Source organism: Lacerta agilis, chromosome 3 (genome assembly GCF_009819535.1).
Source record: "Lacerta agilis isolate rLacAgi1 chromosome 3, rLacAgi1.pri, whole genome shotgun sequence".
Lineage (NCBI taxonomy): Eukaryota > Metazoa > Chordata > Lepidosauria > Squamata > Lacertidae > Lacerta > Lacerta agilis.
In genome coordinates this window covers 115,900,497-116,008,143 of record NC_046314.1, presented here as the reverse complement: position 1 = coordinate 116,008,143, position 107,647 = coordinate 115,900,497, and the positions used below count along the sequence as shown (strand labels likewise).

The window sequence follows — 107,647 nt, the reverse complement described above, 5'->3', positions numbered from 1 at the left end:
GCTGTTTCCGTTTACGTATTTATACCTTGCGTCCTTCCCTTGCCCCACGCACAGACAATTTTTAGACAAAAGTGGCTTCCAAAGGATAAATGTAGGTGCAAATGCACAAGATGGGAGTGAAATGGAAATGAAAACAGGAAAGGAGAAATTGAAAAGTTCATATTCTGCTCTGGTCAGACCTCACCTGGAATACTGTGTCCAGTTCTGGGCACCACAGTTCAAGAAGGATACTGACAAACTGGAACGTGTCCAGAAGAGGGCAAACAAATTGGTCCAAGGCCTGGAAACGATGCCTTATGAGGAACGGCTTAGGGAAATGGGTATGTTTAGCCTGGAGAAGAGAAGGTTAAGGGGTGATCTGATAGCCATGTTCAAATATATAAAAGGATGTCATATAGAGGAGGGAGAAAGGTTGTTTTCTGCTGCTACAGAGAAGCGGACACGGGGCAATGGATTCAAACTACAAGAAAGAAGATTCCACCTAAACATTAGGAAGAACTTCCTGACAGTAAGAGCTGTTGGACAGTGGAATTTGCTGCCAAGGAGTGTGGTGGAGTCTCCTTCTTTGGAGGTCTTTAAGCGGAGGCTTGACAGCCATCTGTCAGGAATGCTTTGATGGTGTTTCCTGCTTGGCAGGGGGTTGGACTGGATGGCCCTTGGGGTCTCTTCCAACTCTAGGATTCTATGATTCTATGATTGGACAAGCAAAAATTGGGCATGGAAAAATAGATAGCATAAAAGTGTACCGCACGAGGTCCACCTTTCACGGAAAGAACTTCCCTCAGGCTAAAATACTTTCAGTTGTGGTCCCAAGAGCACCATTCTGCACAAGACTGTTTGTGTCTGCGAGGCTACATTAAGAAAACACACTTCCTTATTGGAAACAGGGGTGTTGGGGCAGAAAGACGGGGAAAGGAAAAAAACAGCAGCACGGATGCTACTAGCCCAGAGATGGAAAGAAAAAACAATCCCGACCAAGGAAGACGAGCAAACCAAGTTGATGGACTATGCTTAAATGGCTAAATTTACTGGAAACCTCAGGAACCAAGAGGACAAGAACTTTGGAAAAAAGAGTGGGAACAATTTATAATGTACTTGGGAGACCATTGTAAGCAGATGAAAACATTAGCAGGATTTTAATCTCACTTGTAAGGTAACAAAGACTAAGGATAATTCAGATGGATCAAAAATTTGGATAACAGATTGATATGCAGTTGTAAAGGACCCCTGGACGATTAAGTCCAGTCAAAGGCGATTATGGGGTTGCAGCGCTCATCTCGCCTTCAGGCCAAGGGAGCCGGCGTTTGTCCGCAGACAGCTTTCTGGGTCGTGTGGCTGGCAGGACTAAACCGCTTCTGGCACAACGGGACACCGTGACGGAAGCCAGAGCGCACAGAAACATCCTTTACCTTCCCGCTGGAGCTGTACCTATTTATCTACTTGCACTGGTGTGCTTTTGAACTGCTAGGTTGGCAGGGGCTGGGACAGAGCAACGGGAGCTCACTCCCATCATGGGGATTCAAACCGCCGACCTTCTGATCGGCAAGCCCAAGAGGCTTAGTGGTTTAGACCACAGCGCCACCCGCATCCCTGTGTTGACATAAGGACCCAGGAGGGGATTTGGGGGGGGGGGAGACTGGAGATTCAGAGAAATCTCTTTATATAGTTTTGCAATTCTCTTTGTGATAAACTTGCATTTGTATAATCAAATAAAAATGATTTCCAAAGGAGGAGGAGGAGGAGGAGGAGGAGGAAAAGGAAGACAGGCCATTTCCAACTGGGGGCCCCTGCATGTCAAGGTTTCAAGGGCCTATGTGTTTGATGCTTCTCTGCGCCCCCCCCCCCCAACTGGGAAGCACTGATGCGGTTGCTAGGCAACACCTGTTGTGTGTTCCACAGCTGGCCAGGACCGGAGCAGTGACATGGGAGGGAGGGAGAAAGGATACACACAGGCCAAAAACATGGGTGGGGCACCCACTTCATTGTGGGCTCCAGAACTGACTGCAAGTTGAGACCTGTGGTGTAAACATGACTTTGGCCTTGCCGGTCCAACTAACATCCCTTCCAAAACAAAAAACAAAAAACTTCAAACCCTACCACTAAGCCACGCTCTCTACGCACAGGGGGGGGGGTCAAATGCAAAAAGGAATGCGGCAATACAAGCCCCCCCCCCTTTTCATTTCTGGGGGGTTAAAAATGTGCTGCAAGGCTGGGGCAATGCAGGATGGGAGTTAGACCAAGCAAATAATAATAAAATAGTCATTATTGGGGGGGGGGGGGATATTCCTAGAATCCACCTGGCCCCGAGCCCCTGGTGATGCAACTGCTTGTTTATAGTGGGGGGGAGGAGAGGATATTAATGGAGCACATTTGGTACAAATTAGGGAGGGAGGGAGCACACAGAGAGCAGCCGGCAAGCTTTCAGGTTGTGCTAAGCAGGCGAGGCTGTGGGATTTGAAGAGCTGGCCGCTAATTGGAGGTGGAACCGCACAGGGATTTTGGGGAAAAGAGGATTTGGAGATGGGATTACGTTCTCCACGGAGCGAAAACAGCTTTGGCTGTTTAAACTGGCCCGGTTTTCTCATGGCGTTCTGGCTTTTGCTGCTGGGTGTGATTCTTCCGCAGTTGCCACAACAGGAGGGTTATTGATTATTTGAAAATCCCGCTCTGGTGGGGACATTCTCCTGCCCAAGCCGTACTGAAAGAAGCAGGAGCTGACCCTCTCCGAACCACAATTCCCTGGGAAGAGGGGCCGGCTGTTAAAGCACTTTGAAGGAAATAGGGGTCTCCTAGCTACCCTTGGCAAACTACAGTTCCCAGGGTTCTTCGGGGGAAGCCATGGAGGTTTAAAGTGGTTTGATGCGGCTTTAAATGTGTAGCACAGATGGGGGAGTCAAGAGTAAGATAAGGATGGTCTTACCCTGTATGCAATTTCCTGCACTGAAATAACTGCTTCTAAAAATCATAACCATTCCCATTTTCATGGAGGATAAGACTACCGGTGGCTAAACGCCAGGATGACGATGTTCTGCAGCCGCTGCCGAAGGCAATGTGCTTCTGCATACCAGTTTCTGGGAATCACAAGACAGTGTGGTGTACTGGTTAGAGGACCTGGGGAGACCAGGGTTCAAATCCTCCATTCAGCCACTGGGTGACTTTGGGCCAGTCACGTACAATCAGCCGAATCTACTTCACAGGGTTGTTGTGAGGATGGAATAGGGAGGAGAAGAACCCTGCCCACCACATTGCACTCCTTGGAGGAAAGGTGGGGTATATTTTGGGCTGGCCTCAAGAGGCAATGGAGTGCGCCTCCGGGGGTGAAGTCAACCTGTTGGAGAATCAGAGAGCCTGCTGTGGCAACAGAGGCTGTTGACTCGTAACAGCTGCCCCTTGCATTGTTTTTGCTGCATTAGCAGCACCAAAGTGACCGGTAAACAGGACAGAAAGTCCTTTACATGGCACATAGTTAACCTACAGAACGCCCTCCCACAGGAGGCCACGATGGCCACCAACTTGGGTGGTTTGAAAAGAGGGTTAAATAAAGTCATGGAGGAGGAGAAGGCTACCGATGGCTACTTGCCCTTCCAACATTTTCTCAGTTCTGTGTCCAGGGCAGCTGTCTACCAGCTCCATCAGGTACGCAGGATGAGACCCTCCCTGCCCGCAGACTGTCTGGCCAGAGTGGTACATGCTCTGGTTATCTCTCGTTCAGATTACTGCAATGCTCTCTATGTGGGGCTCCCTTTGAAGGTGACCCAGAAACTGCAATTAATCCAGAATGCAGCAGCTAGACTGGTGATTTGGAGCGGCCGCCAAGACCATATAACACCGGTCCTGAAAGACCTACATTGGCTCCCAGTACGTTTCCGGGCACAATTCACAGTGTTGGTGCTGACCTTGAAAGCCCTAAACAGCCTCGGTCCAGTATACCTGAAGGAGCGTCTCCACCCCCATCATCCAGCCCGGACGCTGAGGTCCAGCTCCGAGGGCCTTCTGGAAGTTCCCTCCCTGCGAGAAGTGAGGTTACAAGGAACCAAGCAGAGGGCCTTTTCGGTGGTGGCGCCCGCCCTGTGGAACGCCCTCCCATTAGATGTCAAGGAAATAAACAACTACCTGACTTTCAGAAGACATCTGAAGGAAGCCCTGTTAAGGGAAGTTTTTAATGTCTGATGTTTTATTGTATTTTTATATATATATTTTGGAAGCCGCCCAGAATGGCTGGGGAAACTCAGCCATATGGGTGGCGTATGTATTTATGTATGTATGTATGTATGTATGTGTATGTATGTATGTACAGAGGGACCCCAGGTTACGTACGTGATCCATTCTGGGTCACAGTATGTAAAGCAGGCGTGTGTATTGCGAACGCACGAAGAAAAAAAAACCCCGGAAGAAGCGCGATTTGAGCGCTTCTGCGCATGCGCAAAGTGTGCAGAACGCTTCTGCGCATCCAGGGGTCGTGCACGCTCTGGAAACTCGTCCGGGTTGTGGGCGTTCGCAACTCGAACGTCCGCAACCTGGGGGGTGCACAACCCGGGGTACCACTGTATGTATGTATGTATTAATATTAATATTAATATTAATATTAATATTATTATTATTATTATTATTATTATTATTATTATTACTACACTGGGAACCACAGGAGGCGAGAGATGCTCTTGTGCTTGGATCCTACTTGTGGGTTTCCCACAAGCGTCTGGTCAGCCACTGTGAGTGCAGGATGCTGGACTAGATGGGCCATGGGCCTGATCCACCAGGCTCTTCTTGTTAGAGGGCTGCATTTGTGCTCAGGTCCTTCTGGTGGGCTTCCCTTGAGGGCACCTGGCTGGCCACTTTGGCCATGGTGCCTGGACGCAGTTGCAGGACTCCTCTTGCATTCCCCTGTCCTTATCCCGCTTAACATTTGGCTAAAAACATGAGATCGCCTTCTAGTTCCACGCAGTGTTTATTCCCAAGCTCTTCCAGGGCAAGGAGCCCCAGCTTTGTAAGAATGGGAGGGGAAGAGGGAAAGTGTTGCACACTCTGCAAGATCTCCACGTGGTTGGTCCTCCTTGAACAACCTTCAGTAACATCTCATCCCTTTGTGCTTTCATCACAGCTGCAGGAAGCCAAAGCAAGGACGAGCTCTCCGGGTGCGTTTCTTTGAGGTTTCTCCGGGTCTCAAGGCAGGGCACAGGCAACGACACGGAGCTTTTGAAGAAACAAAAACATCTCTCCAAATGGATTTTTTAAAAATAAAATAAGTAGTGTTCTCGTTGAGCCCGCAAACACAGCATGTCAATTGTCTCACAATTTCCACACTTCCTGGCGCAGAGCTACAGGGCTGGAAGAATTTTGGGTGGTTGAGCTGACAGAGTGTTTGCTGGGACAGGACCAGAAAGGAGACAAGCATTAAAAATGAAAACCTTTTAAAAACAAAAAAACAAAAACAAAAAAATGGGAATAAAGTCTATTTGTAGAGGCACATAAAGTAGATTTCTGGCTCCAGACAAGTTAGTGGAACCTGTTTGATAATGGGACCCCCACTGGCATTAACAGGGCCAGTTCATTTCCTGGTTCAGATATGTGGCAGGCATCGCACCTCTGGGATCTGGGTTCAGGATAAAAAGACGGGTGGAAAAGTCTCTGCGGCAGCTCGGAGTTGCTTTCCTTTGATCAGAGGGATTCTTCTTAAGGAGGCAGAGCATGTGCAGAGTTATTCTCACCAGGAAGAAAGGCTGAAGCATTTGGGACCTCTTGGTTTAGAGAAACCAAGCATTTGGGACCTCTTGGTTTAGAGAAAAGCATGCGGCAGAATCGTGGAATGTCATTAATATTATGCAGGGCAGGGAGAAAGTGGAGGAAAGAAAGATTATTTTTTTTCTCCCTCTCTCCTAATGTTAGAACTTGCGGTCTTTCAACGAAGCTGGGTGAAAGGAGCTTTCATTCCATTCCTCTATCAGCAAGTCAACTTCAGGAGAAAATGAGATGGGTCAGAGAACAGGAAAAGAAATCACACCCACTCAGTTTGCTCCGTTGCTCTCTAATAAAATCCATGGCCCGGCTCAATTGCTTCCACACGACTACAGTTAGATTTGGCAGGGACGAAATGGAGCAGAACAATTCCCCCCAGCCCTCCGCCTCCAAGCCATGATAGCAAGAGCTGGCTGTGATGTTGCTGTGATGGAAAGCAGACCTGGGTGGCTGTCAAGCCCGGAGGAAAGAGGGTCGGGCGAGGCTGGCCAGAGGCAGGAGCCAGATCAGAACCAGGTGGGATCCATTCTGCTGGTCCGTTGGGTCAAACCGGTCCCAGATGGTGCTAAAGTGGTTGACTCATCGATTGGCCGAAGTTGCAGGTGTCACATAACACCTGTCCCACGTTTGCAAGAACTCAATATCCTATACTTTGGAACTCCCTGCCTCTTGATGTCAGGCAGGTGCCTTCCCTGTACTCTTTCCAGAGCCTGATAAAAACATTCTCATTTGAATAAGCCTACCCAGATGTTCAGAAAGTCGATGCGAGTTTTCATCAGTTTCCGGTCTGTTGTTATTTTAACTTTCTGGAAGTTATAAATTATTGTTAGTTTTTATTATGGATAATTTCATTGTTTTATTTCTTTTTTTCTAAACCACCTTGAGGTTTGTTTGTTTGTTTGTTTACAATCAAGAGATATATAATTTTTATAAAATACAGTGGCACCTTGGTTCTCAAACACCTTGGTACTCAAACAACTTGGAACCCAAACACTGCAAACCCGGAAGTAAGTGTTCCAGTTTCTGAACATTTTTCAGAAGCCAAACGTGCTCCATTTTGAGTGTTATGCTTCCAATTTGAGTGTCTGTTTTTGCTATTTATTTTGAATTTTTGGTTTTGCGGCTTTTTTGTCCTATTTTTGTGACTGCGTGGAACCCAGTTCAGCTACTGATTGATTGATTGATTGATTGAGTGTGTGAGTGACTGCAGTACATTGTTTATTGCTTTCATTTTATGGATCAATCGTCTCGTTACATAGTAAAATTCATGTTAAATTGCTGTTTCAAGGGATGTTTTTAAAAGTATGGAACGGATTCATCCATTTTGCATTAGTTTCTATGGGAAAGCACGCCTTGGTTTTGGAATGCTTTGGTTTTGGAACGGATTAAGTGTGAGAACCAAGGTACTACTGCAAATAAATGATAGTATTTACTTTTTAGATTTATATACCAACCTTCACTGAGATACTATGGGATGGTTTACAGCGTGAGCTTAATGCCTGTCACTTTTAATCCTTGCTGCCTGCTTTTTCTGACTGAGCCAATGGGAATACAATGTGTGCACCTGTAGGTTTTCTTAAAAAAAAAAATGTTTTTATTAAAGATTGGATGCAAGAAAAGGAGTAACTCTGCTCCCTGGTATCAGAAACAGCCAGTCGACCAGCACTGCCTTGACTGCTTGCAGATGTCGATTACAGGCTGCAGCAACCACAGCGGTTGTGATATTTCAGCTTGCACAAACACATACCATGCCGACTGGGTCATTGGCAAATGGGCTTGCAGGATGGCTAGCCCAGAAAAGAGGATGATGTCCTGGGAGGATGCAGGAGGGGGGGGGGAAATTGCCTTGCAAGTTTCGTGGGTTTGGACATACTGTTCTACTAGTCTGTTTATTTTTTAAAACCTCTCCTGTTCCCTTCTTACCAAGTCTGCTGGAGGAATCACTTCCGCCCTTGGTCTGTGTTGTTTTTCCGCTTGGACCTCACACCTGGCAAAGGGGTTGTTCTGAAAAGATTCAGAACAGGCTGCATTCGCAAATCCCGTTGCCCACGCTCCATGGCTGAAGCCTAAGGCCCGCAAACAAGCCTACATTCGAGCTCTGAAGGCTTTCCTGCAGAATTTCCGAGCACAATTCAGAGTGTTGGTGGTGACCTTGAAAGCCATAAATGGCCTTGGCCCAGTATATCTGAAGGAGCATCTCCACCCTCATTGTTCAGCCCAGACACTGAGGTCCAGCTCTGAGGGCCCTCTGGCGGTTCCCTCCCTGCAAGAAATGAGGTTTCAGGGAACCAGGAAGAGGGCCTTCTCGGTGGTGGCTCTCACCCTGTGGAAAGCCCTCCACATCAGATGTCAAGGAAATAAACAACTATCTGACTTTTAGAAGACATCTGAAGGCAGCCCTGTTTAGGGAAGTTTTTAATGTTTGATGTTTTATCATGTTTTTAATATTCCGTGGCGGGATGCGGGTGGCGCTGTGGGTTAAACCACAGAGCCTAGGGCTTGCTGATCGGCAGGTCAGCAGTTCAAATCCCCATGACAGGGTGAGCTCCCGTTGCTCGGTCCCTGCTCCTGCCCACCTAGCAGTTCGAAAGCACGTCCAAGTGCAAGTAGATAAATAGGTACCGCTCCGGCGGGAAGGTAAACGGTGTTTCCGTGCGCTGCTCTGGTTCGCCAGGAGCGGCTTTGTCATGCTGGCCACATGACCCGGAAGCTGTACGCCGGCTCCCTCGGCCAGTAAAGCAAGATGAGCGCTGCAACCCCAGAGTCGTCCGTGACTGGACCTAATGGTCAGGGGTCCCTTTACCTTTTACTGGTTGGTGGCCTTTGCTACCTCCTGTGGCAGGGAGTTCCAGGATAACTCTGCTCCACCTCCATGGTCAGAGGCAGAGATGCTTCTGAATACCAGTTGCCGCGAACCGCAGGAAGACAGAGAACTCTCGTGTTCAGGTCCTGTTTGTAGGTTTCCCATTGAGGCGTTTGGTTGGCCACCGTGAGAACAGGATGGTGGACTAGGTGGGCTGTTGGCCTCATACAAGTAGGAGGGCAACCAAGATGATCCAGGGTCTGGAAACCAAGCCTTATGAGGAATGGTCGAAGGAGCTGGGTATGTTTAGGCTGGAAAAAGCGGAGACTGAGAACAGATAGGAGAACCATCTTCAAATATCTCAAGGGCTGTCACATGGAAGACAGAGCAATCTTGTTTTCTCTGCTCTTGAGGGTAGGACTTGAATCCGCGGCTTTGAGTTACAAGAAAGGAGATTCAGACTAAACATCAGGAAGACCTTTCTGACAGATAAGAGCTGTTTGACAGTGGAATGATCTCCCTTGGGTGGTTGTGGACTCTCCTTCCTCGGATGTCTTTAAGCAGAGGTCGGATGGCCATCTGCCATGGATGCTTTAGCTGAGATTCCTGCATTGCAGGGGGCTGGGCTGGATGACCCTTGGGATCCCTTCCAATTCTCCAGTTCTAGTATTCTATGACTTTTTTATGTTCCTCCTGCTCTTGCCTCAGCTTGTGGTCAAACACCTTTGCTCTCACATTTTCCTCCCTGGCAAAAACAGATGACCTCACTCGGGCTGGCAGCCTCGCTTTTGGCTGTTTACTCGGGCCGCACGATTCACAGGCCAACCTGGGCCTCCCTTTCCAAGAACGGGCGTTTTGTTTTGTTTCTCATCCATCGAAGCGTGTGTTGGATCTGCCTGGCTCAGTTACTCGCAGTAGATGCAGCCAGGAATTCTTCAGACCAGGCCTTGGCTCAGCGCGGCAGCATGAATGCTCTTCCTCCGTGCACCACCAAAACAGTGCCTCAATTTGTCAACTTCCCAGTGGAATAGTGGCATTGTAGGTCTGAGCCCTTGCAGACTTTCTAGCTTCATCTTGACTTCTGATATCACTGAGAAGAACCTCTGCTTTTTTTTTGAACCCTGCACATGTAATCTCTTGCACACCTGAGTCCTGGGTGTGAATTCCAACCCGGGTGTGATTGTTTCATTATAACTGATTTTTAAAATGAAGCCTTCATGGTAATTTTAGGCTCTGAACTTTATGGTCTTGCTGGGAGGGGAGGGTCTTTAGACAGCAATGCTTTGTTGTGGGTTTGGAGAGGGTCAGTCTGGATGATGCCCGGAGTTCCCTTCTGATTCTCATGGTCCAGCGCCCAGTGAGAGTTAGAATCTAATAGAATATTCTATTGCAGAAGTGGTCAGACAAGTTTCTTTGTGAAACAATGACCTTAGCTGGCTACTTAAAGGTCTTCACCAGCACCCCAAAAGAATGGCACAGGTTGTAAGATCTACCACTAAGTGATGGGGCTCTCCAGACTAATGGGTGGGTCATTCCTCTACGCCCTCACCTCCTGCCAGATAGGAGAACAGGTATCTGGGTGTGAGCTGAGCTGGAAGCCGGCTGGATGCTGGAGACGCAGAGACCTGCTTGCTCCGTGCTGGATCCAAAACTGTGACTAAGGGAGAGGCCAGATCTGTTGGGATGATAAACTTCTGAGCCCCTCCATCTTATGCTCAGCTTGTAAATAAAACCATACATCCTAAAGGCACCCCAGTCTCCACTGATCCTCATTCCAAGGAAACTGAACCATAGGTAAACGTCTGGAACCCCTGGAGTCTCCCATTGCTTGGAGACTGGGGTGGTGTGTAACGGGATATTACTTCAGCTGTGAGTTGCACAATTAACCTTTCTTTTCTCCTGGCAGTCTGCTGGCATTCCATGCTGTAAAACTCCTTCAACATTCCTGGCATGTTAAAGCAAAGATAAGCTTGCCAACCTTGATTTGAAAAAAAGAAAGAAAGAAGAAATCTATATGTGTGCAGTTTTGCATTTTAAACCCATGTAAATCAAAGCGCCGGCATGACTGCGGGGATATAACGGAGCCTGTTTCTGAAGTCCAGATGCTGAACACATTTCTGCCAGGTTTTTGTGGTTGAAAACGATTGTGTCTTTTTAATGCCCGCCTCAAATCTGAAATTGTTTTTATAATTAGAATAGTTTTGCTTTTTGGAATGGCTGCAATGGTTTTCACTGTTAAATCGCTTTAATTTAATTTAGGAATTAATTTAGGAATTGAATTAATTTAGGAATTAATTTAGGAATTAATTTAATGTAGGAATTAATTTAGGAATTAATTCATGAATGGAATAAAGCCATACCTCAGGTTGCGAACACTGCGGGTTGCGTTCTTTCGGGCTGCGCTCGCACAGAACCTGAAAGTACCAGAACGGGTTACTTCCGGGTTTCAGCACTTGCACATGCGCAGAAGCGCTAAATTGCGCTTTGTGCATGCACAGAAGCACCAAATCGCAACCCGCACGTGCGCAGAAGCGGGGCTGCAGATTGCAAATGTGCCTCGCACATGGATCATGTTTGCAACCCGAGCATCCATTGTATATAAGTTGAAGATCATGGAGGAGAACACAGTCAATGTTCAGCCTCCACTATGAGAGGGGAGAAGAAGAAGAGGAGGAGGAGGAGGAGGAGGAGGAGGAGGAGGAGGAGGAAGAGTTTGGATTTGATATCCCGCTTTATCACTACCCGAAGGAGTCTCAAAGCGGCTAACAATCTCCTTTTCCCTTCTTCCCCCACAACAAACACTCTGTGAGGTGAGTGGGGCTGAGAGATTTCAAAGAAGTGTGACTAGCCCAAGGTCACCCAGCAGCTGCATGCGGGGGAGCGGAGATGCGAACCCGGTTCCCCAGATTACGAGTCCAAGAGAGTGGCTGTGCTCAGGTCCTGCTTGCAGATATCCCAGGATGCAGGGCTAGTTAGGCCTTTGGCCTCATTCAGCTGCAGGGCTTTCATAGGTTCTTATGGTCTACAGAAAGCTTCCTCAGCCACCACCTCAATATTTGTGAAATGTGGACCACTTATAAATGCCATCTCCAACTCCTCGAAAGATTCCATCAATGGTGTCTCCCAAACAGGCGAACTAATGCCATTGTACTGGAAGAAGCAAAAATCACCAGTGTTGAAGCAATGATTCTTCAACATCATCTTCGTTGGACTGGTCAAGTTGTGCAGATGCCTGATTATCGTCTTCCAAAGCAACTACTCTATTCTGAATTTAAAAATGGAAAGCATAATGCTGGTGGTCAACAAAAGAGGTTCAAAGACTCTCTCAAGGCAAATCTAAAAAAATGTAGTATAAACACCAACAATTGGGAAACACTGGCCTGAGAGTGCTCCAGTTGGAGAACAACCTCTACCAAAGGTGTCCTGGGCTTTGAAGATGCTCGAACTCAGGACACAAGGGAGAAACGTGCTAAGAGGAAGGCACGCTTGGCAAACCTCACTGTGATCAACTCCCACCCAGAAACCAATGTCCCCACTGTGGAAGGATGTGTGGATCCAGAATTGGCCTCCACAGCCACTTAGGGACTCACTTTTAAGACCCTGTTTATGGAAAACAATCTTATTTGGCTACGAGGGATCACCAAAGAAGAAGAAGAAGATTTGTTAAGCACAACTATTCAATTCAGTGGTTAGCATGGGGGGGCATGGCCTCAGGTACACATTTTTGAGGGGGTGCAATTAGGTGCCGCCATGACAGGCACAGAGCCCTGGGATGTGAGCCACAGCAGCAGGTGGATGGAGGCAGCAGGCAAGGAGCCTGTTGGAGGTGGACTCGGTTCACCCTCCATGCAGGGCTCTATGTAGGCTCCAGGCACACACCACACCCCAGCCCAGCTACCCAGTCCACCAGGGAGGAGGCAACACTTGCCCCGCCCCGGGCACCAGCAACCCATGCTTTGCCACTGGGGGGTTGGTACTGTTTAGCCTGGAGAAGAGAAGACTGAGAGGGGACAGGATAGTCAACTTCATATCTCTGGAAGATGGAGCAAGCCTGTTGCCTGCTGCTGACCAATGGATCCCAATGGCAAGAAGGAGATTCTGACTAAACATTAGGAAGAACCTTCTGACAGCGAGAGCTGCTTGGCAGAGGAGCAGACCATTTTGGAAGGTGGTGGACTCTCCTTCTTTGGAGGTTTGTAAAGGCAGGTTGGATGGCCATCTGCCAGAGATCACAGAATCACAGAATCATAGAGTTGCAAGAGACCACAAGGGCCATCCAGTCCAACCCCCTGCTAAGCAGGAGATGGTTTTGCAGTCATTTCTTCATTGCAGGGGGTTGTACTAGATGAGATTTGGGTGCCCCTTCCATCTCTACCATACTGATTCTATGATCCCAAGTTGAAAAAAGTACCCCCATGAATCAAGCGATGAAAAGGTGTGGGAATGTTTAGGTATGCAAGAGAGGATATATTGTTTATTATACAAGACCCAGAACTTAGCAGTGTTTTCATTCCCCTTTTTAAACACACACAGCTGATAGCTTGCTCAGACTCGCTAGAGTCTCTTTAATAATACTGTCCTGGTATTTTCCCCTTTAATCCCTCTTAAAATAAGACACGGCACAGTCTTCTATAAAAGCATATAAAGAGTTTACTTACAAGATATCATCTGTTCACAATCGGATCCCAGAAGGCAGACTTTTAGCTTAGAAAATATAATATACATTATTAGGAGACTATTCCTTAAGAGAGATAGCTCCTTCTAGTCTCTTGGCTGGAGGCCAAGAGAGCAGCTCGTCTAAGCATATGTTGCTCTGTTGAGAGATGGTTGGAAAGAGAGAGAAAATGGTGGCCACCCTGTGGTTTTGTATTACCTGCACAGGTGAAGCCACACCGATCTCTAGTTACACAGAGGAAGCCCAGCCCAGCCCAGAATAAACAGGAAGTGCTCCTGTGTTTTTGTTGTTGTTCAGTCGTTCAGTCGTGTCCGACTCTTCGTGACCCCATGGACCAGAGCACGCCAGGCACCCCTATCCTTCACTGCCTCTCGCAGTTTGGCCAAACTCATGTTAGTAGCTTCGAGAACACTGTCCAGCCATCTCATCCTCTGTCGTCCCCTTCTCCTTGTGCCCTCCATCCTTCCTAACATCAGGGTCTTTTCTAGGGAGTCTTCTCTTCTCATGAGGTGGCCAAAGTACTGGAGTCTCAACTTCAGGATCTGTCCTTCTAGTGAGCACTCCGGGCTGATTTCTTTGAGAATAGATAGGTTTGATCTTCTTGCAGTCCATGGGACTCTCTAGAGTCTCCTCCAGCACCAGAATTCAAAAGCATCAATTCTTTGGTGATCAGTCTTCTTTATGGTCCAGCTCTCACTTCCATACATCACTACTGGGAAAACCATAGCTTTAACTATACGGACCTTTGTCGGCAAGGTGATGTCTTTGCTTTTTAAGATGTTGTCTAGGTTTGTCATTGCTTTTCTCCCAAGAAGTAGGCGTCTTCTGTGTTTTACTTCCCACAAAAGGCTGGAGACTGACTGCAAGATGGAGGCAGGAGACAACAGAGAAACTCCATGCCTCTTGCTTCACCAGAGCCAAGAGGATGGCATGGGCAAGTTTTCCTTCAGAGCTGCTCCCTCTTAACATTCATAAACATTCTGCTATGCAGAAAGCCATTTATAAAGTCGTACATTGCGTTTTCAAAGAGGTGGAAGAGACTTCTCTGAGAAAGCATTCTTTGGGGTAGTTTGATCCACTGTTGGGACCCAGTTTGGCTTAAAAATTAATCAAATCCTGTTCAGCTTAACTGAGTTTTGGGAAGCCAAGCCCATTGCACAACCCGATACAGGATTTTATATAACAGCCAATAAATGCCGTGCACTTAAACTAAATATTATTGCTGTGTCCAAACAATGGGCTGCAAGAAGGAGGCTGGACAATGAAGACCATCTCTTGAAGCCGTTTATGAAAAGCTTTATTGGGATCATTGTGATATCTGGCTGGTTTCTTAGACTCCCATTGTACAAATAATATCAACTTTCTTTCTTTCTTTCCAAAATTTGCATCTTTTTGGGCAGATTGCTGCATTGCAATGTGTGAAATCCAAAACAGAATTGTATTCTGACCTGTGCATTAACCCGGGAGGTACAAACTGGGACAGCTTGCTTTGCAATGAGGAGTAAATGAACTTTTCTTCCATCCTTGTTGCAGACCGCATCTGGGGAGTTGTGCACACAAAGATGTGTTTTGCCACTGAACTATGGACCTTTCTCTTCCCCCCCCCCCCCGGCCTGTGTTGGATTCAGTTTTGAAAGAATTGTGCACCAAGATTTGTGTTCTAATCCTCTCGAAACGTTTTCAGTCTCCCAGATGTAGAAAAACAGCAAGCCAGGCTGACAAGACATGTGTTTGCCCCCAAATTCTGTTGATGCATGGCTACTTCCTGCCCCCCCCCCACCCGAGAACGTCCACTGTATTTCTGTTAGTAAGGAGACAATCCCGTAGGTTTTTATCTGTGTACGGTTTCACTTTGCATTTAATTTCAGGAGATCTTTTAAAGGCCTCTCAGCAGAGGAGGAAATGGAACTGTATCCCGTGTTTTTGTGGACCGTCCAAAGTATATCGAGGGGTTCCAATGGCAACAAACATGAAAGGCGCAGGAACGTAACAGAGGGTTTGGGCTTTATTGTTCCGAACTCCAGGAAAAAGGCAAGAATTATCTGTTACTAACTTCCTCCTGGCAAATAGAAGGGGAAGAAATGGAGGCAGTGAGAGATTTCACTTTCTTGGGTTCCATGATCACTGCAGATGGTGACAGCAGTCACGAAATTAGAAGACGCCTGCTTCTTGGGAGAAAAGCAATGACAAACCTAGACAGCACCTTAAAAAGCAAAGACATCACCTTGCCGACAAAGGTCCGTATAGTTAAAGCTATGGTTTTCCCAGTAGTAATGTACGGAAGTGAGAGCTGGACCATCAAGAGGGCTGATCGCCGAAGAATTGATGCTTTTGAATTATGGTGCTGGAGAAGACTCTTGAGAGTCCCATGGACTGCAAGAAGATCAAACTTATCCATCCTTAAAGAAATCAGCCCTGAGTGCTCACTGGAAGGACTGAAGTTGAGGCTCCAGTACTTTGGCCACCTCGTGAGAAGAGAAGACTCCCTGGGAAAGACTGTGATGTTGGGAAAGATGGAGGGCACAAGGAGAAGGGGACGACAGAGGATGAGATGGTTGGACAGTGTTCTCGAAGCTACTAACATGAGTTTGGCCAAACTGCAAGAGGCAGTGAAGGATAGGGGTGCCTGGCGTGCTCTGGTCCATGGGGTCACGAAGAGTCGGACACGACTGAACGACTGAACAACAACAACAACAATCTTCCATAGGGCAGTTCCTGGGCCATGAGGGTTGCATCTGGTCTGAATGCAAAAAAAGGTTTACTAGGCTGGGTGTGTGTATGTGTGCATCTTAGCAGTGGCCAAACTCACTGCAGTTTTTTAAACTGAGATTCCATCATCATCATCATCTGAATTTGCATACCACTCTCCATCCAAAGATCGTCAAGGTGGTACACAGCCTAAAAATACAAAATGAACATTGCAAGGGGTTGGATTGGATGAGCCTTGGGGTACCTTCAAACTGTACCATTCTATGATTCTATTTAGACACTGTGGGGGAAAGTGGCAACTTTCTTTCTGTGCTCTCTCCCCCTGGGTGAGATCATTCCGAGAATTGGGATCAAAGTGACTGGAGGGATTGATCCAAATGCGACAATGAGACTGAAAAGGTTCTGGGCACCCCAGTTTAAAAGGATGCGGACAAGCTGGAAGGTGTGCAGAGGAGGGTAACCAAGGTGATCAAGGGTCTGGAAACTAAGCCTGATGAGGAACGGTTGAAGGAGTTGCCTATATTTAGCCTGGGAAAGAGGAGATTGAGAGGAGATAGGAAAGTCACCTTCAAATAGCTTAAGGGCTGTCATGTGGAAGATGGAGCAAGCTTGTTTTCTCCTGCTGGGGGGGGGGGGCGGAGACTTGAACTCATGGTTTCAAGTTTCAAGAAAGGAGATTCCTACTAAACATCAGGAAGAACTATCTAACAGTAAGAGCTGTTTGAAAGTGGAATAGACTCCCTCAGGAGGTTGTAGACCTCCTTCCCTGGAGGTTTCCAAGCAGAGGTACTATGATTTGCTGGAAGTTAAGAACCTTTTAGCCCAGAGTTTAAATACATGACCTTTCACACCCCCTTTCAAACACAGACATTTGGAGAGAATCCCTAACTTGGCAGAGAGAGAGAGAGAGAGAGAGAGAGAGAGAGAGAGAGAGAGAGAGAGAGAGAGAGACCTGAAATACAGGACAAAACTGTATCAATACAGGACGTAGCATTTTACATTGAAATTTGGGACAATCCAACGAAGAACTCACGGAGCATACTTCTCTTTGTGGCTATCTGCCTGCAGTCCAAATGAATCCACATTTCACCTGATTAAACTTGCATATTTCTGATTTCTCATAGAGTTTTGTTTTGCTTCGGCGGAGAACCCCAGCAGCCCTTCTCAATTTTTTCTCATGGTTCTGGGTCACATATGTAAGCTCCTCGGGGCAGGTGGCTCGTTCTTCTTCACTCGATGGCCTGTTGCATCTCTCTTCTGGCTGCCTGTCAAGACTGGTTTTGAGTCCAGCTGGCCTAAGCTATGCAGCCTGCGTTATCTTCGGAGGGTCAAACCACACGGTCCCAATAAATCGGTCTCTGGATCACTATGGGAGACATTTCATGTTTCTTGGGATTTCTCCATCTGCCCTTTCCTTCCCAGCTGGAGGAGTTTTCTTAGCCTGGAGTGTTGTTGGATTAGGCAAGAGCTGTTAAATGTTATCCACCGCCACAGCTGAGAGCCGCTCTCAAGCCCCTTGCAGGCAGAGGATATTAAAAACTTGCCTGGTTCCGAGCAGCATAAATCACAGATCTTCAGATTCCTGTTTTGCAAGGCTATGGGTGAATCACGGGGATTTTGGCACAGAATCTGCCTTGGTGGCCCCACAAGATGACCTCTGTCGGGAGAGAGACAGGGCAATTGTGTCCTTGTTCATTTTCCTCCACCTCTCAGAGGCTTTCGATACCATTTATCGCCGCATCCATCTGGAGCGACTGTCCAACCTAGTGTGTGTGTGTGGGTGTGTGTGTGTGTGTGGGTGTGGGTGTGTGTGGCACTGCTTTGTGGTGGTTCCGGTCCTGCTTGGATGGTCGTTTCCCGAGGGTGATGCTTGGGGAGTGCTCTTTGGCACGATGGAGTCTTCAATGTGGGATTCCTCAGAGCTCAATCCCATCCCCTACGTTGTTTAGCATCCAGCATCGCCTGAGCTCTGCGAGTGCGACTTTCTCCCGATTGAAGTGCAGAGTGTTTGAGGACCAGAACAATCAGAGGGAAACCCAAATGCTTGTTTACAAAGCTATTGTACTACCAACCTTACTGTTTGCTTGTGAAACATGGACCAATTATAAACGCCATCTCCAACTCCTCAAAAAATTCCATCAAATTTGACACATCACCTGGGAAGACAGGCGAACTAATGCCATTGTACTGGAAGAAGCAAAGATCACCAGTGTTGAAGCAATGATTCTTCAAGATCAACCTCATTGGACTGGTCATGTTGTTCAGATGCCTGATTATCGTCTTCCAAAGCAACTGTTGTTGTTGTTGTTGTTCAGTCGTTCAGTCGTGTCCGACTCTTCGTGACCCCATGGACCAGAGCACGCCAGGCACGCCTATCCTTCACTGCCTCTCGCAGTTTGGCCAAACTCATGTTAGTAGCTTCGAGAACACTGTCCAACCATCTCATCCTCTGTCGTCCCCTTCTCCTTGTGCCCTCCATCTTTGTCCATGGAGTTTCTTGGCAGGGATACTGGAGTGGCTTGCCAGTTCCTACTCCAGGTGGATCACGTTTGGTCCAACTCTCCACTACGACCTGTCCATCTTGACCTGTCCATAGCTTCCCTGAGTAATTCAAGCCCCTTCGCCATGACAAGGCAGTGATCCATGAAGGGGCCAAAGCAGCTACTCTATTCCAAACTTAAAAATGGAAAGCGTAATGCTGGTGGTCAACAAAAGAGGTTTAAAGACTCTCTCAAGGCAAATCTAAAAAAAAATGTTGTATAAACACCAGCGATTGGGAAACACTGGCCTGCGAGCGCTCCAGTTGGAGAGCAGCCTTTCCCAAAGGTGTCATGGGCTTTGAAGACATTCGAACTCAGGACGCAAGGGAGAAAAATGCTAAGAAGAAGGCACGCTTGGCAAATCCACACTGTGATCAACTCCTGTCCAGAAACCTATGTCCCCACTGTGGAAAGTCGTGTGGATCCAGAATTGGCCTCCACAGTCACTTACGGACTCATTGTTAAACTGTGTTTATAGAACTAGTTACAGGTAGGTAGCCGTGGTGGTTAGTCGAAACAAAATATTTCCCCCTCCCTTCCAGTAGCAACTTAGAGACCAACTAAGTTTGTTATAGGTATGAGCTTTCGTGTGCATGCACACTTCTTCAGGTGAAGACAATCTTACTCAGCTGTGAGTGTTTGCCAAAGAAGAAGAAGACATGAAACCGCTGGGTGGGGTCATCCAAGGTTTCGAGAACGCTGTCAGCAGTATGCTAATGACACAGCTCTATTTCTCTACATCTGCAGGTGAGGCAGTGAAGGTGCTGGACCAGCGTCTTGCCTCGATAATGGACTGGATGAGAGCCAACAAACTGAAACTCAATCCAGATAAGACTAAAGCACTGTGAGTGGGTGGTTCCCTAAACCAGATGACTGGAAGGCTGCCTGGTCTTTATGGAGTTAAGGCTCAATGTGTTACTATTAGCATATAAATGGGTCAGTGTGTCTGGCTGTTAACCAGAAGGTTCATGGTCCGAGTCCAACTAGGAACAGCTGTGGGCAGGATTCCTGCATTGCGGGGGGTTGGACTAGATGTCCCCTGAGGTCCCTTCCAACTCTGCAATTCTATGAAAAGGTGTAAGTGTGGAGGAGCCCATACTGCTCCTGAACAAAGAGGACCTATATTTGCTCCTTGCATACGAAGGCTGCTGGATCCCTTCCCTCCTCACAGAGCCCTGTAGCTGGATCAGGCCCACATGATCCAGCATCCTGTTCTCACAGTGGCTAAATTCCCCGAACAGCATAGGAATGCAGGTAGACTGCCTCTGAACCTGGAGGCTCCATAGGAAGTTTGGAAGACACACACGCCCCGCATCTGGATCAGGCCAAAGGGGCCTGCTCTCATAGTGGCCAACCAGATACCCCAGTTGGAAGAAGCTGGCAAACAGGACCTGAGAGCAAAACCTCTGTCCTCACTTTTCCTGGGAACTGGCATTCGGAGGCATCCCTGCTTCCGTCGGTGGAATGAAAATGTAGCCATCACTGGTGCAGCGAGCCCTCCTGTCATGCATCTCTGCAGGCAGTAAAAGATTTGGCACCCGCACACAACCTGACTGTCAGAGTAAAGTCAATGGACTCCAAGGCGAGAGGCATCGCTGCTAAGAGATCTCCGCTGTTAATGCTACAGATTTAAATAGCCAGCCAAAATAAGGTCAGCCTAATTAGCCAGTGATTCATCGCCTTGTTTCTCCTCTAGGAATTGTGGAGCTTTATATCCCAGGCACATTTCAATTTGATCCTCCGCCCAGGGAGAAGGATTTCTGCCGTGGGTGGGAAGGCAGATGTCAGCACAGATGATCCCCAACCACCTTCTGCATGGACAAGAGTCCAGGATTCATCCATCCATCATAACAATTGCCATATTTTCCCCCCCATTCAAAGAAAAATTAACAAACATTTGACATTATGACAGCCCCTCCTTGGAAATAAAATGCTTTCTTTGTCCTGATCGGAATCAGATGTGGCAAAAGGGGCTTTTGAGTACAGCAAGGCCACACATGAAATCTTAGACTCATGGAATTGGACAGCTGGAAGAGACTCTAATGGAGGTTCTTAGGAACTTCCAAGGATGAAGAGGCCACCACCTTCCAAGGAGTCCGTTCCAACGTCAAACAAATCTGACCGTCAGAAAGTTCTTCTTGGTGTTTAGTCCGGAATCTCCTTTCTCGCAACTTGAAGCCATGGGTTCAAGTCCTACCCTCCGGAGCAGGAGAAAACAAGCTTGCTCCATCTTCCATGGAACAGCCCTTCGGATATTTGAAGATATTTGTATCACCTTTCAAATGATAGGTTCTACAGGCAGGAATCACCAGCAGCACAAAAATAAGACGGGGGACACCTGCCTTACTAGCAGTACATGCGAAAAGGATCTAGGGGTCTTCGTGGACCACAAACGGAACACCAGTCAACAGCTAAATCACGCTTCACACATGTGCAGAAGCACTGAATCGAAACCCGCGAGTGAGCAGACACGGTGCTGAGGGTTACAGACACTGCGGGTTGCGAACGCGCCTCCCGCACGGATTGCGTTCGCAACCCGAGCATCCACTGTACTGTGTCCAGCTCAGGGCGCCACAGCTTAAGGACAGGTGGGTAGCCGTGTTGGTCTGCCATAGTCGACTGGAAAGAGAAGTGGCTGAATTGCAACTAATCACCAAACTTAAAACCATGGAGAAACCTGGTCTGAACAAAGACATTGGATTCTTATCTCATTATACATAACAAAGCTATCTTTAGCCATCTCACCCCTTGCCTTTCCCTGCAAGACCAATTGCAGCTCGTCAACAGGTTTTCCACACCTATCAGCCAATCCCCCATTCCCACCACCCTTCTGAGTAATACCCCTCCCCACTCCCTCACTATATTTAAGGATCTGGTGACTTCTGTTTCAGTGTATCTGAAGAAGTGTGCATGCACACGAAAGCTCATACCAAGAACAAACTCAGTTGGTCTCTAAGGTGCTATTGGAAAGAATTTTCTATTTTGTTTCGACAGTTTAAGGAGGATGTTGACAAGCAGGAAGGTGTGCAGAGGAGGGAGACCAAGATGATCAAGGGTATGGAAACCAAGCCTTATGAGGAACGGTTGAAGGAGCTGCATATGTTTAGCTTGGAAAAGAGGAGACTGAGAGGAGATAGGAGAGCCATCTTCAAATATCTCAGACATGGAAGATAGAGCAAGCTTGTTTTCTGCTGCTCTGGAGGGTAGGACTCGAACCAATGGCTTCAAGTTGCTAGAAAGGAGATTCCGATTAAACATCAGGAAGATCTTTCTGACAATAAGAGCTTTTGGACACTGCAATGGACTCCCTCAGGAGGTTTTGGACTTTCCTTCCTTGGAGGTTTTTAAGCAGAGGTTGGATGGCCACTTGTCATGGGTGCTTTTAGTTGAGATTCCCGCATTGCAGGGGGTTGGACTGGATGACCTTTGGGGGTCCCTTCCAACTCTACGATTCTCTGATGCTACGGTGTGTACTCTGGATATACAATCTGGGCTCGCCTCTGGTGCCACACTTGCCAGCGCGTTGACCCCTGCTGCTCCAACACAACGAGCCAAACCCAGACGCCCCTGGCTGTGTCTCTCGGAAAGAGCCTTCGGAGAAAGACATCAGGAGAGAAACACAGGCTGGGTCTGTGTGGGTGGATTGTCCCAGCTTGGCTCCCCTACAGCCTTCAGTCTTTTGGACATTCTGGTGCCGTGATCTACCCTCCCAGAGGAGAAGCAATCACTCAGCATAAGCCGAGCAGACGTTCTGGGAACGTGCTCCGGTGGCCTCTGCCCAACCCACAAACCCGGAGACGGAGCCCAAAGTCTCCCTGGGATGCTTCGCGGCCACCCACTAAACCTCACTCGGCTCATTATGCCGAGGATTGGGTTTGACACGTCTGCCCCCGGCCAAGGATTACTCACCGAGCGTTTGCTCTATGCCTTCCTCTTCCCATGGCTACACCCAAAAGGCTGGGAGATGGCATTTGCAAACCCACAAGGAGGTGGACCTTGGCCAGGGGGGGGAGACGGCCTGGAAACAGCAGAGCCAGAGATCCAGGAAGATCTAGCACTGGCTTTGCGAACACCTAGAATCACAGAATTGTAGAAATGGAAGGGACCCTAAGAGTCATCTAGTCCAACCCCCTGCAATGAAGAAGAAGAAGAAGAAGAAGAAGAAGAAGAAGAAGAAGAAGAAGAAGAAGAAGAAGAAGAAGAGTTTGGATTTGATTTCCCGCTTTATCACTACCCAAAGGAGTCTCAAAGCGGCTCACATTCTCCTTTCCCTTCCTCCCCCACAACAAACACTCTGTGAGGTGAGTTGGGCTGAGAGACTTGAGAGAAGTGTGACTAGCCCAAGGTCACCCAGCAGCTGCATGGGGAGGAGCGGAGACACGAACCCGGTTCCCCAGATTACGAGTCTACCGCTCTTAACCACTACACCACACTGGCTCTCCAGTGCAGGATTCCTGCCCACAGCCGTCCCTAGCTTGGTGCACAGGAGTCATGCCATAAATAAATAATTGTAGCTGCTGCCAGTCAGTGGAGCCACTATTGGGCTAGATAGACCAGTGTTCAGATTCCCTAAATTCCTACCAGCAACTTCTCGCTGTTTTTACCTGCAAAAGGTGGTGGGGATATGTGGTTTCCCCCCAGTGGTCCTTACCTGCGAGGATGAAAACGCCAACAAGAATCAGGAAAACCAACAGGTAGAGCCCAACCACGGCATATTTGAGAGCAGCCAGGGACCCCAGGTGTCCGCAGGGTCCCGATGGTCTCTTCCTGCTCCCTGGACCTGTAAGAGCAAGGAAAGGGCTGGTCAGGTTGAGGCAGGCTGCTTCGCCCTGCATTTAAATTCTTGTCGTCACCATCAGTTCATCGCCTTCTTAGGAAACATCTCAAAAGGGCCATTCCATGAAAAATGAGCCAGATAAGAATGCTAGATGAGCGCTGGACTTTGGTGAGGAAGATTCCAAACGTGCAGTCTAACCATTTTTAAAAAAAGCTTAATTTTGTATCGTTAAATTTCTTAAACTTAATTTCTGATTGCATAGTTGTAACCAATAAACATTGATTTAAACAGATATGTTGAGTTTATCATTGATTCACCTCCCAACTCACAGAGTTTTTCCATAAATCAAACTTATCTCAAGCTCCATGTCCTTTTTTTGTCCCACCCGTGACAATACTTTAACATTAATAAAATTGTCAAAAATATCCATAAAAATAATAAAAAATTAGTAAAATGTTCAGCATCTTATTAAGAACATAGTTTAAATTTTGGTTGTTAATTTTTATGTATATTTACATTGTTACACATGTGTGAATACCAAAAAACATGGTCAAAGTGTCCCACCCGTGACAATGGAATGGCCCAAAACAACACACAAAATATAAAAATACAGAGCTTATCATAGAATTGGAAGGGACTCCAAGGGACATCTAGTCCAACCCCCTGCAATGCAGGAATCTCAGCTAAAGCACCCATGACAGATGGCCATCCAACCTCTGCTTAAAAAACCTCCAAGGAAGGAGAACCCACAACCTGTTCCACTGCCAAACAGATCTTACTGTCAGAAAGTTGATGTTTAGTTGAAATCTTCTTTCTTGTCACTTGAAGCCCTGAGTTTGAGTCCTAACCTCCAGAGCAGGAGAAAACAAGATTGCTCTGTCTTCCATGTGACAGCCCTTGAGATATTTGAAGATGGCTCTCCTATCTCCTCTCAGTCTCCTCTTTTTCTAGGCTAAACATGCCCAGCTCCTTCAACCGTTCCTCATCAGGCTTAGTTTCCAGACGCCTGATCATCTTGGTTGCCCTCCTCTGAACACCTTCCAGTTTGCCAACACCCTTCTTAAATTTGGGTGCAACCCACAGGTAGGCAAACTAAGGCCCGCGGGCCAGATCAGGCCCAATTGCCTTCTGAATCCGGCCCGTGGACGGTCTGGGAATCACCGCATGGATCACCAGTGCGTACGTTCTTTCCCTCTCCCTAGAATCATAGAATCATTGAGTTGGAAGAGACCCCAAGGGCCATCCAGTCCAACCCCCTGCCAAGCAGGAAACACCATCCAAGCATTCCTGACAGATGGCTGTCAAGCCTCCACTTAAAGACCTCCAAAGAAGGAGACTCCACCACACTCCTTGGCAGCAAATCCCACTGTCCAACAGCTCTTACTGTCAGGAAGTTCTTCCTAATGTTTAGGTGGAATCTTCTTTCTTGTAGTTTGAATCCATTGCCCCGTGTCCGCTTCTCTGGAGCAGCAGAAAACAACCTTTCTCCCTCCTCTGTGTGACATCCTTTTATATATTTGAACATGGCTATCCTATCACCCCTTAACCTCCTCTTCTCCAGGCTAAACATACCCAGCTCCCTAAGCCGTTCCTCCTAAGGCATCATTTCCAGGCCTTGGACCATTTTGGTTGCCCTCATCTGGACTCCTCTGCCCCCTCACATGGCGGCGGCAGTGGCGCCTCCTCCCTCCCTCCTCCTGGCTTCTCCCTGCCCTGCCTAGAGGAGGAAGGGGACTGGGCTTTGTTGGTGCCAGCAGCAGCAGCAGCAGCAGTGCTCGAGTGGCCACCATTTTAAGCAGCCCCTCTCTGGAGCCCTTTTACATGCTGCTTATCGGCCCTCCAGCCCCTGCCATTCGCAAGACACAGGTAAGCAGACACCGGGGCTCGTGGTGCTCTTGAAACATGCCCCCCCCCCAAATATCTATAGTATGGCCGACAGCGGACCGGACCCCTGCTGAAAAAGTTTGCTGACCCCTGGTCTAACTCATACTCAATTTGCCCCCCTTAAAAATCAAATTGCCCATCTATGAGGCATGTGCCCCATGTTGGGAACCACGGGTCTAGGCCCTCAGGCTGAGGCAGAAAGAAGAAGAAATTTGCTCACGAGGAAGAGCCTTTGACAAGAACTCTTGCAAAACAAACATCGCCCCCCCCTCCAAAAATGAAAAAATGAAATCTGACCCGAGGAATTTCTCACAATTTAATTTGCCAAAAGGAAGAATCTCATGCTGAGCTCCTGAGCCAAGACTTGCCTTAGAATGCGACTCTGGGGCAACATCAACTTTAAAAATAGCCAGGGAATAAAATAAAGAAAGGAGAGATGAGTTTGGAACGCTTTGCAAAGACATCCGAGCCCCCAAAGACGAGGTTCGCAAATAATAATTTTCAGACATTGTTGCAAGCAATTTTCTGCCGTGTAGAAACTTTGCAGATTCATCCTGGAGAGGGATTTGCCAGCTTGGTGTAGCGGCTAGAGTGCTGGGACTAGGACCTGGGAGACCCGGGTTCAAATCCTCACTCAGCCATGAAGCGCACTGGGTGGCCTGCGGGTCAAGTTTCCGTCTCTCAGTCTTGGAGGAAAGGCAGGATGCTGGACCCAGTGACATAGGGAGGGGGGTGAAGGGGGCGGTGCGCCCCGGGTAACACCCTGGAGAGGGTGACACTCTGGGCACCCTTCCCTGGCTCTCCTCCGCCCAGACGGGCTTCCTTGGGGCTTGCCCGCCGGCAGCACGCCGCTATGGAGTGCTGCACGTTACTGGTGGACCCCAAGCAAGCCCGTCCCGGGCTCACCCGCTGGCAGCGCGCCGCTCCCAGTGCACAGGTGCAGCGTATAATGCATGTGTCGTACACACGCTGCACCTGCGCATTAGGAGCGGTGTGCTGCCGGCGGCCGAGCCCCAGACGGGCTTGCTCGGGGTTCACCCACCGGTAGCGTGCTGCTATGGAGTGCTGTGCGCCCACAGCGGGCCCTGAGCAAGCCGTGGAGCAAGGCTGCCTGGCCTGGGGCTCGCCCACTGGCATGCGTACTGGGAGTGAAACCATGCCCCTGGGTGCTTCCGGGTTTGCCGCCCCGGATGGCCGGGCAGCTTCCTCCGCCCCTGGGCTGGACCCTTCTTTCTTGGAGGTTTTTAGACAGGTCAGATGGCCACCTGACAGGGATCCTTTAGCTGCGGCTCCTGCATTGCAGGGGGTTGGACTACAGGACCTTTGGGGGTCCCCTCCAGCTCCACATTCTATGAGATGCGCTGAGAATGCAGCTCCAGCGAAGGCTGGCCCACTGGGGCTTTGCAGGGCACTGTCCCACCTGCCTTGGTGTTAGCAATCACACCGTTGAGAGTTGGAGTTCACTGTTTATGAGCAGACACATGATCTTCACAGGGTTGTCAGGCCTAATGTGCACAGCAACACATCACCAGTAGGTCTTGCTCCCATGAAGTAGTTGGTGAGACTGAAGGTCCCCACCTCCCCACAGCTGCCTAAGTCCCCTCCTCTCCAGGCTTCTCCCCAAGCAATCGGAGACTATTCCAGTCAACCTCTCCTCTACCCTTTTCATGCCTCTTCTGGTTCTGGGAAACCAGGGGAAACCAGGGAGAAAGGGAGCTCATTGCAGCAGGAAGGAGACACCTGTGACTCTTCACCAGCCTGACTCATCTCTGCCTCTTGACTCAGCCATTGTGGATAGTAACCTTTGACAGCCCCCCCCCCATGAATTTGTCTAATCCTCCTTTAAAACCAATGAAGATGTTGACCATCACTGCCTCCTGTGGGTAGGAGTTCCATAGTTTAACTAAGTCCTTTCTTTTATCCATTCCAAACTTTCCAACATTCGACTTCATTGGCCATCCACAAGTCCAAGTTCTAGAAGACATCTGAGGGCAGCCATGTAAAGGGAAGCTTTTGATGTTTAATGTTTGTTATGTTTTTATATATGCTGGAAGCTGCCCAGAGTGGCTGCAGCAACCAGGTCAGATGGGCAGGGTATTATTATTATTATTATTATTATTATTATTATTATTATTTTATGAGAATGGGAGACAAACTTTCTCCATGCAGTGTAATATTTTATAGCTTTCTATCATGTTGCCCGTCACCTCCTGGCAAATAGAAGGGGAAGAAATGGAGGCAGTGAGAGATTTTTCTTTCTTGGGTTCCATGATCACTGCAGATGGTGACAGCACTCACGAAATTAAAACACGCCTGCTTCTTGGGAGAAAAGCAATGACAAACCTGGACAGCATCTTAAAAAGCAGAGACATCACCTTGCCGACAAAGGTCCGTATAGTTAAAATTATGGTTTTCCCAGTAGTGATGTACGGAAGTGAGAGCTGGACCATAAAGAAGGCTGATCGCCAAAGAATTGATGCTTTTGAATTCTGGTGCTGGAGGAGACTCTTGAGAGTCCCATGGACTGCAAGAAGATCAAACCTATCCATCCTTAAAGAAATCAGCCCTGAGTGCTCACTGGAAGGGCAGATCCTGAAGCTGAGGCTCCAGTACTTTGGCCACCTCATGAGAAGAGAAGACTCCCTGGAAAAGACCCTGATGTTGGGAAAGATGGAGGACACAAGGAGAAGGGGACGACACAGAATGAGATGGTTGGACAGTGTTCTCTAAGCAACTAGCATGAGTTTGGCCAAACTGCGGGAGGCAGTAAAGGATAGGCGTGCCTGCCGTGCTCTGGTCCATGGGGTCATGAAGAGTCGGACACGACTGAAGGACAACAACATGTTGCCCCTTATTTTCCTTCTCTCTAAACCAGGCATGGCCAAACTCAGCCCTCCAGGTGTTTTGGGACTACAACTGCCATCGTCCTAAGTTAACAGGACCAGTGGTCAAGGATGATGGGAATTGTAGTCCCAAAACACCTGGAGAGTTTGCCTATACCTGCTCTAAACTATGAAATCCTGAACTCTCCTAGTTTCTCCAGAGAGGAGTCACTTGGTCATTTTAGTTGCCCTGATTGTCAACAAAAGGATGCTTTTCCAGCTCACCTGGGCTGATGAGAGACACAAAATCAACCAGGCATGGACTTTTGTACGAAAGAAGGATGATCTGGCTTGGTTTCTGCTGCTGAAAGGCAATCCTGGGCTCAGCACATGCCCAGAGGCACCCTTTAATTCTAAATTTGGTTGTATTCAAGGTAAAGGTTCCATCAGTGCAAGCAATTGTCTCCTTGAAAAACAGAAGGCTATCCCCCCTCTCTTCTTCTTCTGCACCCCCTAAGCCTTTTCTGGGGCTTACCCAACCTTCTGGAACAGATTTGGCGGGTGAGGTGCGTATGGGAGGAAGAGGCGGAGAGGTCCCCTTGTGCAAGCAGAAGTCATTCTGCTCATGCAGCTATTTAGTTGAGTACTGCCCTTTATGACTTATGCACCTGAGTAAATTTGGCTGGAAAATTTCAGGGTTCGGGAGCGACGTGGGATCCCCCAAGCCCAATCTGCCCAGCCCTGTGATAGAAGTTGCACAACTTCTGAGCTTAGTTTAGTAGCAACCAAACCGCCCATTCCCCAGGAGCAAAGCTTAATTTCCAGCGCTTGTCATCGGCGAACATAATTTAGTTCCTAATATCCCCTAAACTATGAGGTCATTTTTTTTTTTTGCAAGTTTTCATATATACGGAGTCGGAATATGAGCTACTTACTGCAGAAGGGGTTTGCAGAACGCAGCTGGACTCCTCACTTGGGATAAGCAAGCTGAAGCCTCATCGAAAAGATGATTCCTCTCATTCTGGTTGCCGGGACATCATGTCAATGGAGGAAAGAGCTGGACACGGGTGGGCAAGGAGACCCCCTCCCCTGGATTTGGCTCTATGGCTCAGCACAGAGGTGGCTGCAGAACAGCGCTAGACCCAGGTTTTGACAAACAGGCAGCAGTAACTAAGTCGGGAGAAGAACCTGAGTCCGGAGGTTGCCAAATGAGGTGAAAATTTGCCCTCTGGGAGAATCTCCCAGCTCTTGCCAGGAAGCCAGAACAGCAGCTGGAGAGGTGGGTTTGGAAATGGGCAGAGAAACAGCCCCCTCCTCGGCACTGCCTGTGGGGTAGCAAGTCAGTCCCTGGTTGGTTTTGCAAAAGGGTTTTCCAGTGTATCAGAGAACTGCCGCTGGCAGGCAGTTTTGCAGAAAGCCCCTGCAAAATGACCCCCAACTTTTTCCAGTGATTGTTTAGGGGTCATTTTAAAAGGGCTTTCAAAGTCTTCAGATGATTATGGGGAAGGTTGCTGCCCCCTATCTAAGGGGCTGTGCAAAGAAAGTCCTGTTACATGAGTGCAGTCCAAGGAGACTATGGGGTTGCAGCGCTCATCTCGCTTTCAGGTGTTTGTCCACAGACAGCTTTCCCGGTCATGTGGCCAGCAGGACTAAACTGCTTCTGGCACAATGGGACACCGTGAAGGAAACCAGAGCACACAGAAACGCTGTTTGCCTTCTCACTGCAGCGGTACCTATTTATCTACCTGCGCTGGTGTGCTTTCAAAATGCTAGGTTGGCAGGAGCTGCAACAGAGCAACGGGACCTCACCACCGTCACGGGGATTCGAACCCCCGACCTTCCGATTGGCAAGCCCAAGAAGCTCAGTGGTTTAGACTTTCCCTAACCCTTAAAATCAATTTTTATTTGTTTGAATTCCCCAAATTCCTGTTTTTATTTCCCTGCCTTACTGGTTTTATGTTGTGTTTTTATTTTCATGATGCTGTTTATTTATTTTTTATGGCTGAGAAAAAAAATATTAAGCAGTTTACAAACGCTTTTAAATACACAAACCAACCCCAAGGATTCGGCGGCTGTTGCATTTGGCAACAATCCATTCTGCTTCGGAAATGTCTCGCTCTGCGTTCATTTATCGCTAACATCTTTCCTCTGTGGTGTTGAGATGGGCTAGTTTGAAGGATGGGGTCTTTCTTATTACAAAGGGTAGGTTTGTGCAAAGATAGCCAAATGGTGGGAACCGATCAAATTGGAACGACCCAAAATCAAGAAGCAAAATGTTTGCCGTGATGCTAATGGAACCAGGACTGAAGATGCCTGATTGGGATGGCTGGTCCAGCTGCTGTACATGCACTTAGGATAGCTTGGAAGGCTCAGTTGGTTAGGGTGTGGTGCTGATAACATGAAGGTTGCAGGTTCGATCCCCCTATGGGACAGCTGCATGATCCTGCATTGTAGAGGGCTGGACTAGATGATGCTCAGGGTCCCTTCCAACTCTACATTTCTATGATTCTGTGCGGGACTCTCTCTTAATGGCGCCAAAAGGAAAAAAATAACCTCCGTCCTAACGAACATGCCGTTCCCTTTCGAATGGAGATAGCTGGCAATGGAAATGGCTGAAATCATAGAACCGTAGAGTTGGAAGGGACCCTAAGGCTCATCTAAAGGTAAAGGGACCCCTGACCATTAGTTCCACTCACTTACGACTCTGGGGTTGTGGCGCTCATCTCGCTTTACTGGCCGAGGGAGCCGGCGTACAGCTTCCGGGTCATGTGGCCAGCATGACTAAGCCGCTTCTGGCAAACCAGAGCAGCACACGGAAACGCCGTTTACCTTCCCGCCAGAGCGGTACCTATTTATCTACTTGCACTTTTGACGTGCTTTCGAACTGCTAGGTTGGCAGGAGCAGGGACCGAGCAACGGGGTCTCACCCCGTCGCGGGTAATCGAACCTCCGACCTTCTGGTCGGCAAATCCTAGGCTCTGTGGTTTAACCCCTGCAATGCAGGAATCTCAGCTCAAGACTAGCCAACAGATGGCCATCCAAGCTCAGTTGAAAACTTCCAAGTAAGAAGGTTCCACTGTTGAACAGCTATTGCCGTCTGGAAGTTCTTCCTAATCATAGAATCCTAGAGTTGGAAGAGACCCCAAGGGCCATCCAGTCCAACCCCCTGCCAAGCAGGAGACACCATCAAAGCATTCCTGACAGATGGCTGTCAAGCCTCCGCTTCAAGACCTCCAAAGAAGGAGACTCCACCACACTCCTTGGCAGCAAATCCCACCGTCCAACAGCTCTTACTCTTTGGTCAGAGTCTCCTTCCTTGCAACTTGAAGCTACTGGTTCAAGTCCTACCCTCTGGGGCAACAGTGACCAAGCTTGCTCCACCTTCCATGTGCTCCCATCAATGCCAGTCAGCCAAAGACAATCAGCGCACAACATCCAGTCTCTCCCTGTTCTATTCCAAACAAAAGTCTTCCGTAACTGGTGTGTCTTCCGCAGGTTTTTGGGTGTGTGTGTGTGTTTTGAGTTGTGGTCCAAAACATCTGGTGAGCACCAGGTTGGAGAAGACTCTCCCCTTCCGTGCCTCCGCCTTCCTGTCAGAAATCCATTTGGAATCACTTTCTAAATCACTCTGCTGTTTATTTGGCCTGGCGTCCGACTCAAGTGTGTTCCATAAACCCTCGGCGCACTTTCTGCGTCACAGCTGCCGCTCTCATCTCCACTGAGTGACCTCTCGGCTATTAAACGATTGTTCACAAGCACAATTAAAAGAAAGAACGACTTGCGAAACTTGAGGCCCGAGGTCTAAATTATTCTTGTAAACAGAGATGGAGAGATTAGATATGTATAACATTGGGAAGGCTTTCTGGGCGGACATTAATTTGCTTTCAATCTTATCAGGGCCAGATTTGACATCAGGAAAAGTGAGGAAATCTGTCTCAGACCCAGATTCCCCGGAGATCCTATAAGAATAGCCTGCTGCTGGATATTAATTTGCTTTCAATCTTATCAGGAATTTGACATCAGGATTTGACATCAGGAAAAGTGAGAAAATCTGTCTCAGACCCAGCCTGCTGGATCAGGCAAGTGGCCCATCTAGTCCAGCATGCTGTCCTCACAGTGCCCAACCAGATAGAATTGTAGGGTTGGAAGGGATCCCCAAGGGTCATCTAGTCCAACCCCCTGCAATACAGGAATCTCAGCTAAAGCATCCCTGACAGACGGCCACCCAACCTCTGCTTGAGAACCTCCAAGGAAGGAGAGTCCAAAATCTCTGCTTCACTGTCAAACAGCTCTTATTGTCAGAAAGTCAGAATCTCCTTTCTTGTAAATCGAAGCCATTGGTTCGAGTCCTACGCTCCAGAACAGGAGAAAACAAGCTCGCTCCATCCCTTGTAGGACAGCCCTTGAGATCTTTGAAGATGGCTCTCGTGTCTCCTTCCAGTCTCCTCTTTTCCCGGCTAAACGCAACCAGTTCTTTCAACCGTTCTCTAGAGGCTTGGTTTCCAGACCCTTGATCCTCTTGGTTGCCCCCCCCCCCTCTGCATGCATTCAGATGCCTCTGGGAAACCCGCAAGCAGGATTGGAGCACAAGAGCCCTCTCTGCTCCTGCAGTTTCCAGCAACTATTATTCAGAAGCACAGTTGCTTGCAACTGCGGAGAAATAGCAAAGCTCCCATCAATAGCAGCCATCGGTAGCCCTCTCCTCCTTGAATTTGCCTAATCGTCATCTAAAGCCATCTAAGTTGTTGGCCATCATTGCCTCCTGTGGGAGAGAGTTCCACAGTTTAACTTATGCTGTGTGTGAAGAAGTCCTTTCCTCAGGCATTCCCCTCTGTTTTGGGACAGATATCTTAGCACCAGTCAGGTGGCCTGCCCTGAATTCACTGCGCAATTGGCTGTCCTCGGGTATGGTATTGGAAATTAAGATTTAAAGAGCAGTCCAATCCACTCTTAAATGTGGAACAGGCTGGGGGGGGGGGATTCCATCTTGCCCTTTGCCTCAGGCAGCAAAACATCTTGGGCAGACGTGAGATCTTATCTTGTATACGAGATTTTATTCCTCTCCCCGCCCCAAATAGACTCCATACCCCTGTCCTTATACCCAGAATGCTATAATGACAATAACTAGGTATTTTTATAAGGAAGAACTGTTTGTGCTCAGAAAGGAACAGTCGGAAGATAACCTCCTGGAATGAATATTTGCAGCATGCAGAGGAACTCTGAGCTCACCACTTTCATCCCGGATATTTAGATTTTATTTACATCTGATGCTCATGCCAGCTTGCAAAGGATGGGAGACACATTAATCTCTTGGCATATATGTGGAGTGAGAGAGGTCAGAAACATTATTACAGTCTGCAACTCTTAGTCATTACTGTGTGTGTCCTTTTGAGTAAATCAAAGAACTTAATTGGGAGAGAGAACATTGTTGTTTCACCCCAAAGAGCTCAGAAAAGTTTCCATGAGAGGCGTACTAGTCGGTTCAGCCCAGTTTCAACTCTCTCTTTGCTGGATTTTGCCTGGCTCTGCAAAGTCTTCCAGGAGATCAGAGACTTCCCCCATCTCTATTCATTTATGCCTCCTCTCTAGACAAACCTTCCCCGACCTGGCGCCTTCCAGGGGTGCTGGACTACAACTCCCATCGGCACCAGACAGCTCCCCGCCAACATTCCTCCGATAAAAATAGGAGAAATCAAGAAGTGCCTCCCTCTTTTGATCTCCTGCACACCTGAATGTCACCTGCACAATGACGTTGGTCACCCTGAGCCAAAGGCAACCTCTCTGCCTCACCTACTTTGCAGGGTTGTTGTGCTAGGGAAGGGGTTGTGTACAACACCTTCCATGAAAGGTGGGAATAAGACCTTTTATCGCCTACAGACAGCCACCCAATCTTAAACAGTTCCTGACCCACAATAATACAACAGGACTCAACATGGACACTGGTACCAGAGTCTGCAATAAACCCAGATGCCAACTTTGCTGCCACATAAGCCCGGACAACACCATTACTGGCCCCAACAACATCAAACATACCATCTCAGGACTATTCAATTGCTCATCTTCCAAAATTGTGTATGCAATCAAATGCCAACAGTGCCCTTCAGCTCTCTATATTGGACAAACAGGCCAAACCCTACGCCAAAGGATAAATGGGCATAAATCTGACATTATTATATAGATTATAGATTATTATATATATAATAAAAATGTCCAGTAGCACCTTAGAGACCAACTACAGTAAGTTTGTTCTGGGTTTAAGCTTTTGTGTGCATGCACACTTCTTCAGGTCCCATCACCTCCTGGCAAATAGAAGGGGAAGAAATGGAGGCAGTGAGAGATTTGACTTTCTTGGGCTCCATGATCACTGCAGATGGTGACAGCAGTCACGAAGTTAAAAGACACCTGCTTCTTGGGAGAAAAGCAATGACAAACCTAGACAGCATCTTAAAAAGCAGAGACATCACCTTGCCGACAAAGGTCCGTATAGTTAAAGCTATGGTTTTCCCAGTAGTAATGTACGGAAGTGAGAGCTGGACCATCAAGAAGGCTGATCGCCGAAGAATTGATGCTTTTGAATTATGGTGCTGCTGGAGGAGACTCTTGAGAGTCCCATGGACTGCAAAAAGATCAAACCTATCCATTCTCAAAGAAATCAGCCCTGAGTGCTCACTAGAAGGACAGATCCTGAAGTTGAGGCTCCAGTACTTTGGCCACCTCATGAGAAGAGAAGACTCCCTAGAAAAGACCCTAATGTTGGGAAAGATGGAGGGCACAAGGAGAAGGGGACGACAGAGGATGAGATGGTTGGACAGTGTTCTCGAAGCGACTAGCATGAGTTTGGCCAAACTGCGGGAGGCAGTGAAGGATAGGCGTGCCTGGCGTGCTCTGGTCCATGGGGTCACGAAGAGTCGGACACGACTGAACGACTCAACAACAACACTTCTTCAGATATACTGAAACAGAAGTCACCAGACCCTTAAATATAGTGAGAGGGTGGGGTGGAGTTTTTCTCAGGAGGGTAGTAGTAGATGGGTGATTGACTCAACGTGGTTACTTATGTTGTAAGTATTGCATTTCCCCATTGCATATCCAGTTCATATCTATTTACTGTTCATCCTTATGTTCTAATTAGGTTATTCTTACTGCACGTTTCTGTATCAGTCCTGCTAGTGATTTAAGTTGTTTACAATAATCCTTCAGATAGTCACTAAATTCTCCCCATTCTATATGAAAACATCTCTCTCCTTCATTCCTTAATCTTCCGGTAATGTTCGCCATTTCTGCATACTCCATCAGTTTTTGTCGTCAATCTTCCTTCCTTGGAAAGTCTCCTCCTCCTCCTCTCAAACCTCTGCCCTCTCCCTTAGGAAAAACTGCCTCTCTCCACTTTTGCAGCACACAAATGTTTCCTACTTCTAAAGGGTTAAGGATCGAGAAAGTCACCCGGGTTCACACAACCGCATGACGAAGGGTTGTGGCTGCGCTCTGGAGCAATAAAACACTGAGGTCACCCTTTGGTTGGCAAAGTCAACGTCGAGTCCCCAAAGAAAACACAGTGCTGTGAAAAATAAATAAATGGCTTTTTTATTTATATTTTTGGAGAGGTGGCTAAGCTGCGATTTTAATCCTCACTGCCTCTCCCCAGCGATGGTCCAATATGCATTTAATTACCGGCCTGTTCTTAGCATCGATTTACAGCGCTCGGTCTCTCTCGCCAGCCAAACAGATGGAAGCGGAGGTTTCATAATAAGGACAGCTACATTATTTTTTTCCTGACATTAACACTTATATCAGGCCCTTGGCGAGGGCTAGGGGGCTTGGCGTGGACCCCAGAAACAGCCGCTCCCTTTCTGAGGCCGGCTGCAGCTGTGGAGAGGAGCTCGTACACTTCCGTACGGAACGTGGGTGATCACGGCAAGGTTTCATCCTGCAAATGGGGCCGTGTTCAAATACCTGGGGGTGCCCCATAGAAGATGGAGCAAGCTTGGTTTCTGGTGCTCTGGAGGTGAGGACCTGGACCAATGGATTCAAATGGCAAGGACAGAGATCAAAGTTAAGCTCAGAAAAAAAATGAGGAAATGAAAGATTCTAAAACGGACAGATGCATCCCTCCGTAGCTGGGCTCTGGGATAAGGGACTAACATCTCCTCCCTGTCACAGCAAACAAGGGGGATGTTTTCAGTGAGTTGTCCACCACAACCCCTAAATCCCTTCCACGACTGCTTCAGATCGTGCAGATCAGTGTGTACACTGTGGTATAGAATCATAGAATCATAGAATCCTAGAATCCTAGAGTTGGAAGAGACCCCAAGGGCCATCCAGTCCAACCCCCTGCCAAGCAGGAAACACCATCAAAGCATTCCTGACAGATGGCTGTCAAGCCTCCGCTTCAAGACCTCCAAAGAAGGAGACTCTATCACAAGAAGAGCGGTGGACTTGAAATCTGGATGTCAGAGGACTGTCCTCACCGGCACACAAGGAGTTGCCAGGGCTTTATCGGTATCACGAGCCCCTGTCCCAGATACTGAGCAATTCATCTTCATCCAGTGGGGGGAAGCCGTGATCCCTCTAGTGGGGAGGGGGAGATGGGAGCAGGAAATAGGAGTCAGGGCTCTGACAGGGGAAGAGAGCCCTCGCTCCAGGCAGAGGCTGGAAGAGAAGCACCCCTTGCATCTCCCCATTTGCGCAGGGGGGGGAAGACGCAGAGGGGGTAGGCGGGGGTTCCGCATCCCGCGCCTTTTATGCTGGGTAAAGAACCGGAAGGGGTCATTCCCGGACTCTGCCGAAGGATGAGCTGGACATCTTTTTCTTAGCTGCACTGTATATAATTGCACAATAAATAAACTTAGTTTCAGAAGATTCTGCGTCAGCCTGGTTACTCATGAGCAGCCACTGAAAACCTTACACTGGTGAACCGGGTTCGCTTCCCCGCTCCTCCACATGCAGCTGCTGGGTGACCTTGGGCTAGTCACACTTCTCTGAAGTCTCTCAGCCCCACACGCCTCACAGAGTGTTTGTTGTGGGGGAGGAAGAAGGAAAAGGAGAATGTTAGCCGCTTTGGGACTCCTTCGGGTAGTGATAAAGGGGGATATCAAATTCAAACTCTTCTTCTTCTTCTTCTACATGAAGTTTTTGTTTTCATGCCTTTCTTTTGCTCTGAAGTGCACCCCGCCCCCCCGTCACTTAACTTCCGATCAATCTCATAAGGACGAGCTGCACAGCTCAGTTTGCAAGCTGGAATGGGCATCTGTTGTGGGACAAGAGACCGCCACCTGATACCTCCCCCCAGGATGGGCAGGCTCCCTCCTATGCCAAGGAAGGTCTTGGGGGTCATTTCCATGCCAGGAGAAACAGCCCTGAAACAGATTGGCAGATAAATGGGAAGGCGGAATGGAGCACTTCTTTGTGGTTGAACTATGGAACTCATTGCCACAGGAGGCAATGGTGGCCACCGTCTTGGGCATCTTTAAAAGAGGATCGGACAAAATCATGTGACAAGTTCGGGAGCACATTGGGCTTGGATGTATCTGTCCACACCTATAAAGTCAATGGGGGAATCAGTGTATTTCCAGGCAGATAAGACTGTTCTGTTCCAACATTTAAAGTGTGAGCATCTGTGATTAGTAAAACTGAGGGGTTTGTTTTTTCTTTATTGATGGCTTTATTTACCATATATATTTCAGCTTCTGCCTTCTCAAGGTGGCGGACTCTCTTCCATTGGATGTTTTTAAACAGAGGTTGGGTGGCCAACTGTCGGAGATTCTCTGCACTGCAGGGGGTTGGACTAGAGGACCTCTGGGGGTCCACCCAGCTCTAAAGTTCTGTGATTCTGTGATCAGCCAATCCAATAAAAATGATCTTTTTAATCAGAGCAGCTGATGAAGGCAGAAGTTGAAACATTTTGCACCTAAATAAATAATGACCCTTGCTTTGATAATCACACAGACGTAGATATTATTTTACTGGTTAACCGAATCCTAAAAGGCAGCCAGGGCAAGCTTGTGTGAGGTGCTATGTATGTGAGGCTTTTATAAATCCACACACACACACACACAGTTGCATTTAAACAGACATTTAAATGTAAAAGTAGAGATACTGGTCCCATCACCTCCTGGCAAATAGAAGGGGAAGAAATGGAGGCAGTGAGAGATTTCACTTTCTTGGGTTCCATGATCACTGCAGATGGTGACAGCAGTCACAAAATTAGAAGACGCCTGCTTCTTGGGAGAAAAGCAATGACAAACCTAGACAGCATCTTAAAAAGCAAAGACATCACCTTGCCGACAAAGGTCCGTATAGTTAAAGCTATGGTTTTCCCAGTAGTAATGTATGGAAGTGAGAGCTGGACCATAAAGAAGGCTGATCGCCGAAGAATTGATGCTTTTGAATTCTGGTGCTGGAGGAGACTCTTGAGAGTCCCATGGACTGCAAGAAGATCAAACCTATCCATTCTCAAAGAAATCAGCCCAGAGTGCTCACTGGAAGGACAGATCCTGAAGTTGAGGCTCCAGTACTTTGGCCACCTCATGAGAAGAGAAGACTCCCTAGAAAAGACTCTGATGTTGGGAAAGATGGAGGGCACAAGGAGAAGGGGGCGACAGAGGATGAGATGGTTGGACAGTGTTCACGAAGCTACTAACATGAGTTTGGCCAAACTGCGAGAGGCAGTGAAGGATAGGCGTGCCTGGCATGCTGTGGTCCACGGGGTCACGAAGAGTCGGACACGACTGAACGACTGAACAACAACAAAGAGATACGTTTTGTGAGCCTAGAGGTGTGTCAGAAAATTTGGAGAAGAGGGTGATCTGATGGACAATCGAATTCTGAGTCACACATTTCATAGAATCATAGAGTTGGAAGGGACCCCCCAGAGACATAGCCTGGGCATAGAATCATAGAATTGTGGGGTTGGAAGGGATCCCCAAGGGTCCTCTAGTCCAACCCCCTGCAATGCAGGAATCCCAAAGAATCCCTGGCAGATGGCCATCCAAAATCTGCTTTAAAACCTCTGAGGAAGGAGGGTGCACCACTTTCCTTGGATCAGGCCAGTTTGTACTGGGAATTGTAAAAACCGAACCACTCAGCCGTCCCTGTTCCTTGAACCCTCGAAACACAGAAGATCTCGCATGGAGCTCTCTCCTGCTTTGGACCCATCACTTACCATCATCGCACAGGTTCAGCTTTGAGAGGTTCTTTCCGTCAAACTGCTCCTCGAAGACGGACCCGTTCTCTCTCTCGCCAAAGGTATGGAGGTACATGGCTTTGTTCTCCATCTTCTCACCTGCGGGAGACACACGGAAGAATCCAGTCAGGGAAATGAGGGAAGAAGAAGAAGAAGAAGAAGAAGAAGAAGAAGAGTTTGGATTTGATATCCCGCTTTTCACTACCCGAAGGAGTCTCAAAGCTGCTAACATTCTCCTTTCCCTTCCTCCGCCACAACAAACACTCTGTGAGGTGAGTGGGGCTGAGAGACTTCAGAGAAGTGTGACTAGCCCAAGGTAACCCAGCAGCTGCATATGGAGGAGCGGAGAAGCGAACCCGGTTCACCAGATTACGAGTCCACCGCTCTTAACCACTACACCACACTGGCTCTCGTCATAGCTCAGCAGCAGAACTTGCATGCAGAATGTGCCAGGCTCAGTTCCTGGCATCTCAGGAGATGGAGAAGTTGGAACTACTGGGAGATCAGGATGATGAAGGGTCTGGAAACCAAGCCTGATGAGGAGTGGTTGAAGGAGCTGGGTATGTTTAGCCTGGAAAAGAGGAGTCTGAGAGGAGATAGGAGAGCCATCTTCCAATATCTGAAGGGCTGTCACATGGAAGAGGGAACAAGCATGTTTTATCCTGCTCTGTGGGGTAGGACTCGAACCCATGGCTTCAAGTTACAAGAAAGGTAGGTAGGTAGTTTATTTTGGCCATTTGGCCCATATCACATAGCAAAAACACATTCATCATAATACGCGCAAAATAATAAAACAATTTAACAAATTTAAACAATACAGTACAAAACCAATTTTAAAATAACCCGTTTACACCCTTCCATCTAAGTCAAACCGAAATCTGAGTAGTCCAACTGAACTAATTTTAAGTTAGTTATTTTCTACATTGTCATAAATGAGCAGAGAACCATTCCTCTTCATTAATCAAAAACCTAGCAACCGTATGGGATCTATTCAGTTCCTTGTCATTTAGTAAGTAAATTAACTTAGCATCCTGGGTTCCATCATAGGTTTTCTTCAAAAGTGGAAACAAAAATTTTGACCGAGCTGCTGAATGAATTTATATATGTTGTAAGGATTCTATGGAACTGTTGCTACAGTCGCAAAGGAGGGAGATTTGGCCATTGGAAAGTCTATTACCCAAAACATTTGATGGAAAAGCATTAAATCTGGCTTTTTATAAAAGCGTACCTATACCTCGCAACAGAGAGATTGGTTAAATAGTGTGGCAGTTTCAAACAAGAAAGGAGATTCCGACTGAGCATCAGGAAGACCTTTCTGACAGGTAAGAGTTGTTTGACAGTGGAATGATCTCCCTCGGGAGGGGGTGGACTCTCCTTCCTTGGAGGTTTTAAAGCAGAGGTTGGGATGTTCATCTGTCATAGATGCTTTAGTTGAGATTCCATCATTAAGGTAAAAAAAAAAAAAAAGTTAAAGGACCCTGGATGGTTAAGTCCAGGGAGGTGGCTATGGGGTTGCGGTGCTCATCTCACTTTCAGGCCGAGGGAACCGGCGCTTGACCACAGACAGCTTTCCGGGACATGTGGCCAGCATGACTAAACTGCTTCTGGCACAACAGAATACGGTGATGGAAAGCAGAGCGCACGGAAACGCCATTTACCTTCCTGCCACAGTGGTACCTATTTATCTACTTGCACAGGCGTGCTTTCGAACTGCTAGGTTGGCAGAAGATGGGACAGAGCAACGGGAACTCACCACATTACAGGGATTCGAACTGCCAACCTTCTGATCGGCAAGCCCAAGATCTTCAGTGGTTTAGATCACAGTGCCACCCACGTCCTACATTACAGGGGGTTGGGCTAGATGACCCTCGGAGATCTCTACCAATTCTACAGTTCTATGATTAAACCACCCCGGGATTGAAGCGCAGGCTGTGTTATGCAGTTATGGGCCTCCCTATTGGTATGGGTTGCCTGGTGGCGCTGTGGTCTAAACCACTGAGCCTCTTGGGCTTGCCGTTCGGAAGGTCAGGGGTTCGAATCCCCGCAACAGAGTGAGCTCCCGTTGCTCGGTCCCAGCTCCTGCCAACCTAGCAGATCAAAAGCACACCAGTGCAAGTAGATAAATAGGTACCGCTGTGGCAGGAACGTAAACGGCGTTTCCGTGCGCTCTGGTTTCTGTCACGGTGTCCTGTTACACCAGAAGCGGTTTAGTCCTGCTGGCCACAAGACCCGGAAAGCTGTCTGTGGCCAAACGCCGGCTCCCTCCATCTGAAAGCGAGATGAGCGCTGCAACCCCATAGCTGCCTTTGACTGGACTTAACCGTCCAGTAGGCCTTTACCTTTCACCTTTATCTCAGCACTCACAGCCCCATAGGGATGGGGGAGAAATTTTAAGGTGAATCGACCTGATCCAAACATGGAGAAACAATTTGCACACTGGGAAACAAAGCAGCTATCCTCCAAAGTCCGCACTTCTCCAAATTTTGCAATGCAGTTCTCCCAGCAAAAAGCCAAAAAAAAAAAAAACCAAAACCATGTACAGAAATACATTTATCAGGGGGAAGTTTGCAGGGTGAAAATAACACACACAAACAAATTAGGGGAGACTGCTTGTGTATAGGTGTGCATTAGTCAAAACTGCACACAGAAATGTGAGCAGGGGGCGAAATCTGCACAAAAATGCTAATGAAGTTCCATGACGACGCAGGCATGTGGCGAACATTAAATTGCTGAAATCGGGAGGAAAATAGAAACCGAAATGAACCGACCTGCCTGTTTCTTGTTCGGCTGATGCCAGAAAGGGCTGGTTCCTGATCTGCCCCCAACTCAGCGAAAGGGCAGCTGCTTTGACAGAGGGAGGGCTGCCAAACCCAGCCTCAAACCAGCTGGATTACAACTCTGGATGCCTCCCAACTGGGCCAGAGCCCAGACCCTCCTCTCCGGTCTCGGGGGACAGGCCTGTTCTCTGAAAGGCCAGAAGAAGTGCGGTGATCGATGGAGCAAGGCACTTTTCGGGGGAAAACAAATGGAAAACATTGGAATGGATCTTTGCCCCAGGAAGCTTACAGTCAACACTTTGACAATGTCGTGTTAAGGGTGGGTTTTTTGGGGGGGGGGAGGTGATGTGGAGTATGAAGGCAGGAACCGCAGAATCTCAGAAGAGCTGGGAGGAACCCAAGGGTCACCCAGTCCAACCCCCTGCAGCGCAGGAATGACACCTGAAGATTCCCAGGCAGGTGGCCAGATGCAGATAGGATGAAGGACAGAATAATAATAATAATAATAATAATTATTATTATTATTATTATTTATACCCCGCCCATCTGGGCGGCTTCCAACGAAATATTAAAATACAATAATCCATTGAACATTAAAAGCTTCCCTAAACAGGGCTGCCTTCAGATGTCTTCTAAAAGTCAGATTGTTGTTTATTTCCTTGACATCTGATGGAAGGGCGTTCCACAGGGCAGGTGCCACCACCGAGAAGGCCCTCTGCCTGCTTCCCTGTAACTTGGCTTCTCGCAGGGAGGGAACCGCCAAAAGGCCCTCGGAGCTGGACCTCAGTGTCTGGGCTGAATGATGGGGGTGGAGACGCTCCTTCAGGTATACTGGATGAGCGTGAGAGACAGTGTGACCAGGGAGGTTAGCTCTGTGGCAGAGCTTCTGTTCTGCACACCCTCCAAGTGTCCCAGTTTTTCAGTGACAGTCCCGGAAGCAGAGAAACTGTCCCAGAATGTCCCGCTTTTCCTTATTCTGATCCCAGAATGTCCTGCTTTTGCTTCTTCCTCCCCTCCCCTTATTCCTGCTTGTTCTTCTGCTCTCCCCTTCTCTCTCTTTCTCCCCCACCTCAATGTTCCTTTCATCCCTGGCTCCTTTCAACTTCAGCTAACACTCATGTTTGACAGCCTGTTGTTTTCTAGGCCCCCGGGAGATGAAAACGCACACACACACACACACACACACACACACACACCCGCCCAGTGTGCCCCGCCTCTGATCAGCTTCCTTTCATCTGTCTGCCAACCAAAAAGAAGTTAAAGTGTTCCTGGGGGTGGGGAGAAGGGGGGCAGAGGGCAAAGGGGCACTTGGGGGGGGGTCATTTCTCCCAACTTCAGTGGACAGCCAGGAATCATAAAATCACAGAAATGTAGAGTGGAAGGGTTGACCCAAATGCCATCTAGTCCTGCTCCCACAATGCAGGAATCGCAGCTAAAGGATCCCAGCCGACCTTGGTTTGAAAACCACCCCATGAAGGAGAGTCCACCACCTTTAGTTATCTCTTGTTATCTTCTGCTTGGACTACTGCAATGCGCTCTATGTGGGGCTGCCTTTATATCTAAACAATACAGTACAAAACCAATTTTAAAATAACCCGTTTACACCCTTCCATCTAAGTCAAACCGAAATCTGAGTAGTCCAACTGAACTAATTTTAAGTTAGTTATTTTCTACATTGTCATAAATGAGCAGAGAACCATTCCTCTTCTTTGTAGATAGCACATTAATCAAAAACCTAGCGATCGTATGGGATTTATTCGGTTCCTTGTCAAACAATCCAGAATGCGGCAGCTAGACTGGTGACTGGGAGTGGCCGCCGAGACCACATAACACTGGTCTTGAAAAACCTACATTGGCTCCCAGTACATTTCTGAGCACAATTCAAAGTGTTGGTGCTGACCTTGAAAGCCCTAAATGGCCTCGGTCCTGTATACCTGAAGGAGCGTCTCCACCCTCAGCATTCAGCCAGGACACTGAGATCCAGCGCCGAGGGCCTTCTGGCGGTTCCCTCACTGCAAGAAGCCAAGGTACAAGGAACCAGGCAGAGGGCCTTCTCGGTAGTGGCACCCGCCCTGTGGAGCACCCTCCCACCAGGTGTTGAAGAGAAAAACAACTACCAGACTTTCAGAAGACATCTGAAGGCAGCCCTGTTTAGGGAGGCTTTTAATGTTTAATATATTATTGCATTTTAATATTCTGTTGGAAGCCGCACAGAGTGGCTGGGGAAACCCAGCCAGGTGGGCGGGGTATAAATAATAAAATTTATTATTATTATATTCCAAATAAATTAAAAAATTAAAAAATTGTCCAGTAGCACCTTAGAGACCAACTAAGTTTGTTCTGGGTATGAACTTTCGTGTGCATGAACACTTCTTCAGATACACTGAAACAGAAGTCACCAGACCCTTATATATAATGGGAGGGTGGGGTGGGTTTTTTCTCAGGAGGGTAGTAGGAGATGGGTGATTGACTCAATGGGTATGGTAAACCTGTTTGCACACGAAAGCTCATACCAAGAACAAACTTAGTTGGTCTCTAAAGTGCTACTGGAAGGATTTTTTTTATTCTGTTGATGACTGTTAACGACTGCAATTAGTCCTACAGGAAAAAGCAAGGGACAGTATGCGGATGGCATATGTAAAGGGTCTGGTGACTTCTGTTTCAGTGTATCTGAAGAAGTGTGCATGCAAACGAAAGTTCATACCAAGAACAAACTTAGTTGGTCTCTAAGGTGCAACTGGACAATTGTTTAATATTTTTTATTTATTTCGATTGCGTCAGACCAACACAGCTACCTACCTAAATTTAAATTTCCAGCTGAAGGAAGAGACAGGGCAGCGACAGCTTCTCCCATCCATAGAATCCTAGAATTGTACAGTTGGAAAGGACCATGAAGGACATCTAGCCCAACCCCCTGCAATGCAGGAATCTTTCACCCAACGTGAGGCTCGAATCCATGACCTTGAGATTAGGAGTCTCGCGCTGCACTGACTGAGCAAAAGCCTGGCTTTCCCACCTGCCCTCTCTTCCTCTACAGGTGTGCTGCACGAATCTGAGCCCCTTCCCAAAATGCCCAGGATTAACTGTCATCTCATCTCTCTCCCCTTCAAACTGGTTCTGGGTAGGAGGAAACCAAAGTTTGCCCCATCCGATAAGACCACGCTAGTCCCTCGCAGTCCTTCGTCGCCACCCAAATCACCCTTCCTGGGGTGCGCAGTCCTAGCAATATAGGAAGGCACCTTGTACAGAGTCAGACACTGACTGGCAAAAATGGCTCTCCAGAGACATTCCTAGCCCTACAAAAAGATGCTGAGGGCTGGACCTGAACCCCAGAACTTCCGCATGAATGGATTTGCCAGGGAAACAGGGTGCAATGCTGAGAGAGTAAGGTCGCCCCATCAAAAGTGGGGTTCATCACCCATCTCCCTTTGACAAAGATGTTCCTGCCGGGTAGCTCAGTTTGTAGAGCATGAGACTTTTAATCTCCTGTCCGTGGGTTCGAGCCCTAGGTTGGCAAATTTCCTGCATTGCAGGAGGTTGGTCTAGATGACTCTTGGTGGTCCCTTCCAGCTCTTCAATTTTATGAAACATATGCAGCAAATAAGGGGGTCTGCCCTCAGCAGAAGCAAATCAGGCACCCCCTGACCTCTGATCCCTCCTTGAATGCGAGCGGAGCTGATTTTGCAAAGATCTGTCTTGAGGAAGCAGGATTTGGCTTCCGATAACTGCTTTCTTGTGCTTTTATGGATGCAGGGGTGGGGTGGTTCTTTCATGTTGCAAGCTTGCTTTTGTGACAAGCTGCTTTAAGTGTGCGCTGTTGTTTTTAAAGGATTGCAGGTTATATTGTGTGTGTGTGTGTGTGTGTGTCACAGTCTCTATAAATCGCTTCTTTTGGCTGTGTGCCAGGATTCATAAATCAGCGGGCGGAAAGAAGTTTTTCTCCCTCTCTCATCATGTCAGAACCCTTGGATGACCGGTGAAGCTGGACGCTGGAAGACCCAGAACAGAGAAAAGAAAGTCCTTCTTCACGCAGCACATAGTGAGACTATGGAACTCCCACCCACAAGAGACGGTGATGGCCAGCAACTTGGAAGGCTGTAAAGGAGGGTGGGACAAATTCATGGAGCAGGAACAAAAAAATAAAAATAAAAAATTCCTTCCTGTAGCACCTTAGAGACCAACTAAGTTTGTTCTTGGTATGAGCTTTCGTGTGCATGCACACTTCTTCAGATACACTGAAACAGAAGTCACCAGACCCTTATATATAGTGAGAGGGTGGGGAGGGGTATGACTCAGAAGGGTGGTGGGAATGGATCATTGGCTGATGGGCGTGGAAAACCTGTTGACGATTGTTAATGACTGCAATTAGTCCTAAAGGAGAAAGCAAGGGGTGAGATGGCTAAAAATACCGTAGCTTTGTCATGTATAATGAGATAAGAATCCAATGTCTTTGTTCAGACCAGGTCTCTCCATGGTTTTAAGTTTGGTGATAGTTGCAATTCAGCCACTTCTCTTTCCAGTCTATTTCTGAAATTCCTTTGTATTAAGACAGCTACTTTGAGATCTTTTATAGAATGTCCTGGGAGATTGAAGTGTTCTCCTACTGGTTTCTCTGTCTTGTGATTCCTGATACCAGATTTATGTCCATTTATCCTTTGGCGTAGGGTTTGGCCTGTTTGTCCAATATAGAGAGCTGAAGGGCACTGTTGGCATTTGATTGCATACACAATGTCAGAAGATGAGCAATTAAATACTGTAGTCCTGAGATGGTATGTTTGATGTTGTTGGGACCAGTAATGGTGTTGTCCGGGTTTATGTGGCAGCAAAGTTGGCATCTGGGTTTATTGCAGGCTCTGGTACCAGTGTCCATGTTGAGTCCGGTTGTTGTATTATTGTGGGTGAGGAGCTGTTTGAGATTGGGTGGCTGTCTGTCTGGAGAAGGAGAGGGCTTTCGGTGGCTTCTAGCCACGATGGCTCTGCTCTGCGTCCCACAGTTGGAGGCAGGATTGCTTCTGAATGCCAGGCAGGCGCTCCACCGCCACTGAGGCACAGAAGCCCCTTTCCAGAAATGCTTGTAGATGCCACACTCTTCTCCTGCTGCGATTCGTGCATTGTGGAGGGGGGCCACTGCACCATATGACCCCGGGGGTCCCTTCTATCTCTACAGTACTCTGATTCCAAACCAGCCCCTTCCTCGCCAACCTCCCAGGTCCAGCTTCTGGAGCTTCTGGAGCCTCCAAAGCAATAACGTTAACATTAACAATAACAATAACAATAACAATAACAATAACAATAACACAATAACAATAACTTCTTATCTTTACCCCGCCCATCTGGCTGGTTTTCCCCAGCCACTCTGGGCGGCTTCCAGCAAAAGATTAAAGTCCATCTTGACAAGTCACATCAAAAGTGAATATATTGCATATATTGGATACATCTCAACTTCCTTCGGACCATCCTGCTTCTTCCATCACCCACACACCGTTGCGTATCTGAGCTGGGCTGATGCTGTTGTATCTCTGCAACGATATTTCTCTATTTAATGGAAGGCTGCACTGAATTTTCACAGGGTTCGATTTCGTCCCGGGAAAAGGTGTCGTTTCAAGCGGTGCATGGGAGCAAAGACCAGCACGCTGCTGCTAAATTGAGCGGGGGTGGGTGGACGACGACAACAACAACAACAACAACCCTTTTGTTTGCGGACACACGAGCGAAACCCTGTCTGTGGTGCCTACCCCTTCCCCGAAGAACGAGACACGAGACCAGAGTATGGGTTCAAATTGGCCACAACTTTATTGAACTTCAGAAGTGGGAAACTTGGCACAGGCCTTGGCAGGCAACCCTCTCACCTGTGTGGCTGAGGATATGCAGGTAGAAGAGGTACAGTGGGGGGGGGGACTGTAAAGCGCAAACTTACACAGCATGCCCTCCCACTAACCTCGGCCCGGGAGTTTGACCTACATGCTGCTGCTCTAGGGCGAAAAAGACCCAAGAGTCCTGGCTGAAGGGCTCAGCCTCTTTTCTTTGACCCTTGACCCCAACCCCGGCCGACTGTCCATTGTCCTACCTGGCCGAGGGCAGGTCAAAGGCCAACCTAAGCAGGTGGGTGGCACCTGCCCAGGTAACCCCCCCTCAGTGCCGCAAACCCCGCCCACCTGGGGAAGGGAGGGCGGGAATTGCAAAATCTCCACCTCTCTCTTACGGCACTCCACTTGCCAAGAGGAAGGTTGGGCTGCAGGTTGTTCCCTTAGAAGTGGCTTGTCCCCCTCCAGAGAGGGGAAGCATTTTTGCCCCTGAAAGGTCATAAACGTGAAGGGGGGCCTGGAGGGGACGAGGTCAGGGTTTTCCATCAAAAATCCCATTTGAGTAAGTGTGAAGTTGATCAACATTGCTCCCATTTCACAGATAGGTAAGTGGGAATGAGTTAGAATCATGGGACTGTAGAGCTGGAAGGGAACCCGAGGGCAATCTAGTCCAACCCCCTGTAATGCAGGAATCTCAGCTGGAGGTTCCATGGTGGATGGCCACCCAACTTCTGCTTAAAAGCCTCTGATGGAGGAGAATCCGTCCGTTCCAATGTTGAACAGTTCTTATCATCAGAGAGTTCTTCCTGATCATAGAATCATAGAGTCATAGAGTTGGAAGAGACCCCAAGGGCCATCCAGTCCAACCCCCTGCCAAGCAGGAAACACAATCAAAGCATTCCTGACAGATGGCCGTCAAGCCTCCGCTTAAAGACCTCCAAAGAAGGAGACTCCACCACACTCCTTGGCAGCAAATCCCACTGCCGAACAGCTCTCACTGTCAGGAAGTTCTTCCTAATGTTTAGGTGGAATCTTCTTTCTTGTAGCTTGAATCCATTGCCCCATGTCCGCTTCTCTGGAGCAGCAGAAAACAACCTTTCTCCCTCCTCCATATGACATCCTTTGATATATTTGAACATGGCTATCATATCACCCCTTCACCTTCTCTTCTCCAGGCTAAACATACCCAGCTCCCTAAGCCGTTCCGATGTTTAGTTGGAATCTCCTTTCTTGTAACTTGAAGCCATGGGTTCGAGTCCTACCCTACAGAGCTTTCTCCATCCTCCAGGTGACAGCCCTTCAGATATTTGAAGATGCCTCTCATATCTCCTCTCTGTCGCCTCTTTTCCAGGCTAAACATCCCCATTTCCTTCAACAGCTCCTCATACGGCTTGGTTTCCAAACCCTTGATCACCTTGGTTGCCCTCCTCTGCACACCTTCCAACTTGGCAATCTCCTTCTCGAACCGAGGTGCCCAGAACTGGACACAAACACTATTCTGCTCCCCAAGGCTATTCCAGAAGTCAGTGGCAGAGATTTATTTGGACATTGCAGGGTCTCCCGAGTCCTCGCTTCCTCCACCCCAACCCCTCTGGAGAACTGTGTCTCCTGCTCAGCCTATGAAACAATCAAGGGGTAAGTTAAGTTACTCACCTGGTGGCAGGGGGGTTCTTGGCAGCCTTGGGTTCGTCAGCCCCTCCTAATCCCTACCATGCAAGATGGTCAGAGAAGGTAGAGGGAAATCTCAAAATACAGAGTTCTTGCCGGTTAGCTCCTTCCAATCCAGAAGGTAAAGAAGAGCCCTCTAGACATGGGCAGGCATCCCTTCCATGGCCAGCAAAGGGGTCTTGGGTGGTGGTGGGGTTCCTCCACTTCAGATCAGATTGCCAGCCGTGGCTCTCTCAAAACTCTGCAGCCAGCCCTTCTCCAGGCAAAGTGAAGGACCCAGGCAGCTTTCCAGCTAGGCTTCGCCACTCCTGGGGAAGCCGAGGGGAGTGGGAAGGGGGCAGGCATAGAAAGGGGAGAGTCAGGAGGGCTGGATTGTTGTTGCTGCTCTGAAAAAGGTCCCAGTTGCTGGGAGTCTCTTAAAAGTTTCTTGGAAGAAGTGGACCATGCAGAGCGGGACAGGTGTGGAGAGATGCGCCCTCTGGTGGCTCCACTCCTGCAAGGCAGGCTGGCATCACATTTCTTTTGCAGCGGGGATAAAATAAAACGCTATTCGTGGCAGTTTTGTGGTTCCCTGGAAGGAAGCATACAAGGCACCATTTAACCATCTTTGGGATTCCACTCTGGATTTGTGTAGGGTTTACTCCTTAGCCTTTTCTTCTCCAGAAGATATCCTGCAAGACAGTGGAGGTGTAGGATCAGAGTTTTCCTTCTCCTAGATGGGCTGCTGTCAGGGACTGGAATGAGGAGGAATGGTGGAGACTGCCTCCCCCCTTCCTTCCCCCTTCCTTCCAGATAAGAGGGGTGCAGTATAGATTTACAACAATGGTTTGCAGAAGGGCACAGCTCAGAGATAGAAGAGGGGTAAAGCTGGGAAATAATGGGAGAAGAGGAGGGGGAGAAGCAGAGTTGGAGCAGCTGGCTGACACGTTATCGCTAGAAAGCATTCCAGACCCCTCTTCTCCCAGAACCTGGCAAGCAGTGGAAGTGGGAGAGCTAAGAGCTAAGAGGCAATTGGCCTTAAGCAGCCACCATAAGGGGTGGTGGTGTGGGGGACAAATGAGAAGGGAAGGGGGTTGGAGATTACTCGAAGCAACACCATAATTCTAAGAGGCAGCATTCTTAAGCCTCTTTCTGTGAATATTGAATAAAAGACTTGGTAAGAGCTTTCTTGTCTACTTATCCCTGGCAGCCTGCCATATTGTTGTTTTTTGCCGGGGTGGGGGGGAGATCAGATTCCCTGAAGCCTGACAGCTGCCTTCCCAGGTACACTGTTCTTGACTATTGGACCTACTACTGGTCTCATTCACTCCATCTGCCAGAGCCTGTCTTCACACGCAGTGTGATGCAGCAGCTAAAAAAGCCAATGCAATTCTGGGCTGCATCAATAGGAGTATAGCATCTAGATCAAGGGAAGTAATAGTACCACTGTATTCCACTCTGGTCAGACCTCACCTGGAATACTGTGTCCAGTTCTGGGCACCCCAGTTCAAGAAGGATACTGACAAGCTGGAACGTGTCCAGAGGAGGGCAACCAAAATGGTCCAAGGCCTGGAAACGATGCCTTATGAGGAACGGCTTAGGGAGCTGGGTATGTTTAGCCTGGAGAAGAGAAGGTTAAGGGGGGATATGATAGCCATGTTCAAATATATAAAAGGATGTCATAATAGAGGAGGGAGAAAGGTTGTTTTCTGCTGCTCCAGAGAAGCAGACACTGAGCAATGGATTCAAACTACAAGAAAGAAGATTCCACCTAAACGTTAGGAAGAACTTCCTGACAGTAAGAGCTGTTGGACAGTGGAATTTGCTGCCAAGGAGTGTGGTGGAGTCTCCTTCTTTGGAGGTCTTAAAGTGGAGGCTTGGCAGCCATCTGTCAGGAATACTTTGATGGTGTTTCCTGCTTAGCAGGGGGTTGGACTGGATGGCCCTTGTGGTCTCTTCCAACTCTAAGATTCTAGGATTCTATGAAATCCCGAACTCACTGAGGGCTTGAACCCCATTGGCTCCCCTCACCTGGTTAAGCCAGCCAGTTGAAGCCATTTCCTGGGGTGTGGGTGCTATCACCTGCTGACAGCTTCTAGGAGCCACAGGTGAGAGCTGAGTGCAGAGTGAGGACCAAAGGCGGACAAACCACCCACAAGAAGCACAATGTGTCCCCCACGAGAGGTACTACCCCACTCCTAACACCCCATACAACCCAGAGATAGACGTAGATGATATAGATACAGGGTTGTTTGAGAAGCTGTGCTCTGGGGCAGGGGGCCTCATCCAGCTTCTTCCCACTCACAAGCAGGTTGCGGAGATGGAAGGCTGCATTTGACCCTTACCCCCAGGTATTGGACATGGGTGTTTGCTCAATCATGGCTCACAGCAATGGGTAGACGACCTATCTCCTGTGAAAACAAAAAGGACTTTAGCCCAGTAGCAGAGCATCTGCTCCCAAGCAAAGGTCCTTGGCAGGATTCAGCCGATGAGTCCCATAAGCAGAAATCATTGCAATGGAAATGTGATAAGGAAAGAGGAGACAGGAGGAGCCCATAATAATAATGAGACAGCCTTGGTCTTTGGCTGATCCTTGGCACATGACCCCCAGGGATTGCAGCATCCATCCTGCAAACAACCGTTGGCAACCCACAAGATTTCATCAGTACTCCAGCCACCCATAAGTAGAGGGACCTCTCCTTCCCCCGTCAACTGCTCTTCCACTTGGCTTCTGGTACCTCCAGGATTCCCACCAACCTCCAGCCATGAAGATCTTCTGCCTCCTCTCTCTTGCCGTCCTCTTCCTGATGCTGCTGGCTCCAGGTATGGCCTTCTTCTCACATGCTTCTTCTCTGAGCTCCACAACTCTCAGCTTTATTCATTTTAAACCTGACTCTGAACACCATTTGCTGTGCCTCCCAAAGAAGTGGGATCTTGCCCCTCTGTCCTCTTGGAGAGTTTCCCAAATGGGGCATCTGGTTGGACACTGCAGGAAAAGAGCAATGGGCTTCCTTTGGCCTGATCCAGAAATCAGGCTCTTCTAATGGTCTTCTTAATACGCCTTCTACACCAATCCTAAGGCATGGAAAGGAATGCAAAGAAGGAACTTTTTAAAACCTATGTTTCAGTAAATGCAAATGTTCCTGTGAATTCAGCTTTGCAGTGAGTGAAAGAACAGGCCAGTTTCCTGGGCAAGGGGGCTTCTCTGTCCAAGGTTACCAGTGGCCCCCAGGGAAGCCAGTGATTCTGATGCAGCCTTCCTTACCACCTTGGCTTAGACCTTTGGCTGAAGGTGCCGGTGTGTGTGTGTGTGTGTGTGTGTGTGTGTGTGTGTGTGTGGAGGGACTGGTTCTCCACCCCATCCCCCTTCCCTGCATTCATCCTGCACCAGCCTCCCCCAACCTGGCACCCTCTGTAGTCCTGGCCATCAGGGCCATCAGGGAAGGGGTGTGGGAGGTTCAGGAGGTCCATTCTGAGAAACACAGCAGGCTTCACAGGATGCTTTCTCCTCCTCCAGATTTCACTGAAGCCCAACACACTGACCAGAGATGTCGTGTTAAAAGGGGGATATGCAGGGCTTCCGGCTGCCGCATAACCGAACACCCAAAAGGAAGGTGCTCGGGAAGGAGGAGAATTTGCTGCGTTAAACGTGAGTTATATGCCAAAGGGTATCTGTGACTGAAGGTCGGAATCATAGAGACCTAGAGTTGGAAGGTACCCCAAGGGTCATCTAGTCCATCCCCCTGCAACGCAGGAAATTCAACTATAGCATACCTGTCAGATTTCCACCCAACCTCTGTATAAAAAACCTCCAAGGAAGGAGAGCCCGCCACCTCCCGAGAGAGTCCATTCCACTGTCGAACAGTCAAATGTTCTTCCTAAGGTTTAATCTATGGTGGCCAAACACAGGATCACACTTCAAAATGACCTTAACAGATTAGAGAACTGGGCCAAAGCAAACAAGAATTTTAACAGGGAGAAATGTAAAGTACTACAGTTGGGCAAAAATAATAATGAAAGGCACAAATACAGGATGGGTGACACCTGGCTTGAGAGCAGTACATGTGAAAAGGATCTAGGAGTCTTGGTAGACCACAAACTTGACGTGAGTCAACAGTGTGATGCAGCAGCTAAAAAAGCCAATGCAATTCTGGGCTGCATCAATAGGAGTATAGCGTCTAGATCAAGGGAAGTAATAGTACCACTGTATTCCGCTCTGATCAGAGCTCACCTGGAATACTGTGTCCAGTTCTGGGCACCACAGTTCAAGAAGGATACTGACAAGCTGGAACGTGTCCAGAGGAGGGCAACCAAAATGGTCCAAGGCCTGGAAACGATGCCTTATGAGGAACGGCTTAGGGAGCTGGGTATGTTTAGCCTGGAGAAGAGAAGGTTAAGGGGTGATATGATAGCCATGTTCAAATATATCAAAGGATGTCATATAGAGGAGGGAGAAAGGTTGTTTTCTGCTGCTCCAGAGAAGCGGACACGGGGCAATGGATTCAAACTACAAGAAAGAAGATTCCACCTAAACATTAGGAAGAACTTCCTGACAGTGAGAGCTGTCTGACAGTGGAATTTGCTGCCAAGGAGTGTGGTGGAATCTCCTTCTTTGGAGGTCTTTAAGCGGAGGCTTGACAGCCATCTGTCAGGAATGCTTTGATGGTGTTTCCTGCTTGGCAGGGGGTTGGACTGGATGGCCCTTGGGGTCTCTTCCAACTCTAGGATTCTATAACCCCCAAAGACGTGGGACTTGTGACTCTGTTTCTTTCCTCTCGCCACTGCTCTCTGTGGGGAGAGCGGTATTCGTCAGGACTACAGTGTGTGGGCGGGCAGTTGAAAACCATGTCATATGCCCATGAAAATCCCCCCATTGCCACAACGTCTCTGAAAGGGTTGTCTATTGCACCCAAAATACAACAACAACAACTTATATGCTGCCCATCTGACTGGGTTGCCCCAGCAACTCTGAGCAACCCCCCCCCCAAAAAAGTAAAAACACCACACCACACACTGAAAGCTTCCCTGATCAGGGCTGCCTTCAGATGTCTTTTAGAAATCACATAGCTTTTTATCTGTTTGAGATCTGATGGGATGGGGTGCCACCACCGAGAAGGCCCTCTGCCTGGTTCCCTGTAGCTTCACTTCTAGCAATTAGGGAACCGCCAGAAGACCCTCAGAGGAGGACCTCTGTGTCCGGGCTGAACTCTGGGTTTGGAGATGCTCCTTCAGGTATACTGAGTTGAGGCCGTTTAGGGCTTTAAAGGTCAGCACCAACACTTTGAATTGTGCTCGCAAAGGTACCAGCAACCAATGTAGGTCTTTCAGGACCAGCATTATATGGTCTCGGCAGCCACTCCCAATCACCAGACTAGCTGCCGCATTCTGGATTAGTTGTAGTTTCCGGGTCACCTTCAAAGGTAGAGCGCAATGCAATAGTCCAAGCAGGAGATAACTAGAGCATGCACGACTCTGGAGAGACAGTCTGTGGGCGGGGAGGGTGTCCAAAAAAGCACTGGGTATTGCAGTCCAGAAGGTCTGGAGAGCACCTGGTTGGAGATGGCTTAAAATCCCAACCCTTTGCACATCCGGCTATTGGACCTCCCACCGCAGCCACAGACCTGTTTTCCACTCCATCAATGTTAATGGATTTCCCCTCCACAGTTGGACCTTCCACGGACAAATAGAAGAATGTCTCTGAAAAGGAGCATCTCCCCCCCCCCTGCAGAAACCCCTGTGCTGCCTCGACTGCATCACCCAGCTCTGCTTGAGAAGAAACTGCTTCGCCTCATGCCACTTCATGCCCATTTACTCTTGAGTAAGCCCTTCTGTGCTCAGTGAGACTGACTCCTTCATAACTGGGCTTAGGGATGGAGCCTAGATTTGGTTTGCTTGCTAAAATGCTTTTAATAAATGCAAGCGTTGAAAACTTCTGTTGCCATTGCATGGTTTGAAGTGGTGTTGGCTGTTTTGGGGGTTCATCATAGAATTGGAAGGGACCACAAGGGTCATCTAGTCCAACCCCCTGCAATGCAGGAATCCTTTTGCCCAATGTGCGGCTCAAGCTCTGTGGTTAAGAGTCTCATGCTCTACTGAGATATCTCACAGAACTAGTCCTCTAGTTCAACCCTATGTGATGCAGGTATCATAGCTAAAAGATTCGTGGCAGGGGGCCATCCAAACATGTTCTTTCATTCATTCATTCATTCATATATATAACACCTATATTAATTCTCCAATTTATATTTTTAAGTATTCATTTAAACAAGCTTAAATTGAAGACTTCCCTTCCTATCCTTCCGTGGTTCAGTTTGCATACCGTACATCCCTGAATATTTTACATAATCCATACCATTCAGTATTCCAACATTGCATTCATCAAACTTATTTATGCTTTTGAATTTATCTTAATGCTACCAGCGTTTTCACATGTACACAGTTTTCACCCATATATTCAATAACATATTCCATTAGTTTAAGTTGCCATTCTTCTTTAGTTGGGACCTCGATCGCTTTCCATTTTGGGGCTAACAAAACAAAATCCCTCCATCCCAGGATCTGCCTACTGAATTCCACAAAATCCACCCCAAAGCTCTTGCCTAGGATGGACACACTACCCTTCCTTTCCTCAACCTGGGGAAAGGGGAAGATCGCACCCAACATAGGCTCTCATCCTGCTCCAAAGGCTCTTCCTTTCAGCTCCCACAGTTGAATCAACTCAGCAAAGTTGCGGCAATCTCAGCGGCAAGCAGACCTAGCCCTGCACAGAATCGAGAGCCTGAAAATGACGGCCAAAAATGCACTTGGCGGAGAGAGAGAAAGCCAAGGTAGTTGTGCCCTCGCTTTCATGCCAGTGCTGAAGGACTACCCCAAAGGGAAACAAAATAGGAAACAAAATAGGAAATTCTTTCCAGTAGCACCTTAGAGCAGTGTTTTTCAACCACTGTTCCGCGGCACACTAGTGTGCCGCGAGATGTTGCCTGGTGTGCCGTGGGAAAAATTGAAAAATTACTTTATATATAGTCAATATAGGCACAGAGTTAAATTTTTAAACATTTTCTAATGGTGGTGTGCCTCGTGATTTTTTTCATGAAACAAGTGTGCCTTTGCCCAAAAAAGGTTGAAAAACACTGCCTTAGAGACCAACTGAGTTTGTTCTTGGTATGAGCTTTCGTGTGCATGCACACTTCTTCAGATATGCACACGAAAGCTCATACCAAGAACAAACTCAGTTGGTCTCTAAGGTGCTACTGGAAAGAATTTCCTATTTTGTTTCCTATTTTGTTTCGACTATGGCAGACCAACACGGCTACCCACCTGTAACTACCCCAAAGGGAGATAACCTTTGGTGCCACACCAGAGGTGGCCACCCATTCCTTGCTTCCTTCGTTGCATTTCTATCCCTCCTTTTTCTCCAAAGAGCTCAAGGCAGTGTTCATGGTTCTCCCCGCTCGCCACCTAATCTTCACACCTGTCAAACTGGCCAAAATGTTCAGATCGAGGCCAAACACCTGTTTGGAAATGCAGGAAGGCGGAAGGCACATTGGTCCACATGTGGTGTATCAGAATTTTTGGGAGATGATCTATAACGAAATTAAAAAAAAAAAATTTTTTTAAATGCTCTTTCCCCAAGGAATAATGAGTAATGAAATCTCAAAGAAATTCAGACAAAAATTTCAAAAAAAGCATGGGGGAAATGCAGAGGATACTTCACAAAAAAGTGCCCTCAAATACATACCTGGACTTCTTTCGATTAATGTCTGCAGGAGACTTTGTGGATATTTAAGTTATAATTAGAAAAATCTTAATAAGGAGGCCAGATACAGGATAAAGGATGTCTTTTATTTCCTTGTTTGTATTGTTGTATGTTATGCTCACTCACTGTATGTTATGTTCACCTTTAATGAGGGTGGATTTGTGTATTGGGGGTGGGGGGTTTCTGTTATGTTGTAAATAAAATTCCAGTAAAAATTTAAAAACAAGAAATTCAGGAGAATTTTCATGTATGCTACAGTAGCAGCCAGAATTTTAATGGCAATAGTTTGGAAAGGAGAAGCTACCGCATCCAAATTAGACTGGCAAAACAAATTGCGAGAATATGCAGAACTAGCCAGATTATCAGCAAGGTTCCGAGATGTTACTGATGAAAAATTCAATGGAGAGTATATTTAAAAGAACATTGCGAAAACATAAATCCGTTGGCAGGTCTGGATTTCTGCATGTAGTAGCAGAATCTTATAAAATTAATGTAATTGAAATAACCTAGAGGAGACAAAGTTTAGTGTGCAGAAATAAATGTAGTTACAGGTGGGTAGCCGTGTTGGTCTGCCATAGTCAAAACAAAATCGAAAATTCTTTCTAGTAGCACCTTAGAGACCAACTGAGTTTGTTCCTGGTATGAGCTTTCGTGTGCATGCACACGAAAGCTCATACCAGGAACAAACTCAGTTGGTCTCTAAGGTGCTACTAGAAAGAATTTTCGAAATAAATGTAATTTGGGAACACAATGGGGAGACCGGAGGTCATGTTGAATCCAACTACAAATCGTTACATACAACAAGCACCAACTATGCAATGAATGAATGTTTGTTTATTTTTGTTTTTGTTTTTATTTTATTTTGATTACTTATGTTACACAGTTTTAAAACCAATAAAGCACGTGCACGCGTACACACACACACACATTGCACCCAAAGGTGAGGGCAAGGCTTTTATATTTAAATTTGGAGAGGGTATCAGTGCCAGTCGTGAGCTGTTGGTCTGGGCTGTGCCTGTAGCATTTGGAAGGCAGTTGCTGGACTTTTGCAATCTGCACAGAGATGGGCCCCGTGAGATGTCTTCAGCATCCTTTCCCAAGAGCCTGAAGGGCAAACCCAGCAGGCAAGGTGGGGAACCTATCGTCACAGGGCTAAGTCCGGTTTCCCCATCTGGTCTTGCTCCAAGTCGACGGACAAGTGTTGCTCCATCAAATGCCCACAGGCAGCAAAGTTGGGTAAAGCAACTTCCAAATGCAGCCCAGATCAGAAGGTGATATTGGGGGACAGTGGGTGGGATTGGGGAGCAGCAATGCCAAAGAGATCCCTTTCCATGCAAACAGATTCAGGGATGGAGCTGGACAAAAGGGGCAAACAACACATGTGAGGATTCCTTGAAAATATTGTTACACAGCACCCAAATTGCTCAGCATGGAGAAAACCCAGGCGTTTCAGTGTTTGTGCAGAGTTCAGTATCCTTGAAGATAGCCAGCCAGTCATTGCCGCAGAAAGAAACTTGTCTGATCAGTTCAGTCACCTCCTCTGTTGGATTCTAACCTTCCGTGGGTGCAGGACTCCTGGAATGAGAAGGAACTGAGGGCACGCTCCAATCCACAATATGAATAACCTTTTGGCCAAAGCCCCCCAGGTGTCAACACCCCACAAGTTGCTGTTGTGGAGCAGGATGCCAACTCGCTTGCAAGCAAGAGGAGAGATGCCATCAGGGATGGAGACTTTGGTGTCTTTAGGAGATATGGGTTTTTGTTTTGTTTTTTTAAACATATAGCGAGCCTGAGCATAAAATGGACGGGTCACGGCATTAACACCCCCCAAATCATCCTTCTCAGTTAAACACAGCTTTGGATCCCCTACACAGCAAACAGGAATCTGTGTCTCCAGCTTCCAGGCTGCTTCCATCTCAGCTCTCACACCTGACATGGGCTCTGGACCACAGAATCTCAAGGATGAGCTGACCTGGAGATCATCATCAGAAGCCCTTCTTCATGGGCCTCCTTCGCAAGAGGTCTGGAGGGCAGCACTGCGAGAAGAGGTCTTTTCTGCGGTGGCTCCCAGTTTGTGGAATGCTCTTCCCCAGGAGTCTGACTCTTCTCCTTTGGGTGCCAGGAAAATACATTGCTCTCCTCCCAGGCCTTGGGCTAATGAAAAAATCAATAGTCCTTTAAACTATGTGTGGGTGCTATTGTTTGTTTTGTTAATATTGTATTTATTTTGATGGTTTTATGGTTTTGTATTTTAAACTGAGCTGTGGTCCTCAGATGAAGGGTTGTAGAGAAATCTAATTGACAACGACGACGACAACAACAACAACAACAACAACAACAACAACAACAACAACCCACTGTTTTCCTGCTTATCAGTTGGGATGAGGAGGTGGAATGGCTCACCTATTAGCCTGTAGCATCTCTCTTAATTGCAGCTCTTCCCACCTGCCTTATTCTTTTGAGATGTTGATGAGGACACTCCAGTGGCCAGTGAAGGTCCTAGTCTAGATTCTAACCCTCCGTGGATTCAGGGCCCCAAGAATAGGAAGGAATGAAGGGAACTCCCTGGTCCACAACAAGATGGGTAACCTTTTTGCCTAAGCCTCCAGGTGTCAACACCCCACAGGTTACTCATGTGGAGCAGGATGCAAAGTTACTTGCAAGCATGAGGAGAGGAGAGGAGAGGAGAAGAGAGGAGAGGAGAGGAGAGGAGAGGAGAGGAGAGGAGAGGAGAGGAGAGGAGAGGAGAGGTGGCATCAGGGTTTTGTATATGTTGGAAGCCACTCAGAGTGGCTGGAGCAACCCAGTCCAATGGGTGAGTTATAAGAAATAACATCAGGGTGGTGATGGTGAAGGAACAGGGCATCCCTATTTTCATGGGAGAAATGTTGCAGGCTATGTCCCCTAACATTTCCAGCTCTGCTCAATTCCTGTTTATGGAACATCCTTCTCTGTGCAGCTGCTGAAGGAAGCAGGACAGTTGGAGGGGAGACACAGAGAATCATAGAATCATAGAATCATAGAGTTGGAAGAGACCACAAGGGCCATCCAGTCCAACCCCCTGCCAAGCAGGAAAGGGGCACAGGGAGGGGCAGGGGAGACCCCAGGGAGAGGGGCCTGTCTACAATTTGAGAAGTGCCCTTGTGCAAAGCCAAGGATTGAAAAGCAACCACAAAACCTGGATGGCACCACTGACTGGCAGAGAGGAGAGAGAATGGGTATCTGAGTCTGACCAAAAAAGTCCCCTCAACGCAGCACACGCTTTCACAACATGAACCCACACAAAGTTTTCCAATGCTTGCATTTATTAAAAAGAAGAAGCTAAAGCAGTTTTGCAGGCAAACCAAATCCAAGCTCCAATCCTGAGCCCACATACTAAGGAATCAGAACCCAGTGGGGCTTACTCGTGAGTAGACAGGCAGACAGGATGGCTCCCTCTTGACTCCTTCCCAGAATCGCCTTCAGCAGCATCAAGCAAAGCGGTTTCTTCCCCAGCAGAGATGGGGGGTGCAGTCGAGGCAGCTGCACATCGGAGGAGAGCAGGGGGGTCTTCCTTTCACCACAGGTTTTGCACCGGAGATCTGCAGAGTTACCATCCTGTGAGAGGAGGAAACACTGTTAATACGGGTGCTGGTGGTGGGTCTGAAAACCCAAACCAGTGACTCCAACTGGGAGGCAGAAGAGCTGACTGTTGTCAGAGTCCAAATTGCACACAGAGGGTCTGTTTTGCAGAGGGTTGGGCTAGATGACCCCTTGGTTCCCTCCCAACACTACATTTCTATTCTATTATTGAAAGAGAGACCTCTGAGCATTTCATGTATGTACTTTGGGGGAATCTGAGTGGGGTTTGGCTGCCACACACACTCTTTTTTTCTAATGTGGTTCTTTTCCCTCCTTGTTCTTACGAACAGCAACCCCAGGAGAGGACACATCTGAGCAGATTCTTGTGTGTGTGTGCATTGAACTCTTTCCCTTCCAGCTCTACAATTCTGTGATTCAATAACCCCCTGCACAGGAATGTTTCACACAGGTAGGTTGCCTTTGCTATTTGGGGAAGGTCAGTGACTGAGCCCCCACCCACCCTCTCATGCCAGGAAGAGCTATTCTTTGAGCCAATGGAGGCATTCCTTCCGAGGCTAAGGGGAGTAGTGGCTGAGGGGTCAGAGAGCTTTCATGGGGGCAGCAAGGGAAGAGGAAAGGCCTTTAAACCCTCTGGTCACACACTAATATTGTCCCACTAATATTGTCCCCCTCACAGTGGCTGAAAGGTTAAGAGAGGGAGGTGGGGGGGGGAGACAGAGAGGTGAGTGTCATGCATTTGGGGTCATGAGACACCATTGACTACTTTTCGAAGAAAACTAAGATTTGATTTAACGCACCTTAGCGGCAACACACTTGGCGACCACACCGAAAAACTGGCCTTTGGTTCCCAGTGCACCTTGGTCGCAGTCTCCCGTTTTGCTGTCGACATCTCCAAATACAACTAACTTGGGCTCTGGTGAAATCTGGAAGAAGAAAAAAAGACTTTGAAGGCTCTGTCTCGCAGGACTGACCTTTTACACCTTCCACAACTTCTTCCACGATGGCCCTGATGGTTTGGACACCTGGAGGGCACCAGGTTGGGGAAAGCTGGTGCTGGAAGAATGCAGGGCTGGAGCAGAGAGTAATTCCCGTCTGCTGCCTCCCTGCACCTTCAGGACAGGGTCTGAGCCAAGGTGGGAGGGAAGGCTGCGTCAGAGTCACTGGCTTCCCTGGGCGGCCACTGGCAAAACTGGGAGAGAGAAGCCTCCCTGCCCAGGAAACTGGCCCGTTCTTTTACACACTGCAGAGCTGAGTTTGCTGAAGCTTATTATTACAGATTTGAAAGCAAGAGCTTCCATGGATCATATAAATGAGGGAAGAAGAAGAAGAAGAAGAAGAAGAAGAAGAAGAAGAAGAAGAAGAAGAAGAAGAAGAAGAAGAAGAGGAGGAGGAGGAGGAGGAGGAGGAGGAGGAGGAGGAGGAGGAGTTTGGGTTTGATATCCCGCTTTCTCACTTCCCGAAGGAGTCTCAAAGCGGCTCACATTCTCCTTTCCCTTCCTCCCCCACAACAAATACTCTGAGAGGTGAGTGGGGCTGAGAGACTTCAGAGAAGTGTGACCAGCCCAAGGTCACCCAGCAGCTGCATGTGGAGGAGGGGAGACATGAACCCGGTTCCCCAGATTACAAGTCTGCCGCTCTTAACCACTACACCACGCTGGCTCTCTAAGAAGAGCCTGACTGATGGATCTGGCCAAAAGGGGCGCATCCAGTCCAGCATCCTCTTCTCACAGTGTCCAACCAAAAGCCCCATTTGGGAAACTCTCCAGGAGGACAGAGGGGCAAGATCCCACTTCTTTGGGAGGCACAGCAAGTTGTGTTCAGAGGCAGGTTTAAAAGGAATAAACTGAGAACTGTGGAGCTCAGAGAAGAAGCATGTGAGAAGAAGGCCATACCTGGAGCCACCAGCATCAAGAAGAGGACGGCAACAGAGAGGAGGCAGAAGATCTTCATGGCTGGAGGTTGGTGGGAATCCTGCGGGTACCAGAAGCCAAGTGGAAGAGCAGTTGGCTGGAGAAGCAGAGGTCCCTCTATTTATAGGTGGCTGGAGGACTGATGAAATCTTGTGGGGTGCCAACCGTCCTTTGCAAGATGGATGTGGCAAGCCCTGATGGGCATGTGCCAAGGACCAGCCAAAAACCACAGAGTCATAGGTTCATCAAGTCCAACCCCATCACAGCTATAACATCTCTGGCAGACGCCCATCCAACCTCTGCTTAAAAACTTCCTGCAAAGGAGAATCTGGCACCTTCTGAAGGGCTCTGTTTCACTGTTGAACAACTCAGAAAGTGAATCTGTGGGTTTGCGTCTTGCTCTCTGCTCACAGTGGCACGGCATCTTTTGATGTCCTGGGGGGGAGCGCACTGCAGACGGGACCAGGGACTGGGTGCAGAGGGTGAACAGAACCCTTCCATCTAGCCCAACTCTAGACGCTATCACTGCTTGGCAGGAATGGGGCACAGAGGGTTCACAGGGCCATGCTGTGCTACCTCTTGACCTGCCCACACGGGGGGAGCCTGCCTGGCCATGGCAGCTTTTGGCAGGTGCACCCCCACAACACTGACTGGGTGGCCATGCAACTTGGGGTCAGGGTCCCCACAGCAAGGCTGGGCTGGGCTCCAGTGGGCAGAGACGCCCAGCAGCAGGCAAGGTGGGGATCCTTGCATGGGGCATCTGGCTCATGCCACCTCAAAACCATGTGCCCGGGGCTGCAGACCACAGTATTCCAGATCCATTTCTTGTGCCGACATTTCCGCTTGGGATTGCTCACCACCCTCTCCAACTCAAGAGGTTCTCCCCAACTTCACAAACTGAGTTCTGCATCCTCTCCTCTAGAGGCTATTATCCCACATTGCCCAATACTTTGGAAAATATTTTGAGGATCCAATGGGTGGGGTCTGCAGGGGAGAAGAGCTGGGATTCCCAGACACAAGTGGAAGTCTGTGGCCTTGGATACAGCCCCATTGGTCCAGCACTAAACTGTTCTGTTGCCCTTCCATGCTCTCCAGATCCATCTTTCTAAGGGAAAGGAAGGCTTAACATTCTCTTTTCCTGGATACTCTTTTAGCACTGCTCTGCTGTCTATTTTTATGTGTGTGTTTGTGTGTTGTGCTGCTTTTGTGGTATTTGTGTTGCTTTCTTGATACTTCATTTTAACATTGCTAGCTGACACTGGTTTAAAATTTGGTGCATTGTTGTGAATATATGGAGGGAAGTACAAAAATGGGCACCCAAACGTGAGGGCAAGGCTTTTATATTTAATTTTGGAGAAAGGGGAGAAGTATCAGTGCCAGTTGTGAGCTGTGACATTTAGAAGGCAGTTGCTGGTCTTTTGCAATCTCCACAGAGATGGGCCCCGTGAGATGTCTTCAGCATGCTTTCCCAAGAGCCCGAAGTTCAAACCCAGCAGGCAAGGTGGGGAACCTGTGGTCACAGGGCTAAGTCCCGTTTCCCCACCTGGTCTTGCTTCAAGTAAACGGACAAGCGTTGCTCCACCGGATGCCCACAGGCAGCAAAGCTGGGTAAAGCAACTGCCAGATTCAGCCCAGTGAACTTGGGAATGAGCCCAGAACAGAAGGTGATATCAGTGTCAGTGTGTGTGTGTGTGTGTGTGTGTGTGTGTGTGTGTGTGTGTGTTGGGAATGGGAAGCAGCAATGGGAAGCAGCAATGCCAAAGAGATCCCTTTCCATGCAAACAGATTGAGGGATGGAGCTGGAGAAAAGGGGCAAATAACACATTTCAGGTTCCTTGAAAATATTGTTATGCAGCACTCTACTCTCTGAGCGGTGAGAAAATCCAGGTGTTTCCATGCTGTAACGGAAAAATCCTAGGTGTGGAACTGCCCAGGCACCTGGCCCTTGGGGATAGGCCCACTGGTTACTGCGGAGTTAAATAAAAGAAGTCCAGCCACTGGAGCAAGGACAAGACAGGGTTTATTGCGCAATAGGTTACAGTCAGACTGCACACCCAGAGCAGTGTTACAAGAACTTTTAAAACTCCTATCATATCCCAGAATACAGTTTGGAAACATCATCACTACATCATCACTACTTCACAAAAGGGAAGGGTTATACATGATTGACATATAGGAAAGACAAGATTAGCATATGGGGGAAACAGAGCAATATCAGGGAGATAGTCCTGGGCCAATGTGAATGGGTGTTAAGTATTGGCAAGGATACCTTGAGCACTTATCTGGGAGAGAACAATGGGATTCCGGTTGAGGGATATTAGCCCAGTGGCTTCCTGAAGCACCCAGAGATTACCTGCTGAGGCATTTCCCTGTGCATGTGGTCTCTCGCCTACTGGATCATGGCAGAGAGATGGGTCCCCTTAAGGGCATCACTCCATACCCCAAATGAGTTTTCTCAGGAGGAGACTTTGCTTAGGTGACCCCCCCCTATAATTTCCGTAACAGTGCTTGCCCAGAGTTTGGTTTCCGTGCAATGAAGGTCAGCGGAGGCTGTGCTGTCTTTAAAATAGCTGGTGTTATTTACACATATAGACAGCCTGAGCATAAAATGCAGGGCTTCAAAGCATTATTTCCCCCCCCCCCCATAGCCTTCTTCTCAGTCACAGCTTTGTATTCCATACACAGCAAGCCCATCTCTGTGCCTCTAGCTTCCAACCTGCTTCCTGCAAATCTCTCAAACTGGCTCAGTGGCTCAGGACCTCTTTACCTCCAATGCCACCTCTCCCCATATGTACCGACCTGGATCCTGAGATCATCATCTTAGGCCCTTCTTTATGTGCCTCCTCAGTGAGAGGTCTGGAGAGGGGAAACACTAGGCAGCTGGGGGTTGGGCTTGGAGGAAAGGCCCACCCAATAAATAACGGCACAGGTCCTCGACGCAGGGTTGTCCACACAGACAGAGTCTCTCTCCGTAATGTACTTTGCCTTACCGTCCATCCAACACCACCGAGGGCATCGATTGGAATCGTAGTTCTGTAAAAGTGATTCTTAGTACGGCAAGTGGGAGCTTTGTCAGGTATCTGGCTCGAGCATGCTCCGTTTTGATAAGTGGGAACCATGGTGAGCTCTTGGTAGAAGCAATCGTGGTTAGATCCCTTTCTGCATCGGACCTAAAGAGACAGTCTCTTAAGTGCCTCTTATCCGTCTTTGTGGTCACCTGAAGATCTTGTAATTGATATTGGGACAAGAGGCGTAAGTCTTTTTACATAATTTAGGCACAGGTAATCAGTTCTAGCCTGTATTGTTGTCACGTCAGCTTCAGCAAGAAGAAGAGCAGCTGGGGTCCCGTTGGGGAGCGAGAGCACGTTCCTGAGGAATTTGTTCTGCACTATTTCTAAGGCTTTGTTATCATTTGGGTCCATGCCCCAATATTGCTACTCCATGGAGCATCTGGGAAACCACTTTGCTGGCAAAGATTTTCAACGCAGGTTCTATTAACTGCCCCCCCCCCACCGCAGAATAGAATTTCAGTCATGCCCCACAAGCTTTCTGCGCTTTGAGTTTAAAACGAAGCATCAAGCAAGCAACAGAAATACAATAAAAGCAGCACTTCCATGAATTCTGCAAGGCAGTTCAATTAAGTAATGTGATGGTTGGGAAACACACATGGGAAAAACACACCTGAGAGTAACATCAAACCCGTCGCATCTGACTCTGAGAACTGGAGTTCTGAGGCCTAAAGACGCCAACAGTGGAGGGAAGACATAGGCTTGGTGGCCACTAGCCCTGATAGCCCTCTCCTCCAAGAAATAAAATATTTGTAATCTCAATGCATTCTCAAGAAACAACTCCATTTCCCACTCTTGGCCAGTCAGTGACACTAGCCTGCTTTGTTGTCATTATGCCAAATGTGATTTTGCACACATCCTGTAAAAAAACATTTGGCTTCCACCAAGGTTCCTACAGACTTCATGATCCTTGGTGTCCCTTCAATGAATCTATGATTCTATGGTCTTTGACTTGTCCTTGGCACATGCCCCTCAGGGCTTGCAACACCCATCTTGCAAAGGACGGCTGGCGTCCCACAAGATTTCAACAGTCTTCCATCCACCTATAAATAGAGGGACCTCTGCTTCCCCAGTGAACTGCTCTTCCACTTCGCTTCTGTTACCTCCAGGATTCCCACCAACCTCCAGCCATGAAGATCTTCTGCCTCCTTTCTGTTGCCATCCTCTTCTTCATGCTGCTGGCTCCAGGTATGACCTTCTTCTCACATGCTTCTTCTCTGAGCTCCACAGTTCTCAGCTTTATTAATTTTAAACCTGCCTCTGAACACCATTTGCTGTGGCTCCCAAAGAGGTGGGATATTGGCCCTCTGTCCTCTTGGAGAGTTTCCCAAATGGGGCATCTGGTTGGACACTGCAGGAAAAGAGCAATGGGCTTCCTTTGGCCTGATCCAGAAATCAGGCTCTTCTAATGGTCTTCTTAATACGCCTTCTACACCAAATCTAAGGCATGGAAAGGAATGCAAAGAAGGAACTTTTTAAAACCTATGTTTCAGTAAATGCAAATGTTCCTGTGAATTCAGCTTTGCAGTGAGTGAAAGAACAGGCCAGTTTCCTAGGCAAGGGGGCTTCTCTGTCCAAGGTTACCAGTGGCCCCCAGGGTAGCCATTCTCTCTGATGCAGCCTTCCTTACCGCCTTGGCTTAGACCTTTGGCTGAAGGTGCCAGGGTGTGTGTGTGTGGAGGGACTGGTTCTCCACCCCATCCCTCTTCCCTGCATTAATCCTGCACCAGCCTCCCCCAACCTGGCACCCTCTGTATGTCCTGGGTAAAAGTGGGTAAAAGAAGTGGGTAAAAGAACGGGTCAGTTTCCTGGGCAAGGAGGCTTCTCTCTCCCAGTTTTGCCAGTGGCCGCCCAGGGAAGCCAGTGACTCTGACGCAGCCTTCCCTACCACCTTGGCTCAGACCCTGTCCTCAAGGTGCAGGGGGGCTGCAGAAGGAACTGACTCTCTGCTCCAGCCCTGCATTCTTCCTGCACCAGCTTTCCCCAACCTGGTGCCCTCCAGGTGTCCAAGCCAGCAGGGCTATCGTCAGTCCTGTGAGAGAAGGTCAGTCCTGTGAGAGAGAGCTTTCAAAGTCTTCTTTTTCCTCCTCCAGATTTCACCAGAGCCCAATTCTCATGTTGTCATCACCACTGTCAACGTCTCAGGGGGAGATGCCAACTGAGGTGCATTCGACCCCAAAGGCTACTTCTTCGGTGTGGTCAACTAGCTTGTTGCCGTTAATGTGAGTTAAATCAATTCTTAGTTTCCCTCAAAAATTAGTGGTTTCTCATGACCCCAAATGAGAGTCATCACTCTGTTTCCCCCCCAACCCACCTCCCTCTCTTAAACTTTGCAACCAGTGTGAGGGGGAACAGTATTAGTGTGTGCACAGGGGGTTGAAGACCCTTTCCTCTTCCCTTGCTGTCCCCATGAAAGCTCTCTGACCCCTCAGCTGAACTCCTCTTAGCCTGGGAAGGAATGCCTCCATTGGCTCATAGAACAGTTCTTCGTGGTATGAGAGGTTGGGGGCTCAGTCACTGGCCTTCCTCAAATAGCAAAGGCAACCTGCGTGAAACATCCCCGTGAAGGTGGAATCACAGAATCACAGAATTGTAGAGTTGGGAGGGAAAGAGTTAAATGCACACCAACACACACTCACAATGATCTGCTGAAATGTGTCCTCTCCTGGGGTTGCAGTTTGTAAAAAGGAGGAAAGAGAGCCACATTAGAAAAAAAAGTGTGTGTGGCAGCCAAGCCCTCTCAGATCCCCCCAAAGTACATACATGAAATGCCCAGAGGTCTCTCTTACAATCATAGAATAGAAATGTAGTGTTGGGAGGGGCCCAAGGGGTCATCTAGTCCAACCCTCTCAAAACAGACCCTCTGTGTGCAATTTTTTTAAGTTCTGAGAATGCTGAAACATTTTCAGATTTATTTTCTATACAGTACATTATAAAGAAGGCAAACTGACTTAAAGAGAGGACAGATAGAGATAGGTGATAGTGACAGTGGTGTAGCAAGGGTGGGGAGATGGGGGCGGGGCGCCCCGGGTTCCAGGGGAGGGGGTTGACACTTGGCGGCCCCCTTCCGCCACTCCCCGCTGCCCGTGCTGCTCCACAGATGGCTGGGGCAGCCCCACGAGCCGCCGCATGCCCAGCGGCTCACCCGGTCGCCGCAGGAGCAGCAGCAGCAGCACCGGGCGGGATGCACTGCGGCCTCAATGGCTAAGAGGCCTCTGTGGGTGACACATGACCCACAGACACCTGTCTGACAAGGGGGTGATCCTGATATCCACCCCCCTCTCACACCTATCCACATCCATCCTGCATTTTGAAAGCCTCTGCAGGGCTTATTCCACATGCAATTTTGCCCTCAACATCTTGCTCCTCGGCTCCTCCTGACGTGTCCTGTAAGCCACCCAACCTCTGCCTTTCACCCTCCGCAGCCAAGTCATAAAAAAGAGGAGGCACAGCATAAATAGCCCAGAATAGAATCAGAGATCTGAAAGGTACAACCCAAAACTGCTCTTGGGGGAGAGAAAAAAAAGGTCAAGGGAGTGGTGCCCCAACCTTCATTCTAAGGGAATAGTCCTTTAGGACTGCACAATGGTGGCCAGCAATGTTTAGCACCATAGATGTTTGAGATTCCTTCATTACTGCAATATACTTAAGCAGGACTAGGGAAGGTCTGTTCTCCTCAACATTGTCTGGAAAACTCCACACTCACCATCCCTGCCTTCTTAAGGAAGGGAGTGTCCATAGATCACCAAAGCCTCATTCCTCAGGTGGGCTCTTCTTCCCCATCAACTGAGTGACATTCACATAAGTCACCAGGTTTGGTTCAGATGGTGCTCTTCTCCCCCGCCCTCCCTGCTTCCATCCCATCATACCACCATGGGCTCAATCCCAATATCATCTACAAGTCAAGGCTTTTACGGGATGGCTCATAGTGGAGTATAAATATCTGTTTAGGGCATTGCCCAAAAGGAAGGGGGTGACACCTGACCCACAGGCACCTGCTTGACAAGGGTGTGATCCTGATATCCACCCCATCTCACACCTACCCACATTCACCCTGCATTGGTTATGAAAGTCTCTGCAGGGCTTATTCCACGTGGAATTTTGCCCTCAACGTCTTGCTCCTCAGCTCCTCCTGACGTGTCCTTTGAGCCATCCAACTTCTGACCTTCACCTTCCGCAGCCAAGTCATAAAAAAGAGGAGGCACAGCATGAATAGCCCAGAATAGAATCAGAGACCTGAAAGGTACAACCCAAAGATGCTCTTGGGGGAGGAAAAAAAGGCCAGGGGAGTGGTGCCCACACCTTCATGGCAAGCCTGAAGAGCAACCCAAAGGGAATGGTCCTTTGGGACTGCACAGTGGCAGCCAGCAATGTTTAGCACCATTAACCCCAGAGCTAGAAAAATAGCCCATACCTACAAAACATTTTACAGGATGTACTCTGAAGCAGCCCTTTCTTCAGATAAGGAGCAAGCAGAGGAATAAAGGCGAGTGAGGACCATTGGGGTGTGGGGGTAGGTGGAGATGCTAGGAGCTCTCCCCAAATTCCCATTCCAATTCCCCAGGAATCCCCAGCCTGAAGTTGGCATCTGGTGCCTATACGGCATCCCAGGAGGTCTTCCTTAGGAGACCATGTGCTCTTCTTCACATACTTCAACATGTGGTCAGCCAACCCTCCTGGATCTGGGGAGCCTCCTGCTCATTCTGCTGAGTGCAGCCCTGGACACCTGCCCCCAATCCAACCCTGATGGCATCTCTCCTCTTGCTTGCAAGCGAGTTGGCATCCTGCTCCACATCAGCAACTTGTGGGGTGTTGACACCTGGGGGGCTTTGGCGAAAAAGTTATTCATATTGTGGATTGGAGCATGCCCTCAGTTCCTTCTCATTCCAGGAGTCCTGCACCCACGGAAGATTAGAATCCAACAGAGGAGGTGACTGAACTGGTCAGACAAGTTTCTTTCTGCGGCAATGACTGGCTGGCTATCTTCAAGGATACTGAACTCTGCACAAACACTGAAAAGCCTGGGTTTTTCTCCATGCTCAGCAATTTGGCTGCTGTGTAACAATATTTTCAAGGAATCCTCACGTGTTGTTTGCCCCTTTTGTCCAGCTCCATCCCTCAGTCTGTTTGCATGGAAAGGGATCTCTTTGGCATTGCTGCTTCCCATTCCCAACACACAAACACACACACACAGCCAATATCAACTTCTTATCTGGGCTCATTCCCAAGTTCACTGTGTTGCATCTGGTAGTTGCTTTACCCAACTTTGCTGCCTGTGGGCATCTGATGGAGCAGCGCTTGTCCGTTTACTTGAAGCAAGACCAGGGGGGAAATGGGCCTTAGCCCCGTGACCACAGGTTCCCCACCTTGCCTGCTGGGTTTGAACTTCGGGCTCTTGGGAAAGGATGCTGAAGACATCTCACGGGGCCCATCTCTGTGCAGATTGCAAAAGACCAGCAACTGCCTTCTAAAAGTTACAGGAACAACCCAGACCAACAGCTCACAACTGGCACTGATACTTCTCCCCTTTCTCCAAAATTAAATATAAAAGCCTTACCCTCACTTTGGGTGTCCACTTTTTGTAGTCCCCCCCCCATATATTCACAACAATGCACAGAAGTTTAAACCAGTGTCAGCTAGCAATGTTAAAATGAAGCATCAAGAAAGCAACACAAATACCACAAAAGCAGCACAACACACAAACACACACACACGTACAAATAGACAGCAGAGCAGTGCTAAAAGAGTGTCCAGGAAAAGTGAATGTTAAGCCTTCCTTTCCCTTAGAAAGATGGATCTGGAGAGCATGGAAGGGCAACAGAACAGTTTGGTGCTGGACCAATGGGGCTGTATCCAAGGCCACAGACTTCCACCTGTGGATGGGAATCCCAGCTCTTCCCCCTGCAGACCCCACCCATTAGATCCTCAAAATATTTTCCAAAGTATTGGGTAATGGGGGATAATAGCCTCTAGATCAGCTTTGGCTGGTGCCTAGGGAGAGGAGAGGATGCAGAACTCAGTTTGTGAAGTTGGGGAGAACCTCTTGAGTTGGAGAGGGTGGTGAGCAATCTCAAGCGGAAATGTCGGCACAAGAAATGGATCTGGAATACTGTGGTCTGTAGCCCCGGGCACATGATTTTGAGGTGGCATGAGCCAGATGCCCCATGCAAGGAAAAGACCAGCAACTGCCTTCTAAATGCTACAAAAATAAGCCTATGCTGCCAATACTCCTGGTAAATCAGTATACAATCAGCAGCACAAAAACGGCGCACACAAATCTACTAAACCATTCCACGTATAGAATTCTATATTGGTATTCCAATCAACAAGAAAGCAATGCAAAAAGTCAAACAAAGAAGCCACAAACAGAAAACTCATTCAAGTTGGTACAACAGGACAATTTCAGTCTTTAAATGTCTTTAGCCAGGCTCCTGTAGATATTGACGAAAATAGATCCGGTCAGATGATATGTACAGATGTTAATAGATGAAAGCAAGTCCAATCAGATGGAATATTGACGATGTGACACACAATAATTAGACGTGTTTTAGGGAAGCTTTTAATGTTTTATCGTGTTTTTATTATTCTGTTGGGAGCCACCCAGATGGGTGGGGTATAAATAAATAAATAATTATCATTATTCTTATTATTATTCTTTCAGCTCTGCTCAATTCCTGTTTATGGAACATCCTTCTCTGAGCAGCTGCCCAAGTAAGCAGGACAGTTGGGGGGAGACACCGAGAAAGGGGCATGAGGAGGGGCAGGGGAGACCCCAGGGAGAGGTGCCAGCCTGCAATTTGAGAAATGCTCTTGTGCAAAGCCATGTTTGGAAAAGAACCAGAAAACCTGGATGGCACCACTGACTGGCAGAGAAACAGAAAAGGCCGAGTCTGACCAAAAATATCCCACCACACGTTTTCATAACACGAACCGACACAAAGGTTTCCAATGCTTGCATTTATTAAAAAGAAGAAGCTAAAGCAGTTTTGCAGGCAAACCAGATCCAAGCTCCAATCCCGAGCCCATTTACTAAGGAGTCAGGCCCCACTGGCTACAGCGGGGCTTACTCATGAGTAGACAGGCAGACAGGATGGCTCCCTCTTGACTCCTTCCCAGAATCGCCTTCAGCAGCATCAAGCAAAGCGGTTTCTTCCCCAGCAGAGATGGGGGGTGCAGTCGAGGCAGCTGCACATCAGAGGAGAGCAGGGGGGTCTTCCTTTCACCAGAGGTCTTTCACCGGAGATCGGCAGAGTTAATATCCTGTGAGAGGAGGAAACACTGTTAATACTGGGGTTGGTGGTGGTTCTGAAAACCCAAACCAGTGACTCCAACTGGGAGGCAGAAGAGCTGACTGTTGTTGCACACAGAGGGTCTGTTTTGCAGAGGGTTGGGCTAGATGACCCCTTGGTTCCCTCCCAACACTACATTTCTATTCTATGATTGTAGGAGAGACCTCTGAGCATTTCATGTATGTACTTTGGGGGAATCTGAGTGGGCTTGTCTGCCACACACACTCTTTTTCCCTAATGTGGTTCTTTTCCCTCCTTGTTTTTACCAACAGCAACCCCAGGAGAGGACACATCTGAGCAGATTCTTGTGTGTGTGTGCATTGAACTCTTTCCCTTCCAACTCTACAATTCTGTGATTCAATAACCCCCTGCACAGGAATGTTTCACACAGGTAGGTTGCCTTTGCTATTTGGGGAAGGTCAGCGACTGAGCCCCCACCCACCCTCTCATGCCACGAAGAGCTGTTCTTTGAGCCAATGGAGGCATTCCTTCCCAGGCTAAGGGGAACTGTGGCTGAGGGGTCAGAGAGCTTTCATGGGGGCAGCAAGGGAAGAGGAAAGGGCTTTAAACCCTCTGGTCACACACTAATATTGTCCCCCTCACAGTGACTGAAAGGTTAAGAGAGGGAGGTGGGGTGGGGTGGGGAGACGGAGAGGTGAAACACCATTGACTAATTTTTGGAGAAAACTAAGATTAGATTTAACTCACCTCGACGGCAACACACTCGGCCACCACAATAAAAAAGTGGCCTTTCGTTCCCAGTGCACCTTGGTCGCATTCTCCCATTTTGCTGTCGACATGTATGATTACAATTATGATGGGCTCTGGTGAAATCTGGAGGAAGAAAAAACGACTTTGAAGGCTCTGTCTCGCAGGACTGACCTTCTACACCTTCCACAACTTCTTCCACAGTGGCCCTGATGACATAGACACCTGGAGGGCAGCAGGTTGGGGAAAGCTGGTGCTGGAAGAAGGCGGGGCTGGAGCAGAGTCAGTCCCTTCTTCTGCCTCCCTGCACCTTCAGGACAGGGTCGGAGCCAAGGTGGGATGGAAGGCTGCGTCAGAGTCACTGGCTTCCCTGGGCAGCCATTGGTTTAAAAGGAATAAAGCTGAGATCTGTGGAGCTCAGAGAAGAAGCATGTGAGAAAAAGGCCATACCTGGAGCCAGCAGCATCAAGAAGAGGACGGCAACAGAGAGGAGGCAGAAGATCTTCATGGCTGGAGGTTGGTGGGAATCCTGGAGGTACCAGAAGCCAAGTGGAAGAGCTGTTGGCTGGGGAAGGAGAGGTCCCTCTACTTATAGGTTGTTGGAGTACTGATGAAATCTTGTGGGATGCCAACCGTCCTTTGCAAGATGGATGTGGCAAGACCTGATGGGCATGTGCCAAGGACCAGCTGAAGACCAGAGTCATAGGTTATTCAAGTCCAACCCCATCACAACTATAGCATCCCTGGCAGACGCCCATCCAACCTCTGCTTATAATCTTCCTGCAAAGGAGAATCTGGCACCTTCAGAAGGGCTCCATTAAACTGTTTAACAACTCAGAAAGTGAATCTGTGGGTTTGTGTCTTGCTCTCTGCTCACAGTGGCATGGCATCTTTTGATGTCCCCTGGTGGTGGTGGTGCTCTCTGCAGACGGAACCAGGGACTGGGCGCAGAGGGCAAACAATACCCTTCCTTCTAGCCCAACTCTAGACGCTATCACTGCTTGGCAGGAATGGGGCACAGAGGGTTCACAGGGCCATGCTGTGCTACCTCCTGACCTGCCCATACGGGGGGAGCCTGCCCAGCCATGGCGGCCTTTGGCAGGTGCACCCCCACAACACTGACTGGGTGGCCATGCAGCTTGGGGTCAGGGTCCCCACAGCAAGGCTGGGCTGGGCTCCAGTGGGCAGAGACGCCCAGCAGCAGGCAAGGTGGGGATCCTTGCATGGGGCATCTGGCTCATGCCACCTCAAAATCATGTGCCCGGGGCTGCAGACCACAGTATTCCAGATCCATTTCTTGTGCCGACATTTCCGCTTGGGATTGCTCACCACCCTCTCCAACTCAAGAGGTTCTCCCCAACTTCACAAACTGAGTTCTGCATCCTCTCCTCTAGAGGCTATTATCCCCCATTGCCCAATACTTTGGAAAATATTTTGAGGATCCAATGGGTGGGGTCTGCAGGGGAGAGGAGCTGGGATTCCCAGACACAAGTGGAAGTCTGTGGCCTTGGATACAGCCCCATTGGTCCAGCACCAAATTGTTCTGTTGCCCTTCCATGCTCTCCAGATCCATCTTTCTAAGGGAAAGGAAGGCTTAACATTCACTTTTCCTGGACACTCTTTTAGCACTGCTCTGCTGTCTATTTGTACGTGTGTGTTTGTGTATTGTGCTGCTTTTGTGGTATTTGTGTTGCTTTCTTGATACTTCATTTTAACATTGCTAGCTGACACTGGTTTAAAATTTGGTGCATTGTTGTGAATATATGGAGGGAAGTACAAAAATGGGCACCCAAACGTGAGGGCAAGGCTTTTATATTTAATTTTGGAGAAAGGGGAGAAGTATGAGTGGAGTGGCAGTCGTGAGCTGTTGGTCTGGGTTTTTCCTGCAACATTTAGAAGGCAGTTGCTGGTCTTTTGCAATCTGCACAGAGATGGGCCCCGTGAGATGTCTTCAGCATGCTTTCCCAAGAGCCCGAAGTTCAAACCCAGCAGGCAAGGTGGGGAACCTGTGGTCACAGGGCTAAGTCCCGTTTCCCCACCTGGTCTTGCTTCAAGTAAACGGACAAGCGTTGCTCCACCAGATGCCCACAGGCAGCAAAGTTGGGTAAAGCAACTGCCCGATTCAGCCCAGTGAACTTGGAAATGAGCCCAGATCAGAAGGTGATATCAGTGTGTGTGTGTGTGTGTGTGTGTGTGTGTGTGTGTGTGTTGGGAATGGGAATGGGAAGCATCAATGGGAAGCAGCAATGCCAAAGAGATCCCTTTCCTTGCAAACAGATTGAGGGATGGAGCTGGAGAAAAGGGGCAAATAACACATTTCAGGTTCCTTGAAAATATTGTTATGCAGCACCCAACTCTCTGAGCGGTGAGAAAATCCAGGTGTTTCCGTGCTGTAACGGAAAAATCCTAGGTGTGGAACTGCCCAGGCACCTGGCCCTTGGGGATAGGCCCACTGGTTACTGCGGAGTTAAATAAAAGAAGTCCAGCCACTGGAGCAAGGACAAGACAGGGTTTATTGTGCAATAGGTTACAGTCAAACTGCACACCCAGAGCAGCGTTACAAGAACTTTTAAAAACTCCTATCATATCCCAGAAGACAGTTTGGAAACATCATCACTACATCGCGAAAGGGAAGGGTTATACATGATTGACATATAGGAAAAACAAGATTAGCATATGGGGAAAACAGAGCAATATCAGGGAGATAGTCCTGGGCCAATGTGAATTGGTGTTAAGTATTGGCAAGGATACCTTGAGCACTTATCTGGGAGAGAACAATGGGATTCCAGCTGAGGGATATTAGCCCAGTGGCTTCCTGAAGCACCCAGAGATTACCTGCTGAGGCATCTCCCTGTGTACGTGGTCTCTCGCCTACTGGATGGTAGGGGTTTTTAAAAGTTCTTGTAACACTGCTCTGGGTGTGCAGTTTGACTGTAACCTATTGCGCAATAAACCCTGTCTTGTCCTTGCTCCAGTGGCTGGACTTCTTTTATTTAACTCCGCAGAAACCAGTGGGCTTATCCCTAAGGGCCAGGTGGCTGGGCAGTTCCACACCTGGGATTTTTCCATAACAGATTTCTGGAGAGGGGAAACACTAGGCAGCTGGGGCTTGGGCTTGGAGGAAAGGCCCACCCAATAAATAACGGCACAGGTCCTCGACGCAGGGTTGTCCACACAGACAGAGTCTCTCTCCGTAATGTACTTTGCTGTACCGTCCACCCAACACCGCCGAGGGCATCGACTGGAATCGTAGTTCTGTAAAAGTGATTCTTAGTACGGCAAGTGGGAGCTTTGTCAGGTATCTGGCTCGAGCATGCTCCGTTTTGATAAGTGGGAACCATGGTGAGCTCTTGGTAGAAGCAATCGTGGTTAGATCCCTTTCTGCATCGGACCTAAAGAGACAGTCTCTTAAGTGCCTCTTATCCGTCTTTGTGGTCACCTGAAGATCTTGTAATTGATATTGGGACAAGAGGCGTAAGTCTTTTTACATAATTTAGGCACAGGTAATCAGTTCTAGCCTGTATTGTTGTCACGTCAGCTTCAGCAAGAAGAAGAGCAGCTGGGGTCCCGTTGGGGAGTGAGAGCACGTTCCTGAGGAATTTGTTCTGCACTATTTCTAAGGCTTTGTTATCATTTGGGTCCATGCCCCAATATTGCTACTCCATGGAGCATCTGGGAAACCACTTTGCTGGCAAAGATTTTCAACACAGGTTCTATTAACTGCCCCCCCCCACCGCAGAATAGAATTTCAGTCATGCCCCACAAGCTTTCTGCGCTTTGAGTTTAAAACGAAGCATCAAGCAAGCAACAGAAATACAATAAAAGCAGCACTTCCATGAATTCTGCAAGGCAGTTCAATTAAGTAATGTGATGGTTGGGAAACACACATGGGAAAAACACACGAGAGTAACATCAAACCCGTCGCATCTGACTCTGAGAACTGGAGTTCTGAGGCCTAAAGACGCCAACAGTGGAGGGAAGACATAGGCTTGGTGGCCACTAGCCCTGATAGCCCTCTCCTCCAAGAAATAAAATATTTGTAATCTCAATGCATTCTCAAGAAACAACTCCATTTCCCACTCTTGGCCAGTCAGTGACACTAGCCTGCTTTGTTGTCATTATGCCAAATGTGATTTTGCACACATCCTGTAAAAAAACATTTGGCTTCCACCAAGGTTCCTACAGACTTCATGATCCTTGGTGTCCCTTCAATGAATCTATGATTCTATGGTCTTTGACTTGTCCTTGGCACATGCCCCTCAGGGCTTGCAACACCCATCTTGCAAAGGACGGCTGGCATCCCACAAGATTTCAACAGTCTTCCATCCACCTATAAATAGAGGGACCTCTGCTTCCCCAGTGAACTGCTCTTCCACTTCGCTTCTGTTACCTCCAGGATTCCCACCAACCTCCAGCCATGAAGATCTTCTGCCTCCTCTCTGTTGCCATCCTCTTCTTCATGCTGCTGGCTTGAAGTGTTTTTTGATTGTTGGAAACGCTTCAAACCAACTTCTGCACTTCTTGGAGCCCGGCACGCTTCCCCTGTGAGTACCTGACTGAAGCGCTCTTCCTTGCTGCCGTCTCCTGTGCTATTCAGCAGAGTTATCTTCTCTTATCTCACGCAACGGGGTGTGTGCATGCCAGCATATTACAGACAACAGAGTCCGGCTTCTTTCTAATCTAGAAGCATTTATTTTACAAGGCATAAATCATTACATTCCGGGAGAGTCGCAAGCCATGTTGCTGCCTTCTCCCTTCTCCCTTCTCCGGACAACAGAAACAGAAAGTATCACATTACACAGTACAACAGTACACAGAGCATCCGGTGACGCTCTTCCTCCTGTGGGTGGGACAACCGGTTGAGCTTGTTAACTCTAAAAGCTCCAAACCTCTACATGGCTCCAGGTATGACCTTCTTCTCACATGTTTCTTCTCTGAGCTCCACAGTTCTCAGCTTTATTAATTTTAAACCTGCCTCTGAACACCATTTGCTGTGGCTCCCAAAGAGGTGGGATATTGGCCCTCTGTCCTCTTGGAGAGTTTCCCAAATGGGGCATCTGGTTGGACACGGCAGGAAAAGAGCAATGGGCTTCCTTTGGCCTGATCCAGAAATCAGGCTCTTCTAATGGTCTTCTTAATACGCCTTCTACACCAAATCTAAGGCATGGAAAGGAATGCAAAGAAGGAACTTTTTAAAACCTATGTTTCAGTAAATGCAAATGTTCCTGTGAATTCAGCTTTGCAGTGAGTGAAAGAACAGGCCAGTTTCCTAGGCAAGGGGGCTTCTCTGTCCAAGGTTACCAGTGGCCCCCAGGGTAGCCATTCTCTCTGATGCAGCCTTCCTTAACGCCTTGGCTTAGACCTTTGGCTGAAGGTGCCAGGGTGTGTGTGTGTGGAGGGACTGGTTCTCCACCCCATCCCTCTTCCCTGCATTAATCCTGCACCAGCCTCCCCCAACCTGGCACCCTCTGTATGTCCTGGGTAAAAGTGGGTAAAAGAAGTGGGTAAAAGAACGGGTCAGTTTCCTGGGCAAGGAGGCTTCTCTCTCCCAGTTTTGCCAGTGGCCGCCCAGGGAAGCCAGTGACTCTGACGCAGCCTTCCCTACCACCTTGGCTCAGACCCTGTCCTCAAGGTGCAGGGGGGCTGCAGAAGGAACTGACTCTCTGCTCCAGCCCTGCATTCTTCCTGCACCAGCTTTCCCCAACCTGGTGCCCTCCAGGTGTCCAAGCCAGCAGGGCTATCGTCAGTCCTGTGAGAGAAGGTCAGTCCTGTGAGAGAGAGCTTTCAAAGTCTTCTTTTTCCTCCTCCAGATTTCACCAGAGCCCAATTCTCATGTTGTCATCACCACTGTCAACGTCTCAGGGGGAGATGCCAACTGAGGTGCATTCGACCCCAAAGGCTACTTCTTCGGTGTGGTCAACTAGCTTGTTGCCGTTAATGTGAGTTAAATCAAATCTTAGTTTCCCTCAAAAATTAGTGGTTTCTCATGACCCCAAATGAGAGTCATCACTCTGTTTCCCCCCCCCAACCCACCTCCCTCTCTTAAACTTTGCAACCAGTGTGAGGGGGAACAGTATTAGTGTGTGCACAGGGGGTTGAAGACCCTTTCCTCTCCCCTTGCTCCCCCCATGAAAGCTCTCTGGCCCCTCAGGCACAATTCCCCTTAGCCTCCATTGGCTCATAGAACAGTTCTTCGTGGTATGAGAGGTTAGGGGCTCATTCGCTGACCCTCCTCAAATAGCAAAGGCAACCTGTGTGAAACATCCCTGTGAAGGTGGAATCACAGAATCACAGAATTGTAGAGTTGGGAGGGAAAGAGTTAAATGCACACCAACACACACTCACAATGATCTGCTGAAATGTGTCCTCTCCTGGGGTTGCAGTTTGTAAAAAGGAGTAAAGAGAGCCACATTAGAAAAAAAAAGTGTGTGTGGCAGCCAAGCCCTCTCAGATCCCCCAAAGTACATACATGAAATGCCCAGAGGTCTCTCTTACAATCATAGAATAGAAATGTAGTGTTGGGAGGGGCCCAAGGGGTCATCTAGTCCAACCCTCTCAAAACAGACCCTCTGTGTGCAATTTTTTTAAGTTCTGAGAATGCTGAAACATTTTCAGATTTATTTTCTATACGGTACATTATAAAGAAGGCAAACTGACTTAAAGAGAGGACAGATAGAGATAGGTGATTGTGACAGTGGCGTAGCAAGGGTGGGGAGATGGGGGCGGGGCGCCCCGGGTTCCAGGGGAGGGGGTTGACACTTGGCGGCCCCCTTCCGCCACGCCCCGCAGCCCGTGCTGCTCCACGGATGGCTGGGGCAGCCCCACGAGCCGCCGCATGCCCAGCGGCTCACCCGGTCGCCGCAGGAGCAGCAGCAGCAGCACCGGGCGGGCTGCACTGCGGCCTCAATTGCTAAGAGGCCTCTGTGGGTGACACATGACCCACAGACACCTGTCTGACAAGGGGGTGATCCTGATATCCACCCCCCTCTCACACCTATCCACATCCATCCTGCATTGGTTTTGAAAGCCTCTGCAGGGCTTATTCCACGTGGAATTTTGACCTCAACGTCTTGCTCCTCAGCTCCTCCTGAGCCACCCAACCTCTGCCTTTCACCCTCCGCAGCCAAGTCATAAACAGATGAGGCAGGGCATGAGTAGCCCAGAATAGAATCAGAGATCTGAAAGGTACAACCCAAAACTGCTCTTGGGGGAGAGAAAAAAAAGGTCAAGGGAGTGGTGCCCCCACCTTCATTCTAAGGGAATAGTCCTTTAGGACTGCACAATGGTGGCCAGCAATGTTTAGCACCATAGATGTTTGAGATTCCTTCATTACTGCAATATCCTTAAGCAGGACTAGGGAAGGTCTGTTCTCCTCAACATTGTCTGGAAAACTCCACACTCACCATCCCTGTCTTCTTAAGGAAGGGAGTGTCCATAGATCACCAAAGCCTCATTCCTCAGGTGGGCTCTTCCTCCCCATCAACCGAGTGACATTCACATAAGTCACCAGGTTTGGTTCAGATGGTGCTCTTCTCCCCCCTCCCTCCCTGCTTCCATCCCATCATACCACCATGGGCTCAATCCCAATATCCTCTACAAGTCAAGGCTTTTACGGGATGGCTCATAGTGGAGTATAAATATCTGTTTAGGGCATTGCCCAAAAGGAAGGGGGTCAAGGGAGTGCTGCCCCCACCTTCATGGCAAGCCTGAAGAGCAACCCAAAGGGAATGGTCCTTTGGGACTGCACAGTGGCAGCCAGCAATGTTTAGCACCATTAACCCCAGAGCTAGAAAAAAAGCCCATACCTACAAAACATTTTACAGGATGTACTCTGAAGCAGCCCTTTCTTCAGATAAGGAGCAAGCAGAGGAATAAAGGTGAGTGAGGACCATTCGGGTGTGGGGGTAGGTGAAGATGCTAGGAGCTCTCCCCAAATTCCCATTCCAATTCCCCAGGAATCCCCAGCCTGAAGTTGGCATCTGGTGCCTATACGGCATCCCAGGAGGTCTTCCTTAGGAGACCATGTGCTCTTCTTCACATACTTCAACATGTGGTCAGCCAACCCTCCTGGATCTGGGGAGCCTCCTGCTCATTCTGCTGAGTGCAGCCCTGGACACCTGCCCCCAATCCAACCCTGATGGCATCTCTCCTCTTGCTTGCAAGCGAGTTGGCATCCTGCTCCACATCAGCAACTTGTGGGGTGTTGACACCTGGGGGGCTTTGGCGAAAAAGTTATTCATATTGTGGATTGGAGCATGCCCTCAGTTCCTTCTCATTCCAGGAGTCCTGTACCCATGGAAGTTTGGAATCTATTAGAGGAGGTGACTGAACTGGTCAGACAAGTTTCTTTCTGCGGCAATGACAGGCTGGCCACCTTCAAGGATACTGAACTCTGCACAAACACTGAAACGCCTGGGTTTTTCTCCATGCTCAGCAATTTGGCTGCTGTGTAACAATATTTTCAAGGAATCCTCACGTGTTGTTTGCCCCTTTTGTCCAGCTCCAAGCCTCAGTCTGTTTGCATGGAAAGGGATCTCTTTGGCATTGCTGCTTCCTATTCCCAACACACACACACACACACACACACAGTCAATATCACCTTCTGATCTGGGCTCATTCCCAAGTTCACTGGGCTGAATCTGGCAGTTGCTTTACCCAACTTTGCTGCCTGTGGGCATCCGATGGAGCAACGCTTGTCCGTTTACTTGAAGCAAGACCAGGGGGGAAATGGGCCTTAGCCCTGTGACGACAGGTTCCCCACCTTGCCTGCTGGGTTTGAACTTCGGGCTCTTGGGAAAGCATGCTGAAGACATCTCACGGGGCCCATCTCTGTGGAGATTGCAAAAGACCAGGAACTGCCTTCTAAAAGTTACAGGAACAACCCAGACCAACAGCTCACAACTGGCACTGATACTTCTCCCCTTTCTCCAAAATTAAATATAAAAGCCTTACCCTCACTTTGGGTGTCCACTTTTTGTAGTCCCCCCCCCCATATATTCACAACAATGCACAGAAGTTTAAACCAGTGTCAGCTAGCAATGTTAAAATGAAGCATCAAGAAAGCAACACAAATACCACAAAAGCAGCACAACACACAAACACACACATACAAATAGACAGCAGAGCAGTGCTAAAAGAGTGTTCAGGAAAAGTGAATGTTAAGCCTTCCTTTCCCTTAGAAAGATGGATCTGGTCTGGAGAGCATGGAAGGGCAACAGAACAGTTTGGTGCTGGACCAATGGGGTTGTATCCAAGGCCACAGACTTCCACTTGTGGATGGGAATCCCAGCTCTTCTCCCCTGCAGACCCCACCCATTGGATCCTCAAAATATTTTCCAAAGTATTGGGCAATGGGGGATAATACCCTCTAGATCAGCTTTGGCTGGTTCCTAGGGAGAGCAGAGGATGCAGAACTCAGTTTGTGAAGAACCTCTTGAGTTGGAGAGGGTGGTGAGCAATCTCAAGCGGAAATGTCGGCACAAGAAATGGATCTGGAATACTGTGGTCTGTAGCCCCGGGCACATGATTTTGAGGTGGCATGAGCCAGATGCCCCATGCAAGGAAAAGACCAGCAACTGCCTTCTAAATGCTACAAAAAATAAGCCTATGCTGCCAATACTCCTGGTAAATCAGTATACAATCAGCAGCACAAAAACGGCGCACACAAATCTACTAAACCATTCCACGTATAGAATTCTATATTGGTATTCCAATCAACAAGAAAGCAATGCAAAAAGTCAAACAAAGAAGCCACAAACAGAAAACTCATTCAAGTTGGTACAACAGGACAATTTCAGTCTTTAAATGTCTTTAGCCAGGCTCCTGTAGATATTGACGAAAATAGATCCAGTCAGATGATATGTACAGATGTTAATAGATGAAAGCAAGTCCAATCAGATGGAATATTGGCGATGTGACACACAATAATTAGACGTATTTTAGGGAAGCTTTTAATGTTTTATCGTGTTTTTATTATTCTGTTGGGAGCCACCCAGATGGGTGGGGTATAAATAAATAAATAATTATCATTATTCTTATTATTATTCTTTCAGCTCTGCTCAATTCCTGTTTATGGAACATCCTTCTCTGAGCAGCTGCCCAAGGAAGCAGGACACTTGGAGGGGAGACACAGAGAAAGGGGCATGAGGAGGGGCAGGGGAGACCCCAGGGAGAGGTGCCAGCCTGCAATTTGAGAAATGCTCTTGTGCAAAGCCATGTTTGGAAAAGAACCAGAAAACCTGGATGGCACCACTGACTGGCAGAGAAACAGAAAAGGTCTTAGAGTCTGACCAAAAATATCCCACCACACGTTTTCATAACACAAACCAACACAAAGGTTTCCAATGCTTGCATTTATTAAAAAGAAAAAGCTAAAGCAGTTTTGCAGGCAAACCAGATCCAAGCTCCAATCCCGAGCCCATTTACTAAGGAGTCAGGCCCCACTGGCTACAGCGGGGCTTACTCATGAGTAGACAGGCAGACAGGATGGCTCCCTCTTGACTCCTTCCCAGAATCGCCTTCAGCAGCACCAAGCAAAGCGGTTTCTTCCCCAGCAGAGATGGGGGGTGCAGTCGAGGCAGCTGCACATCAGAGGAGAGCAGGGGGGTCTTCCTTTCACCAGAGGTCTTTCACCGGAGATCGGCAGAGTTAATATCCTGTGAGAGGAGGAAACACTGTTAATACTGGGGTTGGTGGTGGTTCTGAAAACCCAAACCAGTGACTCCAACTGGGTGGCAGAAGAGCTGACTGTTGTCAGAGTCCAAATTGCACACAGAGGGTCTGTTTTGCAGAGGGTTGGGCTAGATGACCCCTTGGTTCCCTCCCAACACTACATTTCTATTCTATGATTGTAGGAGAGACCTCTGAGCATTTCATGTATGTACTTTGGGGGAATCTGAGCGGGGTTTGGCTGCCACACACACTCTTTTTTTCAAATGTGGTTCTTTTCCCTCCTTGTTTTTACCAACAGCAACCCCAGGAGAGGACACATCTGAGCAGATTCTTGTGTGTGTGTGCATTGAACTCTTTCCCTTCCAACTCTACAATTCTGTGATTCAATAACCCCCTGCACAGGAATGTTTCACACAGGTAGGTTGCCTTTGCTATTTGGGGAAGGTCAGCGACTGAGCCCCCACCCACCCTCTCATGCCACGAAGAGCTATTCTTTGAGCCAATGGAGGCATTCCTTCCGAGGCTAAGGGGAGCTGTGGCTGAGGGGTCAGAGAGCTTTCATGGGGGCAGCAAGGGAAGAGGAAAGGCCTTTAAACCCTCTGGTCACACACTAATATTGTCCCCCTCACAGAGGCTCAAAGGTTAAGAGAGGGAGGTGGGGTGGGGGGGGAGACAGAGAGGTGAAACACCATTGACTAATTTTTGGAGAAAACTAAGATTTGATTTAACTCACCTTGACGGCAACACACTCGGCCACGACAATAAAAAAGTGGCCTTTCGTTCCCAGTGCACCTTTGTCGCATTCTCCCATTTTGCCGTCGACATCTCTGATTACAATTATGATGGGCTCTGGTGAAATCTGGAGGAAGAAAAAAAGACTTTGAAGGCTCTGTCTCGCAGGACTGACCTTCTACACCTTCCACAACATCTTCCACAGTGGCCCTGATGACTTAGACACCTGGAGGGCAGCAGGTTGGGGAAAGCTGGTGCTGGAAGAAGGTGGGGCTGGAGCAGAGTCAGTCCCTTCTTCTGCCTCCCTGCACCTTCAGGACAGGGTCGGAGCCAAGGTGGTAGGGAAGGCTGCGTCAGAGCCACTGGCTTCCCTGGGCGGCCACTGGCAAAACTGGGAGAGAGAAGCCTCCCTGCCCAGGAAACTGGCCCGTTCTTTTACCCACCGCAGAGCTGAGTTTGCTGAAGTGCATTATTACAGATTTGAAAGCAAGAGCTTCTGTGGATCATATAAATGAGGTAAGAAGAAGAGTTTGACTGATGGATCTGGCCAAATGGGGCACATCCAGTCCAGCATTCTCTTCTCACAGTGTCCAACCAAAATCCCCATTTGGGAAACTCTCCAGGAGGACAGAGGGGCAAGATCCCTCCTCTTTGGGAGTCACAGCAAGTAGTGTTCAGAGTCAGGTTTAAAAGGAATAAAGCTGAGATCTGTGGAGCTCAGAGAAGAAGCATGTGAGAAGAAGGCCATACCTGGAGCCACCAGCATCAGGAAGAGGACGGCAACAGAGAGGAGGCAGAAGATCTTCATGGCTGGAGGTTGGTGGGAATCCTGGAGGTACCAGAAGCCAAGTAGAAGAGCTGTTGACTGGGGAAGGAGAGGTCCCTCTATTTATAGGTGGCTGGAGGACTGATGAAATCTTGTGGGATGCCAACCGTTGCTTGCAAGATGGATGTGGCAAGCCCTGATGGGCATGTGCCAAGGACCAGCAAAGACCACAGAGTCATAGGTTATTCAAGTCCAACCCCATCACAACTATAGCATCCCTGGCAGACGCCCATCCAACCTCTGCTTAAAAACCTCCTGCAAAGGAGAATCTGGCACCTTCTGAAGGGCTCCATTCCACTGTTTAACAACAAAGAAAGTGAATCTGTGGGTTTGTATCTTGCTCTCTGCTCACAGTGGCACGGCATCTTTTGATGTCCCCTGGTGGTGGTGGTGCTCTCTGCAGACGGGATCAGGGACTGGGCGCAGAGGGTCAACAGAACCCTTCCTTCTAGCCCAACTCTAGACCTCATCGCTGCTTGGCAGGAATGGGGCACAGAGGGTTCACAGGGCCATGCTGTGCTACCTCCTGACCTGCCCACACGGGGGGAGCCTGCCCGGCCATGGTGGCCTTTGGCAGGTGCACCCCCACAACACTGACTGGGTGGCCATGCAGCTTGGGGTCAGGGTCCCCACAGCAAGGCTGGGCTGGGCTCCAGTGGGCAGAGACACCCAGCAGCAGGCAAGGTGGGGATCCTTGCATGGAGCATCTGGCTCATGCCACCTCAAAACCATGTGCCCGGGGCTACAGACCACAGTATTCCAGATCCATTTCTCGTGCCAACATTTCCACTTGGGATTGCTCACCAACCTCTCCAACTCAAGAGGTTCTCCCCAACTTCACAAACTGAGTTCTGCATCCTCGCCCTAGGCACCAGCCAAAGCTGATCTAGAGGCTATTATCCCCCATTGCCCAATACCGGTACTTTGGAAAATATTTTGAGGATCCAATGGGTGGGGTCTGCAGGGGAGAAGAGCTGGGATTCCCATCCACAAGTGGAAGTCTGTGGCCTTGGATACAGCCCCATTGGTCCAGCACCAAACTGTTCTGTTGCCCTTCCATGCTCTCCAGATCCATCTTTCTAAGGGAAAGGAAGGCTTAACATTCACTTTTCCTGGACACTCTTTTAGCACTGCTCTGCTGTCTATTTGTACATTTGTGCTTGTGTGTTGTGCTGCTTTTGTGGTATTTGTGTTGCTTTCTTGATGCTTCATTTTAACATTGCTAGCTGACGCTGGTTTAAACTTCTGCGCATTGTTGTGAGTATAGGGGGGAACTACAAAAAGTGGACACCCAAAGTGAGGGCAAGGATTTTATATTTAATTTTGGAGAAAGGGGGGAAGTATCAGTGCCAGTCGTGAGCTGTTGGTCTGGGCTGTGCCTGCAACATTTAGAAGGCAGTTGCTGGTCTTTTGCAATCTCCACAGAGATGGGCCCCGTGAGATGTCTTCAGCATGCTTTCCCAAGAGCCCGAAGTTCAAACCCAGCAGGCAAGGTGGGGAACCTGTGGTCACAGGGCTAGGTCCCATTGCCCCACCTGGTCTTGCTTCAAGTAAACGGACAAGCGTTGCTCCATCGGATGCCCACTGGCAGCGAAGTTGGGTAAAGCAACTGCCAGATTCAGCCCAGTGAACTTGGGAATGAGCCCAGATAAGGTGATATCAGTGTGTGTGTGTGTGTGTGTGTGTGTGTGTGTGTGTGTGTTGGGAATGGGAAGCAGCAATGCCAAAGAGATCCCTTTCCATGCAAATAGATTGAGGGATGGAGCTGGAGAAAAGGGGCAAATAACACATTTCAGGTTCACTGAAAATATTGTTACACAGCACCCAACTCTCTGAGTGGTGAGCAAATCCAGGTGTTTTTGTGCTTGCCCAGAGTTTGGTTTCCTTGCAATGAAGGTCAGTGGAGGCTGTGCTGTCTATAGAATATCTGGTGTTATTTACACATTGTAGCGGTACCCCACCCTCATCAACCTTCCATGAGACCACTAGGCTCACCAGCCAGCGTCTCCCCTGGGTTGCTAGGAGCAGAGGTACCGCGGGGGGGGGGGGGGTTGTTTCCCAAACACCTCAACAGATCAATTCAAGGTAAGCTGCCACCACCCTTTTTAGACTTCCAGAATTGCCAGCCCTGGGCATAGGGAAAAAGGGAACCCTAACGTTTCCAGGCTGCACAATTAATTTAGATGAACACAAGCAAGAATCTTATTTCAGTAGAGTGTCCAGCAAGGTACCGGTTTAGCTCAGTCAGTCTTAAGGGAAGCAAAACACAGACAAAACGTCCTTTTAAGAATTTATTAAAAGAACTTCAAACTAAAACAAGATTATACAGTTCTCAAACACCAGGTTACAATGCAAGAAAATAAAAAGGTACTTAATATTTCTAGCTAGATAACATACTCACAACTCAGAACTTGACAGTAACATAAGTCCTCTTAATCTACTAGCAAGGACATACCGTAGTTCTCTAAGCAGGCGTTGGTCAGGAGGTTTAGGAATCATGATGGCTAAAAGCAAGGTCACTAGGAGCCATGCTTTGAGCAATTTTACATCTCAAAAAGAGGATCAATTATACCCATTCACCCACGCGCGGAGAGGGGTTTTTTTTTTTTTTGCTACCAATGGACCTATTAGCATAAACTTTTAATTAGTGAAATCATAGAGTTGGAAGAGACCACCAGGGCCATCCAGTCCAACCCCCTGCCAAGCAGGAAACACCATCAAAGCATTCCTGACAGATGGCTGTCAAGCCTCTGCTTAAAGACCTCCAAAGAAGGAGACTCCACCACACTCCTTGGCAGCAAATTCCACCGTCCAACAGCTCTTACTGTCAGGAAGTTCTTCCTCATGTTTAGGTGGAATCTTCTTTCTTGTAGTTTGAATCCATTGCCCCGTGTCCGCTTCTCTGGAGCAGCAGAAAACAACCTTTCTCCCTCATCTATAGGACATCCTTTGATATATTTGTTTTTTTTTTTTTTTTATAAGATTTTATTATTTTCCAATAAAAAAAGGAGAACAAAATACAAAAACAACACATAGCATAAACATCAATAAAAACACAATAAACATTAAACATAATCAACAATAAACATAATCAACATTCAGAACAATAACAACAATAAAAACATAAAAATAAACATATACAGACCTTAACCATTATCTTTCTTTATATATTTCTTGTTTCTAACTTCTCTGTTTGGGGACTTCCCCCGTTCCCTCCACTGTCTTCAAAAAACATATACTTCTTCAAGGTAGCTTTATATATTGTTCAATTCACTTTTACCCAAATTTTAATATACTTAGCTTTCTTTTGGTCAAATATCTCAATAGCTATGTATCTTATCTTAACGACCTATCTTAGCATATTTTGACACATACATCTTTCACATAACAACAATTCCTCTTACCATTCATATCTAATACATATCTACCAAAGCCGACATTCTGTTTAATTCTGCTCAAATGTTCAGTTTAACTGATTTAACCAAATAGTCTTTGAATTTTTTCCACTCCTGCGACGCCTTCCCCTCCCTCTGGTCTCGGATTCTGACGGTCAGTTCAGCGAGTTCCATATATTCCATCATCTTCATCTGCCATTCCTCCACCGTTGGTATCTCTTCACCTTTCCATGTTCTTGCCAATAAAATTCTAGCTGCTGTTGTGGCATACATAAAAAACACTCTATCCTGACTGGGTATCTCTTCATTGGTTATGCTCAGGAGAAATGCCTCTGGTTTCTTACAAAAGGTAACTTTCATTACCTTCTTAAGCTCATTATAAATCTTGTCCCAGAAGGCACTTACCACTGGGCACAACCACCACATATGAAAAAGGTACCTTTCGCATGTTTACATTTCCAACATACATCTGACATTTTGGTATTCATCTTAGCGATCTTAACTGGTGTCAAGTACCATCTATAAACCATTTTCATTATGTTTTCTCTTAAACCATGACAAGCAGTAAATTTAATACCTTTTTGCCACAATCTCTCCCAGTCATCCATCATGATATTATGTCCGACATCTTTTGCCCAATCTATCATTGAAGATTTAACCAATTCATCTTTTGTATGCCACTCTAGCAAAAGATTATACATTTTGGAAAGGTTTTTAAAGTTCGATTCTATCAGTTCTGTTTCCAGTTTTGATTTTTCTACTTGAAAACCGATTTTTTTATCCATTTTAAATGTTTCATAAACCTGATAATAGTGCAGCCAGTCGGGGACCTGACTTTTTACTTGATCATAGCTTTTTAGCTTTAAAGAGTCCCCTTCCTGCTGCAGTATGTCCATATATCTTAACCAGTTTGCAGACATATTCGGTCTCTTATATGCCTTGGCCTCCACTGGGGAGATCCATCTAGGGGTCTTTCTTTCAAACAAGTCTTTGTATCTAGTCCATACCTGATATAGGGATTTTCTCACAATATGAGACTTAAAAGTTCTGTGGATTTTAGCCTTGTCATACCAAAGGTATGCATGCCATCCAAACATATTATCGTGTCCCTCCAAGTCCAACACATCCACGTTGTCTAGTTTAAACCAATCCTTTAACCAGCAAAAGGCCGCCGCTTCAAAGTAAAGCCTTAAGTCCGGCAGGGCAAAGCCTCCTCTGTCTTTAGAGTCTGTTAAAATCTTAAATTTTATTCTAGGCTTTTTGCCCTGCCATATAAATTTCGATAGGTCCTTTTGCCATTTTTTGAAACAGTCTAATTTATCCAAAATTGGTATGGCTTGGAATAAAAACAGCATCCTTGGTAGGACATTCATTTTAACCACTGCTATTCTTCCCATTAACGACAGTTTGAGTCTTGTCCAAATCTCCATGTCTTTTTTTATCTCCATCCACAGTTTTTCATAATTGTCCTTATACAGGTTCAAGTTCTTACTTGTGAGATTGATACCTAGATATTTTACGGATTTAACAAAATTGAGGCCGGTGGCTTCTTGAATTCTTTGGATCTGTTCTGCACTCATATTTTTACCTAAAACTTTGGTTTTCTGCTTATTTAATTTGAAGCCAGCTACAAGTCCGAATTGTTCAATTAATTCCAAGGCTCTGGGGACACTGCCTTCTGGTTCTTGCAGGGATAGCATCAAATCATCCGCGAAGGCACGTAATTTGTATTCCTTCTCTCCCACTTTAATTCCTTTTGTCTGTTTATCTTTCCGAATCATATTCAGAAGGACTTCCAGGACCGTGATAAAAAGTAAAGGGGAGATAGGGCACCCTTGTCTTGTTCCTTTCTCTACTTCAATCTCCTCCGATATCACACTGTTTACAATAACTTTAGCTCTTTGTTCTGTATAAATGGCCTTTATGCCATTTAAAAATTTTTCTCCAACTCCCATCTTTTCCAAATTCTTTTTCATGAATGTCCAAGATACTTTATCAAAAGCTTTCTCTGCATCAACAAACAATAGTGCTGCATCTGTGTTTATGTCTCTCTCCAATTTTTCTAGAATGTCCACAATAATCCTCGTATTATTACTTATTTGCCTTCCTGGCAAGAAACCTGCTTGGTCTCTATGTATATAATCTTTCAACACTCTTTTCAACCTTGTAGCCAAAACATTTGCAAAGATTTTATAATCCACATTCAAAAGGGATATTGGACGATAGTTTTTCATTAAAGTCTTATCAGTATCTGGTTTTAAGATCAGTGTGATAAAGGCTTCTTTCCACGTCTCTGGTGCCCTATCTCCTTCTAGTATTCTATTGCAAGTTTCTCTTAACGGCTGTGATAGCCAGTCTTTCAATGTCTTGTAATATTTTGCTGTTAATCCGTCCGGTCCTGGAGCCTTCCCCAGTTGCATGTTGTTTATTGCATCTTCTATTTCTTGTGTCGTTATTGGGTGGTTGAGAGTTGTTAGTTTTTCCTCTGGGACCTTTTGCAATCCATTCTTCTCCAGGAATCGGTCTATCTCTGCGTCATCTGTCTTCTCCTCCTTGTACAGTTGTTTATAGAATCTCTGAAAACACCATCTGATTTCCTCCGGTTTCTCTACATTTTTTCCATTTACTACCAATTTGCTGATGACATTTGCCTTTTGTCTTTTCTTTAATTGCCAAGCTAGTAGTTTTCCGCATTTATTTGCAGATTCAAATGTTCTTTGTTTCATCATTTTCACTTTCCATTCGATATCTTGATTCATAATATTGGCATATTGGGATTGCAGATATTTGATTTCTTTTTGAATTTTAACACATCTAGGATGTCCTCTTAGTTCTTTTTCCTTTTCTTTGATTAATTTCAACAGTCTCTCCATCTCTGCACTTTGTTGTTTCTTCTTTTTTGCCTTTTCACTAATGAGGAATCCTCTCATTACCGCCTTACTTGCATCCCAGGCAGTCCTTTTCTCCACATCTGAGTTCCAATTGATTTGAAAATATTCTTTCATCTTTTTCGCCGCTCTTTCTACTAGCTTGGTATCTCTCATCAATGCATCATCCATTCTCCACCTAAAAGAGTCCTTGGAAATCATTTTTAGGTTTACCTGTACCGGATTGTGATCTGAAAGCGTTTTAGGACCGATTTCTGCTTTTTGTAATTTTGGAGCCAATTCATTCGAGATCCAGACGTAGTCTATCCTCGACCATGACTGCTGAGATTCACTAAAGTACGTTGCCTCTGTTTCTGTGGGGTTTTTTAATCTCCAAGCATCTACCAGGTTCAAATTGTCCACCATTTCAAAAAAAGTCTTTGGGAGTTTCCCATCATTTGTTAATTTTGTTCTTTGAGATCTGTCCATTAATGTGGAAACTGCCCCATTAAAGTCTCCAAGGCAAACTACCTTATAGTCCAAATAATCCAACAGCAAGTCATGGATTTTTTTGTAAAAAATCGACTTTCCATCATTTGGTGCGTAGAGTCCCAGAATTAAAAATTTTTCGCCTTGTACGTTAATTTCAATTGCGATATATCTCCCTTCTTCATCTTTAAATAGCTGTCTTGGGCTATATTTCTCCTTTGCATAAATCACTACTCCTCTCTTCTTGACCTTGTCCGATGATATGAATTCTTGGCCTAATTTTTTGTTCTGTAACAATCTTCTGTGACGCCGAACTATGTGGGTTTCCTGTAGACATATTATATCCAAATTCTTCTTTTCTATGCTGTAAAACACTCTGCGTCTCTTTGGTCTCTGGTTCAGTCCCCGGACATTCCATGTCATCAACTTGAGCGCCATTTTCCTTTCTCTAATCTTCTCCTCCAGTTGCTTCTCCTTTCTTGCCTTCCTCTGGATCCTTGCCTGGACTTGGTAGACTTGGTGGTGGTCCCGGCGGTGGTGGGAGTACCTCTGGGAACCTGTAGAATTGTGCTGGGTCGAGTGGTGTGCCTTTAAATTGTTCCAGGTGCTTGTCCAAAAACTTCTGTTTCTCCGCCAGGGACCTTATTCTTATCTTTTTTCCTTCAAACGTGAATGCCAGGCCTTCTGGGAATTCCCAACTGAAGGGGATTTTCCTTTTTCTAAGCTCAGTTGTCAAATCGTTGTAAGGAATTCTTTTATCGAGGAAAAATCTGGGGATGTCCTTATAAAAAATTACTTTATTCTGTTCTACCACCAGGTTATTTCTGTAATGGCAATCCAGAAAGAAATCTCTATCGTGTCGATCGTGACACACAATCAAACAGTCACTGACTGTTTTGTTACTTTTCTTTCCTCTGGAACCTCTTGGACCAAATCTGAAGGCCTTCACTATGCGCGCTGAGACGTTAATTTCTTCTATCTCCCAAAATCCTGAGAATAGCTTCACTATGTAGTCTTTTAAGTCTTCCCCTTCCACTTCTGGAAGATTTCTTAGGCGGATGTTGCCCTCTCTTTGATGTAGTTGCAGAAACGCAAGGGACTCTTCCACAGACCTCTGTCGTGTTCCAATATTCTCTATCTGTTCCAAATCTAAATTGTCTAGTTTTTCCTCCACCTTTTTTATTTTTTCCTTGACCACTTTAATTTCCTCTGAGTCCTTTTTCAGGGTGGCCACCTCTTGCCCAATCCTATTAATCTCTTCTCTGTTCTTCCTTACGTTCTCCTCAATTTGTCCAATAGATTTTTCTAGGGTCTGCGTAGAATTTTTAATATCAGCTTTTATATCAGCTTGTAATTTTTCAATTGCTGAATTCACTGCTGTATTTCCTGAAGAAACTTGGTCTTGTGTTTGCTTCAATCCATCAGTCACGCTTTTCAATCCTGCTGCAATTTCTGCAACGCTGGCAACTAGTTTCTCCATTTGTTCCTGTAGAGTAAGGGAAACAGAGCCTTTTCTTTTTTCAGAGCCAGTTCCTTTAGATCTAAGTTCCATTCCTTGTGGGCTCTGCAGCTGTAATCTCAAGGTCACTCCAGTTTCTGTAGTAACAATCTCAGACATTCACAGCAGAAGGCCAACAGTCCCAAAAATAAACACCAGGTGGCCAGCAGCTCAGTCCTGAGAACAAAGAGGCTGCTGAGCCAGGAGCCCACACCAGTCCTGAAAGTCCAACTTTTAGGCAAAGGGTTTTGATTTTCCAAAATATAAATTCCTTAAAGCCAAGAAGAGTCTATTTTCAAATAGCCCAAGCCAGTCACCGTTCCTAGCTTGCAGTGTTACCACCAAAGTCCACAAAGTAGCTTGTAACTGGTTACAAAAAAGTCAAAATGTCTCCACTGGTAAACAGTCACTGAAACACCCACAAAGAAAAAATGGCAACAATGTATTACAGCCCGCTACTGACCCGGAATCCTAATCCAGAGGGTGAGGGGCATCTTCTTTTGCCATATCAACTGTTTTTAAGTCTTTAAGCATCCTTTAAATAACTTTTAATCAACTTTTAAAAAGTTCGCAAAACTTTTCCGTTAGTCGCGGCTTTGATCTTTTAGCGCTACCAAGCTCGCGCAAACAGTTCAAAGGGAACAGGCTTCCTTTTACAATTCCTCTGCAAGCAGTGCTCTTAAATCTTGTAAAAATGATCCAATTTTTAACTTACAGAGTTTCTTTGGAAGTCTCTATGCAGGAAGTGCCGGGTGCTCGTGTCTGGCGGGATCGCTGCTTTGATCCTCCGCAGGCAGACGCTTCTTCAGTCCCGTGCCGGCGCTCCGCTCGCCCGATTCTCCCCCTTACGAGGGTCAATCGGGAACGGAGACGGCACGTCTGGGACCCACGAAGCTCAGGTCCACGGGACGCTCTTCCCGTGGCTTTAAGGGACCCGTGGCGCAGGCACGGAAGTCCCTAAAGCCTGTCGGAGGACGGAGCCGTCGGACTCCCGTCCGCCATTGACCGGCACCTAACCGGAAGTCCCATCCTTTGATATATTTGAACATGGCTATCATATCACCCCTTAACCTTCTCTTCTCCAGGCTAAACATACCCAGCTCCCTAAGCCGTTCCTCATAAGGCATCGTTTCCAGGCCTTGGACCATTTTGGTTGCCCTCCTCTGGACACGTTCCAGCTTGTCAGTATCCTTGACTTGACCAATAGAAGACCGATCTCCATTTGTCTTTTGATGTCAAGATTGTAGATTGTTTAAGTTTTCCTCCCTGCTTCTTCTCAGGATTAGCCTGATAACATCAACTGACCTCAGCTGGACCAAACCCATAAATTAGGTGTTACTTCGCACTCCCATGGCAGAACCATAAAACAATATATCACCTCCCCAATTAAAGAGAACACTTCACATTCCAGAAGGGGGTTCCATTTAGTTCTTTCCCAGCATGCCGAAATGTGTGTCTGGGAGGGGTCAAGGAGAGATGGCACAGGTGTGGAAAATTCCCAAGCTACCTCCTCTGACCCTCCCCAATTTGTGATGTAGCTCTGATGTATGGGGGGGGGGGTCTTGGGTTACACCTCTTCTGTGATTGGATGCTGTTTCTGGGGGTGGGCTAGACTCCAGGAGGGATTTTGAAATGTCTTTGTAAGAGCTTTTTTTTCGGGGGACGGGGGGGGGGCATTGCCAAGGGAGAGACTGCAGCAAAGGGGGCCTGGACCTCCACATGGCTCCTGCATTGCTTGGCCTTTCTAGGAATGCATTGTCCAGGCCGGAAAAGAGACACCTATCTACATAAGGGAATGTATATATTGTTATAAAAATTCGGTTCAACCCTGTTATGGAAATTATGGGGGGGGGGTCACCTAAGCAAAGTCTCCTCCTGAGTAAACTCATTTGGGGTGTGGAGTGATGCCCTTAAGGGGACCCATCTCTCTGCCATGATCCAGTAGGCGAGAGACCACATGCACAGGGAAATGCCTCAGCAGGTAATCTCTGGGTGCTTCAGGAAGCCACTGGGCTAATATCCCTCAGCTGGAATCCCATTGTTCTCTCCCAGATAAGTGCTCAAGGTATCTTTGCCAATACTTAACACCCATTCACATTGGCTCAGGGCTATCTCCCTGATCTTGCTCTGTTTCCCCCATATGCTAATCTTGTTTTTCCTGTTTTTCCTATATGCCAATCATGTATGACCCTTCCCTTTCGTGATGTAGTGATGATGTAGTAATGATGTTTTCAAACTGTATTCTGGGATATGATAGGGGTTTTTAAAAGTTCTTGTAACACTGCTCTGGGTGTGCAGTTTGACTGTAACCTATTGCGCAATAAACCCTGTCTTGTCCTTGCTCCAGTGGCTGGACTTCTTTTACTTAAATCCGCAGAAACCAGTGGGCCTATCCCTAAGGGCCAGGTGGCTGGGCAGTTCCACACCTGGGATTTTTCCATAACAACCCCAGAAGGGAGTCCAGGAACCCGGGGAGAGAGCTTTAGTAGGGCTCCCCTCCTCTCAGGAGCACTTATGAATAAATAGAGACGATACAGAATCTCCCAAAGCAAGGCAGTAGCCCTTTATTAGAACTGCTGCAGCAGGGTGTTTTTGTAAGCAAAAGACCACGAACAAAGGCGCACAAGCTCCTATATAGATTTTTTGAAATTGCCCCCCCCTCCAGCTCAAGACCACCCCTTCATACATTAGAATTACATCACAAATTGGGAGGGTCTGGTAGGTAGCAGTGATCTGAGCATCTTGGACCCTGCCCCCATGTCTCCTCTCGCCCTCCACCAAAAACCCATCAGGTGAAACAAAAGATATTTACATTTCCCTATATCCCAGCCAAGTTAATCACACCTTTTTGTCTGACACTCAGATATCAGGATGCCAGAGATTATCACTCAGGCAGAGGGCTGCTGAGCAGCTGGAGGGGCAACCCCCCCCCCCTTTGTTCCTGAGACAAAGAAATACTTGGCCAGTTGGGAGTGAGGCCTGTCTTCCTGTGCTGGTTTTCAGACATGTGGCCTTATTGGTTTTGGTACATTAATAACAATTACTATATATAAATAAAATACCTTAAAATTCTTACAACAATATATATGTGTGAAAGATACTCGGAGTCGAGTGTGAATTTCATGCTCTTTATTCAGCTCATAGTAGAGAGGACTGTAGTTCCCCCAAAACGTTTGCTTTATATACACTATTTACACAATGGGCCCCACGTGATTGGCTAATTCCGGGATACTCCTGTATGCCAATCAGAGTGCAGATTCACTTCCACCTGGAGCTGGATTGGGTGGCTCCTGCGGACCAATCAGACTGCTGCAATCTCAATCCTATTGTTCTGGGACCAATCAGACTGCTGCAATCTCAATCCTATTGTTCTGGGACCAGTCAGACTGCTGCAATCTCAATCCTATTGTTCTGGGACCAGTCAGACTGCTGCAATCTCAATCCTATTGTTCTAGGACCAATCAGCCTGCTGCAGTTTGGATCCTATTCAACTCAGTACATAACAATGTGCATAGGCACCAATTGAGAAACAATTGCTGTAATTTAAATAGAAATACAATACAGCTCACCCCAGTGGGGGCGACACCAGGCCACTTCTCTGCTCCCCCGCTCTCCGCTTTTTATGGCTCCTTGTCTTTAAATTGGACAACCTGTGAGTTGTAGAAGTTTGGGGAAGGGACATAGCTGAGGGGTAGAGCGCCTGCTTTGGGTGCAGAATGTCCCAGGTGCAGTACCTGCTTGGCAGCATCTCCAGCTGGGGCCGTGAGAGGCTCGTGCCTTGAATCCCAGAGAGGCATTGCTGCCAGCCAGTGTCGACATCACTGTGCAAGTAGACCAATGGTCTGATTCTGCATAAGGCAGCTTCCCATCAGGGCCATATTTAGGTTTGATGAGGCCCTCAGCTCCTCAAGATAATGGGGTCCTCTCTATGTCCGGCTGTCCTGTGTCCACAACAAATTGTCGCTGTTTTTTGTGTGGAATAGATGCTATACGGCAATTTATGGACCTAGTAGGTATCTAAAGCCATTTTCACGTAACAAAATATGTATTTTATCAAACAAACAGAAAATACACTTGGCCATGAAGTCCACAGGGTGAGACCTTAGGTGAGGCGGTCAGTCAACCTGTCCGACCTCTCAGGGCTGTTGTGAGGATGAAAACAGGAAAATATCAGGGTGACGTGCTGGCACTTTCTGCCTCTCAGCCCGGCCTACCTCGCAGGGCTGTTGTGAGGGGGAAGCAGCCTGCAATGAACCAGAGAGGGGGAAGAAGGTTCTTGGCGGCTCCATCCCTTGGCCGTTTCCATGCCAACCAGGGATGCCGCCTCCACCTCCACCTCCCCTAGCTTGCCAGTCACCCCCCCCCCCCGTGAGCTTCTCCACCCTGTAGCACAGAATCCGCACCGCGGTGGCTTTTGGGAAACGCAGTTCTCCCTTTCATACAGTTCCTTTCGGTGGCCGTTCGGTAGGCGGGAGGAATGGAGAGCAGGCACTACGACTCCCAGAAGGCTATGGGAGAGCTGGCTCCTCCTCCTCCCTTTCTCCCCCCGCCCGTTCCGACCCCTCCCCATTGGCCGGCACCTCTTCCTCCTCCCGATTGGCCGGCTCCTCGGTATCTGGGCAAAGCCCTGGCCCCATCGGCCAATGGGAGACGAGAGTCGGGCGCGGGGGGGCGTGGCCGGGCGGAGAGCCGTTGGGCTTGGCGGTTGCTGCTGGCTGGAGTGAGGCCCGTCTCTTTTACCTCAGGAGGTTGAGCGGCGGCCGAGGCTGCCGTGGTTCCTGAGCATGTGCAGAGAGTCGCTCCCCGGGCGGGCTGACCTTGGCCCTGCCAGCCTCTGCAGGGTCCGGGGAGCGTCGCCTGAGGCGGGAACGTGGCCGGGAGGCGTCCTAGCCAGGACCTTCCCTTCCCCAAGGGAGCCAGAGCCTCGTCGCCCCTCTAGGCCAAGGGCTGCTGCCGGCCTGCTCCGTCCCACAGAGATGGCAAGGCCTGGAGGCGTCCTGGCCAGGACCCTCCCTTCCCTAAGGGAGCCAGGGCCTCGTCGCCCCTCCCTGGTCCGACGTCTGGGTAGAGCTAGAAAGGGAGGCTCTGAGGGAAAGTGAGGCCTTGGAGAGACAGTCTTATGCACTAGGGCCCGCCCCGGGTTCCAAGGGGGGGGGTGACACTTTGGCTGCCCCGCCCTACCCCTCCCTGCCGGACAGGCCCCAATCAGGCGGGGGCATGCCCCCTTTCAGCGGCTTTTTTTCGGCGCGAGGGGGGTGCCATGCCAGTGACAAGCGTGACGCCCCTCCTCGCTGGCCCACCCCCCACCTCCATGCCGCATCCACGTGCATCGTGACGTCGTGGCGCACGCGTCGTGCCTTGCCCCCAGGGGGGTGCCTCCGTCCCAGGCAGCGAAGAGGCTTCCTCCGCCTCTGCCTTAGGATTCCTGCCAGCTCTGCAGCTCTCTGGTTCTAACATCTTCAAGGCTCCAAGGGGGGGGGGGTTGCACATCTTGCATCTCCAGCTTCAAAGAGCTAAATGAGCAGCTTACGATGATGACTCCGTATGGTCATATTCTGGGTGCGCGTAACTCTTCCTGCACCACCTTCCCCCAACGGGGTCTTCAGCGGTGACTGCTGACCTGGACCCTGTGCCTTGGATTTCAAGTACCATTCAGGTACTACCTCTTTCTTGCTAGGTGTACATTGACCATATAGAATGACTTGGGTGGAGTGGGGATTGCAGAAGACAGTTCCCGGTGGGAAGGAGACAAATGAATTCTTGTGGCTAGAAAGTGGAAAAATGAATCAGTACCGACAATCTTAGAGTGGCAGATGCTTATGTTAGATTATTTGCAGCTGGCAAAATTGACAGGAGGAGTTAGAGGAGAAATGATGCAGAAAACCTTTGGTGAATGGAAAATATTTAAAGAATACATAAGAATATATTGCAATAATAAGGCCATATTAGCAGAACTAGAGTGATACTTGTAATTAAACAAATATTGAATACTGTTGAAGATAAAGGAATGAGAAATGAAGATCAAAACTGTGCAGACAAACAATGATGTAATGAAAGTACATTAAGAAAGATCGGAAGATTTGTATGTATGTGAGAAGTGTGGTTATGTAAACCAATTTTAACCTTTTTTCGTGTTTTTCTTTTTCTATTTCTTCTTTTTTTATTTGTATTGATGAGACTGTAAATATTTTTTAATGTGTGTAAACAAAACCAATAAAGATTACTTTAAAAAAAAGACAATTTGTCCCAGGTGAGCTTATGAGGAGGGCCTTGCTGTCTCTGATGTGGCCTCCTGACATGGCTGCCTGGGATGGGTACGCTTGGAAGGGGGGGGGAGCTCCGTTTAGTGAGTTTTTTTATAGTGATTTTGGACTGGGGGGGGAGTGAGGGAGAGAGAATGAAGCTATCTATATTCTTTGTTTCTCAAGTGGTGGTGGGAGTGTATCCCATTCCCAACCTCAAAGAAGCCATTATAATTACATCCAAATAATTTGCAGCTAATCCGCAGGGTGGTATTTTTAGGTATTTCACATTTAGAACGGCAACATTCTCTGGTAGTGAAAAGTCCAAGGGAATGCATATGTGGTTAGTGCAACACGTGCAAAGCTGAAACTACAAATTGTCTGCTGGCTTATTAGAATTAATCCATATCATGACTGTTACGGAAATTACCGGGTCGAGGAGGCTCAGCTCCCGGTCCTACGGAGGAAGCCCGTGGTTCGCTGCAGAGGCAATGGAGACCAGCCGGAGATTGGAGCAAAAGCAAAGGAGTTTATTGCGCAACAAGGTTCAGGAGGATCCGAACCCCGAACAAAGGGTGTCACGGACTTTTAAAACTTCCCGCCATTGCCCAGAATACATAGCGAAATGCATCACAGGAACGTCAGAGATGGGGAGGGGAGAGAGGAGGTTCTAGTGAGATTTACATGCAGGTAAACAAGTTTTACATATCAGGAAGGATGGCAGGAACCGGTGAATGGATTAAGGGTGGGTGCAATATACATTGAAAGTTTCCACTGGGGAAGAACAATAGAAAACTCCTAGGAGGATGTCTGCTACCATGGCAACTGATCGAAGGGTGATTGTGAGGATTACCGGGAGAGGTGCAGCTGGATGAGTACGTGATCCGCTGCCTAAGGGATTATGAAAGTCACTGAGTTGAGAGTCCAAAAATTATACAGTATCGAAATAATATACTTCTGATGATCGGAGGATGGCGGGGACCGAGGGGTTAGAAAGGTTATTTTATAAGGAGCAGATAGACACTCGAACCAAGCAGATCGGATACTGCATTGCTGAGATATTGATTTTTATGTTATTTAACGTTTGAGCTGTCAAACTGGCCACCCACAGTCTAAATAAGTCCACTTGCAACATTGTAACAATTTATAATTAATAGTTTCCTAAACTAGATACATTTTGGTTTCGGTTCCATTGTTCTCGCAGCAGGGAGCCTGTCAATACCCACTTAGAGTTCAGTCAAGCGTGAAGGTGATGATTGAATCACAGTAGCTGAGCTGAACGTTCCATTTTGCAGGCTGAGCTGAATGCATGCTCCTGATTGGTGGGTTTGCCGTTCATTGAGAAAATGGAGCGTGTACGGAGCGCTGTTTGACAGGAGCGCTTTTCCGGAGGCTTTTCGGGGCGCAGATCGGGACATTTAGGGGAAACCCTTTATCGCGAGGGTTTTATGTGGTGCTTGTGCGACTTGTGTGGTGAAGGGGTACCCGCTCATCGTCGGGGGGGGGGGGGCAAAGAGAAGAGAAGAGGCTTCCAAGTCCCGCACTTGGCAGCGCGGGGGTCCCGCGAGGAGGCTGCGCGGTGGGGGAAGGTGGCGGCTGGAATTTTCCCTAACATGACGATTACTCCATTGTCTCTTGAGACAGACAGATGCCAACAGGAACATCAGTGGATTGACACTGAATATTGAGGGTTACCGGAAAGTTGCAGTCCTAGCTGCAAGGAGAACAGCGAGCAAGTGTCTGGATTATACTCTAAGGCAGGCATGGCCAAATGTGGCCCTCCAGAAGTTTTGGGGCTACAACTCCCATGATCCCTAGCTAACAGGACCAGTGGTCAGGGATGATGGAAATTGTAGTCCAAAACATCTGGAGGGCCAAAGTTTGCCTATGCCTGCCTTAGGGTAGTGATAAAGCGGGATATCAAATCCAAACTCTTCTTCTAGCCAGATTTCTCTCATATCCCCCAGATTCCAGTACCTGCTTGTAAGAGCCCCAGATAGCTTTTCAAAAAATGTGTGACTGTAAAGCTTAGTCTCTCTGTGTCCATAATCAGAGTCTGAGGAGCATGCATTGAGTATATAGCCTCCAGGAGTTGCTTATATAATCAAGGCTAATACAAATAAATGTGGCCCATTATCTCCGCAACTGAGCTAGTTACAGGGCCTTTAAAAAAAGACAACCTTTTAAATGAGGTCTGTTTAATAGTAATAACCAAGTTGATTTTCAGAAATGTCGGCTTTGGTAGTCTCCCGGTTAGTGTTCCGCTACTTCTGAACTTTCTATTTTGATTTTTCAGGCTGTAAAATGTAGAATTTGGAACAAACCTTTTGCCCTTGCTTTCCTGGAATGAAATTGCATTCAGTTTCTGATGAAGAGCAGCCACCTGTCTGGGTCCCAGGTATGATCTTTGAATGGTTGCCAATTTTAACTTGTTGGGTAGTGAATTAGGCCAGGACCTGATTCAGATTCACTCTGTGCACCCTTATCTCAGCAACTTTGGAGCAACTGGTTATAAAATGAGATTGGGGGTCTGCTTGTAACTTTGGGGAGAGGGCTAGAATTGAAAGAGTTCAAATGACAACTTAGGGATACAACCTTTTCGGGTCCTTCAGGGGGCTGGAAAAATCATGCCGTGCTTTTCGGCACCATCATCTCATTTTCACAGGTTGGCAGCCAGCCTTTAGGTACTCCTCCTAGAGCTAGAGAAATGGCTTAAAGCTGCCATTTAGCAACATCTGATCTCTAGCTGCTCATATTTACATGTCTGTTTACTCACACTTAACCTTCTCTTCCATCATGGAGCCCAAGGTAGCGTACGTGCACCTGTGGTTCTCAGGCAGTCTCCCACCCAGCACTAACCAGAGCTAGGCCTGCTCAGCTTCCCAAAGGTTGTAACTACAGAGTCATCACCAACCTCTACAACCTGCATCACACCCCTCTGTGGCAACGTTCATGTTGCAGACTGGCAAGACTACAATTATTACATCTATGCTTGACTTTTGTCTGCCTTGGGACCTTGATCTGTATTATGTGGATCTCATGATACATATGGACACATGTTGATGTTATATATTTACAGTTGAATAGTTGTACCCATCTATTATTATGTTTGAGTTTTATATTATATTTGTTTATATGTACAATTGATGAGAATTGTGATTACTTTAGCAGCCGGTTACGATCTTTGTGTGTTTTGTAGGACGTAACTGAGGGGCAGTACAGGCAAGGGATGGTCCAGTTCAGGGATGGGGAAGATACAGGCAGAAACCATGTTGTGTGGGTCCGATGGATGCACAATCATGCCAACACACACCTGAAAGCGGCCCCAAAATGGGGCAGGACGGGCTTATGAGTGCTCCACCGACACCCATGGGGGTCAGGAAGGGAACCTCTGCTCAAAATGATTGTCACCAGTAGTCGCCATCCAGCAACCAGAGGGTCTCAGCTTGACCATCCCTGGACCAGATCCTTTTGAATATTGCCACCAGGTCTACAAAGAACCACGTGGGCCCCAGTGGGGCTATCAGAGAAGCAGCTGAGCTCAGTTTCTGAGCCAGTGTGGTGTAGTGGTTAAGAGCGGTAGATTAGAAACCTGGGGAACCGGGTTCGTGTCTCCGCTCCTCCACATGCAGCTGCTGGGTGACGTTGGGTTAGTCACACTTCTTTGAAGTCTTTCAGCCCCACTCAACTCACAGAGTGTTTGTTGTGCGGGAGGAAGGGAAAGGAGAATGTTAGCCACTTTGAGACTCCTTCAGTTAGTGATAAAGCTGGATATCAAATCCAAACTCTTCATCATCTTCTTGGCTTCTCCTAGAACCGAATAAAACCAGCTCCCCCCCCCCCTCGCGCACATCAAATAATTGGTGGTGGGTCCCAGAGGTCGCACCGATGTTGGGAAGCCTCCTTGGAATTTTCATCTACAACATCTTCATTGATTTCACAATCGCCCTTGACTGGATGGGAACAGGAAGCCAGACTGTGAGGGTGACAGGAGCGTCGAGCAGAGACTGAAATCTGGACTGCCGTCAACCGGATGCTCTGACAAGAGTGCCCAAGAGCGTGCAAGCAGGCATCAATCTACAGTATGTTCTTAGCTAACAGACAGAGTGCACTTTTGTGTGTGGGGGGGGGATAAGGGAAGGCTGGAAGGTGTAAGTTCATTCCTGCCCTGTGCTCTTCCCAGTGAGCTGCGTCTCAGTGCTCATGTAAGAGCCTTGCAGAAATCCCTTTCGGCAGGGATGCTCGAGGGGTGTGATGTGGGATGCTGCCCTTGAAAAATACACCATCGCTTTAGTACTTTGAGTTAATATAGACGGGTTGACCCAATGTCTTCCTAGTGGACAGAAGTAGCCCCAACCACCCCCCGCTGTGCACACAACTAGACTGGTGCAAGAGGATTGCACTATCGGCCTAAAATTCTGAACAAGACTCCAGCTCAGTTGATAGAGCATGAGACTCGTAATCTCAGGGTTGTGGGTTGGAGCCCCATGTTGCGCAAAAGATTCCTGCATTGCAGGGGGTTGGACTGGATGACCGTCGGGGTCCCTTCCGACGCTACAATTCAATGATAAGCAAAGTATACATGAATATAAAATAAAAATGTGCTAAGGTACAGGGCAATTTAACTGAGTCTCGACGTAACTGTTTGAATGACTTGTCCAAAGATACCAATATCATTATAAAACCAGCTGACAAGGGTGGGGCCATTGTAATTATGAATAGACAAGATTATCCAGATGAGGCCAAGGCCAACTTTCAGACTCTCAGTTTTACCTTGTTACGGAAAAATCCCAGGTGTGGAACTGCCCAGCCACCTGGCCCTTAGGGATAGGCCCACTGGTTTCTGCGGAGTTAAATAAAAGAAGTCCAGCCACTGGAGCAAGGACAAGACAGGGTTTATTGCGCAATAGGTTACAGTCAAACTGCCCCCCGGAACAGTGTTACAAGAACTTTTAAAACTCCTATCATATCCCAGAATACAGTTTGGAAACATCATCACTACATCATCACTACCTCACAAAAGGGAAGGGTTATACATGATTTGCATATAGGAAAAACAGGAAAGACAAGATTAGCATATGGGGGAAACAGAGCAATATCAGGGAGATAGCCCTGAGAAGTGTGAATGGGTGTTAAGTATTGGCAAGGATACCTTGAGCACTTATCTGGGAGAGAACAATGGGATTCTGGTTGAGGGATATTAGCCTGAAACACCCAGAGATTACCTGCTGAGGCATTTCCCTGTGTACGTGGTCTCTCGCCTACTGGATCATGGCAGAGAGATGGGTCCCCTTAAGGGCATCACTCCATACCCCAAATGAGTTTACTCAGGAGGAGACTTTGCTTAGGTGACCCCCCCCATAATTTCCGTATCATTCCCCCCTTCGGAGATAGATTTGCATCAGGTTCTGAAAGAACCGCAAATCCTTTCTCCGCACTGAACTACAGTTCAGAGATAGACATATTTCCCACCCCCCTTTCGTCCTGCATGTTATATACACTAAATATTATCATGGCATCCAACCTCCCAGGTGTGGGTGTATGTAACCTGAAAGGGACTTGCATGTCACGCCTCTTAAGGCTCTTTGGAAGTGTATCAGTGTACCTAGCGAGACATAGGATATTACGTAAAAATAACATATGCTACATTTTGTTACTAAATTACTATTCTAGCACTTTGGGAGAATCATTTCCAATAGTGGTTTATGCTTATTTACCAGAAAGGTCCGCCTGTGACTGAAAATGCAGTTTGTTTTGTTTTTTTTCTCTTTTTTTTTTGTGTGTGTTGTGTTCCCAGGTGTCAAAGCTAGCTGTCCTCTGGTCTCTTGATGCCACAGCAACACCCATCAACATGCATCCCTGGTGTAAGGGCTTGCATTGACTTGACCTAAAGCCTTTTTACCCCATGTGGTTAGGTGTGACACTCCCTGGAGAGAAATGCCGCACCCTGACCAACTGTGGGGCCTCTGTGGCTTTGGTCCTGCTCTCAAAGGGGTGGGCCTGCGCTCTTGCTATTTAAGGGGACAAAAGCCAATGGCACCTTGGATACACTTTGTCCAATTCAAACAAAGTCCAATTAGAATTTACATATGCCCCTGGTTCTCACTTTCCAAACCAAACTGTGAAAAACCATTCTAAAAAGGCAGTGGTCCAAATTAATAATTTAACCTATAGGGAACCATTCCTGCTAAATCAAAGCATAAACACCTTCATGTATCTGGGGTTCTGTTTTGATCTTGAAGTTTCTTCTTGATAAAATGACCTAAAACAATCTAAAATGTGTAGGGAAGGTTGGAATATCATGTGAGACAAGGAATGTGGTCATAAATTGGTCTAACCTAAATATTGGACTACGAAATAGCCTGATCTTTTAGGAAACATAAAATGCATGAGAATCCTCCATTGGGGTGTAAGCAATATGCACCAAGACACCATACAGTAAACATGAAAACAATTAAACACAAAAATTGGGTTCCCCCCTTTGTGGAAATAATATATATACTGTCAAACATAGTTCAAGGTTTTTTCATAATGTCACACAACATATAACGTAACAATTATATATCAATTCCATATCTTGAAGCAATAGTGATCTTGAGACAATTCTGGGGCACAGAGTCTTGAAGTCAAAAGGAGAGAAAATGTCCTTACAGTTCAGCTCCCCCTCCCCTTGTCAGCAGCCCCCACCCCCAGTCAGTCCATATCCTTTTGGAGTGAGATAGATGTGGCCACTTCTGATGATGTTCAACTACTGAAGAGTTGGACTGTAGGTTCATTGTCCAGTTTTCATAAACACTTCCTTTGAAGGAATAGCCTGTAATGGGGCTAAAAGACAGTTAGGAGGGAAGGGGCAAAAGAGCCAAAGGGAAAGTCTCCTTGGGTCTCTGCAAAAATAAAATCTTAACCCGTTAAGCATTTTATTCATTTCAATATTGTCATCACTTTTCTAGATAATTACTGTTATTACCTGCTAAGTTTGTTTGGATTTTTTTCAAAAGGTAAGAATATTAAAAGGAAACAAAATTAAAAATTAGATCCACATTTAAACAATGTGCTATCTGATAAAAGAGAACTTTGTGAAGGAAAAAAATTTATAGATGGTACCTGGCCCCATCAAAGTTAGTCAAAATAAATAAATAAATTTCAGCCATAACTTTAGGAGATGCAACAAATGACATGTCCCCCAAAAATGACCTATGAGGAACCAAAATTAAATGTTAAAACACACAATTCCTAACAATGGTTCCCAAATGGAATT

General features: G+C 47.7%; 1 protein-coding gene and 2 long non-coding RNA genes across 3 annotated transcripts; all 3 read right to left on the bottom strand.

Moving 5' to 3' along the window:
- Positions 1–19,875: 19,875 nt before the first annotated feature.
- LOC117044681 (scavenger receptor class A member 5-like) lies at positions 19,876–49,736 on the bottom strand. The gene is made up of 4 exons (XM_033145492.1): positions 49,363–49,736; positions 39,108–39,227; positions 23,115–23,243; positions 19,876–19,976 (listed from the first exon to the last, which is right to left on the bottom strand). Exons 2-4 carry the CDS (start codon positions 39,217–39,219, stop codon positions 19,876–19,878), a joined length of 342 nt encoding a protein of 113 aa, XP_033001383.1. The 5' UTR covers positions 39,220–39,227; positions 49,363–49,736.
- A 10,663-nt stretch (positions 49,737–60,399) lies between these two features.
- Positions 60,400–62,680, bottom strand: LOC117044759. Its single transcript, XR_004426347.1, has 3 exons — positions 62,587–62,680; positions 61,492–61,617; positions 60,400–60,709 (listed from the first exon to the last, which is right to left on the bottom strand). It is a non-coding gene; the product is annotated as an uncharacterized LOC117044759 (long non-coding RNA).
- A 21,322-nt stretch (positions 62,681–84,002) lies between these two features.
- On the bottom strand, positions 84,003–85,943 carry LOC117044758. The gene is made up of 3 exons (XR_004426346.1): positions 85,823–85,943; positions 85,074–85,199; positions 84,003–84,324 (listed from the first exon to the last, which is right to left on the bottom strand). It is a non-coding gene; the product is annotated as an uncharacterized LOC117044758 (long non-coding RNA).
- Between the last annotated feature and the right edge of the window lie 21,704 nt (positions 85,944–107,647).

Bases quoted from the DNA above. Each gene is read 5' to 3' on its own strand.
- LOC117044681 (XM_033145492.1), bottom strand. From the start codon at position 39,219: ATGGAGAACAAAGCCATGTACCTCCATACCTTTGGCGAGAGAGAGAAC. The intron at 23,244-39,107 runs GTAAGTGATGGG...TTGCTCTTACAG, and splicing joins GCTGAACCTGTGCGATGATG to GTCCAGGGAGCAGGAAGAGA. The intron at 19,977-23,114 runs GTAAGGACCACT...TACTGCCTGCAG, and splicing joins TGGCGTTTTCATCCTCGCAG to AGATGCATGACAGGAGGGCT.